The sequence below is a fragment of the Balaenoptera musculus genome, chromosome 11 (genome assembly GCF_009873245.2).
Source record: "Balaenoptera musculus isolate JJ_BM4_2016_0621 chromosome 11, mBalMus1.pri.v3, whole genome shotgun sequence".
Taxonomy (NCBI): domain Eukaryota; kingdom Metazoa; phylum Chordata; class Mammalia; order Artiodactyla; family Balaenopteridae; genus Balaenoptera; species Balaenoptera musculus.
Window position 1 is genome coordinate 103,951,310 of NC_045795.1, and position 117,231 is coordinate 104,068,540.

Sequence of the window (117,231 nt, forward strand, 5' to 3'; positions counted from 1 at the left end):
TAGCATCACGCCGCAGGCAGGTGGTGGATGGCAGAGGACCATCTTCAACAGGCAGAGAAAAGAGCCACGTGTCCACCTGTCCGCTGCAGGCTGCCATCCACCTGAGGCCCCGTGACCCCCGGAGTAGCCAGAACGATGCCTAGAGGTTCTGTGATTGACGGGGGAGGTGCTGGAACAGGGGGGCCTACGGGTCCCGCTCAGCCAGCCAGGCGTCGGCCACGCACCGGGCGGGGGCCTGTCCTGGGCTGGAAGACCTGGGCGGATCACTGCGCCATTGCAGCAGGTCACTGTGACCGGGCAGCCCTTCTCCTAGGCCTGAGCGCTCGCAGTGTGACCGCGGGCAGTCACGTCACTCCGCTCAGCGTCGGTGGGCAGGGGTGGGCCTGGTGTCCCCGGGGGCAGTGGCAGCAGTCACTCGGCAAACGTCCTGGCCCCCTGGTCCCCACCTCACCCTCTCCTTCCTCCTCCCCGTCTCCTTATCACGATGGACTTGTCTGGACCCGTCCTCCCAGGGAGAAGCTGAGTCACCTCCATGTGTGCCCGCAGAGACCTGCTGCTCTGTAGTTTACAGCGGTGGTTCTCGACGCTGGTCCAGAGAGCTCTGGGCCCCCCAAGACCCTTTCAGGGGGTCTTGGGGTGAAACCATGCTCGTGATAGTGCCGGGGGCTGTTTTCCTCTCTCACCTCTCCTGAGGGTGCAGCAGCGTCTTCAGGGTGACGTGCTGTCGTGCGGTCGCAGCTCCGACAGCCCATGGGACGTGTGCTGTGTATCCTTGCGCTTCAACATTGCTCCATTCTAATTAAAATTAATTTAAAAAGGGATCCCAGACCAAAATGTTTGAGAATCGCCAATTTAAACTGGGTTCAAACCCAGGTTCTGTCCCTGACTGTCTACAAGGCCTGGAGCAAATACTTAACATAAGAACCTGCAGCCCCTCTTCTTAAAGAGGGCAGAACGGCACCTCCCTCCTGGTGCCCACGCGGGCGGGCGTGAGGCTGGAAACAGAACACAGCGGGTGGTGCACCCAGCGGGTAAACCCACGGGGCTCTGCCTTGCAGACACCCCTCTATCCTCTGGGGAAAGGCGGCCAGCTCCCTCCAAGGCCCTGGGCACCCGCGGGGTTTGGAGGGACTCTTAGCAGCTCTTCAGAGCCTGGCAAACAAGAACCAGCCGAGCCCCTGCCCCAGCGCATTCATCCCGCCTGGCACTTTCCCCAGGCGGGCGCTCGGCCAGCTCCCTGAGCACACATTTTCCTGCATGTCCGAGGTGTGAGAAAAGTAACACGTTTGTTGTTGATCTTGCTGGAAAAGGCCTGGTTTTAGAAAGCGGTGTGTTTTGAACTTGTTGCAGAGTACATTCTGTAAGTCCTGACCAAAATACCAACTGACGTAAAAGAAGCTCCTTCACGGAAAAAATATTTTGCTTGGAGATGGACCCCCGGATGCTGATGGAGGGTAAAGTGCCTCCTTCCCCACGCCAAGCCGGAGCCATCCGGGGCGAGTGCCGGGATTCAGCCTTTGCTGCCTGGGCTGCCACCTCCTAGGGAAGCCACGGGGGGGGGGGGGGGGGGGGAAGCTGTTCCAGCTGAAAAGAGAATTCAGTTCGGTGGCCAGTTACAAAATAAATATACAAAACCTGTGGCTTGCCAAACGCCCTAAAATAACTGTAACAAAATATATTGGAAAAAAGATCCCATTCACAATTCAATGAGAAATTAGGAATCCCAGGAATAAACTAAACAAGGAAACACACACAGGACAGGAGGCTCCAGCTCTCACCTGAGAAATAAAAAGCATTGAGTCGATGGAGAGAAAGACGTGTCTCTGGATAGAAAGACATAATATTTTTAAAATGTCCCTTTTCTAGCAGAAATATTTGAAAAGGAAAGCAAGAGGGTGGGGGATGGGATTATCAGAGATGAAGGCTACAGTCCTTCAAACACTGAACTCCTGATGCAAGAATGGAATGGAAAACAATAGAAAGTCTACATGGCAGCCTGAAGTTATATAAACATTTGATACACGAAAAGATGACCTTTCAAATCAGTGGAGAAAGCATGGGCCTTTGTCAATTAACAGTTTGGGCAAATCGCCAACCCGTTGAAATTAAATAAAATTAGATTCCTGTTCGGTGTTCTAGATGGATTAAAGATTCAAATGTAAAATGAAACCATGAAAACACTAGAAGCATATTTCAGTGAATATTTATGTAATCTTGGGGGTGAGGGAGAACTTAATAAACATGAAACCGAAGATTAAAACAATAAGGAAAAGGTAATGGGTTTGACCAGAAAAAATTTCAAAACTTCACTGTGTCAATAAATACAAACGGATCGTCTCTTTAGAAATGGACTAGAGCAGCTTTGGCTGCAACCCTTCCAAGTTCTCATCAACACAGGAAAAAAACAAAACTTGCCACATTCATCCCGGCAGCAAATTTTCATCTATAGCTGTGAAAAAAGAGAAATAAAAACAGAAAAGCCCCTGCCGTAAGGGAGCTGACATCTACGATGAGAGACAAACAAGTGAGGTAAACAAATGAAAAGACTGCCCACTGAACACTCAGACGGAAACCCAAATCAGTGACTCTGGAGAAGCTGCCAGTGAAAAGGCGGGGCGACAGCTGCCATCTTCCTGTGGTCCTGCAGGTGGTCATTTCAGAGGCACCTCCCTTCCTAACCCTTTTAACCCTCTTCAGTATGTTTTTGTCTCCTCATGCTACTTACTTTGCTTCCCCTCTTCCTTGAAATGTTGAATGTTCACAGCGGGTCCCACAAACAATCGCAGATGAACGTGTGATTTCGAATGGTACTAGGAGGAAGTGTTCCTGATTGTAGGTGGTCCTTGGATGAGTGTTTTAAATTTTAATCGTTTTCTATTTATTTTAAGGTCTATGAGGAAAGCACTGGTATTCCATGTATGGGAGACCTACGGCATTTCCTTTTAAATAAGTATGTTTAAGTAGGGAGTTGGTTTGAAAACCAAGGTTAAGTGCATGATAACACACTTGGTTCAAGCACATGGCCAAAGTCACGACCTTGGCGAGGGAAGCGACTGCTCTCCGGGACATGCTGCTGTGGGCAAGGGGCCGCCACAGAGGGCTTGTTCCGCCGTTTCAGGACCTCCAGCAAGAAGCACTGAGGGGTGAGGGGACCCCGTGAGGAGGTGAGCAGGACGGTGGGGCTTGAGCTGGGGCGGGAGAGAAGGGTCCTTGTGGAGGGACCGAGAGCACCCGGGGTGGGTAAGAATGAGGGCATCTCGGCTGCGGGGAGACCCTTGGAGGAGGTCCCTTGGCCCCTGGGGCTTTGAACACAGGCTCTGATGCCGGGCTCCTGGGCTCAAGGTGCCGAATCGCTCTGTGCCTCTGTTGGCCCAGGGCACAGGCCCGGCCGCCCGTCCATGCGGGGTCACACCCGCACGGGGTTGGGGGGCGAACCCGCAGCCCGAGGCCCCAGATGGAGGTCCCCCCCCCCCCACCGGAGCTGGCGCTGCGCGGAGTCAGCTCCCGCCCTGAGGGCGCAGGCACGCGGCTCCCTGGTCCCGTGTCAGCTCTTCCCATCGGTCTCTTCCCGCTCAGGGTCCCCGGAGCTCACCTCCAGGGCTCCCAGGGTCCCTGCCCCAGTGTGTGAGGCTCTCCGGCCCTGGGAAGACGGGACCAATACCCGCTCCTCTTCCCACCTGCCCGGGGGGAGCGCGAGCCACCCCCAAAGGCCCGCCGAGATGTTGTCCGGCTGGACCCTGCTTCCCTGGGTGTGAAACCAGACGGGGTGCCTCGGTGCCACATTAACCCTGTGAGTGATGGGTGTGTGGCGAGTGGTGAGCAAGAAAGGGTCAGGGCGAGTCTAAGGAAAGGAACCCGCTCACAGATACGGTGTTTTCAGACAGAGCCACAACCCTGTCACCCAGTCTCTCGGTTCGCAGCAGCCTCTGCCTACTTTTCTGCTCCCTCCCTCCCTCCTTTTCTGCTTTTAAATAAATTCAGTTCAGCACTAGAGTTGACAGCAACACTTCAGTAACTCATGGCACAATCTCCCCTGTGCAGACATCACAGAGGCAATGCTTGTGAAACACAGAAAAGTTTCGACAGTGCTGGAATTAGAACTATTGCTCAAGGCCCATCAGAGGCTCCCGCGCCATGTGTGCTGGCCGCGTGTGCCACAGCTGCTTCGCGCCCACCTCCAGCCTGCGTTCTGGGCGATGGGTGTCCAGCTGGCAAGGGAAGCCCAGCAGGCTGCTCTGAGCTGTAGGAATACACTCCTTCACGGAAGGACAGTCAGACCACAGGATCAGGACACCCACCCCCGGGACAGCAGGGGCTCCTGGAAGCAAGGACGTGCCAAGAAATGGTTGCGAGATAGGGCAGCCCATTCACCGTTCACCCCTAAGCAACAGCCTGGGGGCTTCGTGTTTCAGTAAACGAGGTAAGTGGGGCCTCTGCAAAGATCAGGGAAGACAGAGGACCAAAGAAATTAAGAAAGCTGGCAAAGAACTATACTCACAGAGGAAGAGCATATCTGTTGAAATGACCGACTACAAAAACAAAATGTAAATTTCAGACAGCATTTGCAAAGCCATCTCAATAAGATTCTAGGAAACCTGGGAATCCGTGGAACAAGATATTAATGGTAATAAGACAACAAGCTGAGATTAAATGGGAGGTGCTGAGGGGCAGGCAGGAGTGACACAGGACATGGGTGGGCTTCTAACTCTTTATGTGGAAACAGTTCCAAACCTGCAGAAGAACGTGCGGGAGTGAGGACAGTCCAGAGACACTCACTCTCTTCACCCAGAGCGACCCGTTGTTACATTGGGCTACACTTGCGTCATCATCTCCTTTCTCTCTCTGAACTACAAGAGTAGTACAGTCTGTGAAATGCGACAGATTTAATTCTGTGCTTCTCCTGGTAGAATAAAGCATCCTGCCCAGAGCACGAGGACCAGGGAGCAGGGGATGAAAGCGGAGAGACCTGGGATCCCAGCGGCCAGATGGTTTTGAACTTGGACGATGCCTAGTTTTGGAAGCTGTGACGGTGCGTACACTCTGTGTCTGTAACGCTCTCCAGGGTTGGAGGATAGCCCCCCATAATCAAACACATCAACATGCCTTACGGCCCTCGAGAACATTCAGACCACAGGGTAAGTTCAGACCACAACGGCTCCAGCCATTCCCATCAGGTTTGGCCACCACATGAGTCCAGGTCGGTTCAGGGTTTTCTGGCAAATGGCTATGGGCAGAATGTCCATTTTCAGAGCCTTGTGGACATTGGAGGTGTGGGTGAGGCACTGTGGTGGGTCCCCGTCCCCCGGTGGAGCAGACGTTCCAGAAGACCAAGGTCAATCGATACAGGATGCAGTAAACAGGACTCTCACGTGGGGATGAACACCTCGAGAAAGTGGGCCGGGAGGGTGAGAGACAGAGTGGGCTCCTCTGGCCCCGGCAACAGGGAGGTCCCGCTTCAGCGGGACCCCAGGGCGTCACACAAACAGCAGGGGGCGGGTGGGTAGGACCATCAGGAGCCTGTGGGCCTTGGCGAGGTAGGGGATGCGAAGAGGGGCGTGGGCTAGTCAGAGAGATGGTTTAAAAGGTTCAATGTCTGCTGGGTGGCGAATGGACGCTGGGTGGCAGAGGCGTATGTGGGGAGACGAGGCGAAAGTGAGGGACGGAGGACAGATTTCGGAGGCAGAGCCGACAGGGAAGAGTGAAGGAAGCAGAAGACTCAAACGGCTTCTCGGTTTGGGGCCGTTTTCAGAGACGGGGAAGGGTAGAGCAGCAGCAGGCTTGGGGCGGCCAAGATTCAGAGACGTGTCCTGGCCAGTGCCACGGACAGATGGTGTCCCCCCAAAATGCAGATGCTGAACCCCCAGTGTGGTGGCATCGGCTGTGCGGGTCATCAGGGATGGAGGAGGTCCTAGGGTGGGGCCCACGATGGAAGCAGCACCCTCACAAAAGGAGACCAGAGCCCGCGCTCCCCTCCACGCCAGGACTCGGCGAGAAGGTGGCCACCACGAGCTGGGGTCGAATCTGCCAACAACTCGATCTTGGACTTGCAGCCTCAGGAGTGGGGAGGGATCAGGTCTGTTAAGTTAAGCCCAGCCCGTGGTGTTTTGCTGGCTACCCTGGAGGTGCGTCCTCAGCCCAGGCCGGTGCCTTGTGGAGCCCACGCCCCCGGCCGAGGCTTGGACTTTATGGGAGAGGCCCGCTCTTTGGTGCTGTCGGTCCTCGGTTCAGAGCCACGACCACCTCAGGGCTCACACAGGCCCTCCGTGCTACCCCGAAGACGAAGCAGCAAGTGCGCCCTCGGGACCGCGCGCTGCATTAACCCCCCTGCTCGTCCCTGCAATGCGAGGCCCCGGGAGAGACCAGAACAAGGGGCGCCAGGCACACGCGGGACTCACAGCACACCCAGTGCCTGCTTCCAGTTGAGAGCTCGCGCACAAGCCCTTCACTCTGAGATCAGGTGGGACGTACAGAAGAGCTCCTGCCTCCTTTCCCCAGCTCCCCACTCCCCGTGTGGGCGTGTCCCGAGATCACGCGGGGCTGCTGCTTTCAAAGTCCGTCGTGGGGCAGCCGTGCCGCCCTGTTCTGGGGCTGACCCGCTTTTCTCTCACTCCTCCTACACGTATTAGCTGGACTCTGTAAGGAAGACGTTAACTCACTTTCCAGCATCAAAAATTAAGCCACGCTCCCTGGACAGAGCTTGGCCCGGAGGGAGAGCGAGGCTCCCAGGACAAAGGTTCCCCGAGCTTCTCCCTGCTCGCGGCCCGGCCCGAGTGCCCTTCGTCCCGGCTGTGACTGGTCTCCTCGTGCTCTGGCCTGTGCTTCCCGGGTCTCTCCCCAGAGCGAGACCTGCCACCTTCTTTGTGAGGAAAGCTCTCTCTCAGAGCTGCACCTCTTACAGTCGGGGGCCTTGTGGGGGGGCCTCCCCTCCACACACACAGACACACACGTGCAGGCACACAGGCACGCAAGGCACACACACACACATAGGTACACATACATATTCGCACACAATGCACACGTGTGTGACACACAGACACACACTATAGATGTCAGGTCATTGTTTTAAAAAATCAAACAGTAAAAGAAAGTAACAGTAGCTCAGGCTGTCATGTAGCTCAATCAACCCTTAGAACAACTTTGGGCAGACCCCGCCATCACCCCCCTTACAGACCGTGGCTTCCACAGCCCCGGGTGACATATCTCAGGAGTGGCAGCTGGGAACCAAATCCAGGCCTTTGTACTCAGGCCTGTGCCCCCAGCCCGCTGCCTGTGTGCTGTTCTCAAAAAAAAAAAAAAAAAAGACTCATCCGGGAGTTGTTGGGTAAAAAGTTGTCCACATTTGTCTCTAGCGCCCATGGCCAGACCGACCGCGTCCCTCCCTGTCGCCGCTCCTTCCGCCCAGAAAGGTGGTCAGCTTCACAGCCTCGCCTGCACCACGGGGGGCTCACATCTCTCCTGTCTGTCCCCCGATGGGGCTTAAACGATCGAGGCCTGTCCTCTGGCGGCTGACCGCCAGGGAGCCCACAAGGCAGGCCTAGAGCTTCCACCGCAGGTTTGGACACGTCACCCAGAGCTGCCCCTCTGCTCAAAACTCAAAGTAGTAAAGAAAACGAACATCTCAATGTTTAAAAGAAGGACAAAGAGTTGAACAGATATTGCATCAAGGAAGATATAAGGATGGCAAATGAGTGCATGAAAGAATGCTTAGAACCAGGCAGCTTTAGGCCCGCGATTTCATTCTTCAGAGCTGTTTCGACTGTTCCAGTCCTGTTGCATTTCCATATGAGCGTTAGAACCAGCCAATGTCTATGAAAAAGGTTGCTGGGAATTTGAATGAGATTGCCTTGAATCTATGGATCAATCTGGGGACAACTGACATCATAACAATGATGCCTTCCAAGCAAGGAACAGAGACTCTCTGTTTATTTAGGTCTCCTTTGATTTCTTTAAAAATGTTTTGCAGTTTTTAGCCTCTTAGATTTATCCCTAAGTTTAATATTTTTTGTTCTACTATAAATGGTGTTGATTTTTTATTTCAATTTCTGGTTGTTGCTAGTATAGAGAAATTGACTTTTGTTTATTGATTTGTATCCTGCAACCTTGCTAAACTCACTTAATAGTTCTAGTAGCTATTCTGTATATTCCATTGGGTTTTCCACATAGGCAATCATGTCGTCTGCAGATAAAGATGGTTTTACTTCTTCTTTTCCAACCTCAACGCATCTTGTTTCTTATTCTTGCTTTACTGCACTGGATAGAACCTCCCTCACAAAGTGGGCTAAAGTGGTGGAAGTGGACCTGCTGTCTCTTTCTGGTCTGAGGAATTTAATGGTCTTCCACCATTAAATACAGCGTTAGCGGTGGCCTTTATCAGACAGAGGAAGTTCCCTTTTTTCCTAGTTTTCTAAGATTTTTTTAAAAATCTGATTGGATATTGATTTTTTCAAACAGTTTTTCTGTTTCTACTGCGATGGTCATGTGGTTTTCCTTACTTAATCTATTAATATGGTGACTGATTTTTTCAAATGTTAAATGAACTTGGATTCCTGAGACAGGCTTTGTCGACTTGGCTGCCCTAAACAGCACTCTGTAGGATTCCCTTCTGAGAATGTCTCCAGTTAGGGTGGCTGAAGACAGATTCCTTCTGTGGTTTAAGCGGCCCAGTGTGTGTACGGGACGGAGAGATGCTAGCACACATTCAGCCCTCAGTTCCTCAGTCCGCCGCAGACCCCGCTGGGATGTCAGGATTGCAGTTCCTTCATTTGACCCTCAGCCCCATAGGAAGGCAGGAAGGCCCAGCAGCCAGTATACCTGCTGGGCAGGTGAGCAGACTGGGACCCAGGGAGGGACTTATCCCCCCAGGTGACAGCCAGAAAGGGCGGGAGCTGGTGGCAAGGCCTCAGTCTGTGGTCCTCACCTCCCCCTGCCTTCAGAGCACTCCCAACACTGGACCCAGGGGAGCCGAGCCCCTCAATACCCATTGGGGGCAGGTCCAAGAGGAGTGATCTCCACGGGAGCCCTGAAACCTGAAGCTTGCATTGGCAAGGGTCCTTGTCAACCCCCATGGACCCGATGAGGCAGCTGAGGCTCCAGGAGCAGGGACACAGCGGAGAAGCCACGTCTTGGGGGGTGCGGAGCCCCTCAAAGTGCTCAGGCCTCGGCTCCCGGCCAGAGCTGCGCCCCGCACACACAGAGATCTGCAAGGCATACAGAAGGCTCATAACACATGCGTGAACATCCCAGAATGTTTAGCAGAGAAGCACCCGTCTAGCCCGCGGCCAGGCGGCGCCGCACGCACGGGGGCCGAGTGAGGACCTAAGTGGGTCCCCAGGAGAGAAGGGGGTGTGGCCCACGCCCCTCTCCGCGCGCACCTGCGCCGGGCGCTGCGCCGCTGCTCCGACTCCGACCGCCGGCTGCACCTCCCAGGGTTGGGGGGAAGGGGGGGCGGGGGGGGGACGCCGACGCCAGGAGCGTCCGCGCACCTTAACGGAGTGCCGTGCAAGAGCGGGTTGCACAGGTGCGTTCGCGGAGGTCACGCAGCCCCGCCCGCCGCCTCAGCGTCGGGGGCGGATGCTGTGTTTGCTTTCCATCCTTCTCTAGGGGCTCAGTCCCTACGCGCAGCTGAAACGAAACAACCCGCGTGCAGCTGCTGACTCGACCCCACCGGGTCCCCTGAGAGGAGAGAGGCACCTTCAGCCGCCTCCGCTCCCTCCCCTCTCCTTCCCGCCTCTGCACAGCTCGCGCTTGGGACTTACATGTTTATTTTCATTCTTCCATGGTTACGTGGATTGACTTCCTACTGCCGCCGCTGCAACACATTCCCACGACCGCTCACACTTCTTAAGTCAGAAGTCCTAGAATCAAGGCGTCAGCAGGGCTGGTCCCTCCTGGAGGCTCCAGGGCACAAGGTCTCCTGCCTTTTCCAGCTCCTGGAGGCGCCTGCGTCCCTTGGCTTGTGGCCCCTCCTCCACCTGCAAAGCCTGCGGAATAGCAGCGTCCAACCTCTCCCTCTGACCTCTGCCCCCATTGCCACGCCTCCTTCTGACCCGCTTGAAAGGACCCACGTGATTACCCCGGGCTCACCGGATAATCCCGGGTATCTCCCTGCGTCAAGAGCCTTAACTTGATCGCACCTGCAGAGGCTCCTGTGCCCCGTAAGGGAACGTACTCCCAGGTTCTGGAGATTAGCAAGTGGACATCCTTGGGGCCATTATTCTGCCGACCACACTAACTGTGTAACTTTAAACAGTATATTTAACCTCTGTATCTTATCCCATCAATTTTAGCAAAAGCTCTTGCTACCACCCACGTCATTTGCTCAACAAATATTTGTTCTGGGAGCTGGGCTCACAGCACTGAACAAAACAGGCAAAACCCCTATTCCGGAGGAGTTTATGTTCTAGTGGGGAAGACAGATAATAAAATGAATGAGTGAGTAAATTATGTTCCCAGCACAATTGATTTTCGGATGATGATTTGGCAAAAGTTAATTGCCTGCTCCTTGACCCAGCAAGCCCACCATGAAAAGTTGTGTATGAAGCTGTGTGCAAAGTCTGGTCTGTTTTATATCATTATTTATCGCAGCAAACACGTGGGAACAATCTAAAAGCTTATTAATGGTAAGTAATTTACCATTAAATATAATTGGTAAGTAAATCGTGGTGCCCAGAAACCAGAATTTATAGCTCAATGTGATGATATTTATTCTAGGATCTGGGTTTATAGCAAATCCTGTGCCCATGGAGCACAGTCTACGAACAAGTAAACCATGTGGTCTAAATTGCTTTTTTCAAGGCAGAGGCTTCTCTGGGGGACAGGAGACCTCAAGCATTGCACACCTTCCAGTGTTTGTCTAACTGGGTCGGAGCCAGACTGGTGTAACGTGACTACCTGTACACTGAGATGCTTGCTTCTCTTCCTGTAACAGTATCTGGCGTCTGCATTCAGATTTTAAAAGCCGCTTGCAGTTATTGACTCACAAGTACGTGCTGCCTTTTCTCTCTGGAGTCGGATGTTTCCAGTTAGGCGTCTTGGTCCGTCGGCCTCTGACGTGACCCTGTGACAAAGCTGGGCGACCCCGCTCCTCACTGTTCCCAGAGCCACCCCATTCTGAGGCTGCTCTGGGTTTTACAGGATTAGCTCAGCGCAGAGTCGAGGCCTGTTCACAAAACCGACACAGAACCAGCGGGAAGAGCAGCCCCGGGGCCAGGCTTGGGTCTCCGCCCGCAGCTCCTGGGGTCAGAGCCGATGAGCCAGCCGGGGAAGGACCCACGGCGGCCGGAAGGCTCCTGGGTCTCAGCATCCAGACCTCCTTCTACCAGGGGCTCCTCTTGCAAGGCCCCCAGGGCCCCCCGCCCCGAGCTGAGTACCAGCCCAGAGTGCTTATCTGGATGCTCCTCTGCTGGACGCCCTCCTTGGTGTCTGAGTCTCTCTCTTGTCTGTCGCGCATCGAGTCTGCTGTTTTAAATGTGCTGACTTACTGCATCTTCTCACAGCCCTTCACACAGGGAGATGCACCTGAGGTTCAGCGAGGCTGCGGGCTCACCCAGCCTGGACTCCACTGTCCCCTCCGTGACCCACCCGCCGTTCTCTCCTGCCCCCCGCTCCCCGGTGGGATATTGTCTTGGTTCTCCACTTGCCTTACGTGTGGACAGAGCTCTAATTATCATTATATTATTTAGTTATATATCAGTGTACTGTAATCATATTAGTATATATGTTACACGTTAGCGTGTTATGTTATATATTAGTATAGTACATATGTTATGTATCAGTATATTACATGTTATGTATTAGTGTATTTATTATACATGTTATGTATTAGTACATTACCAGTGTTATGTATCAGTACGTTATATGTTATGTATTTGTATATCATGTGTTATATATTTGTGTATTATACATTTTATGTATTAGTGTATTATACCTGTTATGTATTACTACATTATACATGTTATTAGTGTATTACATGTGTATTACTAATTAGTGTATTACTAATACTATTACATGTATTAGTGTTATACATGTATTAGTGTATTATGTGCTATGTATCAGTTAATTACATGTTACGTATTTGTATATCATGTTATATATTCGAGTATTATATATTATGTATTAGTGTTTCATACATGTTATGTATTAGTGTATTATAGGTGTTAGGTATCAGTATGTTATGTATGGGTATGCCATATGTTATGCATTCGTGTATTATATATGTTGTGTATTAGTGTATCCTACATGTTACATATTCGTATGATATACATGTTATGCGTCAGTATCTATGTCCTTTGACCCAGACTCTGATCCGGAACCGCCAGCTCTCGGCCCCCTGCTCTCTGCCTTCCACACCTGTCTCCCTCATGTCCCTCCTTCGTTCACCACCAGGTTCTGGAAGGTCTGTGTGAGTTCGTCTCCAGGGCAGCACCCCTACCGCAGGTTTTAGTTCTGCTGCTGCCCTTTTTCTTCCCTTGAGACGCTCCTTCATCTCTCCCATCTCTCTGTCTACCCCATCCTGTCGCTCTTCTGTTTCTGCCTGGGCTCTCTTCGTGCCCTCCCAGGAGCCACGGGACTTTTCACCTGTTGACGACTACAGGAAACCTCCGCAGATGCCTTTCTGGTCCCGCCGTGGGCCTCCGACGTGTGCGTCTCTGTCTTCTGAACGCTGCTCTCTAGGCCACCATCCGTGTCTTCCTAACAGCCCCCTGGTGCCCGGTATCCCTTTTGCCTGACCTCAAATACAGCAAGATCTTTTCAGACTTGGTGTTTGTCAGAGGCCGACCTTGCCCCACTCTCAGGCCCTCACATGCTGTTCAGAGCCCCCGTCCCATCGGCTGCCGAGCAGACAGCAGGCCCCTTCCTGGCAGCTCCTCTGCTGTGCCCACTGCCCAGGCCTGCAGGACCCTGAACGATGGAGCATAAGGAAAGCTACAACCCCTGCAAGTCCCGACCCCGGGCCTTTCTGCTTCTGTCCCCCAACCCCATGGCACTTGTCTGGACTCTGGGCCCCTCCAGGCATAGACGATGGTGACATCACAGGGTTTGTTTCTTGTTTACTTTCGTCCGTATGAGGCAGGGACCTGCCATTTGCAGTCGTGCTTGTCACACAAAGCGCCTGCAGGGTTTCCCCTCGTGACACCCTGCTGTCTCTGGAGGCCTGACTGTTGGTCCCATACCTGCCGTGACACCCATTCTGAGAATGTGGACAAGGCCACGGGGCCACCACGACTTACCCGCTGGGCGGGCGTGCCCGTGGCCGAAGCCGCACCCCTCCTCTGCCCTCCTTTCCCCGTCATGGAAGCCCCAAACTTAGCTGTGCTCATAACCTGCCAGATTAAGGCTACGTTGTCCAGCTTTCCTTGCAGCGAGTGAGGCTGTGTGATTAAGTCCTGGCCGAGGGGACGTCAGTGGACAGGCCTGTGCTGTGTGGGGGGAGCACAGCCCCGGGCTGCTCGCTGCGGGCAGGCACGGGGCCCCCGGGGCGCCAGGCTGGAGGGCAACGAAGAAGGTGCCCGGGAGCCTCAGGGCTGTTTCAACGGAGAAAAATAAGCTTCCGCGGTGCTGGGGTTTCTTTGTTACGGCAGCCTAGCCCACGCTGCCTGGTACAGTCTCCGGACATGTGCCTCCCCGGCCTCTGCCCGCCGTGCGGGATGGCCCCATGCAGGGCCGGGCGGTGCTGGCTTGGTGAGGCTGGCTCTCTGCTCCGCAACCTTCCAGATTCCTCCCTATTACGAACGGTTGTGGGCACACGGGGCCTGCAGGTCAGGACAAACACTCCTCTTCCGGCCACACAAGTCACAAAGGGTGACAAAGGTGGTGGCGGGGGTCTCCCAGAGGTGGCCAAGCCAGGCGCCTCCGCAGCGCTCTGGACTCTGTGGTGCTGCCAGGGGCCACGGCACAGGACAACTGAGGCCCGGCTCCCGGCCCCTCCGTCCGGCCAAGACTCAGGCTCACGCCCTGGAAAGGGTCTTCGCGGCTGTTCATCAGCACCAGGCTGCCACCTGGGGCTGTCACGCCCGTTCCGCGGGCTCAAGAGGCTCACGAAACTCCCCCAGAGGGTGGGCGAGGATCAAGAGGTGGTCCTCGTCACCGCCGTCCCTTCCCTCTGCGCCCCCGGCCAGTGCAGACGCCCAAGGGGGTCTGGAGCCCAGGCAGAGGGGGACGGCTTCACCACCCGGCACACACGGCCAGCCTGGCTTCGGCCCGGACAGAGGGCCAGCCGGGGGGCCGCGGGCTCTGAGCGGGCGGCTACTGGGGACAGACACCGAGAGCAGGTGAGCGGTGTCCCGGGTCAGCGCCCAGCCCCACACATCTGTGTGCTCACGGGCTCCTCCAGTGTGACCGTCCCGATGGCCTGTGTCTCTCTTATCTGGGCTCCACTGCTTCCTTATGGATGAAGAAAGCTCTACGTTAATGCACCTGGAAATCAATGCCTCACTTCCCCAGAGCATGTTTACCCATAGAGAGTACGTCCGGTCAGGGTCAAAGGGCAGAGGTCACAAGGCCGAGTCCTTTCCCCAGGACCAGGGCCAGGCGGGATGGGGTGCCCATTCTCAGATCCCCTGTGCTGTGCTGGGCACACCTGCCAGCTCCACCGACAGGAAAGACAGCTGTAGCGAGAGGTTCCCAGGTCAGCGGGGACGATGGCCTCCACCTCCGGAGATGCACAGAGTACACGTGCAGACACGCACACGTACACACGCACACGCCTCGCTCCACCTCTCCGCTGCAACCCACGGAGCTTCGCCACTGCTCCAGGTCGGAGGGTGTCACTGAGAGCCCCCTGCACGACGTGCCTCAGGCCCCGGGAAAGGACGGCCTCCACGTCGTGTGGACAGAGAACTGGGCAGCCCTCTCGCTGCGGTGCCCAATGCGGCTGCCCTGCCCCTCCTTGCTAGCTCTCGGCCCCTCCTCGCTCTCTGGTCCCCGCCGCCCCTGCTCCCAGCCCGCCAGGGCGTGCAGATGGGTCCAGGCCTCAACCTCGTGTCCCCAGAGCTCGGAGCAGCTGGGCTGTGTCGAGGCGGCAGCCTAACCCCATGCACTGGCCATCCCCCGCTCCACGCGCCCCCCACCTCCAGCGTCTGCCTCCGCCTGGTCAAGACTCCTAATCGGTTCAGAATCGCAAGTGGAGATAACGTGCCATCTCCTGGAGGGGGTTCGAGGGGGGAAACGGTCTGCTCCACACACACCCCCCCGCCACGGTGCACACAGTAAGTGCATGATAGATGCTCAATGCACTGCACACAAGGTGGGAAGTGCCAAGCAAGGGTCTCAGACAGGAACTCAGGGGAGCGGTGGCCCTGTGGGCTGGACTGGCCTGCGGTCTCTTCCCACAGTGATGCTGGGATGGGGCAGCCGTGGGTCTGTGGAAGAGAGGCAGCCCTCCAGGAAACCAGAATGAGCATAGACCCAGCCCCGGGTGTGGAAGTGGGGCTGTGGGGACCCTGCACTGCTGGACCAGGGGCTGGACACCCAAGGAGACTTTGTATCCCTCCGGGTACAAACCAAGGTCCCCTGAGTGCTGCAGACGCAGACACGGAGACTCAGCCCCCAAAATCACCCCCGTTCCTGGCAGAGCAGAGGAAAACAGCACACGAATGCCACGGTTATCAAGTTCTTTTTTCTTTTTATTGGCAAAGTAAATATATTTTTATGAAGGACCAAAGAAAATATATATAATTGTAACATATGTACACCAGCTTTATAGATTTTATTTCAAATTTACACAATGTTGACATGTTATTAAAAGATTTTATGTAGATGCACCTATGTACATTTTATTTACATACATTCATAGGATGTGAAATAAACCTCTCAAAACAAGCTAGTTCATTTGATATTAATTTCTAGACAAAATAAGGAATGCATTTCTAAATCAGGATTTTGGGAGGCTCTATCTAGCTCTTCTACACGCAATGCAGCGGCTCCCCTCTCCTCCTGAAGGTGACCCCGGAGGCTGCTGTCTGGATTTGTCTGGAAACAGGATGAGGGGCTGAGCCACACCGGTACCATCGCCCTGGGGCAGACCTGCACCTGTCCGTCTGCCCGGCACATTTAACTCAAGCACATGCACTGCCACCTCACCGAGAGGGGGCTTGTCACCCAATCCCACATCCACCCGGAGGCCAGGTCCTGCACCCCAGACCGCCCCACCGTACCCTCCAGGGGTCAGGCCAAGGGACGAAGCCACGCTCACACTCCAGTGCAGCCCCGGACTTCTGGCCTACTTCCTTCTTCCCGGCACGGCTCCCTCCGGGAACTGACATTTCAAAACTGCACATTTCTTCTTCCCCAGCAATCGAGCGCTAGCCCTGGCCCAGGCCGGGAGCCCAGCGGGGGAGGGGCCAGGCCGCAGGAAGGCACTAGGGCCCCCAGGCCGCCTCCGGGCCCCCCCCAGGCGGGGGCGGGTGGAGGCGCTGGGTCCGCATCCCGGGCTCCAGAAGGTGGCCTGGAACGTCGACAAGTCCCTCTGAAGGAGGCCAATAATTTATTGCTACAAAGTACCGGGCGGGGCGGGTGGGCGGGCGGCGCCGGCCCGGTCAGGGTCAGGGCCGAGGCGCGCGGCTGCTGCGGGGGAAGCGGTGCACCTTGACGTGCTTAGACAGGTGGTCGCTGCGCGCGAACTTCTTCTCGCACACGGGGCACTGGTAGGGCTTCACGCCCGAGTGCGAGCGCCGGTGCCGGGACAGCTCGTCCGAGCGCGAGAACCTGTAGGACAGGGCGGTGAGCGGCCGCACCTCGGCAGCCCCGGGCCGGAGCGCTCGGACTCCGCTGTCCCTCCCCCCGCCCCTCCCCCGCTGCCCCTCCGGCCCCTCCAGGGAGGCGAGAGCAGCCGACAGCAGGCCTGTGCCCGTGCTGGGGCCTGAGGGCCGCTGGAGACCCCACAGGCCCCCGACTGCAGCTGCGCCTCAAGCCCCCCTTACACCAGAACTTGGGGCTCCTGTGAGTGTCCGCACGGGCAGCCCCCGCCCGCGAGAGGAGACAGGCCCGGGGAGGAGCCCCTGCCCAGCCCTGCAGGGAGCTCGCAGCTCCTCTGTCGCTTCCGCCACAGGAGAGGAAGGGCCCTCAGACTTGGCCCCCACGACCCCTGGACCCTACTTTCCTAAAAGCTGGGCCCCCTGAGATGTCCCCAAGCAAAACTGCACCCCTGCGAGGTGCTCCTGAGGGTTTAAATGGTTCCCCTGTGGCCTCCCTATTGCGGTCCCCACCAGCCTGGGAGCCCAGAGGCCTCTGGGGAGGAGCAGCTGCTAGGGGACCCGAGCTGACCACAGGGCTTAGCTGTTGTCGCCAACTTCAGGCACTCCAGGCTCTCACTCCCGACCCTGGTCCTGGCAGTGAGACCCCACCCTCCCTACACACACTCTCCTCCTCTGTGCTCTGCCTACACGACCTGCCCTTGGCCTCTCTCACCCCAGGACATATGCACGTACTCTTGTACTGTTCCCTGTCTGGAATGCTCTTCCCTCTCACCCATCCCTTAGAGCTCAGCTCAAATGTCACTTCCTCAGGAAAGCCCTCCAGGACTGCCTCCCATCCTCAGCTCCCATGGCACCAGGCACTTCTCTTTTCTGCCCCGGCCACCGTTGCAACTTCAGTTTTCAACTTTTTGATGAATGTCAGTCTGTGCCACTAGACCGTCAGCTCCATGAGGAAAGACATACACGCCGTGGCCAACCCAGTGCCCAGCGCGTGGAAGGTGTCCAGTACATGCATTTATGCAAAAGAGCGGACACAGCCGCGCCCTCGGGAGGATGGAGAGCTGTCAGTCAGTCCTCCCAGAACACGCATGCACACAATGCATACTGTGCACACACATACGTGTCACACGTATGCACATCATGAACACAGGTGCATGCACTCACACGTGTACACACGTGCACACCACAAGGATGGATACGTGAACATGTGCACACGTAGGAACACGTGAACAGGAGCACCAGGCCCAACAGCCCTGTCCGTGGGCCTGGGGCCACGCGCGAGAGGTAGGTGAGGTGGCGCCCCGGAGCAGCTGTCCCCAGCCCAGCCCAGGCCGGGGCTGGCGGCCCACCTCGGGCCTGACCCTGTGTGTGGAAGCCTTGGTCCCACAGCCTGCTGAGGGCCAGGACGATCCAGCAGCACAAGCCCAGGGAAGGCTCAGGTGGAGGGCAGGAGGGCCTCAGCACCAGATGGGGAGCCTGGCCCGGCGTCCCTCAGCCCCTCCGGTGCCCAGGGTCCTGCCCCACGGCGCAACACGGCCAGGCTTCTGTGCTTGGAGGCTGGCGCCCCGCCTCCCATCCCAGGGAGCCAACCGGAGCAGGCACAGAGCAGTGCTCTCGGCTACCTTTGCCAATAAGGAACTGGCCCGTCTGCCAGATGAGGAAACTGAGGCTCAGAGCGATGAGGCCCTGATCCAGGGTCACCAGCGACAGAGCAGCCGAGGCCAGAGCAAAGGTCCTGCACAGCGCCCTGCCTGCCCTGCTGCCCGCAGAGGGCCCGGCCTCCTCCACAGAGCCGAGCCAGGCGGCGTGTGCCACTGCAGCCCCGTGCAGACAGGAAGTGGCATCAAGGCTCCTGGCCGCCAGAGCCCGGGCCACCTGCCCCCAGCGGAGTCAGGCCTGCCCGGGGCGAAGGCTCCAACAACGCCCCCGCAGGACCCGCACCCGCCAGGCACGAGGCGTGGGGTCAGCCGCACCCTCCCGGTCAGGGAGCCAGGACCAGTCCCCCTGGACCGACGCCAGCACAGCGAGGGCTCGAAGGGGACGAGGGGCTTGCTGGGGTCCCACAGCCGGCGGGGCGGCCAGATGGCTCAGGTCCCCCCACCATGGCGAGCCTGCGTGGCCCTGAGCAAACTCACCACCTGCCCTGGGCCTCAGAGTCCGTCCTCTCTCGTCCAGTGAGGTCCTTGGGACTCCTGCCCACCTCCCAGGACTTGTCTCAGAGGCCAAAGTGGTGACACAAGGGCCACGGCGGCCTCTCATCAGGGGGATCCCTGGGAGGGGCAGGCAGCCGGGGGACATCCAGGCCTGAGAAGAGCTGTTTCCAGCCACACGCCCCCACCCCCCTGTAGCACAGGGGCCCTGAGAAGACCCCCGCCGTACCCCCTCACCACCTTCTCCCGTGTGGCAGCCCTCACGGGAAGGGGCCAGGGGCCAGGTGGGCTCTGCTACCTACTGCCTGGACCACCCGGGCACGTCGCCAAGCTCTCTGAGGCTGCTCCCCCTGGATACGGGGGGGGGGGGGCAGACTGGCCACAAGGGCCGCGAGGGTGCAGACGCCAGGAGCGCGGAGGGCAATCGCTTGACGGCTATGAGCTGGGCCCCAGTGAGTCACGACCGTGATCGGTGCTGCTGGGGTGCAAGACAAGAAAGCACAGGGGTCCAGAGGACCCTCCGGAGCCGCCCCCTCCGTCAGCCAGAAAGCCACTGCTGTGAACAGTCAGGCTAAGGGTTGCGGTGGGAACGGTGCCCCAGGGTTGTGCAGTGCGCGACCTGTCCGACAGCACTCGGGCTCTGCGACTGCAGGGAAGGGTCGCGGCCGCGGGGCCGCAGCTTCGGATCCTGTCCCCGGCTCTGCAGCCTCAGCCTGCCAGCCTCCTTCTGGGGCCTCCCGCCACGTGGGGCAGCTGGACGTCGTTAGTATCCCTATTAGCTGCGGCAGGAGGGCACTCTCCGTGGATGGAACAGGACTTCTGCTGCACGGAACTGCGTCCGGCAGGGAAGCAAGGAAGTTTCTAGGAAGGTGGCAAACAGCTCTACCTAGACGGTCAGATCCAAATAGGGACAGTCTGGCCCCAGTCCTGTCCAGGGCGCCAGAACCACGCCACTACGGGGGAAGAACAGGGCATACTGGGTTCAGGACCAGACACCGAAGGAAGGGGTGGTTGGTGACCTGGGCCAGTGACGACCTTGGGGGACACCGTTCATGGCCCAAAGGCGTGCAGGGCAGAGCACAGGACACGATGCCACGGCCAGAACCAGCCCCAGAGGAGGAAGAGCCAACTGCTCGCCAAGACCACCAGGAAGAAGAGAGGGGTCTGGGGGTGGTGAGCTCCCCACACGGAGGGCAGGCCTGGCTCAGGGCGAGGTCCACCCCCCACTGGAGGTGTGGAGGGGGCTGCAGAGATATCCTGAGGCTACAGGCGGGCTGAGCTCCTGGCTCTGCCACTTACCAGCTGTGTGACAGTGGACAACTTCCTTAACTGCTCTGGCCGCAATTTCCCCCTCTCTAAAATGGGACGACAGGCTGACGCCTGCTCATGGGCTTGCTACGACTACGGAGCCTTCTCAGCACGCCAGGAGCTTCTGTTTCGCTGTTGTCACCCCTCCGCTCTTTTCTCTCTCTCATCAGGCATAAGCTGATGCCTGGCAGCTGACAGCCTTGGGGAAGAGATGGGACACCTGCCACCACGACTGACGGTAGGTGCCCGGGGAGGGGGTGAGGGCCTGGGGCTGCAGGTGGGAGAAGTGTGCTGGCCACAGTGTGGGTGGGGTGTGCTCTGTCCCCGTGCGCATGTGACTTGATCTTTCTGGGCTTCAGTGTCCCCCTCTGTAAAATGTGACGGTGCCGACACATCACGGGGCTGTTGGGAGGCCTCAAAGAGCCTGTGACATGGGAAGGACAAAGCCAGAACCATCGCAAGATTGACGACAGCCACCACTGGAGGAGACCCCTGGAGACATGGGGCACAGAGAGGGCCGAGCGCGCCTGCGCTGCGGAGGGGAGGCTGGCGAGCAGACCGTGTGTGCCCGTGGGCCGGAATGAGGAGTTTGGATAGGAATCTAAGTGTACCAAAGTAGGCCTAAAGGCCAGAGTAGGTAATGAGTCCCCCGTGGAAGGAAGTATGCAAGCAAGTGTGGGGATTTGTGGAGGGAATTCCAGCTCTGAGAATCTTAGAACAGTGCCTGGCATTCAGTGAGTGCCTGTGAGCTGGTGACTGTCATGTTATCCCCTGTCCTGTCCCGACGGAGCTGCCCCAAAGCCCATCTATCCTCCCACCCAACTGCTGAAAGGACTCCCTCCATCTCTGTCCCTCAGCTGGAGGCTACGACCATATTTAAGGGACACTCACGTCACGTGCACATTCCCAGGGGTTCAGGATCCCTGAAGACCAACCGGGGAGAAACAGCCCTTCCAAGGCGGGGGGGGCGCCCTCAGCTCCCGGCCAGGCAGTGCGTCTGCCACATGTGACCCCATGAAGGCCAGACCCAGACCTGGGAGAAGCTCCAGGAGTGGCTGATGGCAGGGACGGCTCCCAGGGGGGTCCGGGGAGACCTCACTGTGGCAGGCACCCACCATGCCTGCCCCTGCCAAGGGGGTCCTGGGCAAGACCCGTGCAAGGGCTCAGACAGTGGCAGAGCTGAATCCCCACCATCCCATTCTGGCTCATACAGCTCCTCCCATGGGGAACTCAGTCCCTCTGAGGCCACCGTGCCGGGGCTGAGTGTGCCCCCCTGTAAAGCACTGTGGGCTGAGGGTCTGCTCTCTGGGGCAGCTCAGAAGGGCGCAGGTCCTCTCCTCCCGGTGGAGCGGGCCGGCGGGTGGCCGTGACCAAGACCACACCTTCCCTCCCTGCGGCTCCGCCCAGCCTCACTCTGAGCGAGGGGCCCCTTCCCAACAGTCAGCAGTGGCCGGGGACAGTGCCCGGGAAGGTGAGGCTGCCCCACGTCTCCGCAGCCCAGCCCGGCCACGAGGAGAACGCAGGCCGAGGCCTGGGAGTCCTGGGTGCCTCCGACCCGGGGTGCCGCCCACGTGGAAGCCGGGCCCAACCCCTTCCGGGTCCTTCTCACACTCTGACCTCGTATGAGAGCGACCGCACAACCTCTGGGAAGGGGCGCTGCTGTGCCCCCCTGCGCACACAGCCTTGGCAGGCAGTGGCAGGGAGCAAGTCCTCACCTGCCAGATGGGAGACGGAGGCTCGCCCAGGGGACCGCTGGAGGGCAACGCGGGAGCGGGAGATCGGGGCTGGGGCTCCGACCGTCGCCACCGGCTGCCCCACCCCAGGCGCCAGGACGCCCTCTCCTGCAGCTGAGCCCCTGCACGGCCCCAAGTCTGACCACTGAACATGGCACCCCGCCAGCCCACAGGCCCCACAAGCTGCCCTGCAAGCACACCCGTCCCCCCGGCCTGAGGCTCTCCGGGAGGCGGGAGGCCCGTGGGGCTGGGGCTGGGGCTCTGGAAAAAGCCCTCAGGTCTGTGGGCGCCTTTGGAAAAGCCCCTTCTCCGGCCAGCTCAGCGCTCCATGGCGAGGGGCCACCAGCATCACATCCAACACTCAGGTCACAGCTCCCAGCCACGCCACAGCCTTGGCCAGCCGGGACTCTGCGGCCAGCACCTCTGCCCAGGGGGCCAACTCTCAGGTGCTCTCAGATGAGATCCCAGCAGGAAACAAAAGCTGCAAACTGCCCCCCGTGTGCCGCGTGCACCCACGCACACACACGCCCAGGGTACAAATGTGCCATGCGCACACGCACCATCACATTTGGTCACGCAGCAGAGACCCACGTAGAGACGGCAAGGTGCAGACACGAGCCCGCACACACAGCCACACGCCCCTCGTGAGGTCTGGTTCTGCACACGGAAGAGCGTGCCTGTTGCTCCACACACACACACACACACACACACACACACACACGGAAGCCGCACCAGCCAAGACCCAGACTGTGGCGGCAGCACACGCACCTCCCGGGCAAGCTAGCTTCCTGCAGGGAGGGTGTCCTAAACAGGGGAGAGCCGCCGGGGGCACCCCTGAGCGTGTCGGCTCCTGACCTGCTGCCTGAGCTTCAGGAAAAGGTGGACGTGCCCTCCGGGAAGGTGAGCCCCCCTGGGGGCCTGGGGGAGAGCCACAGGGGTGCCACCCAGCTTGGCCTCCCAAGGGCTGGGGAACCCTGGGCAAGCCCCCGCCCCTACCCCTTGGAGAGCTGGTTTCCCCCGCGGTGCCACAGAGTCGAGAGCCTGGAAGGAGCCTCCCGCCCTCAGTGCAGCACCCCTAGCCTGGCCCTCCCTCTCCCTTGGCCTTTCTGGCTTCCCAAACCCACCGCCAGGTCCCCTGTGGGGAGCGCGGCCCAGGTGCCCCAGGACTCTGTAAAGACAGCTGGTGCCTCTGGTCGGGGAAGCAGCCTTTTCAGGCTGTGACTTCTCTAATCGGACCCCTGGCTTCAAATCCCTTCTGCAAAGTGGCGTGCCCTTGGGCAGGTTACTTAGCTGCTCTGAGCCTCTGCTTGCTCAGGCGTAAAGGGGAGTAAGGGTGGTACTTACCCTTGGGGGCACCCCGAGGCACGAGGAGCGGTGCACAGGGCCGCAGCCGCCCTGCCCTATTCTGAGCTGCCCCGTCACCACCACGAGAGCCCTTCTGCGTGGCCCAGCCCCTCTCCTCCAGCACGGGTGCAGCCTCACCTGGTCACCGTGAGACTGCAGACCAGGGATCTGGAGGCACGAGGAAACCTCTGGGCGGTGTGCCAGCTCTGGCCCTGCCCCTGCCCACCCCTCTCTCCCCTTCCTAAGCAGCCTTATCTAAGGGTGGGGAATGTGGCCTCGGCAGCACACCCAGGGGCGTGGAGACGCTCGGCCTGCCACCGCCATAGCCATACTGACCTCCAGCCGCAGCCCGGCCAGGTGCAGGCGAAGGGCTTCTCGCCCGTGTGCCGGCGCAGGTGGGCCTTGAGGTGGCTGCTTTTGGTGTACATCTTGCTGCAGCCGGGGAAAGTACACTTGTGCATTTTGATGAGTTCTGCTGCCGGGTTCTTGGGGAACTTCTGGCCCATGAGGAGGCCGGCGGAGCCGGGCCCCAGGGGTCCCGACCCAATGGGCTTGGCGGCGATGGGCACAGGGGCGATGCGCACGAACTTGGAGGGCAGGTTCAAGCTGGAGGAGGGCACCACCTGGGGCACCAGCGTGAAGGTTTGCCCCTGGATGTTGACCAGGAGCTGGGCCACCTTGACGCTCTCAGCGGCCTGCCCGGGGGAGACGGGCTCGGCGCCAGACTCCTGCTTCACCTGCAGCGGCTGGATCTGCAGCAGGACGGGGATGGGGCCGTCGGGGGCGGGACCTCCACCCGGGCTCTGGCTGCCGCTCACACCAGCTCCCGGTGGGGGGGCACAGCGCTCTCTCCCACCGGCCCCAGGATGGAGGTGGCTCCTGTGGAGCCCGGCGGAGAGCTGGCCGCAGGCCTCCAAGTCCTTGCTGTTGCTTTCTGGGGCCTCCTTCACCCCTGGCTCCATGTTCTCCTCCAGAAACTCTTCGATCTCCTCCAGGGTGGGCTGGAAGGGCCTTGGGACGTCATCGGGGTCTCCCACAGGAAACTCGGGGAAGCAGAAATGCTCCCCCTTCACAGGTGCCGGTGCTTTCCGCCAGGTCCCCCAGGCCATGGGGCCGCCGTTGGCCCCAGCGCTGCCACCACCGCCGCCGCCCAGCGTGGCCTGGGACAGCAGGAAGTCCAAGATGCTGTCCTGGCCCTCGGCCCCGGGGCCGCCGCTGTAGCAGGAGCAAAGGGCTTGCGAGTCAGGGCTGGCACAGGAACAGAGGCTGGAGGCGTCACTGTCGTCCTCCGAGAGGGGCGAGGGCAGCATGTGGTATGCCCGCCCGCCAGCCAGCCTGTCACCCAGATAGCCAACGGGGCACTTCAGCGACGAGAAGGTCTCGTCCACTGGAAGCAAGTGGTCCACCATGCTGGCCTGGCCGTGCCGGGGCGGCTGCGGAGAGGAAGGAGGAGGCCCAGTCAGGAGGGCAGCACGCTCCCGCCACCTCGGGGGCGCCTGACCCCGCTCCGTGGCCAGCCACAGCCTCCCACTGCCGAACGCCTGGGTCCTGCGTCCATCCTGGCTCACGGGAGAACTCTGTCTGCAAGAGTGTTTTCTGAAATTGCACCACCTGTTTGCAAAAGTGCTCTCCAAGCCCATTGCACAACCCGGCTCTTGTGGTTGCACAGAGATTTTCCAGAACAATTCTGGGAAGGAACGTGCGTGTGTCTGCAAGTGACTGGGTGTGAGTGCACGGGAGGGAGAGGGTGAGCGTGTGAGGAGGCTCTCTGCACCCCGAACAGCCAAGCGGCACCCCTGTCCAGCTGAGCAGAGCCACTGCCATCCCAAGGACAACTGACCTCAGCCTCATTCCTGCAGAATCACTGGAGGGGGTAGGAGAATGGCCACTTGCCCTCTGACCCCCGTGTTGCTGCAGCTTGGGTAGGGTTGCCAGATTAAGCAAATAAAAATAAAGGCCACCCAGTTAAACTTGAAACTCAGATTCTAAAGAATGAGCAACTTTTAATATAAGTGTGTCCAAACGTTGGATGGGGCAGGCTTATATCACAGAATTATTTCATCTGAGATGCAAATATAACTCGGCAGTTTGTATTTTAATCAGGCAAGTCTAGTTGGAGGCGAAAAATCAGACGCCCTCACGGGCTGTTTCCCCATCTGAAGGGGGGCAGCCCCCCACCCTCCAGTTCTCGGACCCCTCCTGTCTCAGTTGCCTGCTCTATGAATCAGGGAAGGCAGGGACAGGCCTTCACAAAACGCTCTCAACTGGGTCGGCACCTTCCCGGGGCTTTACTAGTGGTGCAAGGGCCATGCCCCGTGGCGGTAACTCAAGGAAGCAGAACGCACCCAGGTCCCAGAGCCCAGCTATTAGCTCCTTTGACTTCACAACTGTCCGCTGCGTGGGAGACAAGACCCCTAGGCCTGCGCCCCGTGGAGCACTCACCACCTCGGGAAGGCCCAGCTCACGCCCGTCTCCCTACTGGACCAGCGGCTCCATGAGGGCAGGCTGGGCCGTCGGGTCGCGGCTGTGTCCCCAGCTCCTGGTGAGGCAGCTGGTGCCCAGGAGGGGCTCAGAGAACGTCAGCAGAGAGGAGAGGGGGAAGCTGAAGGCCATGCTGGGTCCGGTGTCCAAGGAGAGTCAACAGTGTCTGGCTGTGACAGGGCCACCTCTGCGGACCTTTGTCCCCACCCAGTGACCATAGCGGGGTGTTTGCTGAGGTTGAGGAAAGGGTGTTCTGCAGCGAAAGCCAGAGAGTCTCTGCTGCCTGGCATCACATCTGCACCCACCCCCTTGCTCTGTCTCGAGCACCAGTCCTGCACCTGGCACCCAGCACTGCCCAACAGTCAACAGGCCCAATCAGGGGCAGGTCATCATCAGCTGTGACCTTGGGCAAGGCCTCGCTCTCCCAAACCTCATTTTCCCATCTGTTCCATGCTCTGATGACCGTGTCCAGGAAGCTTCACAGAGCTCCAGGAAGCTAAGGCAAGGTGGCAGGTTTGCACCCAGGGCAGTTTTGCAGGAGAACGTTTGGCCTTTTGGTTTTAAATATTCAGCTAAGGATTTAAAACTGGGAGTTTAAAACCATACACTATTCACCAAATCGGGTGCTGAGAAGGAATGAAAATGCCAGATAATGTGAAGAACAGTGTCCACACTCAGCCTGAGACCCCCCCTCTCCCCTGTCGCCCACGCTGAGCTCCTGCCTCTGCAACTTACCAGCTGTGTGACCTTGGGCAGGTGGCACAACCTCTCTGTGCCATGTGTTGGATGGGGATCCTGCCAACTGTGCCTAGTTCCTGGGCTTTTGTAACACCAATGAGCTAGCACATGCTGAGCACTCACTACAGGGGCAGGCGTTCATGCAGATGCCCGTCAGCACCAGCCTTCAGGGTTAGCCTCAGTGGGTGAGTATGTGGTCTTTCTGCCCCTCTGCTGTGATGCTTAGGAATCCGGGGGCTCCAGCCTTCCTGGAACCAGGACTGAGGCGGTAAGGGGCAGACTGGGCCGTGTTCCTGCCCTTGAAACTCTCCCCCGAAATGTGATCACTAACTGAATATTCCATGATATTAAGGAATTACAGTTAATATTTTTAAATGTGATGATGTATTGTGGTTGGTACATACTTTTCAAAGGACGCCTTACATTTTAGAGATACAAGCTGAGATATTCACAGATTAAATGATACCAAAGAAATAGAGGGGGAAATAAATAAGTACAGTAGGGCGGGGTAGGAGGAAACTTATAGATTCCCAAGGAAATGGGACCCAATCTCGTCCCAGCAGCCCAGAACCTGGACCCTGCCCATCCGCCCCAGACCTCAGCTCCACCTGCCCCGCTCACACTGGCTGTGCCCCAAGCTCACCAGCTTCATGGCCTCAGGCCAGGGCCCTGGCTGTTTCTCCTCCGTGGACCCCTCTTCCCCAGCACTCTAGGAGGCAGTGCCTTATTTAGATCTCAGCTCATAAGTCGCTCCCCGTGGGACCTCTCTGACCACCCTCTGTTACACCACCCCACATCGCAGTCTTCCTAACAGTTGCCACTGCCCGAAACTATCTTAGTTATGTATTTGTGTACCTCATTTTCTGTCTACCTCCCCACCAGAATATAAGCCGTTCTGACTGTTACCCCAGAGTCTGAAACAGGACCTGGCAGAACTTTGCTGACTGACTGAAAGGGGTGGTGCGGGGGGCAGGGGGGTGGGGGGAAGCAGCAGCAGACCGCGTGGGTCCTAACGCAGGGCTCATCGGCCCGGGCGGACGCAGGCACTGAGAGCCCAGCAGGGGCTGCGGGGCGCCGGGCGCCGGCCCTGAAACACAGCAGCACGTGGCACGGCCAGAGACGCAGGCTGCGTGCAGGGGGAGGGACGCCCTGTTCCGGACTCCGCCCCTCCCCGGCCCGGCCAGGCCTGCTGTTTATCCTCCCGGGGACACAGCGGCTGCAGGAACAACATGTAATTGATAACAAGCCGAGCGCCGGCCAAGGGCCTTCCATTGGGTCAGCGTGCAAATCACGGGGGCGGCGGGCGGGGGCCGCCCTTCAAAATAAGAGTCTCCACTCCCGCGCCGCCCGCAGGCCCCAAAGTCGCGAGCCCAGCGTCCTCGCACCTGTGGGGCGGCGGGGCTCCCCACGAGCCACCCGACCCTTGGGGGGAAGTGATTTCAGGGGCTCAGGCACTTGAGGATTTTGTCACCCGGGCCAGAAAACAGCGGGGGTGGGGGGGGAGGGTCCACAGGGGGCCGACCGAGGGGAGGGAGAGCGAGCGGACCGCTGCGGCGAGCGGGGTGGCTTCCCCGCTCCGCTAACCGCGCGGGGGTGCGAGTTCCTGCCGTGTGACTGCGTGTGCGGGGCGTGGTGAGAGCCGGGAGGGGCGTCCGCGACACACTCGCGCGTGGAGCCGCGTGGTGTCCCCGCGTGTGTGGGAACGTGTGTGGGAAAGGGGGGCAGGCGGAGCCTGGGGCGCCGCCCGCGGGGCACCGAGCCCTCGGCCCGCGCCCCCTCCCGCGGGCCGGCGGCGGTGACCGACAGTAACCCCTCCGCCCCTCCCCGCCGCGCGCCCGCCCGCCCGCAGGCCCCGTCGCGCCCGCCATATGGGAGGCCGGCCCGCGAGGCGCGCACGGACACGCGGGGCCAGGCGCCTAGGCAGCTGACCGGCCCGCGCGGGGAAAGTGCCGGTGGGCACGTGGGGTCGCTGACCCACCAGCCTGTCCGCCCCCGGCCCCGCGCGGGGCTACCCCGCTCCTCCGACATTTCCTCCGACGCTCACGCGGAGCCTGGGACAGCCGTGCGGGCGCCCGGCCTGGCGTGCAGAGGCCCGCCCGCGCCCCCCGAGCTCGCCTGCGCCCCGCCAGCCCCCTGCGCGCCAGGCCCGGTCCACTCGCGTCCGTCCTCGCCGCGCCGCTCCCACCTGAACTCGGCGCACGGCCGGCCGGCGGCCAGGCCCGGCGGTCCCGGGGCCCTGCGGGCTGCGCTGGGGGCGGCGGCCGCGCGTCCTGCACTCGCTCTTGCTCGCCCCGGCCCGCGTCGCTGCGGCGGAGCCCCCGCCGCCGCCGCCCGCTCGGCGCTCACTCCCGGGCTCACGTGACGCGGCGGGCGCCGCGAAGGCTCGCAGGAGGCTCGGCCCCGGGCGCGCGCCCCATTGGCCCGCGCCGCGCGTCACGCGCCCCGGCCCCGCCCCCTCCGGCCCCCTCCCTTCGCAGCGGGCTCGCGGCGGCCGCGGTGTCCGTTCCCGAGGCTCTAGCCCAGGTGAGAACGTGGGGCTCCGAGAAGGGCCCACGCGGGGTGGGCGCCGCGGGGCAGCCCCGGCCCGACCCGCTCTCCCCGGCTCCCACCTGCAACCCCGGGCGGGCCAACAGGTAAAGCCAGGACTTGTCGGGGACGCTGCTGGAGAGATGCGGGCGGGTGTCCGGCCAGGTGAGCCTCCAGCCCCCTCGGGAGAGCGCGCTCGCTGGCGTCCGCAGCAGCCCCTCGGAGACAGGAAGCGCGAGGCGCAGAGTGAGCGGCCCAGGAGACACGTGAGCTGAGAGGGCCGCGCACCCCGCGCGCCCTTTAACCACACCTGTCGGATCCTCAGCCAACATTTCACAGATGAAGAGAAGGATTCTGAGGCCGTGGTCCTCCCGGACGCACAGCTGGTAAGGAGGGAGGAGGGGTGAGCAGGCCCGTCCGTCTGCCCCGAGAAGGCATCTTCCGGACAACCAGGATGGTGGGCAGAGAGCGCCTTCTACGGAGCTTGCATCCTTTCCCTTCCTGGCTTGGGAGGCGGAGAGCGTTTCCGTTCCTCCCCAGGACACTGCTAGAACCGGAACTGATAGCCAGGACCTGTCCAGGCTCTCTGGAATGCTGGGGGTCTGGGCTCCTAAGTACATGCCGGGCACTGGATCCTGCATCCCGGGGCCCTCCCCGTGCACAGAGCAGGGCCAGGGATGCAGCTCCTGCTACCACGAGGAGCCAAACTGGGGCTTGGCCGGTGGGTTTGGGGGACACTAGCGTTGAGGATGAGGATGGTAATGATGCTGTCTGCACTGTCTGAACGTTTGTGGAGGCCGTGGCCAGAATCCACGGAACAGACGGAGTTCACCCATTCTTATAGAAGAGACAGAGGTCTGGAGGGTTCAAGCTCACTGCCTTGCCTCTGTGCAGGTGAGAGCCGGGCACATCCCTGCCTGTCATTGGTCCTTTGCTCCTCACACACTCTCAGGCCAGTGTCCCCCATCTCTTTGGTGAAAATCACACCGAAAGGTCAGAAGAAGCTTGGAAACAAAGACACATCCTTAGCTTCAGCACACAAGGAAGCTTCGGCACAGGCTAGTAAGAAGCTGAGCAGGGAAAGACAAGCACTGTATAGTCTCACTTATATGTGGAATCTAAACCAGAAACAAAAACAAAATTATAGGAAAAGAGATCAGATTTACCAAAGGAAGGTGAGGGGGTGGAATTAGAGGAAGGTGGTCGAAAGGTGCAAACTTCCAGGTATAAGATAAATAAGTACTAGGCATGTAATGTACAACATGATAAATATAATTAACACTGCTGTGTGTTATATATGAAAGTCATTAAGAGAGTAGATCCTAAGAGTTCTTATCACAAGGAAAAAAACCTTTTTGTTTCTCCTTTTGCTTTTACTGTATTCATATGAGATGCTAACTAAACTTATTGTGGTAATCATTTCACAAAATATGTAAGTCAAACCATTATGTTGTACACCTTACACTTATACAGTGACATATGTCAATTATATCTCAATGAAACTGGAGAAAAAAAAAAAAAGAAACTGAAAAACAGCCAAGATGCTGTGTTACAACCTGAGTCAGATCACGTCCCTCCTTGACTCAGAACATTCCATGGCTCCCACCTCACCACTGCCTTCAGTGCCCTACAGGGTCGGCCCCCATCCTGACCCCAACCTTCCCTGTACTCCTCTCCCCCTTGCTCACATCCCTCCAACCACAATGGCCCCCTGTGTCCCCTCCGACATACCAGGCACAATCCCACCTCAGGGCCTTTGCACTTGCTATTTCTGCTGCCTTTATAAGCTCTTCCCCCGTGGCTCTATCACCCGTTCAAACGTTACCTTCTCGGGGAGCCTTGCCTTGACCACCCAATCTAAAATGTTCACACTCTCCCTAATATTTCCTCTTTCCCTATCCTGTTGAACTTTTCTTCTTGGTGCTTATTCCCTGCTAACATATTATATATTTTACATTTTGTTTCATTTGCTTTTTGTCTCCTCCAATAGAGTGTAAATTCCACCAAAGCAGTGATTTCTGTCCATTTGGTCCCTTCATATCTCCAGCACCAAGCACACAGTAAGTGCTCAATTGTTGAATTAATGAATTTCTTAAAGACTTAAAGCAAGCATGGTCAGCTTGAGAGAAATTAAACAGTGCTGAGGAATCTATGCCAAACAGGTTAAGGAGTTGGTCACTGGCGAAATTAGGAGACCAGTTGTCCCCAAAGAGACCCAGAACACCCCTGACTAGCTTCCAGGGAGCTGCTTTGTACAGGTGCCTTCTACCTGGCTCCTTCTCCCCCCCACTCCAGCACCTCCTTGGCCTGGTTAAACCCATTCATCCCTCAGATATCAGCTCCCCCTTAACTTCCTTAAGGATGTAGTCCTATCTCACCCTTGCGTCCCACCTGCAGGCTGGCTCGGAGCTCACGTGCCTGTCCTTCGTGGCACAGGGCCTGGAGTAGAGGAGGGGCTCCATCGACTTGGGTTGGCTGAATGAATGAATGAATGAGTGAGTGAGTCAGTGAATGGGAACGCTGGCAGCTCAAGTGCCTAAAGGTCCACCTGCCCGGCTACATGTAGCGCTTACCCCAGGTCCTGTCAGGGAAGGGAAACTCTCCTGATGTAGCGGGCAGAATCTGTTACCAGGAATTCCTTGCCAAGGAGAAGAGAAAGAGGCCAGGTGGTGCTCTTCAAAACAGAGATGGCAAACAAAGTGAGACATTTATATTCTTATTTGTTGATTGCCTGTCTCTCCCACTATCTGACAAGGTCCCTAAGAACATGGACTTGGATTTTTTTCTTCACTGCTGTATCCCCAGAACCTAGGACACTTCAGAAATGTCTGTCGAGTGAACCAAGACAGTCCCGTAAGTCTGTCGCACATCTAATCCCTTCTTGGCATCTGCTTCTCTGAAGATGAGAACCACACAGGTACAACTTCATGGGTTGTTCAAGCATTAAATGAATTAATTAGTACAGAACTTAGAAAAGTGCCTGGAACTGAGTAGATATCTCTGACCCCCAACCCCATGGAGCTCCTTCTTAGGGAATTCATCGCCTGTCTGCAGAAGACCTCTGTGACCTTCATCGACCAGGGCTTCTTAGGTATCCTGAGAAGGCTATGCTCCCTCTGACCACAGGCCCTTTGCACCCACTGCTGCCCTTGTTGTGGACACTGTGACCCTCCTTCCCCATTAGCTCCTACTCATTCTGTGCATCACATCTCAAATGCCACTTCCTCAGGGAAGCCTTCCTGGACTCCTTCCTATGCTCTCCCAACACCATGTACCTCTCCGTCAAAGCATTCCTCAAGGTTTGTCCACTTATGTGTGTGCTCATTTAGATCATGCTTGTCCCTCTGTAGCAAAGTCCTCACATACTCACTCTCCCCTTCCTAGAACTCCCAGTTCTCAGCAGAGCAGAGTTGCCCTGAAGAAAGCTTGCATTTCACAGCCTCCCTTGCGGCTGACCAGCAGGAAGTGTGGGCAGTGGCTCTGAGTTCCCTGCAAAGGGAAGGGCAGCCTCTTTCCAAGTCCTTCCTCTGTGCTGGCTGGAAGGCAGGACGCAGACAAGGGTGGGGAGTGACAGGTACAAGGTATCCAGACCCCGACAGTGTCCCGGAGCAGAGCTGCCTCTCCAACGTGGGCTTTCAGGAGAGAAAATAAAAGTCTCCGTTGTTTAAGCCTGAATTACTTTGAGTCTCTGTTTGGGAGCCAGTTGTCCATCTGCAGGACAGGAAGCTCTGTGAAGGCAGGGAACGTGTACATCTCGGTTTCACAATATCCTCCTGCACCTGGAAGGGCCTTGATTAGTGTCTGACGAACGGATGGCTGAGCTCTTTGGGGGCTGGGTCATTTCTTAGTCATCCTGGTAAGCCCGCAGCACCCAGCTTGTGTCGGCGTTGGGGGGTGAGTGTCCAGTAGAACTTTCTGTGATGGAGAATGTTCCCTCCATCCCTGCTGTCCAGTAAGGTACCACATGTGGCTGCTGCCATATTGGACGGTGCTCGTGGAGCTGGCGGGGAGGATAGAGAAGACGTGGTGCAAATCAGCCCCTCCTCTAAGAGACCACCCAAGCTGGGCGGACATCTGCCCCAGCCCTGACTCAAGGCAGAGGGGCTTCGAGGCCCTGCTCCTGGCCCTTCGGAAGGTCGCATTGAGGAATCACGTCATGGTGGCGGCAGAGCCAATCACAGCCACCAGACCTTCCTCATCACCCAGTTCCGGCTGACTCACCCACCCACCATCACGGGCCCGGGAGGGAACTTTATCTGCCTCCCAGCAGGGGGCCTCTAGCAGCCTGACCAGGTCCTGGTTAGACCCACCACGTGCCGAGCCTACGCTGGGCACTTCACAGCCACATGCTCTGAGACAGGGCCCACTGCACGCCGGGCCTGGTGCTGTGACACACAGGCCAGCCATGACTGCCTCAACTCTTTGCATTTTACGGAAAAGAAAGCTGAAGCCAGAGAGGTAGAGCAACTCACCCAAAGTCACACAGCACACGCAGCGCAAAGGCAGAGCTGGAACCCACGCCTACCTCACTGCAGACGCCGTTCCCTGTCCTTGTCTCCGGGCTGCCGAGCTCGGCTGCTGGACACTGTGCCTTCCCACTCCTCCCAGTACAGCTGGATGCAGCAAAGGCGGACCGCAGGCCCACACCACCCTGCAGGCCACCTGCACAAGCAGTTCCACTCACACCCCACAGTGGTCAGTGCAGTATCTACACAGCCTCGATGTCACAGAAAGGTGTTCTCAAAGGTGGCTGCCACCCCCCCCCACCCCCCACCCCCCGCGGCAAAGAGACAGAGGAGGAAGGAGTCCTCTTGGGAAACAGTGTAATGGACACGCTGGTTGGACGGGGCAGGAGCCCCGGGCTAAGGTTCAGTGGGCAAGGGCAGGAAGGGGGCCCAGCGCTGTGCTATGCTCTTGAAACACGTGATTTTATTCAACCCCCATAACTCCTCTCCTACTAGGTCCATTTTACAGATGGGAAAACAGAGGCATAGAGAGGTCACTTAGGATCACACAGCCAGCAGGAGGCGGTGCCCCGGTTCCACCAGAAAAATCACAAAGTAGTGGGAGTCTGGGAGGTCTGCTGCTTCCTGGAGAAAGCTTGAGACCCTGGGGTTGGGAGGGCAGGGGAAGGATCTAGAGAGGTTCCCTAACAAGGTGGGGAAGGGGTGGGGGCAGGAAAGGGCTGAAGCACAGCTCGGGCAGTGACGCCTGGCATCCACCCGTCCCATGTCCTCGGTCGCTGGGCCCTTCCTGTCCTCGCCCCGCAGCTCTGGAGGAGCCTGCTGGACCCAGGCTGGGCGAGTGAGGAGCGGAGGTCATGGCTCTGCAGGTCAAGCAATGACCGTCAACCCGGGCTGAACCAGTGCACTGGGGGGCGACAGGACAGAGGTGGCTCAGAGACTGGAAGCAGCAGCGTCGTGAATAACGGGGGTCTGTCCTGCTCCACATGCGGAGCCCAGACTTCCCACACTGGGCACTGCCCTCCCACCTGGTGACTCACACGAGCCCCGGCCGCCGCTGGGAAGGGGCAGGCGGAGCCGGGAGCCCAGAGACCCGGGTTGGGCCCCACCCCCCCGTGGGTCTGTTTTCTCCTCAGCACCGAGAGTTTGGCCAAAACCACCTCTGAGGGGTTGTGTTGGGAGGACTCTGAACCCACAGGTCTTCTAAGGCAGCTGAAGGACTTGTGAAATCGGGCTGCAAGCGGCTCCCAGACCTGTGGCTGAGGCCCGGAGGTGGGCGGGTGGGGGGCGACATGGCGCCACGGGGTGAATCTGTGACACAAGACCAAGCACTGTGAGACAGGAGCTGTCAGAGAACCAGAGAGGGCTCCTGAAAATGGAAAAACGTCAACACCTTCGCGAAAACCCAAGTGGGGCTGGTCCGCACAGTGGTCACCCCTGAGGACCAAATGGAAGGTCAGATGGAAAGTGTAAAAGTCCACAGCTGAGCTCAGTGTGCACTGGGCGGGAATCGGGTTCACGTTCAGAAACAGAGGCAGAGGGAAACCGCCCCCGCCCCGCCCCCGCCAGGCCCGGGCCCTCCTGGAGGGGGTGTTGACGGGTTGACGGGGGTTAATGAGTCACTCTCGCCCGGCTAAAGTCCTCCAGGGTCAGCATGTGCATCTCAGGCCAACTGAAGCCTCACCGCCCATCCCCCCTCCCCGGGTGCCCGTCCTGAGCGTCCAGGGTCACTGGCTGTCACCCGTTCAGGGCAAACAGCAAGGAACCAAGGGTGGGGCTGGGAAGGGACTGCCGAGGGGCACACGCCGGCCGGCTTCCCAGAGAGGGGGGTCCGCGCAAGAGTCCTGGGCTGCCCTGAAGGCCAGAGTCGGGAGGGATTCCTCCTCGCTTCAAACCAGTGAGGGAAACGCTGGCTCATGTGAAAAACAGACGTAAGCAGACGTGGAAACGGCCTGTCCACGCCAAGGGAAATTTCTAACCTCACCACTTGATCAAAGAAACACAAATTGAAACAACATACCCTTTCATCCAATCTACAAGGATGTTTTAAAGTTATAACACTGTTGCAAAGAGGTGAAATTGGAACATTCCCTGAAAGCAGCCTTATATTACATATGTCACTCCTGAGTCAGTAAGTCTCCTTTTAGAACCTGATCACAAAGAAGTGATCAGATTTGCAGTCAGATTTATGTACAGACTTCTTCCCAACAGCACTTACAGTTGAGAAAAATTGGAAACCAACTAAAGTCCAACAAAAGGAAAACTGATAATGAACTATGCCCTGTCCGTGCAGTGGAATATCATTTATCTATTTCAATCAGGTTTTTAAAAGACTATCTGATGAAAGTTAAAGTGAAAAAAAGCAGGATGCAAAACTCTATAAAGGAATTACTCTAGATACGATTATGTAAAGAAAAAACATATTTGCAGAAAAAATTAGAAATAGATATCAAAGTATTTACAGTGACGGTTTTTAAAAATATTTACTTTGGAGTGATGGAATTACAAGTTATCTCTTTTTTAGCATTATCTCTTTCACTTTTCCAGATTTTCTATAATGAATTTATATTACTTCTATAACCAGAAAAAAATATGGTTTTGTTGAATGTTTGTGCAACTTAGTATGTTATTTTTGAAATAGTTTTTTTGATTAGTATAAAAGTTAATGTTCTTACTGCCCAAAATATCAGGAAATACAGGCAAGTATAAAAAAAGAAAAAAGAACATTCATAATCACATCATTGTTAACATTTCTTGCTATATTACAAAAATGGAAACGTATACTGCTTTGGAGCCTTTTTAAAAAATGTGGCTAAAAATAACATAAAATTACCATTTTAGCCATTTAGGTGTACAGTTCAGTGGTGTTAAGCGTATTCACGTTGTTGTGCAACCATCACCACCATCTATTTTCAAAATTTTTCATCTTCCCAAACTGAAGCTCTGTCCCATTGACCACCAACACCCCCTCCCCCTCCCCCAGCCCCTGGTACCCCTTCCCCCAGCCCTTGGTACCCACCCTTCTATGAATTTGACTCCTCAAGGGACCTCATATGAGTGGAATCACACAGTGTCTGGAGAAGTTCGGTGCGTTTGGCGTGTTTGATTGTTTCTCAGTGGCGGCTGCTGCTTTGTGCACTGCCTGCTTCCACCCTCCACTCTCTGGAGCCACGTGGAGCTTTTTCTTCCTGGCAGGTATAGACTCCCGTGTGGGCAGGTATGTGGATCCCGTGGTCACATATGTGACTTCCATGCCCCTGGAGTTGCAGGATTCCCTTATCTGTGTAGCCAGATGCTGTCGTGGACTCTGCCTTTGGTGTCATGTCCTTGGGGACCATGTGCAGATTTTCACACCTCGCCTGTGCACGGTCCCAGGTCACCTCCCTGCACTGTCTTGGTTCCGTGTTTCCATCAGCCTCTTTATTCTGATGGGGACGTGTGAGGTGGAGCCCTGGGCGCCTGCTCTTCCCCCGTCAGCACCTCCCCCGCAGGGCTGGCCCCTCATAATCCGCCTGTGGGAAGAGAAAGACTCTCCTTCTCTGATGGACGAGGCTGTCCCAGAGGCCTTTGCTTTCAGAAGAGGATTCAGGAGCGGCTACCAGGTGAGAGGGCAGACGCTGGCATTTCAGGCACTGCCACTGTCCCAAGTGACGGACAGGCCATCATGGGACAAGGAGCCGCTTATCCACGGCCACACCACCAGTGCCACCCCGCCCGTGATCCGTGGTGACTTATCACCAGCGTCAAGCTGCACATCAGTCTCGCAGCAGGTCCGCTGCATTGCGTCCCTCCGCCCTCCAGCCAGGCGGTGCTGCCTCGACTTCCAAGGTCAAGAGGGCCGGCGGCGGAGGCGGATGAGGGTCTCCTGGTGCGTCTCGGCGAGCTGATGGCAGGGAGGGCGGGAAGGGCACGCGGGGCCCAGGGCAGGCAGGGGGGCTGCAGGTCTGATTCCAAGGGCCCTCGACCCCCCCCTCCTCTGAGTCCCAGCCCCCATCCTGGGTTGCCGAGCATGCCAGGCACCCGGGAAGTACAGTGCCACAGAGCCGCCCCGTCCCGGCAGCACTCACAGGCATGTACTGAGCACTTGATGTGTGCCCAGAACTATCTAGACACAGTGCAGTTAACAGTAGAGACCAGGGCCTACCTTCTGGGAGCTTTTATTCCTGGGAGATAAGCCAGGAGACAGGTAACTACAGATGAGGAAAAGTGCTAGGACAGTCACTAACACACAACAGGTCTTTGTGTCCTCATGGAGATTCTGATGAAACAATGTCTCATGATAGAAAAAAGAAGACAGGGGGAACCTGCTTCGGGTGGGCCAACCTCGGAGGACCTCTCTGAGGAGGTGATGTTCGAGTGAGAAGGAGCCCTGGGAAAAGCAGACGGAAGGGCAGTCAGGCCAAGGGAACAGCAGGTGCAAAGGCCCTGAGGCAGGAATGGGCCTGCATTTTTGAGGCACTGACAGGAAGCTGAGGCCTTGAGCCAGGCGGACGTGGGGGTGAGGTGGGGGCTGTGGAGAAGGGTGAGGGCAGGGCAGGGGTCCCCAGCATTGGGCATCTGCAGTAAGACATCACCTTCTGGCTCAACCAGCTTGCATGTTACCAAAACAATCCCCTAACTCGGGCCTCTGCTGTGAGTGCTGGTGATTTCTGTTGCCTTCCCTCTGCTAATCTCTCTGCTCCAGTGTCATTAAAAGAAGGGAGAAAAAGAAAGGAAAGAAATTCAATGCAGTCAGTTAACCTCCCGACCCCTAACTTAACCAACACCCTCGTAGATGGTAATAAAGAGTTTTGTCTGTGTTCTCGGAGCAGGAGCAGTCCACTGCTTAAGCAAGCGAGAGACTGGCCCAGATTCAGGTGTTCAGAAAGTCTGTCCCACTGTTGTGGGCAAAAGGGCTTCGGGCGCATGGCTCAGCGCTGCGCCTGGTGTCCCCGAAGAACAAGACGACACACCCGAACGGTGTGAAGTCAATGACCATGAGTTCATGACAGGGCTCCTGACAGGGGGGCAGCAGGCAGGAGGGGGCAGGAGCCGGGAGGGGGCTCCTCCTCCCAGCAGGAGGGAGGAAGACACGTGGCCTCGTCAGCCCCCGCCCAAGGAGTACGGGAAGGGGAAGGGGCACGCCAGGCCTGGAGGAGGGACTTTTCCTCCATGGACGCTAGCCAGATGTCTTTACCACCATCTCCATCTGCCAGCTGGAACCGAGAGTGGGTCATGGAGCCATTCAGGAAAGTGCTATCAGTACGGTTAAGCCAAAAATCAAAAAAGAGGATAAAATCAAAAAGGAAAGGAAAGGAAGTATGGCACTCATTGCAGACGGCAACAAGCCCTGTGCATGAAACTTTCCTCTCAGGCTTGCGCTGAGCAACGGGTTTCTTTGTTTGGTTCCCAGCCAAGAGAGCTGGGAAGGCACTGTGCTGGCACGCAAGGACCCCCACTTCCTTCTCCATCTGCACATTGTACCCCAGAAGGGCAGCTCCCAGCACAGTCCCTCCCTCATCCCTGGGACCTCTATCCCCTGGGACCTCCATCCCCTGGGACCCCATCCCCTGGCACCCCATCCCCTGGCACTCCATCCCCTGGCACCCTGCAAATGCAACCGCCTCTGACTTCTCATCTCCCTCAATGAAACATCATCCTCTCGACTTGTTTTTGTCTCCGTTTTACTGATAAGGACACTGAAGTCCAGGGACGGAGAATGGCCTATCCTGGCCACAGAGCCGGACCCCAAACCCCTCTGTGCTGCCCACTCGCAGGCACTGTCCCCAGGGACACCTGTGTGGGACAGAGTCTGGGGGGGGGGGAAGCATACTTGCGGGGGTGGGGCGCTCTGGGCCCTGAGACTTGGGGTGAAAGGGCCGGAAAGGAAAGGCATCAGGGACACTGTGTGTTGTAGCAGCAAGGGCAGGCTCTGTTCCAGGGGCTGCAGGAGGGCAGCGAGCGAGACCAGCGCGGTCCCTGCTCCTGGCAGTTCCGTGCATACCTGACCGTGAACATGGGCCCGAGGATGAGGCAGAAGGAAAGGGGAGCAGGAGGCGTAGTTAGGCTGCAACGTCGACAGGCTCCCCGGAGGGCACCCGAGGGGGGCCGAGGATGAGGCCCGGCCGAGCGCAGAGCCGGCACGCGCCAGGGCCCCGAGGTGAGACGGACTGCGAGGAGGCCGGCGCGTGCAGAGCGCGGCCAGCCGGGCGGGCGGCCGCAGGGAGCGCGGCGGAGGTCCGCAGGCCGGGAGGGCTTGCTTCCAGCACGGGCAGTGGGGGCCGTGCGGGGCTCTCGGCCGCCCCACCCTCAGCCACCCCGATCCGTGTCCTGGGTCCGCCACGGTGCAGCCCCGCCGGCTGCTCTCACACTCTGCTTCCCGACGGCTCACGAGTGGGTTCTACCGGGTGGGAAACCGAACGCCCCGCGTCCGCCCTGGGCGCAGCCGGGAGCAGGCGCGAAGGGAACGAGGCGTGAGCGGCCGCCAGGGTGCGCGCTGCCAGCCCGCTTTCAGCGCCGCAGAGTCAGCTGTGCAATCCGCGCACGGCAAGCGGGCCCAACCGTACGGAAGGCGTTCGGAGAAGAGCCTCTGTCCCCGACCAGCCACCCTCCCCAGCGCCCTTCCCGGAGGCCAGCTCCAGGGTATGCTGAGCAGAGAAGCACGTGCATTTTTAAAACACAAAACGGACTCTCACGCACACTCACGCACACTCACTGGCTTCACAGTCTCTCCAGGCTTGTTCCAGCTGGGCCCGTGGGGATGTTCCCTGACCCCCTCAGTCAGCTCCACCGTGCGGGCCCTCATCCCTGCCAGCCCCCGCTCCTGGGCGTGCCCTCTGATGCCACACCTGCAGCGGGTGCCCTGTGGGAGCAGAAAGTCTGGGCAGGTGGGGGTGGGGGATTAGGTCAAGGGTATTTGCGTTTTTAAAGTTGGATTAGTGGCGAGGAGTCCTTGATGCTTGACCGGAGACCCAAAGGCAGAGCCGGTTAACTGACGCCAAACCCCGTGCACTGGAAGGCCTGCTCCACTCCTCCTGCAGGGGGGAGAGGGTGGGGAGTGGGGAATCATTGCCTCCCCTCTGCCAGGGTGCTCCCCGCCGTGCTTGGTTAACTGCCTGTCCGGCGCCCGGTTCTTCGGACCTTCCAGCATGTTCTTCTCTGGCCCACCCCCAGCCTGCCTCAGGCCATTCTTCCTCAAGACCAAGACCTCTTCAACTGCCTGGAAATGGCCCTTTATCTGTCCCGGTCCTGGCTGGGACTTTTTCCCATGCCTCTGGCCACGTTTTGCAAAAGCAACTGTTTCTCATACAGCCTTGGGCAGGTTGCCACTGTTTTAAGGCCACGGAAATCCAGAGGCTTGGACAGCTAGGGCCCCAGAAGTCAGAGGCGGTCTGTGGTCTGGGCGCTGGGGCGTGGGGATCTGGGGTGCAGGCCGCCCCCTTCAGTGCAATGGCTGTCTAACGTGCCTGCATCAGTCCCAGCTGGGCGGCAGGAGGTTAGCAAACAGTCTCAAGCCTCACCCCCAGAAAGGCTGATTCGGGGCTTGGGAATCTGCATTTTCAGGAGACACCCAGCTGGTTCTGAAATCCACAGTTCCGTCAGCACAACTCAGAGTCACCGCTGTGTGCCAGGTGCCGCCTAGGCATTTGGGCCACAGCGGCAAACACACAGGCAAAGATTTCTGCCCTCAGGAGCTTGCCTTCTGCCAGGAGAAAATGAAACAGACAGTGGAAAGGCTCAGGCAGTAAAGGAGAGGGCAGGTCAGAAGGGAGAGAGGCTGTGGGGAAATGAGAGGTGGGGGGCAAGGGTCTGCTGGGGGCCCAGTTGCAGGCGTGCGCTGCAGTTTGGAACCCGCAGTGGGATCAGGCCCCGTTGAGAAGGTGACAGCAGCCTTGAAGGCAAGGAAGCAGGTAGTGCCAAGGTCCTGAGGCCGGCAGCCTGGAGAAGCTGAGAAGTCACGGAGGCCAGTGCGGCCACAGCAGCAGCGCAGGGGGAGCCATGGGAGGGCAGGGGTGGGGAGGGAGGAGCCAGACCAGGTGGAGACTCTTAGGTCTGAGGCAAAGCAGCACCGCAGGTGAATCTATAACAGACCCCTCAGCGGGCCGGGAGCACGGGCCGGGCCAGGCGCCTTCCCAGTGCTGAGCCAGTATTAACTCATCTAATGCTCACACAGCCTGGTCCCCTCGTGGTCCTTGTGTGGAGGAGACTGAGGCACAGAGAGGTGCAGTGACTCTCCCCAGGACACACAGCTCGAAGGCGGCTGAACCCTGATCTGATCCTTCAGGTCGTCTGAAGCCGGAGGCCAGGCCCTTGACAAACCACACTTTTCAGGCAGAAAAGTCACAATCCCCGCCCTGAGGGAAGATGTTCCTAAAGAAACTAGAACACTGGGCCCTCATCAGAGAGGTGGGCCAGCACCGGTTGGGGTGTCGGGCAGGGAGCAGTCCGGGGTGGGAGCACCTCACAGGCAGCTGGGCTGGAGATGGGGCCATGGGTGCAGGGAGCACAGCACTGGCCATGGAGGGATGTCCTGGAGGAGGTGGGCCTGCAGTCAGGGCCTCTGGGGGCTGGTGACCACTGGGAAGGCAGAGCGATGCCAGGACCACCAGGCCTGGCTCAGAGCCTCCCCAGCCGTGTGGCCTTCACATGCTTTGACCTGTCTGGGCCTCAGTCTCCTCATCTGTGAAACAGAGAAGAAAACGCCGGCTCCCTGAGAGGAGCCTCTGGGCCGACGGGCTGGATCTCCACCGAGAGCTGCAAATCTGAGCAGCTCCCTGCCTTTGGCAGAGAGGGACCTGCTCAGCTGGTTGCGAAGTCGTTTGTCTTATTCTTCCCCCAGAAGGTTTCTGTCACTCTGAGGCTGTGTTTTGAGGGTAAATTCGAAGCTCTTGTCTTTGAAAGTAATTTCTAATTCCCAGGAAGCTTTTAGGGTTTCAGTGTTTTATCTTGAAATACATAAAAAAGCCCCATGTGTGAGTTTTCACCTTCATTTTAACTGGCGCACTGGGGGTGTTTTCCAGTCCGTGGTCCCCTTCCTCCCTGACTTTCTTCTTCCAGGCTCGCTCTCACCAGACACACCCAGTGCCCTCCCTGTCCTGCTCCCCCGGGGGGTCCCCTCTGCCTGCCACCCTCACCTCCTCAGCTCTCTGTCTCAAAGACAACTTCCGATCGCTGACCAGTGTTCAAAGAACCACCGCCGTCCCCCGCCGCCCTCCTGGCGCCCGCCAGGCTTGGCTTTGGCCCACTGGGCTGCTAGGCGCTGTCTCTCTCTCCACGAGAAGGTTAGCTCTTTGAGGGGAGGGACTTTTGCTTCTTTTGTTCTTTGCTGCATGCCTGGCGGGGGGTGACTCTTCAGTAACTCTTTCTTTTTTTTTTTTTTAACATCTTTATTGGAGTATAATTGCTTTACAATGGTGTGTTAGTTTCTGCTTTATAACAAAGTGAATCAGTTATACATATACATATGTTCCCATATCTCTTCCCTCTTGCGTCTCCCTCCCTCCCACACTCCCTATCCCACCCCTCTAGGTGGTCACAAAGCACCAGCTGATCTCCCTGTGCTATGCGACTGCTTCCCACTAGCTATCTGTTTTACGTTTGGTAGTGTATATATGTCCATGCCACTCTCTCACTTTGTCACAGCTTACCCTTCCCCCTCCCCATATCCTCAAGTCCATTCTCTAGTAGGTCTGTCTTTATTCCCGTCCTACCACTAGGTTCTTCATGACCTTTTTTTTTTTCCCTTAGATTCCATATATATGTGTAACATACTGTATTTGTTTTTCTCTTTCTGACTTACTTCACTCTGCATGACAGACTCTAACTCCAACCACCTCACTACAAATAACTCAGTTTCTCTTTCTTTTTTTTTTTTTAAATTTTTATTTATTTATTTATTTATTTATTTATGGCTGTGCTGTGTCCCCGTTTCTGTGTGAGGGCTCTCTCGAGTTGTGGCAAGCGGGGACCACTCTTCATCGCGGTGCGCGGGCCTCTCACCATCGCGGCCTCTCCTGTTTCGGAACACAGGCTCCAGACGCGCAAGCTCAGTAATTGTGGCTCACGGGCCCAGCTGCTCCGCAGCATGTGGGATCTTCCCAGACCAGGGCTCGAACCCGTGTCCCCTGCATTGGCAGGCAGACTCTCAACCACTGCGCCACCAGGGAAGCCCCAGTTTCTCTTTCTTGAATGACTGAAGGAATAATCTCACCCTGCTCAGGCTGGGGCCCACCCCCGGGAGGCAGTCCAAAGCCCCTTCTTCAGCCCCAGCACCAGCACCCGCTCAGACCTATGGCCGGGGCAGAAAAGGGCCCGTCTGGGCCCGGGCTTCCTGCACCCCCTGCCCGGCTCTGGGCTCCTCCACACACTCCCCAGGTGACCCGCCTTCCTGCTTCATCTGGGTCCCCGGCGACTTGGAGCGACTCGTGGCCGCGGCAGAGCGAGGGCCAGCACAGGCCTCACAGGGCTTTGCTCTCCAACTTCCCATCACCCCAGGTCACCAGCCCAATCCGGCCGAATGCGCCCAGAGAAGCAGACCCACCGCTGGTCCTCCATCCTTCGGGAAGGCTGCCCGCTGCCGCGTCCAAGTATGCTGCTGTGAACGGGAATAAACGTCGGGCGCTGGGAACATGTGGGATGCTCACCTTCTGTTACAGTATTTTAAAATTTATTTAAATTGATTGACTAGATCATGTTCTCAGGTGCAGGGCTCACCATCATGTCCTCAAGTCTGCTTAGCCAGTAGCTGGCATGAAGAGGGGCATTCCGGTCACACAGGCTACATAACAAATACCCCACAACTGACTGGCTCAAAGCAATGACAGCGGGGGCTTCCCTGGTGGTGCAGTGGTTAAGAATCCACCTGCCAATGCAGGGGACACGGGTTCGAGCCCTGGTCCGGGAAGATCCCACATGCCGCGGAGCAACCGAGCCCGTGCGCCACAACTTCTGAGCCCGCGTGCCCCAACTCCTGAAGCCCGCGTAACCTAGAGCCCATGCTCCGCAACAAGAGAAGCCACCTCAATGAGAAGCCTGCGCACCACAACGGAGAGTAGCCCCCGTTCACTGCAACTACAGAAAGCCTGCACGCAGCAACGAAGACCCAACGCAGCCAAAAATAAATAAATAAATAAATTTATTTATTAAAAGAAAAACAATGACAATCGTTATTTTGCCCTTAAAGCTTCAATCTAAGTAGGCTCAGTGTGGACGGTACATTTCTGCTCCACTTGGCATCAGCTGGGTGATTTGAAGTCTGGAACCTGAAATTATCTGAAAGATTGGTCACTCGAGTCTGGGATTGATGCTAATTCTGGGCTGACGCCTTAGCTGGGGTTACCAGCCAGGACACCCACACGTGGCCTCTCCACGTGGCCAGGACTTCCTCACATCAAGGAAGCTGATTTACGGGGCTGAGAGTCCAGGAGCGAGAGTCCGGAGGAAGCCCTATCATCTTTCACGACCTAGCCTGGAAAGTCACACCACCTGACTTCTGTCGACTTCTGTTCGTCAGGGCTGTCTGAGGACCTGCTGAGGCTCTAGGGTGTCCTGCTAAAGAGTAGCAAGGTTATGGATGAGCGTTCGGGACTGGACATACTGCTCTATTTTTGGAAAATATCATCTGTCACAAGGGGCTGCAAAATGCGTTCAACATCCCAGGAGAAAAATTACTCCTACCTAGAATTCTGTACCCAGCCAAACTATCAAGCAGGTGACTGTCTGGAAATGTAAGCTCTCTAAAATTTTCCTCCCATGACTCTCTCAGAAAGCCACTAGAAGAATGCTCCACCAAAACAAGAAAGTAGACCCAGGGAGCAGGAGACACTTTCTTGCAAGGAAGAAGGAAGGGAAGTCCTAATGTGACAACCAACCAGGAGGCCAAGAAATCAGCCAGTCAAGGTAAGAGCAGCAGGGCGGGCGGTCCCAGGAGGGATCTATGCAAGAAATCACACACACCTAAGGCACTGATGGAATTGCCTGTGTGTCTGTCCATTAGGGAGTGATATTTAGAGCTGTTGTAATGATGAGTGATCATGACATATAGAATCAAAGAGATGATAAAGGGACCAACTGAATAAAATGGGGCCTGGACACAGGGTATGTACAGATACTTCATATATGGCCACGATCAAAGTGCAGATAGAGGAAAGGATAGACCTTAGTATATGGTACTGCAGTAATCCGCTAGCCAAACAGGGGAAAAGTGAAAGTGAGCCTCTGATTCACACTATACACAAAAGTAGTTTCCAGGTGGATTAAAGACAAAAATGTGGCGAGCACATCTATAAAGTCTTTAGAAAATGAAGATATTTGTGACACATATGTCGGACCAGAGATGAGTGTCTATAGTACCTAAGGACTCCTGCAAATTGACAGGAAAAGACAGCAACTCCACAGGAAAATGCGCAACGACTTCCAGAAACACTCCACAGAACAGGGAGGCTGAGCGCCAAGAAGCAGAGGGAAAGGGGTTCCACCCACCACCCTCGGCCACGGGGACGTGCAAACTAAGCGCACACTGAGACGGGACTCCCATCCGACGGCAAAAATGACAATTCAGAGTGTTGGCAAGGCAGCAGATCACAGGGAACGTAGAATCCCTGCTGCTGGAGTGTAAACTGGCACCACCACTGTGGGAAAGTCTAGTGTCAGCCAGTAAAGCAGAATGAACACCCTTCTTCGGACCAAGCAGCTCCACCCGTATCTGTGCATCAGGTGGCATGTACAAGATTGGTTTTTGGAGTATCGTTTGTACAAGAAAAAACTGCGCAGAATCCAAATGTGATCGGCAGGGACTTCCCTGGCAGTCCAGTGGTTAAGCTTCCGTGATTCCACTGCAGGGGGCACAGGTTCGATCCCTGGTCGGGGAACTAAGATCCCGCATGCCCCGAGGCGTGGCCAAAACAACAACAACAACAACAAAAAAAACACTAATGTCATCGGCGGTAAAATGGATCAGTAAATTGTGCTGTGTTCATACGATGAACTGCTGCTACGTGGCAGTGGACGTGGGTGAGCCACAGGCACGTGGACATACCTCTTCCCAGTGCTGAGTGAGAAAGCTCATCCCCCAAGAATAAGGACAAATGCTTCCGTTTCCACAAAGTTCACCCACCACGTGCCAGGGAAGACTCAACAAACTCTCTCAGAATACAAAGGTGGGTGACAAAACTACAAAGCCAGGGGGAGCACAGCCCAAAAGTCAGGATGGGGCCACCAGGGATTTCTAAGGAACCGGAAACAGTCTGGTTCTTAACCTGGGTATTTGTTCCTTTTAAAAATTGTTATTCTTTGAATTGTACATATATTTTACACAGTCTTCTGTATAATTTATATAAAGTGGACAAATAAAGAAGGGGAAAAATGGAGGATTTAATTTCAGGGAGAACAGACAAAAACGTAATGTCTCACAAGGGAACCACACTGATCTAGTCATCAACTGGAAAAGACTGACTCCCAAACCCTGAATCAAGTGTGGGGAGTCACTGACACGTATCTAAAACTGATAAACTGAGAAATCAAAGCTTAAACAGATTATTTAGGAATATGGAGAAATAAACCAGAGGAAGCAGCCAGAAGAATTTGAGAAGTGGGCAAGGAAGTGCTGATTTTTATTATATGGTATAAAGAAATATTTGTTGAACACTTAATAAACAGTTGTTGGAGAGATTGCAGATAGGTCCTTGAGAAATGCATATTAAAATGATATTTGGGATTTTTCTTCCCATCAGATTGGCAAAAATGAGAAAGACTGATAATACTCAGCGTCGGTAAATGTTGAAGAAGCTAACACTTTCCAGCGACATTGGTGGAAGTGAAATTGGCACAGGCAAAAAAAGAACAGAACAAAACAAAAGAATACAACCAAAGGGCAACTCGGCAGCACCGATCTGGATTTGAAGTGAGCCCAGCACTCCTTACACATTTCCGTACAGGGAGAGCACTTGCTGATAACAGAGGGGAAACGCGGAGGGGGTGCACGGATCTCCGGTGGGCCAGCCGTTCCACACAAACGCCAGTGGCCACCACGTGCCAGGCCAGGCACCTCGAATCCGGCAAGCTCTCCACAGGCTGCCTGGCGACAGCTTCGTCTGAAAAGCAAGTCCCGCGAAAGTGGGGGTGGGAGGATCCCATTCCCCAAAGGATGGACGCCCCCTGCAAAGCCGAGGGTTCTGGAGAGATGGGGGTGTGGTGGATCCCTGACCATCCACGCCTGACCCCCTTCATTGGTGTCACTGGGATTTTTACACCCATAACATATTTGTGCATTTCTTGTCTGTTTATTCAGTGGTTTAAAATGTCTGTGAGCCCAGGGTCGGGTTTGGAGTTGGTCACATCCGGGTTGGGTTAGGTTTCATTTGGGGGTTTGGGGGTTAGAAATGAGGTTTTCACTAAAAGGCCCAGCAGAGTTGGGGTAAAAACGCCTCGGGGTAGTGTTTGGGGAGGACGTGAGCCTGAAACAGGATTCCGAATAAATGAAGTTTCCGATGGCGCTCAGGCTGCGGCGGTGCTGGAGTTTGAGGCCGGCTGCAGATTTCCCAGCAAGGTTTAAACTGGAGGGGGAGGGTGGTCGCATATGGGCGCAGGGGCTGCCGAGACCTTGATGTCCCCCGCACCCCCTCCAGCATCTGCCTGCGGCTGTCTGCAGCAATCCAGGAGGGTGCCTGGGGTCCCCAGCGGGACGCGGTGCCCGGAGGCGGCCGCGTCCTCGTCCGCGGGCGCGCAGGACGCCGAGCGGGACCCCCGCCCCACGCCCACCGCCAGCCCGAGAGCAGAGCCGCGGGACGCGCCCTCGCCCGCCGACAAGGTCGCCGTTTGCGCCTGACGCGGGCTCTCGGGGCAGCTTGTTTACCAGCCTGCGTCACCCGGGAACCTTTCACCGCTGCCTGGCACAAAAGGTTCTTCTGTTAAGTCCCCTTGGGCAGAAAGGGCATTCACCAGGGCCCGGCACTCAAACTGGTGCAGGGCGACACCCCGCGGTGGATTCGGACCGCGCGGCCCCGCCGCTCCGCCCGTCTCCTGCTTTGCCCACCTGGGCTCTACCCACACCTACATGCATCGGCCTCCTTTCCTTGAAGCAAATCGGATCGTGCTTTGCCTTCTTTGTGTCCCTGGGGAGTGAGGAAAGACCCCAATCACGGCAGGAACAACAGTCCAGCCCTCCGTGACCTGGCGGGCGGCTGCCTACCTTCTCCTGGGGCCCCCGCCGGCCGGCGCGCCCCCGCCACTGCCTTTACCGCCACACTGTCTGCACCCCAGCCTCAGAGGGTTATTGCTGCTCCCTGAGCTCCACAGTCTTCCCCACTCCTCCAATGCCCCATGTGGACCCTATGCATCCTTTAACCAGCTCCCAGTGACGTCACCCCGGGACGCCTCCCCTGATGATTCAAGCCAACACATCTTACTCCGGGCTCCAAGACTTTCCTTCCAGCTCACTTAACACTCTTTCTCTTGTACTGTAGCCAAACGTGGATGCCAAAAGTCACCCCGCTTTCTCCCCAGACGCCAATCAAATTATCTGTCCATCTGAGCCGTCAGGAAAGCAGTCTGATGACAGGGACATAAAAAGCATGCCAGGCCAGGGCACTACACGGGCACGTGAGGGCACTGGGGTGGGGAGGGGGCCCTGAGGGGAGGTGGGATACTGCTTCAGACTCACTTCCGGGACCTGGCAGCTTCCCCTGGTCCAGCAGACGGGAGTAGTGTAGACCTCAGCTGGACTGGAGCTTAATGGCGGGTGAAGTGGAAGCAGCACACATGGGCCATATGGCTCACCAACACCCCGGCTCACCGTGGGGTACACTCTCTCCGCATCCTGCAGCCTCTGAGACTGAAGGAGGAAGAAAAGGAAATCCAGATGCAAGAGGCCCGGGCAGTCAGGCGTCTGACCGCCACGGTCACCGAGAATCCTCCTGTGTCTCTGCTGGCTGCACGGCTACTCCTTCCTGCTGCCACTGTAAGCCTACAGACACCCAAGGGGCATCAATGGATGTGTCCCGTGTGGTCCACATCTGTTTACTGCAGGAGCTGTGCCACACCTGGGAGAGGGGTTCTGAGGTCCGCTTGAGTCACGTGGGCCCAGATGTCGGGCACCCCGAGGCCGACAAGCACAGGTGGGGCTGAGGAGGGACACTTCCTGGCTGAGCACCCCACAGAGCCCATCTCCAGCCGCAGGCCCGCGACCTGGCCCTCCCCGGCTGCCTGAGCACCATCTCTCGCCAGGCAGGCGGGAAGAGGCTTGGGTGGCATTAGTGGGCTGGGCTGTGGAGTCACACGGCCCGGGTTTGAATCCCAGTTCTGCCTCTTATGGGCTGTGGTCTCGGGCAAACAGCTTCAAGTCTCTGACCCTCGGCTTCCTCATGGAGATCTCGGCCACTCTGCTGGGATGCCCTGTAGACCTCTGCAGTCAGACACACCCCCAGACCACACTATGATACAGGCAGACTAGCATTTTTGAGGCCCAACTGGGTGCTGGTTCTGTGCTGACACACAACATCCCTCCCAGGTCATTGTTATTGTTCCCACTTTTTAGGTGGAGAATCTGAGACCCAGAGCACTAAAGTAACCTGCCCAAGGTCACACAGCCAGTGAGGGTCAGAGCTGGGACATGGACCCAGCCTGGACTGATGCCACAGCCTGTCCCCTTGGCCAGCAAGGTCTCCTGCCCCTGTCAAATAGGTGTGACTCAGAAAACAGAAGCCCTCGGGGGTTTCATAGAGAGGGAATTTAATACAGGGAATTTGTCACACACGTGATGGAAGTAACTAGATACCAAAATGGGAATGAATGGTGAGGGAGGGGACAGATGCTTTGGCTCCACCATGTCTCCTGCCCCCCAATCTCTCCCCCGCTGGACCCACCCAGGATCCAGAGGAGGCAGGGCTAGGGCCTGTGGGCTGATGGCCCCGCAGGACGCAGGCCGTGACTGACTACACAGAGCAGCAAAATGCTCTGTTCCAGGGATGCCTGCTAGGAGGCCAGCCCCGAATTGAGTCTTGAGAAATGTAGTGTTAGTGAGCAGGACCCTGTAGGGCCTTCCTGAGACAACACACCCTCCCCATGTCCTCCACCTGCCTCTTGTCTGTAGAAAAACTTTACCCAAAGAATATATTGAATCAGAGAAACGAGAAAATGTGGAAAGAAAGGAAAACAGTCAAGCAAGACAAAACAATGACGGTTTAGCCATTAAACAAAATCAAGGACCTTTATTTCCTCCTCAAGGGCTACAGATACTATTCTGAGCCATGTCCCTTGGGCTGTTTTGCAGATACTGAAGCCCCCACCAGGTGGAAGAAGTTAACTGCTGCCCACAAGCAGGTAGGCCCAGACCAGCTGGAACCAGAAGGTTGATGATGCCGACTCCCGGTTACCTCACCACCAGCCAATCAGAAGGATGCCCACGAGCTGACCACGCCCCCACAGCCCTCTCCTCAGCACGTAGCCCCTTCCTCCTTTCCCTGTAGAATCTCCGAGCAAAACCTGGGGAGTGGGAAGCTGGTTCCTTGGGACGTGAGTCCACCATCTCCCCAGGATTGCCGGCTTCCTCAATAAAGCCGTCTTTCCTTTTACCCAAGACTTGTCTCTCAGTATTGGATTCTTGAGCGGCAAGCAGCTGAACCTGAGTTTGGTAACAGTTGGAGTTTGACAGGAGAATAAAGGTCATTCCAAGGAAAGGGGTGAATAGAAGCATAGGCACAGAGTCGGTTTTGCGGGAGTGACCTGAGACCTGGCGCCATGGAAACACACCAGCTCCTGTCCTCAGGCTGGACCACCTGTACCTCTGACACCCCTCCTGGGCTGGGGGCCCCCATCTTAGGAGTCCCCGCTTCCCACCTTAGAAAGCTCTCTCTCCCACCTCTCTTGCAGTCAGGGTGGAGGTGGGACCCTTAGGCTCCTGCCTATGAGACATGAAGTGTGGGCAGGTGACCCAGGTTCTGAAGATCAGAATCACACAACAGGACCTCCATCACAGCCAAGGGGCCTCCCCCAGGACACACCCGCAGCCGGCTTTGGGCTCGCTCCTGGTCACACCATCTCTCAGCCTGGCTCCCACCCCCTGCAGATTCGGGGAGCCCCCCTGCCCTTTTCCCCTTTAACTGGCTCCTGTTGATTTCTGTTTCTGGTCCCAAGAGCTCTGACTGCCACACCTTCTTCAAGGAGGAAAATAAGCTCACGTGTTGTTAACAAGGGATTGGCTTTTCTCCTTTCGGGTTGCCTATTTTCCAGATTCCTAAAGTCTCCTTAGAACAGGGGTTGCTTGAGATGAACCCTCGCAGAACCCTGTGCTCTGCTAGCTCAGTCGCTGGTTAACAGAGCCTGTTGTGGCTTCTGGACCCCAAACTCAGTGGCTAGCTCTTTCTTCCGTGGCTCTGACAGCTAGGAGGGAGGCCGGGCTGCAGAGTCAGGCAGCGGCTGGAGCAGTAGGGCTGTGAGAGTCCTGGGGGTGGGGGAGACGCTTGTCTGCTCAGGGTACCCGACACCAGCTGCTGTAACATATACTCCCCCATACATATGTGGGTGTGCACACACACACACACAAGTCCCATGTGTGGCTTAACACAATAGAACCTCCTTCCTGCCTGGTACGAAGAACACTGTGGTTACTGCCTGTTGGGTCCCACTCCTCCAGGGGTGATTCAGGGATTCTCGCTCCTTCCACCGGCGGGTTCCCCCCCTCCCACTCGTGGAACTGGTCTCCCCACCCACTCATCCTGCCTTGGGCAGACCCAGGAGCCGCTGGGACTCTCAATGGCACTACAGTACTGGCCTGCAGACTGTCCAGAGGACCCCAGAGGGCCCTACATGCCCTTGTCAATCTGTAAATCCCCGAGATGCGTGGGCAGAAATGGTGGCCACGGTCAGATCTCAAGGAGGGGCCTCCTGCTGTTTTGGGGGGAAAGGGGGCCTTCAGCCGGGAAGGCAGAGGGCAGACCCTGGTGCCCGTGGCCACAACAGCTGGTGAATCTGGTTGATTTAACCGGGATCCCTCCCTCTTTTTACTGACAGATTTGTCACTCTGCCTTTATTTTATGTCTCATGCACCCTCTGGAGCGGTGGTTCTCCAACCTGAGCCAGCACCACAATCACCTCCTGGAGGGCTTGTTACAGCCCAGATCGCCGGGCCCCGCCGCCCCCATAGCTTCTGCTTCGGTCCGGCAGAACATCTGCTTTTCTAACGAGTTCCCAGCATGTGTGATGCTGCCGCCCGGTACCACACTTTTAAGAGCCGCCCCTCTAGAAAGTGAGGTCCACTCCGCAGGAAGGACCAGGTATATTTTTGTACCACGAGCAACCTGGTGCACGGTGAAAAAATGAATCAGAAAATGAAGGAAAATGAGCAGAAGCGGGGCGGAATGGTGAAGACCGAGAAAGGAAAGAAACCTGGGCCCGGCGCTTCCTCTGAGCTGCGCAGCCCCCGTGCGGCTCTTGGGCAGCAGGGCCCCCGCAGCCTTTGTGACGTCACAGCCCCGCCTGCCGGGAGAATGGTTGCCATGGCGACGTAAACCGAAGGCCCGGGCTCCGGGAGCCGAGACCAGGTGCGCAGAGGCCTCGGAGCGAGGGCGGCCGTGCGGAGCCCGTGAGTGCGTGCTGGACCCGCGCTGGGGGCGCGCGGGGTCGGGGCGGAGTGTGTGCGGGGTGGGGGGATCCGGGGGCGCGCGGGGTCGGTGCGGAGTGTGTGCCAGGGGCCGGGGCGCGCGGGGTCGGAGCTGAGTGTGTGCGGGGGCGGTGGCGGGGGCGCACGGGGTCGAGGCGGAGTGTGTGCCGGGGGCCGGGGGCGCGCGGGGGCGGGGCGGAGTGTGTGCGGGGGCGGTGGCGGGGCGCACGGGGTCGGGGCGGAGTGTGTGCGGGGGCGGTGGCGGGGGCGTGCGGGGTCGGGGCGGAGTGTGTGCGGGGGGGGGGCTGGGGGCGCGCGGGGTCGGAGGCGGACACCTCGGGCGCCCGTCCAAGCCCCCGTTGCAACGCTCTCCCCCTTCCTTGCCCGTACTTTACTGGCCTTATCACATACCCAGCTATCTGGCCACCCTTCTTGCCTCCAGGCCCGGGCACCCTTGCCGTAGGCCCGACGGCCCAGACGGGGGTGTGGGGGGGCCCCGGGGGGGGCCCTGCCTTGCCCGAGTACACGGTTCCTTTCGTGGAGGCTGCAGCCGGAATGTGGCTAGAAGGGTGCAAGCTTTGGAGTCAAGGAATCTTGGGCTGGAGTCCCAGCCTGGGCCCTTCCTGGCTGCGTGACTTTGGACAGCTTGCTGCTTTGCCTCCGCCTCTGTAAAACGCACACTCGTTCAGTACATAGTTAAGAAGCGCCGTGGCGGGGCCAGACGCTTGATGAGCCACGAATCAGTGCCTCACTCCGTCCTCATGGATCTTACGTTCTAGGGGGAGATAGATAGGCAATCAACTGATTGTTAAAGGGGTAAATCAAATATTGGTAATTGGTCAAATGGGAGTGGATGGGGTGTTGAGAAGATGCTTCTCCGGAGCGGTGACGCTTGAGCTCAGGTCTGGGTGTGGGGGAGGCCTGATCTGGAAACAGAAAGACTAGGTAGGGCGGCTGGAACCGAGCCAAGGAGGGGAGCGAGGTCGGAACGCGAGGGGCTGCAGGTGTGGGCCTCGTGGCTCGCCCTCAGCGAGCGCTGCTGTTCTCAGCCAACCCTCGCGTGGGGCGGGGGCTGGGGGCGGGCCCAGCTGGCTCAGGCCGCGTCTCTCTCCCCAGGTTGGAATCTGCTTTAGCCAGTGGCAAGCTTCTCGGTGAGCGCTTCCTCCTTCGCCCGGATGTCCAAGGTCCTGCCTCCTGTGGTCTCCAAGGGCATAAGTTTCAACAGTAAGTTCTGGGCTGGGGTGGACTCTCTCAGCGTCAAAGGCAGCCTTGGGGGCCTGGGCGGTGAGGTCTAGATGTAATCAAGGGCCACAGTGATTCTAAATCAGGCCGTAAACCAGAAATCACGGGTTTGCCAGGTTCCCTAGAAACTGCATGTTTTATTTCCTAGGGCAGCTGTAACAAAGCCCCGCCCCAGGCCGGGGGCTTAAATAACAGAAGTGTGTCTTTTCACAGTTCTGGGGCCCAGAAGTCCATAATCAAGGTGTCGTGGGCAGGGCTGGTTCCTTTCTGCGGCCGTGAGGGGGCGACTCTGTCCTATGCTGTCTCCCAGCTTCTGGGGGTTTGCTGGCGATCTTTGGGGTTCTTGGGCTTGTAGAAGCATCAGCTCGGTGTGTACCTTCATCTTCACTTGGCGTTCTACGTGTGTGTGTTCCAAATTTCCCCTTTTTCTTGAGGACGGGAGTCATATGGTAGTAGGCACCCACACTAGCCCAGCATGACCTCGTCTTAGTTACAGCTGCAGCCACCCTGTTTCTGAACAGGCTCACATTGTGAGGTCATGAGAGTTAGGATTTCAGATATTCAAAAGCATTCATTTTGGGGGGCACAATGCACCCCAAAACAGGCTTTGAGGAAGGTGCCGCCGTGGAGGTGGGGCTCTCGGCTTTCCGCAGCGCCGGCCCCCGTGTGAAGCCCCTCCCCCTCTGGAGGCACACGTGCGCGGCCAGGTGCTCCCGCTGAGGGGCACGTGAGAGGCCGCTGGGGCTGAGGGGGCGGGAGGGGCAACACGTCCGCTGCGCGCTGTGCATGCCTTCAGCTTTTGGTTTAATTTTCCTGTGGTTCGGATTCAAAAGTGTGTCGATAGCCCCCCCTTGTGAAGAGCCCTACCTGCCCCCCGACGTGGCGGCTGCCATGTCTCTGTCTCCCTCCACGCGTGACACCCGCCACGCTCACGCCTTGTGCACGTGCAAGCAAATGCACGCAGAGACGGCCTGTCCTTTCTCACACAAACGGCCACACAGCAGCGACGCTCCCTGGGCCTTGCTTCCCGTTAACCCAGGCGTCGTGGAGACTGTGCCTTATCACAACGTCGAGCTCCCTTACACCTTCAGTGCTTGCAGCAAATAGCGACCCCACGTGTGCAGGTAGCATAATTCTTTAACCAGTTCGCTGTCGGTGGGCTGCTGTCAGCAGCGGTCGAGCTTTTACACCGTGTGTTCTGCCTCTCTCACTTACTCTGCTCCGTAGTAAATTGAAAAATGAAGGCTGAAGTGGGGTTACCAAAAAAAAAAAAGATAGCTTTGCAATGTTTACAGATAACAAATTAAATGCACACACCGAAAACAATGCAGCACAGTGGCGCTCTCATAAGACAATTGAAAGCTTTATAAACTATGCTGATTGACTCTATGGTACCAGGGGCTGGTTAGATGGCGGGCACCCTGTGACCCTCATCTGATTCTGTGATCGTACCCGTGGAGGTGACAAGCAAACAGGAGGCCTCCCTGAGCTGGGTGGCCTGGTCTGGGTTGAGGGTCTGTGCATTAGGGAGGGAACCAGGCCAGGCCGGCACGGCCAAGCCGACAGACCCAGGGCATCTGCAGGCCGGGCTGGGCAGGGGTGTTGAGCAAGGCGGGTGAGGGAAGTCGACCTGGGTGAGGGTGTGTCGACTGGGGCTCAAGCCAGGAAGACTGCTGAGCCTGGCATCCTGGGTTCAGCCACAGGAGCTGGCGACCCCGGTGGGGGCCGGGAAGACTCTGAGCCCTCTGTGGGGGAGGGGCTTGGGGACACTGAGTTCCGAGTCTGGGCCAGGTGCAGATGGGGCGTCTGGACCCCAGCCACAGCCAGAGGCCGTGGGCAGGGGCACTGGAGTCCGACACACCTGTTTGCTCGGGTCACCTCGGTCAGCCTCAGCTGCCTCATCTGTGCAGTAGGAGCAGCCTGTCTTCCCGAGGGCTGCCGTGGGGGGGAGGGCTGGGCACACGTGCAGCTCTGTAAACAGTAGGCGCATCTATGTTGCTTGTGCAGTATCTGCGCCGTTGCTGTTAGCACGCCCACTGCCCGTCCTCCAGGGCCTGGGCTGCCGTCTGCATGCGCGGGGCCAGAGTTGGTCGAGATACTGCAGGCTGCTGGACGAGGGGTGGCCGGGGGCGTGGGCAAGGACTTAGCTGGGATGGAACACGGGGGGAGTGGGCTCTGGGTTTGTTCCTCGTTCGCATGTGCTTAGTAAGTGCCGGCTGCGTGTGGGCATGGGTCCTAGGCCCTGGGGACTCAGAGGTGAGTAGCGCTGATGGAGTTGCCCGTCCTGGGACTGAGGTTGGGGCGAGGGACGCAGACGCTGGGAATCGGGGATCATTCTATATCTGCAGCAGCCGAGGGGGTGGGGAGGCCTCTGGGAGGAAGCGACATTCGACACCTGTGGGTCACTGTCCTGAAGGATGAACGCGCGGAAGGGTGTCCTAGGCAGTGGGCGAGGCCAGCAGAGGCCCTGACGGGGGAATGAGCATGAGGGCGGGTGGAAGAGACAGAAGGCCAGTGTGGACCAGCGTGTAGGGCCTTGTGGGCGTAGGGGAACCGCTGGGCTCCGTGGGGATGACAGGGAGGGTTTGAGCAGGACACGGCCCAGTGTCTGGGTTTTACGACTCTGTCGCTGGGGTGCCATTCTGTCCCCCTTGGGCAGGGGGCCACTGGCCACGGCTCCCTCGAGACCCTGGGCAAGGCCTGGCCCTGGCATAGAGGGCAGAGGACGCCTGGTGGGACCTTGGCCTGGCAGAGCGGCCGGCAACGCCAGAGTGGGCCCCAGGCTCCCCAGTCGGGGCTGGGGGGGGCAGGGCTGCAGGACCCCAGTGCGGAGCCCCTTCTGGGAGACGTGGCCTGCAGCTGGTCCTGCATTTCTGGGGCTCCTCGCGGGGGCGGGGCCTGGGGGCCGTCCCTTGAGCAGCGAGTGTATTTCCCCGTGTGGGTGGGGGGAGGGGGCAGCTGGGCGGGGTCATCCCTGCTGAGGCCTCGCTCTCGGGCCTGCGCGCTCCGCCAGCACGTGTGCACGTGCCTTCCCCCGCCGCTGCTGACCCTGGGCATGGGGGCCGGCTTCAGTCGTTGACTTTGGCGGTTTAGGAGCCTGGTTTTAAGTGAACCAGCCTTCATCTGGGGAGCTGCAAGATCGGGCCGGGCGTGAGCACAGCTGCTCTGTGCCGGGCTGGGGTGCAGAGGTCGAGGACACGGAGGCGTCGCCTGCTCTCGGAGAGTTTGGGGGCCAGTGATAGGCAGCTCTCCTCTCCGTGCTCGTCCCGTTCGCGCCACTGGCCGCCTGTGCTGCTGGGACAGACCGGGCACGGTGCCCTGCCCAGAAGGCCCTCCCCCTGGGGCTCCCTTCAGGAGTTTATTCAGCGTGAGCCCCCTCAGTGAGCCCCGCGTGCAGTTCAGTCATGGAGCGGCTGCACCTTCCCCACGCTCCTCCTCGCTTTGCCCTGCTTCATTCCCTCCTTAGCACGTACCCCTTGTTTATCTCTCTCCCCGGTAGAGTGTCGGCTCCCTGAGGGCAGGGGCTGCTCTGTACCTCTTATGCTGCGGCGTCTCCACAACCAGGCGCCTAAAATGCCTTCAGTAAAATTCTGTTAGGCTGCATGCTTTCCCCAAAGACCAGGAGCTTTCATCACTGCCTTTCAACACCGTGCTGAGGTTCACCAGGGCATTTAGACAAGGAAGAGAAGTAAAAGGCCTTCAGATGGGGAAGGAAGAAGGGAAACTCTCTGTTCACAGATGAAATGATCCTATATGTAGAGAATCCCCAAGAATCCCCAAGAAAGCTATTTGTGCTAATAGATGAATTTAGCAACATTGCAGGGTACAAGGGCAACACTCAAAAATTAGTAGTGTTTCTGTACACCAGCAGTGCACCGGCCAACATGGAAATTAAGGGGCGGTTCCATCCACACTGGCATCTAAAAGAACAAAATATCTGTGAATGGGGTGATGTCATGGGAGGTGACCCAGCAGGAGGACCTGGGAGTCACTCTCTCCACACAAACGAGTATTGAGCAGGCAGGAACTTGTCAGAACCCCAGCCAGGAGCTCCGCGGCTTCCAGGAGAGAACTAAATGAAGAGGCTGGGAGATTCTGGTGAACTTTGGCATTTGGTGGAGGGGCTACCGGTCCCGTTTGCAGTCCCAGAGCAGCGGGGAGGGTGGCCTGAGTTCCCGCCGTGGCTTGTGGGTGCCAGGGTGGGCAACAAGGACCTTGTCGTCCCAAATCGGGGCTGTGTGTTTGATTGCTGAGGGGCCACACAGAGGCTGGTCATTATTTCAACCCCACAAGCTGGCGTCACTTCCCTGCCATGTCTGTCGGGGGATTTAGAAACGGGGCCCCTTCCCCGGCTTTGGGAGCCAGACACTTAAGGAAAGCTTTGATGAGAGGTTAATATCCAAAATACACAAAGAATTTAACAGACATTTAAGTCTGTTAAGTCTTGGGCAAAGAACTTAACAGACATTTCTCCACAGAAGAGGTACAGATGGCCAACGAGCACACAACAAGCAGCGACACGTCATTAGCAGGGGCTCCCCGCTTCCCTCCTCTTGGGCTGTGGGCGTGGCTGCTTTGGCTGCCCCCATGCCCCACTGAGCCCAGGCTGGCAGGGGAGCTGGTGGCCGGAGTGGAGTTGCCTGCAGGGGAAGGGTGGGCATCTCGTGACTTTCCTGTACCCGCGGGCTGTGAGGGAACACTCACGCCTCCACGTTCTCCTTCGTTTGTGCCAGTTCCTCAGCGGCTTCCACTGGGTACCAGGACGGCTGTGGACCGAGCCAGCCTCGTGAGGTTGGGATTCAGGGGTGGAAGGCAGAGGGAGCAACAGGTGACTCGGGTGCTTTCAGAGAGGAAGACGGGAGCTGAGAGAGAAGCAAATTCACACTGTCGGGTGTGGGGGGAGTTGGGGAGCCCCTCTGTGCAGAGGCCCTGGGGCAGGAACCGTTCGTCCTGTGTGAGGCGCCCAGGGAGGCTGGGTGGCTGAAGTGCGGGGGGGCAGGGGACGAGGCAGAGCGGCTCAGCGGGCACCCCCCAGGGCTTGATCTGGGCAGCCGCCCTCCACGTGCACGCACGTCCATTTAACCGCCCACATCCACGCCCTGTGCCCACGGAATGACACCAGCATTCACCACACCTCTCTCTGCTGAGGGCTCATTCCGTTCCCGGTGTTCGCTTTTCCCTCCGGCGCGGCAGTCGACGGAGACGCGTGGGATAAACTAGAAGGGGGATGGCGGGTCAGAGGGCCAGGCACAGGACCCAGGCTGGCCGCTTGGAACAGCACCCAGAAAGCAGAGCTCAGGGCGGTGCTGGGGGTGGCGGGAGGACGCCTGCAATGCACCCCTCGTTCTCTGGTTCTGCCAGAGGGGAGAGTGGAGCCGGGAGCCGCCGGGCAGCACCTGCCTATCTCGAGGGTCTCGCCCGGCTCCCTGTGGAGCCCCAGCCCAAGGATGGGGAGGGCCTGACCCCATTCACAGCCCCGTCGGGAAGCGCAGATCCACGCCTTTCTCTCGTGGCACCTGGGCCACGGGCGTTTCCAGAGGGCAGCACTGCCCAGGGGTTCGGGGCCGGCGGGCGTCGGGCCTGTGACGTCCCCGCTCGGCCTCGGGTGTCACCCAACTCTCGCGTCTCGTCTCCTCGGTTCCTGAGGAGCAGCACGGGTCTCCCGAGCTTTGTGGGGACTGGATGTGGCGACCGGTGTGGAGCTGAGCCCGGGGAGGCGCCGGGCGGTGTGAGCTGCCGTCCTCCCACGGGAGAGAGGGCGGCCGGGCCCGGCAGGCGCGGCGGAGACCCCGGGGAGAAGCCGGACAGAGGCAGGACGTGGGAAGGGCGGGCGTGTGGGCGCGGGCCCCGGGGGCGGGAAGGGCACGTCGAGGGCAAGCACGGAGCGCCCACAGCGGGCTGGGCCTGGGGGGCAGGGGAGGCCGGTGAGGGGCAGGTGCTGAGGGGAGCAGGAGGGGGCGCGGGGGCAGGTCTGGGGGAAGCTTGAGGCACCGATTTTGCTGAGCTGCAGGCGCCTGCAGGACCTTCCAGGGATGCCAGGCGAGCAGAGGAGCTTTGGGGGATTCAGTGCTGATGTGGGAGCGTCATCCCGACAGACCAGCAGGTCCCCCTCCCCCTCCTCATCCCCTTGGCCTCAGGCAGTCCCTTTGCTGCCCGCCTGCCGCTGGGGCTGTGGTGTCAGCGGACAAGAGAGCAGCGGGCAGGGGCTCTCCGCGTCTTCCGCTGCAGCCCTCGGAAGCCCTGGGAGGCTCGCAGCCAAAGGGCTGGCTGGGTGGGCATCAAAGGCTTAGGGCCCGTGGCCTCCATGAAAAACGGTCCCGCTCTGCCCTTAGGAGCAAAGGGAGGGGTGCCAAAGGGGACGCACAAGACACCTTCTGTGCGCCAGGCACGTGTGCTAGGAATTGTGGCCATTCTCTTGCACAATTCTCACAGCCTCCTGGCAAAGTCAGCATAATCCTCTCCAATGTGGAAACTGAGGGTCAGCTGGTAGGGGAGACCCTGGGGCTGGAGCCCTAGTATCTGGGGTCTCCCCAGCCTCACGCTGTGTTCACAGTTGTACCAAGCCAATGAGTCATTTGCTGTGGCCCTCACTTTTGTGTCTCCTCAGAGAAGAGCCCGGAATCCATGGACAATAGTTCTTCTTCAGTCATTGAAGAAAAAAAGAAACATGTGAAAAAAACCAAAGGTAATTCTGCAGCTGGGAGCTGAAGTCCCAGTTGGTGGGAGGCAGACTCTCCCTCAGCCCCCAGATGCCTTCAGACCTAGTTTTTAGTGTGAAGGACAGAGAGAAATGCTTCTGTTTCCATTCAGAATTGGGTTACTGAAACATGAAATAATAGGAACATAAACCACAAAGTAGGGTTTATTTTTCATCCTGTAATGAGAAACGTGGGAGGCAGACCAGGGCTCCATGGAGCTCCACCAACAGCAGTTCTACAAAATCTTCCAGGTGACCAGGTCCCAAGTCTTTCTGATCCACCATCTTTATTTTCAGGCCTTTCAACCGTAAGGTTGTCACATGGTCACAAATGGCTGTGGCAGCTCCAGCCATCACATCTGATTCCAGACAGGGAGAAGGAGCAAAGGGAAGGGCAAAATTGCCCACCTGCTAACTCAGATCTTGGGAAGACCTCTTCCCCAGAAGCCCCACCCAGCAGTTTCTGCCTACACTTCATTGGTTATGGGGCCATCAGTATCTGCAAGGGAGTCTGAGAAGTGTAGCTTTTCAATGAGGCACATGATTGCCACCTGTTAGGAGAAGGAAGAGGAGGCAGCTGGCTGCATGTGCCTCTGAGCCCCTGCTGTGTCCTCCACGCCTTGGCTTCCTGGACTCCCTCCTGGTTCCTTTGCTGTCCCCACCCCCAACCCGGCCTTACAGACCAGTCTGATCCTTCTGCAGAGATGTGCAGCTGTGAGCATTTTCTCTGAGCCTGCCCTTGCCAGGCCGAGCTCCCACCCTGGGGCCAAGCTTCCCAGTACACCCTGCCCCAACCCCATTTCCTCTTTGTTTTAGTTATCAAAATCCAAACCTGCCCAGAAGTAGAGACTGAAGTCCAATGAACTTGTGTGCTCATTGCCAGATTGGAAGCAGACAAGATTTTGCCATATTTGCTTTATCTATCCTTTTTCTCTTTTTCTTTTTTGTCTTTGCCAGATATATTTAACTTTTTTTTAATTTATTTTTTTATTGAAGTATAGTTGATTTACAATGTTGTGTTAATTTCTGCTGTACAGCAAAGGACCCAGTTATACACATATATATATATTTTTTAATATTCTTTTCCACTGTGGCTTATCCCAGGATATGGAATATAGTTCTCTGTGCTATACAGTAGGACCTTGTTGTTTATCCATTCTATATATAATAGTTTGCATCTACTAACCCCAAACTCCCAGTCCATCCCTCCCCCATACTCCCTCCCCCTTGGCAACCACAAGTCTGATCTCTATGTCTGTGGTCCGTTTCTGTTTCGTAGAGAGGTTCATTTGTGGCATATATTAGATTCCACATATAAGTGATATCATATGGTATTTGCCTTTCTCTTTCTGACTTCACTTACCGTGATAATCTCTAGATGCATCCACGTTGCTGCAGATTTTGCCAGAATATTTTAAAGTAAATTCCAGACACGTCATTTCATCCCTGCAGTGTGCATTTTTCAAATGTAGGGATCTTTTCTTACAAGCCCATAAGCAGTTAACCAGGCCATCGTCAGATTTACCCAATTGTCTCAGAAACGTCTTCCCATAGAACACTTACTCTAATCGGGAGTCAGATGACATCTGAGCATCTTCGGTCTCTTTGAATCAAGCTGAGCCCCTTTCCACGTCCTTTCATTTTCTGTGCTTGTAGAGAAATGGCGTTAATTATCCTATAGAACGTCCCCGAGACAAAACGTGTCTGTTCGCTTCCTGGTGGTGTCACTGAAGCTGTTTCTCTGGGCCGCCCATTTCCTTTGGCTGGACATTAACCCAGGATACTTGATAGGATCCATGTTCCCGTGTCCGCAGACTCCTTGCTGGGTGGGCTCTGTGCTTTCAGCTGTCTCGTGGTGGGCTACCCGGTGACCTGCGGGTTCAGGTGTGACAGCCTGACCCTGCATCGCACATCCCACCAGCCATTCACCCGACAGTTTCTTCTACCCGTGATGCTTGCACTGAACTGAACGTTACATTAAGGGTCAGGGGTGCACATTGTGGTTTGTCTTTGTTTCTTCACTGAGGTATCATTCATATACAGTGAAATGCACAAATCTCAAGGCTGCAGTTTGATAAGTTTTGATAAATGTGTACAATTTTGTGTCCAACCTCCACCCCATTCACCGTCTAGAACTTTTCCATCCATTCCCCCAAGGACAGCCCATGTTCTGCTATCATCATGGAATCCTCTTATCTGCTCTTGACCCTTGTGCAAGTGAAATCACACCCTGTGCTCTTTTGCTTCCGGCTTCTTTCTCAGCGTCATATCTGACATGCACGTAGCAGGAGTCCTTTGCCGTTGTGGTGCGTATTCCGCTGTGTACATACGCCAACAATGTGTGTATTCTTCTACAGGTGAACATTTAGGTTGTTTCCAGTTTTTAGCTACTCCAAATAATACTGCTGTGAACATTCTTATTTTTTTTAATTTTTACTGGAGTATAGTTGATTTACAATGTTGTGTTGGTACAGAAAAGTGAACCAGTTTTACATATACATATATCCACTCTTTTAGATTCTTTTCCCATACAGGCCATTACAGAGTATTGAGTATAGTTCCCTGCGCTATACAGTAGGTCCTTATTAGTTATCTATTTTATATGTAGTAGAGTGTATATGTCAATCCCAATCTCCCAATTTATCCCTCCCCCCACCTTACCCACTGGTAACCATATGTTTTGTTTTCTACATCTGTAGCTCTATTTCTGTTTTGTAGATAAGTTCATTTGTACCCTTTTTTAAAGTTCCACATATAAGCGATATATGATATTTGCCTTTTTCTATCTGACTTACTTCACTCAGTATGACAATCTCTAGTTGCATCCATGTTGCTGCAAATAGCATTATTTCATTCCTTTTTATGGTTGAGTAATGTTCCATTGTATATATGTACCACATCTTCTTTACCCATTCCTCTGTTAATGGACATTTAGGTTGTTTCCATGTCCTGGCTATTGTAAGTAGTGCTGCAATGAACACTGTAGTGCATGTATCTTTTAGAATTATGGTTTTCTCCAGATATATGCCCAGGCATGGGATTGCTGGGTCAGATGGTAACTCTATTTTTAGTTTTTTAAGGAACCTCCATACTGTTCTCCATAGTGGCTGCACCAATTTATTGATACATTCCCACCAACAGTGTAGGAGGGTTCTGTTTTCTCCACACCCTCTCCAGCATTTATTGTTTGTAGATTTTTTGATGATGGCCATTCTGACTGGTGTGAGGCAATACCTCATTGTAGTTTTGATTTGCATTTCTCTAATGATTAGTGATGTTGAGCATCTTTTCATGTGCTTGTTGGCCATCTGTATGTCTTCTTTGGAGAACTGTCTATTTAGATCTTCCGTCCATTTTTTGATTGGGTTTTTTTTTTTTTTGATATTGCGCTGCATGAGCTGTTTGTATATTTTAGAGATTAATCCCTTGTCGGTTGCTTCGTTTGCAAATATTTTCTCCCATTCTGAGGGTTGTTTTTTCGTTTTGTATATGGTTTCCTTTGCTGTGCAAAAGCTTTTAATTAGGTCCCATTAATTTATTTTTGTTTTCATTTTTATTACTCTAAGAGGTGGATCGAAAAAGATATTGCTGTGATTTATGTCAAAGAGGGTTCTGCCTGTGTTTTCCTCTAAGAGTTTTATAGTATCCGCCTTACCTTTAGGTCTTTAATCTAGTTTGAGTTTATTTTTGTGTATGGTGTTAGGGAGTGTTCTAATTTCATTCTTTTACCTGCAGCTGTCCAGTTTTCCCAGCACCACTTATTGAAGAGGCTGTCTTTTCTCTATTGTATATTCTTGCCTCCTCTGTCATAGTTTAGGTGACCGCATGTGTGTGGGTTTATCTCTGGGCTTTCTATCCTGTTCCACTGATCTATATTTCTGTTTTTGTGCCAGTACCATACTGTTTTGATGACTGTAGCTTTGTAGTATATTCTAAATTTAGGGAGCCTGATTCCTCTAGCTCCGTTTTTCTTTCTCAAGATTGCTTTGGCTATTTGTGGTCTTTTGTGTTTCCATACAAATTATAAAATTTTTGGTCTAATTCTGTGAAAAACGCTATTAATAATTTGATAGGGATTGCATTGAATCTGTAGATTGCTTTGGGTAGTATAGTCATTTTCGCAATATTGATTCTTCCAATCCCAGAACATGGTATAGCTTTCCATCTGTTTGTGTCATCTTTTATTTCTTTCGTCAGTATCTTATAGTTTTCTGAGTACAGGTCTTTTGCCTCCTTAGGTAGGTTTATTCCTAGGTATTTTATTCTTTTTGATGCGATGGTAAATGGGATTGTTTTCTTGATTTCTCTTGCTGATCTTTCGTTGTTAGTGAAAATGACTATACTACCCAAAGCAGTGATATTGGTCTGTAATTTTCTTTTTTTGTGATCTCTTTGTCTGGTTTTGGTATCAGGGTGATGGTGGCCTCGTGGAATGATCTTGGGAGTGTTCCTTCCTCTGCAATTTTTTGAAAGAGTTTCAGAAGGATAGGTGTTAACTTTTCTGTAGATGTTTGATAGAATTCTCCTGTGGAGACATCTGGTCCTGGACTTCGTTTTTTGGAAGATTCTTAATCACAATTTCAATTTCATTACTTGTGATTGGTCTGTTCATATTTTTTATTTCTTCCTGGTGCAGCCTTGGAAGGTTGTACCTTTCTAAGAATTTGTCCGTTTCTTCCAGCTTGTCCATTTTATTGGCATAGAGTTGCTTGTAGTAGTCTCTTATGATCCTTTGTACTTCTGTGGTGTCCGTTGTAACTTCTCCTTTTTCATTGCTAATTTCATTGATTTGAGTCTTCTCTCTTTTTTTCTTGATGAGTCTGGCTAAAGTTTTTTCAATTTTGTAAATCTTCTCAGAGAACCAGATTTTAGTTTCATTGATCTTTGCTATTGTTTTCTTTGTCTCTATTTCATTTATTTTTGCTCTGATCTTTATGATTCCTTTCCTTCTACTAACTTTGGGTTTTGTTTGTTCTTCTTTCTCTAGTTGCTTTAGGTGTAAGGTTAGGTTGTTTGTTTGAGATTTTTCTTGTTTTCTTAAGGTAAGATTGTATTGCTATAATACTTCCCTTTAGAACCTGCTTTTGCTGCGTCCCATAGGTTTCGGATCATTGTGTTTTCTTTGTCATTTGTCTCTAGGTATTTTTAAATCTCCTCTTTGATTTATTTAGTGATCCATTGGTTATTTAGTTAAACATATTGTTTAGCCTCCAGGTGTTTGTGTTTTTTACAATTTTTTTTCTGTAATTGATTTCTAATCTCACAGTGTTGTGGTCAGAAAAGATGCTTGATATGATTTCAGTTTTCTTAAATTTACCGAGGTTTGATTTGTGACCCAAGATATGATCTATCCTGGAGAATGTTCCGTGTGCACTTGAGAAGAAAGTGTAATCTGCTGCTTTTGGATGGAATGTCCTGGAAATATCAATTAAGTCTGTCTGGCCTAATGTGTCATTTAAGGCTTGTGTTTCCTTATTAATTTTCTGTCCAGATGATCTGTCCATTGGTGTAAGTGGGGTGTTAAAGTCACATTATTATGGTGTTACTGTCGATTTCACCTTTTATGGCTGTTAGCATTTGCCTTACATGTTGAGGTGCTCCTATGTTGGCTGCATATATGTTTACAGTTTTTATGTCTTCTTCTTGGGTTGATCCCTTGATCATTATGTAGTGTCCTTCCTTGTCTCTTATAACAATCTTTATTTTAAAGTCTATTTTATCTGATATGATTATTGCTACTCCAGTTTTTTTTTGATTCCCATTTGCATGGAATATCTTTTTCCATTCCCTCACTTTCAGTCTCTGTGTGTCTCTCCAGATCTGAAGTGAGTCTCTTGTAGACAGCATTTATATGGGTCTTGTTTTTGTATCCATTCAGTGAGCCTGCGTCTTTCAGTTGGAGCATTTAATCCATTTACATAAAAGGTAATTATCGATACGTATGTTCCTATTGCCATTTTCTTAATTGTTTTGGGTTTGTTTTTGTAGGTCTTTTTTCTTCCCTTCCTCTTTTGTTCTTTTGTAGTTTGATGACCATCTTTAGTGTTGTGTTTGGGTTGCTTTTTGTTTTTTCTTTCTTTTTTTTAAAAAAATAAATTTATTTATTTATTTATTTATTTATTTATTTTTGGCTGCATTGGGTCTTCATTGCTGCATGCGGGGTTTCTCTAGTTGCGGCGAGCAGGGGCTACTCTTCATTGTGGTGTGCGGGCTTCTCATTGCGGTGGCTTCTCTTGTGGAGCATGGACTCTAGGCGTGCAGGCTTCAGTAGTTGCGGCACGTGCTCAGTAATTGTGGCACGCAGGCTGTAGAGTGCTGGCTCAGTAGTTGTGGCGCACGGGCTTAGTTGCTCCACGGCATGTGGGATCTTCCCGGACCAGGGATCAAACCCACGTCCCCTGCATTGGCAGGCAGATTCTTAACCACTGTGCCACCGGGGAAGTCCCTGCTTTTCTTTTTTTTGTGTGTATCTATTGTAGTTTTTTGGTTTGCATTTCCCATGAACAGTGTATTATATACAAGTTTGTTTTAAGTTGCTGGTCTCTTAATTTCAAATGCAATTCCCATTTCCTGCATTTGTACTCTCCTTTTCTCATGGTTGCTGGTTTTGATATCATACTTGTGTATGGATGATTTCCTGCTTTTACTGTATGTTTGCCTTTACCAGTGAGCTTTCCCATTTGTGCTTTTCTTGTTTCTACTTGTGGCTTCTTTTTTTTTCCCTCCTGCCTAGAAAAGTTCCTTTAGCATTTATTGTAAAGCTGGTTTGGTGTGTTGAATTCTCTTAGCTTTTGCTTATCTGTGAAGCTTTTGATTTCTCTGTTGAATCTGAATGAGTGCCTTGCTGGGTAGAGTAATCTTGGTTGTATGTTTTTTCTCTTTCATCACTTTAAATATATCCTGCCACTCCCTTCTGGCTGCAGAGTTTACGCTGAAAAATCAGCTGATAACCTTATGGGGATTCCCTTGTATGTTATTTGTTGCTTTTCCCTTGTTGCTTTTAATACTTTTCTTGGTATTTAATTTTTGTTAGTTTGATTAATGTGTATCTTGGCATGTTTCTCCTTGGGTTTATCCTGTATGGGACTCTCTATGCTTCCTGGACTTGGGTGACTATTTCCTTTCCCATGTTAGGGAAGTTTTTGACTATAATCTCTTCAAGTATTTTCTCGGGCCCTTTCTCTTTTCTAGTTCTTCTGGGAGCCCTATAATTCGAATGTTGGTGCATTTAATGTTGTCCCAGAGGTCTCTGAGACTGTCCTCATTTCTTTTCTTTTTCTTTCTTTTTTAAAAATTTATTTATTTATTTATTTATTTATTTATTTATTTATTTATTTATGGCTGAGTTGGGTCTTTGTTGCTGGGCGTGGGGTTTCTCTAGTTGTGGCGAGTGGGGGCTACTCTTTGTTGCGGTGCACGGGCTTCTCATTGCTGTGGCTTCTCTTGTTGCAGAGCACAGGCTCTAGGCATGCAGGCTTCAGTAGTTGTGATGCATGGGCTTCAGTAGTTGTGGCTCGTGGGCTCTAGAGCACAGGCTCAGTAGTTGTGGCGCATGGGCTTAGTTGCTCCACGGCATGTGGGATCTTCCCGGACCAAGGCTCGAACCCGTGAGCCCTGCATTGGCAGCCAGATTCTTAACCACTGCGCCACCAGGGAAGCCCTGTCCTCATTTCTTTTCATTGTTTTTCTTTTTATTCTGCTCCTCGGCAGTTATTTCCACCATTCTATCTTCCAGCTCACTTATCCGTTCTTCTGCCTCAGTTATTCTGCTATTGATTCCTTCTATTGTATTTTCCATTTCAGTTATTGTGTTGTTCATCCATGATTGTTTGTTCTTTAGTTCTTCTAGGTTTTTATTAAACATTTCTTTTATTTTCTTGATCCGTGCCTCCATTCTATTTCCGAGATTTTGGATCATCTTTACTATCATTACTCTGAATTCTTTTTCAGGTAGATTGCCTATTTCCTCTTCATTTATTTGGTGCTGTGGGTTTTTACCTTGCTCCTTTGTCTGCAATATATTTCTCTGTTGTCTCATTTTATCTAACTTGCTGTGTTTGAGGTCTCCTTTCCACAGGCTGCAGGATTGTAGTTCCTCTTGCTTCTGGTGTCTGCCACCTAGTGGGTGAGGTTGGTCCAGAGGCTTGTGCCATTCTCCCCTTGATAGAGGGTTTGATTGGTGTTGTGGTGACCAGAGCCTGCCCTAGATATTGAGCGGCGCCTCCCCTGGGTTCTGTGGTTGTCACTGCCCTGTCAGGGGTGGGGTCTGCTCCCTAGTTATTGGAGTAGAGGCCCCCAGATCTGTTTCTGAGCTGTGTTTCTGATCTCCGGTGTGAGGTAGGCAGGATTGGAGCGCTCCCACTGGGAGAGAAGCCGGAGTTTTCCTTCACTGGAGCTGTTCACCTGTGTATGTGCTCTGTTGTGTCCCCTTTTGCCCGTTGTATGGACTCACAGAGTACACTGTTGTTGGCACTGCTCTCGGTTCTGCCTTAACTGTGGGCGTGCCGGCAGTTGGCCCTGGTGACTCTCAGGCGTTGTTTTCACCAGGCCACCTGCACAGATCCAGTGAGGTCAGGTCCCAGGACTGCAGTAGTCGTGCATCTGGACCTGTTGTGGGAGCTATGGGGGCAGCTCAGACTCTGGCCTGGCCCACCCCCCATGTGTACGTGCCTACAAAGCCCAGAGCTGCTAAAGCCAGACCCGTCCCACCTGCAGGAGCACTTGTTCTTTCACATGTTTCACAGGCGCTGAATTTAGGAAGCTGTCAGTGGAGGTGTAACGCAGCTGCGAGGAGAGCTTTCAGCTCTTCTTCCTTAGTCACATGGCCCCTGGGGCTCAGCTGTGGTTTCAGCCCCAGCCCTGCATGTGTTCCTCCCACCAGAGTCTGCTCTAGAGGTTGCCCCAGAGCCCACGAGCCGTGAGGCAGGAAGGAGCCGAGGCGGCGATGGGGGCGAGCGGACGCCCAGGCGGGAGGGTGCTGGGGTAGCGACTGAACACGTGAGCTTGTCCAGGGGCGATGGGGGTGAGCGGGCGCTAGGTTGGGGTGGGGACGGAGGAGGTGATGGCGGGCGTGGGAGCCCTCCCTGGTACCCCGTGGAGGCAGGGGCCAGCGCGAGGCTGCTCTGGCGGCCCCGCCCCTTGCACATGACTCAACAATGGTGCCTCTGGCGCTTCCTCTGTGAGCACCCCGGTGGCAGAGCTGCTCATCCCGTCCCCTCAGGCTGCCTCCTCACAGCCAACATCAGTCCCCTCCCCGGTCGGCTCTCCAAACCCTGCGTTCCAGCACCCAGCCCCTGTCGGCACCAGTGGACACCCTCTCAGGCTGGGACTCGCAGGGCTGTGGCATGCACCATCTGTGTAGGTCTCACTCTGTCCTGCCTGCAACAGACCAGTTGCTGGGCTCTCCTCCGAGCCCCGAAGCTCCCCTTCTGTCCCAGCTGATCTCCCTGCGGGTGAGGGGGCTTCCCTGCATGTGGGAGCCTCTCCTCTCCTTCAGCTCCCTGCCAGGGGTGCGGGTCCCATCCCGCTTCCTCTCCTCTTCCTTTTCCCTTCTTCTTTCTTTCATCCTACCTGGTTATGGGGGGATCTTTCTTGTCCTTTTTGGTGTCCAAGGTCCTCTGCTAGTGTTCAGCAGGTGCTCTGTGAGAATTGTTCCATTTGTAGATGTATTCTTTTTTTTCCTTTTTTTAATAAATTTATTTGTTTTATTTATTTTTGGCTGGGTTTGGTCTTCGTTGCTGCGCACAGGCTTTCCCTAGTTGTGGAGAGCAGGGGCTACTCTTCGTTGCGGTGCGCGGGCTTCTCATTGCTGTGGCTTCTCTTGTTGTGGAGCACGGGCCCTAGGCGCACAGGCTTCAGTAGTTGCAGCACGCGGGCTCAGTAGTTGTGGCTCATGGGCTCTAGAGCACAGGCTCAGTAGTTGTGGCTCACGGGCTTAGTTGCTCCGTGGCATGTGGGATCTTCCTGGACCAGAGCTCGAACCCGGGTCCCCTGCATTGGCAGGCGGATTCTCAACCACTGTGCCACCAGGGAAGCACCGTAGATGTATTTTTTTTAAAATAATTTTAATTAATTCATTAATTAATTTTTATTTTTATTTTTGGCTGTGTTGGGTCTTCGTTTCTGTGCGAGGGCTTTCTCTAGTTGCGGCAAGCGGGGGCCACCCTTCATCGCGGTGCGCGGGCCTCTCACTATCGCGGCCTCTCTTGCTGCGGAGCACAAGCTCCAGACGCGCAGGCTCAGTAGTTGTGGCTCACGGGCTTAGTTGCTCCGCGGCATGTGGGATCTTCCCAGACCAGGGCACGAACCCGTGTCCCCTGCATTGGCAGGCAGATTCTCAACCACTGCGGCACCAGGGAAGCCCCGCAGATGTATCTTCATGCGTTTCTGGGGAGAGACGAACTCCACATCGTCCTACTCCTCCGCCATCTTGAGGGCCCCCCGCTGTGAACATTCTTGTGTGTGCCATTCTGGGGCTGTTTCCCCTGGGTGTATAGGGAGGAGTGGAATTACTGGCTGGATGTTAAACTTTCGTAGCTGCCGCTGAACAATCTTCCAGAGCGACTGTAGCAGTTCACAGCCCACCAACAGGTGTGAGGGTTCCAGTTGCTCCACACCTGTCCAACACCAGGCACACATACTTCCTTTTTGTATTACCTGGTCCTTTGGGTGTGCATTAGTATCTCATGTTCCCTGTGACCAGCGAGGGCCATTACTTATGTTTATGGGGCATTGATGACTCTGTGCTGTGAAGCACCTGTTCCTCCTGCTTTCGGCCCACTTTTCTATTGGGTTGTCTGTCTCCTTATTTTAGTGATTCCTAGGAGCTCTTTACATATTCTGATTACAAATCATTCGCCAGTTCTAAGTATTGCAAGTACCTTCCCCCACTGTGTGGGTTGCCTTCTCTCTCTTCGTGGTGCCTTTTAATAAACAAAAGTTTCTACTTTCGTAGTTCAATTTACCGATCACTTCCTTGTGGTTAGTACTTTTCAAGTCCTGTTTTAAAACTCTTTGCTGACCCCCAAGGGCATGAAGATATAGGTTTATTGTCTCTTCTGTGCACTTTTTTTTCATTTCACAAGATCTACAAACCATCCCTAATTGATCTAATTGTATCCATTTTGTTTGTAGGTTTTTTGGATTTTCTACTCCATCACCTTGAGTGACATTATTTTCCCTTCCTTTCCAATCCTTACGCCTTTTATTCTTTTTCTTGCCTTATGGCATCATGAGGACCCTCATTACAGCACTGCTAAGATAGGCATCCATGCCTTGTTTCCAGTGTTGGGGGGAAATATTTTACCTAGCGGTTTCTTGTGGCTACACGGATCAGTTTCCCATTGCTGCTGTAACAAGTTACCACAGGCTCCGTGGTTTAAAACGCACAAATTTATTAGGGTTCTAGAAATCTGAAGTCCACAATGAATCTTACCGGGCTGGAGTCAAGGTGCCCCCAGAGCTGGCTCCTGCTGGGGCTCCAGGGGAGAATCTGTTTCCCGCCTTTTGCAGCTTCTAGAGGCGCCTGCGCTCCTCCACCCCCGAGAGCAGCATCTTCCCGTCTCCGTGGCATCTCCCCAGCTCTGCTTCTGCTGCCCCCCCCCCCTCCTGCTGCTCCCGACCTCCGTCTTATAGGGCCCCTTGTGATTATTTTTGGGCCCCTGTGGATAATCCAGGACCATCTTCCCGTCTCAGGGTCCGTGATCACATCTGCGAAATCCCCTCTCTCTATAAGGGAGCACAGTCACAGGCTGGGGACTAGGGCACGGACGTCTTTGGGGGCCATGACTCAGCTCACCATACTCGTTTGGTCAGGTCAGGGATGTCTGCTTCTACTCCTAGGTTGCTAAGACTTTTATTCAAAGTAAGTTTTGAATCTTAAAAAGCACTTTTACTGCATCTATTGAAATGATCGTATAATTTTCTTCCTCATTCTGTTAATGGGGTGTAGTACGTTGCTTGATGTGTATATGTTAAACCGACTGAGTTTCTGGAACAGTCTGCCTGGAATGATCACCATTCTGGGTTTGGGGCTCGTCTTCACATCACCCACTGATTCCCTTCACGTTAGCGCTAAACATTCCCTTCTTCCCTGAATGCAGAGGCAGTTTCTGCTTCGGAAGCTGGTCTCGGCGTAGCTACTTACGGCTGCGTGACCTTGAGGGGCTTCTAACCTCTCGGTGCCTCTGTTTCCTCACAGGGGTCGCAGTGTTTCCCACCTCATAGGGTCGTTAGGAACATTAGTCCTTGCTGACTACCGCAGTTAACCTCTTCCACAGAGGCCGGCTGCACTGCCAGAAGGCAGGGTGGAACTGACACGGCCCCTGCTGACTTCCCCCCATGGGCTGGGGCAAGGAGCAGATAATTTTTCTCTATTCTTCTCAGTCTGAGCACGACTCAGTTTTTAAAACTCTTTTCTGATAGGAGCTAATTCTTACAGAAAAGCGGCAAAAAGAGTAAAAGGTTTTGTAGCGTGCCCGTATTTGGGCTTCTCTGACCCCTCCTCAAGAGGGATGCAGATGAAGCGTCCTGGGCGCGTCCGGGGTCGGGATGCAGACCCCTCTCACCGGGCTGATGTGGGGGCTGCCAGGCTTCTCCACTGCAAGCTCGTTTCCCTGTGGGAACTGACACATGTCTTGTGTGGAGGTGCTTTGAGACTGTCAGGGCATAACATGTCCCTTTAACGGCATCCTCTTTCTGGGGGTGAGGGCGTAAAATGGGACCGACCTCCAGGAAGGCAGGTCAACCTAAGTCTCTGAAGCCTGGAAACTGCTCACAGCCCTCTAGTCTCCCTTCGGAAAATCACTCCGAGGGCCAGTCAGTGATGGTGCAGTGGAGGACTCAGGATGTCCAGGGCTGTGCCGTGGGGACCGCGTTTGCCATGCGAGTGTGCCACATGAAGCAGTGAGTTACGGTAGCCCTTAATATTTCCTTATGCTGTTCACAAAGAATTAGTAACTTTCAAGTGTTTTTTTTTTTAAGGAAGGTATGGAATTATCAAAAATGTGTATTGAAAAGTATTAGGAAAAAAATACCCCTAGAAATGTTATCAGCAGTTGTTTAAAATGGAGGAGTTCTTTTTTATATATGATATTTTCTTTTACTTTTGAGATTGTTTTTTTTTAACAATAAACCCTGTTTCTTCTAAATCAAGGGTAGTGGGGGAAGAAGCAACCATAGTTTTAAGCCCTTAGTTTGGTGCCCTGGGTTCCATATTCTCTGACACCTGTGAGCTGTGCTGTGGGAACCTCCCCCTTACTACTGGGAGGGAGGCAGCAGGATTGGGGTCCTTGGCAGCCCTCACCTCCCAGATTCCTGCCCTGCCTTCCCAGACGTCAGGCACTCTGCCCTCACCAGCTCCCAAGCCCAGCCTTCCCCTGGGAGGCTCAGGGAGACCCCTGCAAGGACAAAGCGCAGGGCTCCCCCTGCCCCCCGCAGGCAGGTGCCTCAGCCCCCGGGGCAGCTGCTTCCATCACTTACAAAGGGCAGGTGGAGCTTCTCTCCCCTATGGACTGGGGGTTCCTGAGACTTTAAGTGAGAGAGGACAGAGGGCCAGGAACGTAGCACAGGTCTGAGACACAGGAAGGTGTGTGTTCACAAGGTCTCTTTCAGAAGGCAGGGACAGAGTCCAAACAGGTTAAACCAGACAGGTAAGTTTACAGAGCTGGAAGGTCCAGGGGTGGACTTCAGGCACAGTTGGATCCAAGAGAACATTCACTGCTCGCTTGTGCTTTCATGGAAGCTCCCTTGCTGGGCTGGGAGGGTGCTGGGACCCCAGAGGAGGCCCAGATCACCGGCTGGAAGAGCTGGCTTGTTTCTCCAGCGAGGCATCTCCCTCCCCAGGGTCTGCGATTGTTCCCGACCAGTCGGCTAATCCTTTCCATGTGTCCGGGGACGTGGATTTCTTCTTGCTCAGAGACCAGGAGCGGATTAAGTCTCTATCAGTGAGTACCTATCGAGGAGCAGCCTGCCCGCAGCTCCTCCCTCCCTCACACGGCCGCAGCCAGACTGCACTTTGCTCAGGTCACTCTCTCACTCTGGAATAGTCAGTGGCTCACCACCTGCGATGAAAGCAACTCGCAGCTGCCTGGCCCCAGGTCTCTTGTCCCACTGTCTTACCAGCTTCATCACCACTGTTCCTGGGCTGTTGTCAGGGTGGGGGCGTTTCTGTGGCTACAGCCTCAGCCACCATGCCTTAACTTCTGCCGTCCCCTGCATGAGATGCTGTCCCCTCCTGAGACTCTCCCTGACCTTCAAGGCCCTAGGAAACCCCCCGCGTGCTCTGACCTTGCACAGTCCCCTCTCACTGGAATTCTGGGAGGCCAGACACACACACACACACACACACACGCCCCAGGCCGGGTTTCTGGGACACACTCTCACACGCTACAGGCAAGGCCTGCGTCCCGGGCTCAGGGCTCAGCATCTGAGATTCCTTAGAGCAGTGGCTCCCTCTGTGACCCCGATCAGGACCAAGGACACACAGGGACTTGCAGGTCCTCCAGCCCCACCCCTGTGCCTAGGATCCAGGCGGTGCCATCGGTGTTCCCCACCTCCTGCCTGGAAGGAGGAGCGACAGAGACACAGAGCTACTCTGAGTGGCGCTCGTGGCAACACGCACACACAGGGCTTCCCCTTTCTCCACCAGTGCCAGCGCAGCCTGGACTTTCTTCTCCCAGCCTGGCCCAGCCTCAGGGAGCCTCTGCCTTCCTTCCAAAAACCCCTGTCCCCACCTCACACTCCTCCGCCCAGCACAGCCCCCGACCTCCTCACGCTGACCCCAAGCAGCTGCCCAGTGTCTTTAAATTGCAGACCTTCTGCCCCTGGAATTCTAGCGGGTGACATTTTCCCAACTTCATTGTACATGGATGTGCAAATTAGGGTCCTGCCACAGATTAGAGGTGGAAGAGGTGTTGCACGCGGCAGGACCAGCAGGAAGTAGAATTTGACCAGGAGAAGCCAAATGAAGACCCACGTGAGGGCTTATCTGATCAGGCAGTCGGGGTCCTGAGCCAGCAGGATCCCCAGGGCTTGGACAGCAGGGCACTAGGCCTCGGGAAGAAGAGTCCCTCACCCCACCCTACACTGAGACCCTCCCAAGTGCAGGGCTGGGGCGGGATGCAGTCCTGGGGGTGGCCGGCCAGAGGCCAGGCAGGGTGGGGAATAGGTAGGGAGGTGCAGACCCCCGCACGTGACCACGGGCTGCCCACAGTGAGTAGGGAGCTTGCAGATCAAACTCGGGATTTCGTTTCTTTTGGAAACTCCGAGGATCTAGTTTCCCTCAACGTGGGTTTGTCAGATTTAGCAAATCACAATACAAGACACTCAGTTTAAGTGTGAACTTCAGACAAACGAGGATCATCTCTAGTGAGTGTGTCCCTGCACCACTGATCTGGAATGCGCATCTGACCCGCATCCTGGGATTCATCTGGCGCCCCGCCTCCCTGTCAAGCCCTGGGCAGCTGTGCTCAGGAAGCCAGCGCAGTTCCCGCAGGCTCACAGCCCCAGGGTCTTGTCCGCAAACCCCTCCGCACGTGTGCGCCGCCACACGGCCAAGTGCGCGCCTCCGCAGCATGCGCGCTTCCGAAGCCCCCGCCGCCCCGACAGGGCGACGCGGAGAGGACTGGGGGGCGGGAGAGGGTGGGTGGCTGGCCCCGTGCAGCCCCGCCCGACCCCGTTCCCCTACCCCGCCCCCCCAGCATCGGGAGCGACAGAAGCAGCTGCGGGTGCACGAGAAGATGACCTACTCGTCCCAAGTGGCGGCCAGGAACGCCAGCCTGCGGCGCGAGCTGCAGCTGGAGGGCGAGGTGGCGGACCGGGAGGCACGCACAGAGCAGCTACGCATCTTCCGCGAGCAAACGGCCTGGAAGCTCGCCATGACCCGAGGTGCACCCCTCCCCCCGCCCCCCAGCCCCGAAGTCCCAGAATCCCGTCTTCGCCCTTGCGGTCTGAGCAGTGCGTTTAAAGGGCTTGGGAGATGTGGGGTTGTGGTGCAGTGTGTGTGTGTGGCGGGGGTCTTCTCTGTGCCTGACCTTTGCCTCCCGGGGTACAAAGATCAATTCCACATGGATTGCTGCTCTAAGAGCCTTTGAACCCCAACATTGCGTGCATTCTGAATGCTGACCTGCACGGTGAATGCAGGCTGGACAATGTATAAAATGTAGGCATTTCCCTTGGTGGCGAGCATCTGAGCTTCAGCCCGGAGTGGCTTCTCTGTCCGGGGCAAGTCAGCTTTGTACCGCAGCTTCCTCTCCTGGCTGGGAACAGTACCAGCCTCATGGGTGGTGCGATTCAACGTCTTCAGACACTGCATGTAGTGAGAGGGAGCCGTGTGTGTGTGTGTGACCTGTTATTATTTTTATGACCCTGTAGGAAATCTGAAGTACTAAAAATGCACTAATACTCTACCAGTGAAGTATAAACCACTAAACTAGAAAGAAGCGATTGAGATCAGAGAGTCCTGGACCCCATGGGCTACAGGGGCCCTGAATGTGACTTTGAGCGTGGAGAGAGCCCCAGCCTCTACCCCCGACGCCCGAGGCTTGTTGCTTTGGGTAGGAAGCCCTGAGCTTGCTTGGACGTTCTCTGTGTGGAGCTCTGCACCAGGGAAGCAGCACTGAATGTGTTTTGTCTCTGCCTCGCTGTCCATTTCTAAGACCTGGGAGCAGCATGTGGCGTCTGGGTGGGGAAGGCTGGACCCAGCAGGCCTGACTTCCAGTGACGAGCCCAGGGAGGCCAGGCCAGACATCTAGACTGAAAACGGAACTCCTGTACCACACCGGGTTCTTCGGCAAAGGAGAGGATTTGAGGGAAAAGGCCGAGAGCCCCACGGTTCCGTCCACAGCTGGGGAGCCTCCAGGCCTTCCTGGAGAGGAAGGCAGGGAAGGAGGCCCGCATGGGCCTTGAGCCCAACTGCGATGCCTCCCTGATGGTACTCCGGAAGGTGGTCCCGATGCCCACCTTAACTTCCGCCTGGCTTAAACCCTGCCAGGGTAGACTTAGCTGCTGCCCACATTGTGCCCTGGAGGCTTAGGGCACCCCAAGGAGAGATCATGCTGCCCCATTTTTCTCTCACCGCCCCCATTCTCTCACTGTCCTGGCCGATAGACCTTTCATCATTAAGTCCAGCCAGGTAAGACTTCCAGGGTGGGCGTGTCCAGAGCTTCATTCCAGGTGAGAAGGGTGCTACAGCAAGAGAGGCTCAAGTCGGACATACGGAAGCACTTCCCACCTGGCCAGTCTCTAGCCATGGAGACTGTACTATATCAGCAGAGCCTGCTTTCCTTTTGCTGGAGCCAGAGCTGGCTCTCTCGCGGTCCCTGTAGTAATCTGGGCCTCACAGCCAGGCATAGCACCAGCCCGGCAGGCTGGCCCCACGCTGCCTGTCTGTGCCCATCCCAGGCTGCAGGCTTGGGTCTCTCTGCCACCGCCTGCCCGCCCCAGATGCCTCATGTCTCTTGTTGCAGAGAGGAAGATGGAACCTGATAACATAAACAGCTACATCGACCAGAAGCGGCAAATGTTCCTCATCCAGGTAGGCTGGCTGCCCCGCGGGCCCAGCGGGCTGTCCCTGCGAGGGGTGTGACTCCTGCTCCGGTGCCCTCAGTACGCCCTGGATATGAAGCGGAACGAGATCCAGCGGCTGGAGAGGCTGGCGGCCAAGGAGGAGGCCGAGCTGGAGCAGGCGGAGAAGTTTCTGGAGAAGGACGCTGCTCTATTTGACGAGTTCCTCAGGGAAAACAACCGCAGCTCCGTGCAGGCCCTGAGAGTGTGAGCTGCCCGGACCCCGGCCTGGGCACACTCACCACCCAGCCAGCCCCGACCCCGGCCTGCTCACACCCACCACCCACCCAGCCCCGACCCCGGCCTGCTCACACCCACCACCCACCTAGGCCCCTCCTTGGCAGCTCCCCCACCTCCGGCCTTGACTGAAGGCAGAGTGGACACCCCTCCTGAACACCCTGTGATTGGCTCCCTCCCCTCCCCACCCCCAGGGCTGAGAAGGAGTCCAAAGCGAAGATGGAGAAGATCCTCGAGATCCGTGATCTGACCACCCAGGTCATGAACCTCAAGAGGTGAGGCCAGGCGGCAAGCTGGCCCCTGCGCCATCCCCGCCAGCACGTCTCCGGGAGCCACAGGAACCCCATACAACACACACCTCTGAACCTCGGCTCTCTCAGGGACCCCAAGCCCTGCGGGGCTTTTTCAGACGAGGCGACCGAGGCCAGGAGGGAGTCGGTGGCCTTCCTGAGGCCACGCCACCGGGACAGGGCTCGCTCCACCCAGAGAGCGGCTGCAGCTCGGGGGGCGTGAGCCGTGCTGGTCCCGGCAGGGCGGCCTCCTTCCCCGCACGCGGTGTTCCGGGGCCCGTCCTCCAGGAGGACTGGGAGCTCTGGGCCCGGCCTCCCCTCCAAGGCGCCCAGGGACGGAGCCTGACTTCGCCCGTCCCCTCCCGGGTCTAGTGAAATCTGCAAATCTGAAGACACTCTGCAGCATTACAAGGTCTACAGGGATTTCCTGTACAAGCTGTCGCCCCCGGAGTGGCTGGCGGAACGGGAGGGAAAGCGCTCGCCTCTCGCGAGGACCAAGGAGGCGGTCGAGGCCTTTGAGGAGAACGCGCTGCTCTCTGCACTTGGGGACGGAGGTAGCAGGAGAGAGAGGGCGTGCCGGGTGCCCCTGGAGCCTGTGTCCAGCCGGCTCCAGGCCCCGGGCCAGGCCCCTTCCCCCGCTTGCAGAGCCCCCCGGGCTCAGCCCACACACTCCTGGGAGAATTGCCGGCTCTCAAAGCAAACCTTGCCCCTGCCGCTGAGGGGGCCCTCGGGGAGGGTCCTGGGGAACCCTGTGCCCCTGAGCCACCTGAGGCTCCTCCCTTGCTTCCTGTAGGGCCAGAGGTCAAGGGCCAGACGGGCCTCAGAGGTATGTGGCTGCCCCAGGCTGGGGGGGCCCTGCTCCGGGCTGGGGCACATGGACAGCCCTCCTCTGCTTCCTCCAGAGGAGCAGGGCCCAAAGAAGCCCGCCAGGCTCCTGCAGGTGGCGCAGCTAAGGCAGGTCCCGTCCGGCACTCTCCACCACCAGCAGGGCACCCAGCCCAGTGTGCCTGGCAGGCTGGACCCCAGAAGGTGAGTGGGCTTGGTGGGGGGGGGGCGACGGAGGTGACTGCTGCGGAGCGGTCCCCAGTGGCTCTGGCCAGGGGCACCCCGGCTTGGGGGAGAGGGTGAGGAGGGCCTGTTTCTAGCCTGGACGGTCTGGAGTCAGACTTAAGCCTGAAAAGCAAGATGTTTCCCAAGCAAAGCTTTCTTTTTGTCTGATTTGGTGAACTTGAGCCTGGGGTGGCCCAGTTGGGCACTGGTGGGACAGACACAGATGAAGCAGCCAGGTCGGCGCCTGGGACAGGACGCACCTGCCCATGCCCTCTGTGGCAGGAGTGCTGGCTGGCGGCTGGCAGAGCCCCCGAGCCTTTCAGGAGAATCAGGAAGTCTGAATTTTCATATAAAAGTCCCCAATTTTAATTGTGACAGTTACTTTTAAGTCTTTTAAAAAACACGGTAAGGGACAAACAGAAATCAAACAGACCCAGACCCGGTGACTTGCCGCGTGGTCCCTCCGACACCCACCTCTGGGACCACCAAGCCCCCCTGGGCTCTCCTGGGTCTCTTCCTGCAGTGCCCTGACACCCCCCCTCCACCCCCACTGTTCTCCAGCAGTGACAGGTGACAACGGGACAGACCTCCTGCCCCACTCCCTCCTCCCTGTCCCCTCGCTCCTCCAGCCCAGCCACCCCAAACCCCGGCCCCTCCTGCGGGGCTGCCCATGCGGCGGGGAGGGGGCTGGGGCACTGAGCAGCCAGGCAAAGCGGGAGCCCTGGCTCTGCTTCCAGCACCTGCCCTCGGGGCCAGGGCTGCAGAGGCCAGGAAGTTGCAGCAAAGCACTGCCATGGTCGCACTTAGACCTTCTGTTACTTTCTTCTCTGATACTGTAGTGTTATTGACATATCACCAACTGCACAAGCCAGGCACACGCAACAGGTTAGCTGTGCTCCCTGGAACCCGTGTCGGTGGTGCTGTTTCCAGCTGAAGAGGTTACATGTGTGTGCTTCCTTGCCCTGGGTTGCCCTCAGCCCTGGAGCTCCCAGCGGCAGGCTCCCGTCGGGACAGACCCTGAGAACAGAGGTCTGGCCCCGCCCTCTACTAGCCATGTGACCAGGGCCACTGAGCACATGTGGGCAGGTCGTGGGCTGTACAAGGCACTCGGCCGAGAGGGCAAGTGGGGGCTAAAGTCCAGCCTAGCCCCGGGCTCTGTCCTCCTGGAAGGAGGATTCTTAGAAGGGCACCTTCTGGGCCGAGAGTGTCCTAGCGGTGACCCTGGCAGGTGACTGGCTCTCTGGGCAGCGTGTTTCTCACTTGCCGAATGGGCGTCAATGTGCACACGGGCTGGGGCACAGGCCTGGGAGTGTGTTAGCTGTCGGCGTGGGCCCTGCGCTGTCACCTCCGTACTTCACGAAGGTCGGGGCCTGGAGTCTCTCAGGCCTCGGCCCAGCTTGCCGCGGCTGCAAGCCTCCCTCGCCAGCTCCGGGGCCAGCAGAACCTGCGTGTCTGCTAAGGTGCAGGCTGGAGCAGGCCGGGAGGGGCGACGAAAGCACGTTTGAGGTCGGTCCAGGGCCCCCTGCAGTGTCGCAGCCCAAGCAGCCTTTCCTGTGGCCTCTGGGCCCACCCAGCACGGTCCCTGCCCCGTGGCACGCGTGTCACAACAGCTGTGCGTGGGACCAGCAAGGACACGTGCCACGGCCGAACCTGACAGAGGAGGTGGGGAGAAGAGGCCCACGGTGAATGGGGAGCCGCAGGTGCACAGCTGCCGAGCACCTGGAGTGCGGGAAGGGGCCGGTGGGGCGGGAGCAGAGCCGCTTCGGGACGGGGGCTCACAGGCTCCGGGAGGACGCGAGCTGCAGCCTGACCGGAACGAGAGGAGCTAGTTGGGTGCTGACACTCTGCCCCTGGCTGCTGTGTGACAGCTGGGGGCCGAGAGGAGCCTGGTGCCACCGTCTCGGCCACTTGAGGGACAGAGGAGGGGATGAGGGGCGGGCAACACCAGGCGTCACGCCCTCAGGCCTCCCCGACCCTGTGTCTCCGCAGGGCCTGTTCTACCCTCCCCGTGCAGGAGGACCCAGACGGCGACGGGGAGGTCAGTGCCTGCTCTGGGCGGGGGCCGCAGGAGCCGGGCCCGCACCATCCAGCAACCCCACGTGGCTCTGGTTGCAGGAGCGGGAGCTGGAGCTGTACTTCACGGAGCCCCAGCAGCTCCTGGATGTCTTCGTGAAGCTGGAAGAGCAGAACCTCTCGCTGGTCCAGAACACCCAGGAGATGGAGGAGGCCTTGGAGGAGCTGAGCTTCACCCTGAAAAACACCCAGATCCGCATGTAGGTCTCAGGCCGCCGGGCGCCCGGGCAGCGAGGGGGCTCTGTCACTGGCTTTCATCCTGGGGCCTCCCACGGCAACTGGGAGCTGGCTGTGCACTCCCCACCCTGTGCATGGCTTCAGTTGCCCTGCCCTGGCCTCAGTTTTCTGGAAAGCTCCATCTGAAGACTTAAGGCCTGGCTCTGGGGAGAGGGTGTGTCTTTTTGGGCAGGGGGCTGGGGTTGGGAGCAGGTCAGGCCCCTCCCCACCCTGGAACAGCCTGTACCCAGAGGGGGAAATCTCCAAGGACCTCTCGCGCAGGGGCTTATTGCTGACACTAGGCCCCCCAGAGCTGGTCTGGGCAGGGTCAGGCTGGGGCACCACGTGAGGCCTGCTGGGAGCCAGGAATCATCCATTTATTCCCGAACAGTGACTAAGCACCTATTCTGGATCAGGCCGGGGTCTAGGCTCTCCAGGGATAAGGTAAGGCCCTGCCTCATGAGCTGACAGCCCATGGGAGCAGACTTAGAGGCTCACAGATTTTACTTGTAGGTAGTAACACATGCTAGGAGGAAAAGAAAGAGTGATATAAGAAGGAGGCCGAAGTGGAGGGTTGCAGCAGATGGGAGAGGGTAGGGGAGGCTTCCAGGGGAAGGTGTTCACGGGACACATGGTCATCTGTGTAGAAGAAATGAAAGAATCAACAAAAAATCTCCTGGAACTAGTAAACTATTATAGCAAGGTTACAGAATACAAGGTTAATATACAAAAGTCAATCACTTTCCCATATATTTGCAATGAACAAGTGGAATTTGAAATTGAAGATATATTAGCATCCCCCAAAATGAAATGCTTATATAGCTAACAAAATATGTACAAGATCTATGTGAGGAAAGCTACAAAATTCTGATAAAAGAAAGCAAGCCATGTTTATGGGTAGGAAGGCTTAATATTTTCAAAATATCGGTGCTTCCCAACTTGATTTATAGATTCAATGCAATCTCCATCAAAATCTCAGCAAGTTTTTTTATGGATATTGAAAAACTGATTCTAAAATTTATGTGGAGGCAAAAGACCTAGAATAGCCGACTCAGTATTGAAGGAGAAGATGAAAGTTAGAGGACTGACACTACCCAACTTCAAGACTTAATTGGCAAAAGAATAGACATAGAGATCAATGGAACAGAATAGAGAACCCAGAAATACACCCACATAAATGCGATCAACTGATTTTTCACAAAGGGACAAAAGTCGTACAATGGAGCAAGGATAGTCTTTTCAACAAATTGTGCTGGAACAACTGGACACCCACATGCAAAAAAAAAAAAGAATCTAGGCACAGACTTTGCACCCTTCACAAAAACTAACTCAAAAATGGATCACAGACCTACATCTAAAATGCAAAACTATAAAACTAGAAGAAAATATAGGAGAAAACCTAGATGACCTTGGGTATGGTGATGACTTTTTAGATACAACGCCAAAGAAGACAGTCTGTGAAAGAAAGAATTGATAAGGTGGACTTCATTAAAAATTTAAAATTCAGCTTTATGAAAAGCAATGTCAAGAGAATGAGAAGAGAAGCCAGAGACTGGGAGAAGATATTTACAAAATATATGATAAAGGGCTGTTGTCCAAAATACACATTGTTAAAAATTTAATATTGTTAAAAAATTGTTAAAATTTTAATATTGTTAAAATTTCACAATAAGAAATAAACAACCTGATTTAAAAAATGGGCCAAAGATCTGAACTGTCACCTCCTAAAAAAATAGATGGCAAATAAACACATGAAAAGATGCTCGGCATCATATGTCCTCAGGGAAATGCAAATTAAGACAACAATGAGAGGGAATTCCATGGCGGTCCAGCAGTTAAGACTCCGAGCTTTCACTGCTGAGGGCTCCGGTTCTATCCCTGGTCGGGGAACTAAGATCCCACAAGCTGTGAGGCGTGGCCAAAAACAAAAAACAAAAATCAAAACCGAAATACCATTACACAGCCATCAGAATGACCGAACTCAGAGCACTGACAGCACCAGGTGCTGGTGAGGCTGTGGGGCAACGGAAACTCTCATCAGTGATGGTGGGGATGCCACATGGTGCAGCCACTTTGGAGGACAGCTGGGCAGTTTCTAACGAAACCAAACGTACTCTTACCTTAGGATTCAGCAATCATACTTCTTGCTGTTTACCCAGGGCGGTAAAATCTTATGTCTACATAAAAACCTGCACGTAGATGTTTCTAGCAGCTTTAGTCATAATTTATTCAAAACCTGAAAGCAACCGAGATGGCCTTCAGGAGATACAACCAGACGGTGGAATGCTATTTGGTGCTAAAAAGAAGTGAACTGTCGAGCCGTGAAAAGACACGGAAGAAACTTAACTGCATATGACGAAGTGAGAGGAGCCAATCTGAAGAGGCTACAAAACCGTATGATTCCAACTATACGACATTCTGGAAAAGGCAAAACTATGGAGACAGTGAAAAGATCAGTGGTTGCCAGGAGTTGGGGGGAGGAGGGATGAATGGGGGAGCACAGGAATTTTAGGGCAGTGACAATACTGTATGTGGCACCACAATGATGGGTAAAGCCCACATCCATAGAATGTACACCACCAAGGGTGAACCCCAGTGTAAACTGTGGATTCTGGGTGATAATGATGGGCCCATGTGGGTTCATCAGTTGTGGTAAACGGACCACCCTGGCGCGGAATGTCAATAGTGGGGGAGGTGGGGGGCAGGGGAAATTCGGGAAATCTCTGTACCTTGCACTCAGTTTTGCTGTGAACCTAAAACTGCTCTAAAATATGAAGTCTGTATTAAGAAACATATACAACAGCAGATGAGCAGTGTATTCCCACAGGGGAAGCAAGAGTGGCCGCGTTAGAGACGGTGTCCTGAAACTCTCAGGAGCGCCGCAGTGGAGTCAGGCAGAGCAGCCCAGGGCTGGGCTCACGCCACGGCACCAGCAGGCGAGCGGAGGGACGGTGCGGCCTGCCCACAGCACTCTCATTAGGTGTCCACCGCTGCTGTGACAAAGTAGTGCAAGCCGAGGGCCTTAAAGCAACCCAGAATTATTCTCTTACAGTTCTGGAGGCCAGAATCGCGAAATGGGTCTCGCTGGGTTAAAATCAGGGTGTCGGCAGGGCTTCGTTCTTCCCAGAGGCCCTGAGGGAGAGCCCTTTTCTGGCCTTTTCCAGCTTCCAGAGGCCACCTTGCCCTTGCATTTTCAAGCCAGCAATGCCAGTGGAGGCCTCCTCACCTCACACTGCTTGACTCTCTTTCCTGCCTCTGTCTTCCGTTTACAAGGACCCTTGTGATTACAGTGGGTCCAACCAGATAATCCAGGACCATCTCTCCATCTCAAGGTTAGCTGGCTAACAGCCTTAATTCCATCTGCAACCCTGGTTCCCCCTTGCCAGGTGACGTAATATATTCACAGGTTCGTGGGATTAGGGCACGGACATATAAAGGGGGCCGTTACACACCGTAGAAATCTACTGAGCAGTAAAAAGGAACAGACTATGAAGCCAGGCAATGATGCGGGTGAACCTCACACACATCATCCTGAGGGAGAGAAGCCAGGCACCGGAGAACACCTACTATCTTATTAATCGGGAGGGCCAGAACCAACTATGTTTGTGATCCAGTGCTGCATCGCAGACTACCCCAAAACTTGGTGGCTCAGTCTAACACACGTTTATTATCTCAGGCTTTCTGTGGCTCAGGGACCTGTGCACGGCTGGGCTGGCTTCTCTGCTCCGGGGCCTCACGGGGACTTCTGTCCGGGTGGAGGCTGGGCTGCAATCATCCCAAGGCTCTGAGCTCTGAGCTCCGAGCTCGTTGCACACGGCTGCTGTCAGGATTTGGTTCCTGGCTGGTCCTAGGCCAGAGGCCACCCTCAGTCCCTGCCACGTGGGCTCCTGGATATGGCAGCTTGCGTGCAAGCCAGAAAGCCAGCGGAGAGAGTCTCCTAGCAAGACGGAAGTCAGGATCCTCTGTAACCTGGTCACAGAAGTGACGTGCTGCCCGCACTCCACTGGTGAGAGCAAGTCGCTGAGTTCAGCCTGCGTTCAGGGTGTGAGCATCTCGGAGAAGCCAAAATGAATGCAGACTTCAGCCCGTCAGGTGCCTTTGGCTGGGGCAGGGGAGGGAGGAGACCGAGGGGCACGAGGAAGTTTGGGGGTGTGAAAAGGCCCTGTACCTTGATTATGCTGGTCCTTACACGGCGTGTACATTTGTCTAGCCCCGCCATACACACAAAATGGTACATTTCTGATACGTAAAATTAAACCGCAACCACAAAATATTATTTGGTGAATTCAGGACCTTTTAAGGCTGACTTGGCCAGTCGCCTCTGTACATTGACTGGGCGCGTCAGGTCGCAGGACGAGTGGACAGGGCATCATATATTCTCTGTCAGGGAGGACTGTCAAGGGTACCGCGCGTGAGGAGTCGCGTGCGACCCTGAGGGCGAACACCTCCTTGAATTGCACGCTGGCTCCCTGACTTCCTCCCTCAGGTCCCAGCCCTCTCCCTGCTGTGAGCTGGTTGAGACGCTCACTCCCTGGGCCCTCCATTGAGGGCCAAGGAGAGCCCAGACCAGGAAGACGGGCCCGAGACACACAAGAGACACAGGACAGGCCGAGGTAAGGACAGAGCCTGAGCGCCAGGGTCAGTTCTGTGTCTCCAGACAGGGCAGAGGTGATGGGACCAGAGAGAAGCCAACCGGAGGTGCTCCAGCCAGAGGGAACCCGAGCCCCTCCCAGTTCTGCCATAGTGACCGCAGGAGCAGAAAAGAGAAATTAAGCCTCAGTCCCTTCCTGGAAACCACACAAACCTTCCTCCAAGAAGGGCCAGCCCAACCACGAAGTCAGAAAATGCGCAGGAAGGAGTCCAGCAGGACCCCAGACAGCGTCACTGGAGATGAGGGTCAGCGTTGCGGTAGCTGGGGCCACCAGGACGAGGCCAGCCACACCCAGCAGAAAGCACTTGCCCATGCCGGCCTCGGCTGAGCCACACGCCGTGTATGCTGAGTCTTGGCACCCACGCGAGGCACCTGCAGCCCATGACTGCCGCTCAGACGTGGAAACGAGCCTCCACGGCCCGGCGGAGACCAGCCGGCATGTCAGCCTCCAGCCCAGGCTCCATCCCGACACTCAATCAAAGCGACACAACTCACCTTAGGTCCCGGGACTGGATGTGCACTGACTTCCAGCTCTGAAGAGAAGCAAACAAAAACTGTCATCGGGGGCTTCCCTGGTGGCGCAGTGGTTGAGAATCCGCCTGCCAATGCAGGGGACGCGGGTTCGAGCCCTGGTCTGGGAAGATCCCACATGCCGCGGAGCAACTGGGCCCGTGCACCACAACTCCTGAGCCTGCACGTCTGGAGCCTGTGCTCCGCAACAAGAGAGGCCGCGATAATGAGAGGCCCGCGCACCGCGATGAAGAGTGGCCCCCGCTTGCCACAACTAGAGAAAGTCCTCGCACAGAAACGAAGACCCAACACAGCCAAAAATAAATAAGTAAATAAATTAATAGATAATTAAAAAAAAAACAAAAAACTGTCATCGGAAACATGAGAAAAAACATTCATGAAGGGGATGAGTTTGAGAAATCCTAGTAAACGTAGACACTGTGAGAATTAGGGGAACGTCTTAATTCCTCTCTTGAGAGGCTTCACCCCCGCCGGGGAAAGAGCCGTCGGGCACAGGGAAGCCCACCGGGGTTAAGAGCATGACGAGGACTGAACACGGCGGCAATCAGGCGGACAAAGCGGGCAGTAGGCTGGGGCAGCTACCAGAGCTCCAAGGAGAAGAACAGGTGGCACTGCGGGAGAAAGGGCAGGGTCCAGGGAGACGCCTGCAGGTGCCGAGTGGGAGGAATTCCAGGCGCCAACAGACAGAAGGCAGGAGAGGCAAAAGCCAGTGCACCGGCAGGTGAAAACCGCCCTGGGCTGAACCCAAGGCCCAGGTGCAGGGAGAGGAGCTCCCACTGGACACCTCCACGGGGGTAAGAACGAGAAGAAAAAGCTAGGATGCTGGAGCAGACAAGGAAAACAAACAAAACCCAGGTCCTATGAAGGAACCAGAGCCAAGTGTGTGTCATTTGTTGCCTCCAGAATACTAATGCCAGGGTCTAGGTGAGCACGGCTCTCAAGTTTGAGGGGTGAGAAGGATCTCTCCATTTTTTTTTTCTTTTTTATTGTGGCAAAATCCACGTAAAATTTACCATCGTAACCATTTTTAAGTGTGTGGTTCTGTGGTATTAAGATTCACAGTGTTGTGCAGTCATCACCTCCATCCATCCCCGTGACTCTTCATTTTGTAAAACTGCAGCTCTGTCCCCACTAAACACTGACTCCCCTCCCCCTCCCCAGCCCCTGGCTCCCACCATCTACTTTCTGTCTCTGTGGACATGACTGCTATAGGGCCCTCATGTAAGTGGAATCATACAGTATCTGTCCTTCTGTGTCTGGCGTAGTTCACTGGGCATAATGTCCTCAAGGTCCATCCGTGTTGTTGCAGGTGTCAGAATGTCCTTTTTTTGTCAAGGCTGAATAATATTCCATTGTGTGTGTAGATCACATTTTGTCTCTCCATTCATCTGTTGTTGGACACTGGGATGCTTCCATGTTTTAACAGTTGTGCATAATGCTGCTGTGAACATGGGTGTACAAATATTTAAGACCCTGCTTTCAGTCCTTTGCGGGTATATGCCCAGAAGTGGAATTGCTGAATCATATGGTAACTGTAGTTTTAACTTTTTGAGGAACTGTTTTTCAATGTGAAAAGGCCCTATACCTTGATTATGCTGGTCCTTACACAGCATGTACATTTGTGAAGCCCATCAAATGGTATACATAAAATGGGTACATTTCTGATATGTAACTTAAACCTCGATAACAAAATATTATTTGGTGAACTTAGGAGTATTTTGAAGATCTGTCATTAGGTGGGTTAATGTTTATAATGTTTATAATTGTTATATCTTCTAGCTGTATTGAACCTTTTATTAATATATAATTTATTAATATATAATGTTCTTCCTTGTCTCTTGTAGCCTTTTCTGATTTAAAGTCTGTCTGATATTAATATGGCCACTCCTGCTATCTTTTGGTTATATTTGCATGGAATACCTTTTTCATCCTTTGACTTTTGACCTGCTTGTATCTTTGGATTGTGAGTCTCTGATAGGCAGCATCTAGTTGGGTCATGTGTTTTGACCCATTCTACCAATCTCTGTCTTCTGATTAGAGAGTTTAATCCATTTACATTTAAAGAAATTACTAATATGGAGGGACTGACTTCTGTCATCATGCTATATCAAGCTTTATAGCTCTTTTTTTTAAATCTCTCATTTCCTGCATTACTGTCATTTTTTGTGTTTAGCTGATCTTTTTTTTGTAGTGAAATAGTTACATTCCTTTCTCATTTCCTTTTGTGTATGTTTTATAGCTCTTTTCTTTGTGGTTGCCATGGGGATTACATTTACTAACCTAAAGTTATAAATAACACTCAAATTTGAATCTATATCAGCTTAACTTGAATAACATACAAAAACTGCTCCTTTACAGCTCCGTCCCTACCCCTTTTGGTTGCTGATGTCTTCATACATTGTGTGCCCCCAAACATAAACTAATAATTCTTTAAATGCATTAGTCTCTTAAATTATGTAGAAAACAAGATTTGGAGTTACAAACCAACAAGTTTCAGTAATATTAGTTTTTACACTACTGATTTTTCTTCTTTAAGACTAATGTATTAGTCTTATAAATCATATAAATAACAGAAAGTACAGTTACAAGCCACTGTTACCATAATACTGGCTTTTGTACTTGCTCATATATTTACCTTTCCTGAGATTTTTATTTCTCCGTGTGGCTTCAAGTTACTATCAGTAACCTTTCATTTCACCTGGCAGGACTCCTCTGGGCATTTCTTGCAGGACAGCTCTAGTGGTCACCAACTCCCTCAGCTTTTGTTCATCTGGGAATGTCTTGATTTCTCCACTTTTAAAGGACCCTTTTGCCAGATATAGGATTCATGGTTGACATTTTTTTTTCCTTTGAACACTTTGAATATATTGGCCTTCTGTCTTCTGGCCTCCACAGTTTCTAATGAGAAATGTGCTGAAAATCTTAGTGAAGATCCTTTGTATGTGGTGATTTGCTTCTCTCTTGCTGCTTTCAAGATTCTTTGGCTTTTGATTATCCTGTGATAGTTTGTTATAATGTGTCTCAGTGTAGGTCTCTTTGACTTCCTCATACTTGCATTTCCTTGCGTTTCTTGGATGTTTATATTCATCCAGTTTGGAAACTTGTCAGCCATTACTTCTTCAGATATATTCTCCGCCTCTTTCTCTCTCTTCTCTTTCTGCGACCCGCACAATGCATATATTGGTCCTCTTGTTGTCCTACAGGTTCCTTAGGCTTTGTTTGCTTTTCTTCAGTCTTTTCCTTTCTGTTCCTCAGCCTCCATAGTTTCCATCGTCCTCTTTTCAAGATCACTGATTGTTTTTTCTCCCTGCTCAAATTTGCCTTTGAATCCCTGTAGTGAATTATTTATTTCAATTATTGTGTTTTTTAGCTCCAGGTTTTCTTTTCTGATTTCTTGTTAAGCTTTCTACTTCTTTGTGGATATTTCCATTTTGTTCACACATCATTTTCTTGACTTCCTCCACGTCTTCTTTTAGTTCTTTGAGCACCTTTTAACACAGTTTTTTAAAAGTCTTTGTGGTATACCTGCCATCATGTTTTTTTTAAGGAACAGTTTGTTTGTTTCTCCTGTAAATGGGCCATACTTTCTCATTTCTATGTGTGCCTTGTGAACTTTTGGTAAACCCTGAATATTTGAGTCTAATAATGTGTTAACTCTGGAAATCACATTCTGTCTCTTCCCCAGAGTTTTCTGTTTATTGTTGCCATTGTTTATTGGTTTTGTTTTTTTTTTTGATTGTTGTACGCTATCTTTGTGCTGAGAATCAGCCTGAGGTGTAAACTTAAGGTCTCAGGTCTTTTCTGAGACTTTCCCTTGTCTTGTGTGACCCCTTTCTAATTTTCCTCCCATATATGTTGCTTTTTAACGCCTTTGTCCTTTAATGTCTGGCTCTCGAAAGGGGAAAGGAGCAAACAATGAAGTGGGTGCGGGGATATTTCCAGTCCTTTAACTGCCCTGGAAGTCAAGTCAACCAGAGGGAATCAGAAGCAGCAATCAGTGATCAAAGCACAGATCCTGAGATTTGGAGGGCAGGGTCTTTTTCGCACACCCTGGTTCCTGTGAGCGGTGTGCAAGGTGCTCCAGGAACAACACCTGCACAGATGCTGCTACAGGGATGGAGGTGGGGGATAGGTAGCTGTTACTGTGCTCAGTGCTGAAATGGACAGAAATGAACATGGTTTTACATCAGAGTCTTCCCCTAGAAGCTGCAAGCCTCAGCAGACTCCAGAGTTACAGAAGAACTCCGTCACATTTCTACCAGTGCAACAGTGGTCTGGACGGGGAGGTAGACGCCTGGGGCTTCCTACTCTCCCATCTTCCCCTACTTCAAAATATGTTATCTTTGTTCTTTTTGCTGCTGTTTCTGCAGGAATATGGTAACTCCTTCTCTTTTGCATAGTCTTTGAATGACCTATTCACATTTGGTTGTGCTTGCTTTTCTCTCTCCCTCTCTCTCTCTCTTTAATACCAGTTCAGTAAACTTTCTGAGTATATGCCCCCAGGTATCTATGAAGGGATTCTCTTTCTTGTTACCTCCTAAAAAACCTATTATAACGTCTCCAGTTCAGCCCAGGGGCTCTAAGAAAATTTCAAACACGTAAACATATACAAAAGTAGAGAGGCGGGACTTCCCTGGAGGTCCAGTGGTTGAGACTTTGCCTCCCAGTGCAGGGGGTGCGGGTTCGATCCCTGGTCAGGGAATTAAGATCCCACATGCCTCGGGGCCAAAAATCCAAAACGTAAAAACAGAAGCAATATTTTAACAAATTCAATAAAGACTTTAAAAATGGTCCACATCAAAAAAAAAATCTTCAAAAGTAGAGAGGTTGGTACAATGAGTCTCCAGGATCCCATCAGCAGCTTCACCAGTGACCAACTTGTAGCCAATCTCCCTTCACCTAGACCCCACCCACTTCCCTATGTCCCATATTATTTTTATAAATTTATTTATTTATATATTTATTTTTGGCTGTATTAGGTCTTCATTGCTGCGCGCAGGCTTTCTCTAGTTGCGGTGAGCAGGGGTTACTCTTTGTTGTGGTGCACGGGCTTCTCATTGCGGTGGCTTCTCTTGTTGCGGAGCATAGGCTCTAGGCGCATGGGCTTCAGTAGCTGTGGCATGTGGGCTCTAGAGCGCAGGCGCAGTAGTTGTGGTGCATGGGCTTTGTTGCTCCACAGCATGTGGCATCTTCCCAGACCAGGGATCAAACCCATGTCCCCTGCATTGGCAGACAGTTTCTTAACCACTGTGCCACCAGGGAAGTCCCTCCCATATTATTTTGAAGCAAATTCCAGGCGTTGTATCATTTAATCTTTAACTATTTCAATAGATACTTCTAAAAAGATGAGGGCTCTTTAAATTAAACACAATACCATCATAGCATTAAAAAAGTAATCCTTAATATTGAATATTCAAAATCCATAAACGGAGTTTTTCAATCATTAATTTGAATGAGAATCTAAATAAGATCATTACTCTGCAATCAGTTGTATCTTTAAGTCCCTTTCAACCCATAGGTTCCCTCCCTGTGTGATCACTTTTCTGGTGGCAAAATGCTCCTCAGATGCTGTGCATTGGATTCCCCCAGGGATCTTGCTTTTTTTTTAAATTTTAGTATTTTTTAAAATTGAAGTATAGTTGATTTACAATGTTGTGTTAATTTCTGCTTCACAGCAAAGTGATTCTGCCACACAAATATATATATATATTTTTTAAAAAAATATTTCTTTCCATTATGGTTTATCACAGGATACTGAACATAGTTCCCTGTGCTCTACAGCAGGACCTTGTTGTATATCCATTCTGTATATAGTAGCTTAGATCTGCTAACCCCACACTCCCACTCCACCCCTCCCTCAACCTCCTCCCCCTTGACAAGCACAAGTCTTTTATCTCTGTAGCCTGTTTCTGTTTCGTAGATAGGATCATTTGGGGCATATTTTAGATTGCACATATAAATGATGTCATATATTTGTCTTTCTCTTTCTGACTTACTTCACTTTGTAGGATAATCTCTAGTTGCATCCATGTTGCTGCAAATGGCATTATTTCATTCTTTTTTTTTTTTTTTTTTTTTTTTTACTTTTTGGCCGCACCCTGTGGCATGTGGGATCTTAGTTCCCCGACCAGGGATTGAACCCGTGCCCCCTGCATTGGAAGCACGGAGTCTTAACCACTGAACTGCCAGGGAAGTCCTGTTACATTCTTTTTTATGGCCGAGTAGTATTCTATTGTATATATGTACCACATCTTCTTTATCCATTCGTCTGTCAGTGGACACTTAGGTTGTTTCCATGTCTTGGCTATTGTGACTAGTGCTGCTGTGAACGTGGGGGTGCATGTATCTCTTTGGATTAGACTTTTGTCTGGATATATGCCCAGGAGTGGGATTGTTGGGTCACATGGTAGCTCTGTTTTTAGCTTTCTGAGGATCCTCCATACTGTTCTCCACAGTGGCCGCATCAGCTTGCATTCCTGCCCACACTGTAGGAGGGTTCCCGGGGATCTTGTTAAGTGAAGTCTCTAGTTGGGCAGGTCCTGGGTGGGGCCTGGACCCTGCGTTTCTGACAGATGTGCTGGTGATGTGCACGCTGGTCTGAGAGGGCCGACGCTGAGCAGCGTGGCCCTCATGCCCTGCATTTCCTGAGTCTTTTCTCCTTTCCCAGTGGGATCTGGTGGAAGAGAAAAGCCTGTGACCCAACAATTTGACATTTAAAGAGAACTAGTGGGGAAAAGGTACCTTTTTATCCCAATTACCTGGAGAAGAAACAGAACAACAAAATTACCCCCTGGCCCCCAACCTGGTCCATGTAACAGAGGTGCCGGCTGCAGGGTCACTCATGGGTCCAGGCACTGGATGTAGAGGAAGCTTTACAAAACAGGCTAGAACCGAGTGCAATCTTGTACCCTTAGGAGATGCATCCCTGACCCCAAACGCACCCGCCCTTGTGGTGGGCACTCAGGGTTGGAGGGGGGTCCGGCCTCTGTTATTGTCCTGGGCAACCTGCGTGCACCCCACAAGGGCCCGGGGGGAGGGTATGTGTGAGCTGCGTGTGGCCTCTCAGGCCATCCGCCTCTGAGAGCCCAGGAGGGCTGGCCCGACCGGGTCAGGATCCCTCATGCTCAGGCTTCTGGCCTCAGCCCCACAGCCATGGGGCTGCAGCCTGGGGGGGCACCGGGAGACTGAGGCCCGTAGCCCTGTGGCGGTGCGTGTGACAGACCGGTGGCCCCCAGTGGGCAAAGGAACAGCAGCCCATGGCACTTGGCCTATAAACGAGAAAATGTCAGTAGGTTCCATCAACCAATGGGCAGAGCCACAAAATCACCGTAGGGGAAAGGGGCACCTCTAGGCCTCCCGGCACTGCTGGCTGAGTGGCCAATGCGCTGCTCGCTCTGGCCGGGACTTGCACGCAGCTGCCCATGCAGGATGGCCCCGCGACGGCCCTAAGAGCCAGGATTCCTGCTCCAGAAACCCCAACGTACAATGGTCAGCGTCTGCCATGATTGTGACAGATTAAAAAAAAATTTTAATATATTATTTCATGTAAAAGTTGCTTGTTGCTATCCTATTCCTAAGAGAATTGAAAACATGTCCTCACAAAGCCCTGTCCTGTCAATGTCCATAGCAGCATTATTCCCAAGAGCCAAAAGGTGGAAACTACCCAGATGTCCAGTGATGAATGAATCCATCAGCAAAGTGTGGTCTCTCCACACAATGCACTATTGCAGTCATAAGTGGACCACAGTGGTCACAGAAAGGAATGAAGCTCTGATAGACGCTACAACATGGACAGACCTGAAAACATTATGCTGAATGAAAGAGCCAGACACAAAGGGACAAATGTCGTGTGGCTCCATGTTAATGAGATATCCAGGAGACAAAGTACGGGAGACGGAAGAGTGGGAGTGACCACCGGGGTTTCTCTCCAGGTGGTGAAAATGTTCTAAAATTAGATTATGGTGATGGTTGTGCACCTTTGCAACTCTACTAAAAACAACTGAATTGTACACTTGAAAAGAATTTTATGGTGAATTATACACCTCAATAAGGCTGGTTTTTGTTTTCGTTTTTTTTAGTGTGGATTGTTAAAGATCTTACCTTTTCCTCCTGCATCTCACCAGCGCCTCTGACCCTGGGCCTCACCCAGCCCTCAGCATGCGGCAGAGGCTAGCAGGCTCAGAGAGGTGCTGGTCCCCCATGCAGGGACCGGGAGGTCAGCCAGCTGAAGCAGTGGATCGCCGCGCTGATGATGTCCATCGCCAAGGAGGAGGAGAAAGCCGCGGAGCTGGAGCTCAAAGCCCGCATCTTCCATTTTGGCGAGTACAAGGGTGATCAGGAGGTAGGGCCCCTGGATGGACAGAGGGCTGCCCGTGGGCGGTGGTGGGCAGAGGGCACGTGGCCACAGGCCAGGGTGGGAGGGTGGCGGCATTCATGGGCACCTGCTGGGAGGGGGCCCAGTGCCCAGAGCTCGGACGGTGGGAGAGCGAGGCCCCGGGGACGTGGTGCTCCGGGGCTGCCGTGGCCCCTTGCCACCGTCCAGCCTCTGGGCCTGACCCAGGGGTGCCACTGCACAAGGCCACTGGCCCTGAACCGGAGCCAGCCATGTATTCACACCCCGTGACAGGCAGCTCCGTGACACGCCTCCTCTATCCCTTGCGTCCTTCAATGACTACATCAGCTTCTTAAACACACACAGTGTGTCTGGAAGTGACCCTGCCAGGAGGAAGGCAGGCACATCCCCAGCCAGGCTGGGAGGGTGAGGGAGTTCTGAGGGCACAGAGGCCAGGGATGTGTCCTGGGACCGGGAATGGGCACACCCCTCCTGACAGCATGCCCGGGGCCCAGGGTGTGGACCTGGCTTCCTCGTTCATTCAAATTCCTGTTGAATGCCTACTGTGCGCCAGGCACCGGGCCAGGCGCATGGGATGCCCCGAGAGCAGGCCAGGCGTCCGCGCCTCCTGCAGACTAGTGGGCGCTGGCTGTGCCCTGGGCCTGCTGTTCCTCTTGTAACCACCCCGTGGGACAGGGGTGTTGAGTTTTCTGAATGCCAGGACAGGCTGAGAGAGGGGAGTCCGCCTGCCCAGGGCTACACAGAAAGCAGGTCACAGAACGTGGTCCTGGGGAAGCTGAGGTCAGCGCAGGGGCAGAACAAGGAGGGCTCCTGGAATAGGGGACTGGGCCTCAGTGGGCACCCCGAGGCCCAGGCGTGAGCCCCAGTAGGTGCCGGGACTCAGGATCTGGCTGACCACAAGAGGGCCAAGGGGTCAGGCACTCTGGCCAAGAGAAGTCCAGGCGTCCATTTCTGCTCCCCCCCTCGCTTCCCGAGCCCCACTGCCTGGCGGGCAGGGCCCTGGGAGATCAACCAAGCCGCAGTGAGAGCTCTGGCCGGCTGTGGCTCGGGGCCGGCCCAGGCCTGCGTGGCCACACTGGAGGGGGCCTCCCGCCTCGCAGGACAAGCTGCTGGAGAGTCTGACCCGCAAGGTGCTGGACGTGTACCGGCACTGTGTCGGCAGCCAGCAGGAGTCCAGCCTGGGCACCGTGAAGATGCTGGCCGCCATCGAGCGCCAGCTGGACGAGCTGCTCGAGAACCTGGAGCGGGTGCCCCAGGCGAGGCTCGAGCAGGCCGAGAAAGCCAAGGAGAAGGAGCGCCGTCTGAGGTGAGGTCCCGCAGGTGCCGCAGCTGTCTCTCGGCGGGAGGGCCCGGGGTGCGAGGGACCCTCACACCGCTGCCCCGGCTCTGGGCGGGCCCTGAGGACAGAGGCCGGACGCGGCCCTGCCCGCGGAGCTCCCGAACCAGGGGCAGGACCTGGTGCTGCATGCTGAGGGAGGGGAGCCGGGGTCTGGGGGGTCTGGGGGCGTCTGGGGGTCCAGACGGGGCAGCACGCTCAGCCCGATGGAGAAAGTCCCTCTTGGGGGCATGTGGTGGCGTCAGGGGGCCTGGGAGCCAAAGTGAGGGTGCGGCCAGCCGGCCTCGCCTCCGAGGACAAGGGACGGTGACAGGCGCTTTGCTGGCTGGGCCAGAGGGGGAGGGGCTGCACTGCCAGAGCCCGGGGTGGGGGGCGGTGGAGGGGGAAGGGGCCGGCTCGGGAGCAGCTGAGGGGAGCCGAGGTCAGCAGGGGATGCCCGGCTCCGAAGGGAGGCCCGTGGAGCTCCCCACAGGCCGAGTGGGGTGCAGGCCAGTCCGTGGCCACCTGGCTCACTCGGTCCTAGCAGAGCCCTGAGACACGGTCACCTGCAAACAGCCCTATCTCTGCCACATGCACAAGGGCTCTTCCCGTGTGTCCCTGGACCCTGCTTGAGCAGGCACTGGACAAAGGTTTGCCGGCCACAAGTACAGAGGAGGACACGGGGCTCTAGAGCCTGCTGGGGCCTGGGCCTTCAAGGGTGGCGATGGGCGAGGGGATCTGTGACCAGGGATGAGGAGCTAGGAAGTCGGGTCTCCCGGGGGGATGAGCCCAGAGCCGCGACCCGTGAGGAACAAGGGTCAGAAGCCAGGCCCTGACCCCTGGCAGGGAGGTGGGGGGAGTGGGCAGTTTTCTCTGAAGATGGAGGGCTGTGGCCTGAGGGCCGCGTGGGAGGGAGCTGGTGACTCGGTGGCCTTCCCTGGGCCTCTAGTGATGAATTCCTCTCTTGCTGCCACCCAGACTCCGGGAGGAGCAGCTAAAGCTGCAGAAGCAACTGCAGGAGGAGCGTCTGCAGCGGGCACAGGCCCGGGCCCAGGCCGAGGTCAAGAGGAAGGTGGGCAAGGTGGCCCTGAGGAGGCGTGGGGGCCTGGGAGGGGTGACGGCTGCAGCCCCCCTGGCTCGCCCCCTTTTGCAGATGCTCTTGCTGAGGCCCTGGGTGGTGGGGGGAGATGGGCCCGCAGAGCGGGGTCAGGGCGGAGCAAGTTCTCCCGTTCCGGGCCCGCCGCCCCAGCTGCCCCTCCGGACCTGCTTCCTCCGGGTGCCCTCCCAGCCCCGCCCGGCTGCGGGCCCTCCGCCCAGAGCGCTGGCGCCCACAGCTCAGCCCCCGCCCGGGGTCCCACCTAGTTCCAGCCAGGCCGCAGGGCAAGGTCATCACCCCTCAGCAAGGCCCCCCAACCGCTGCGTCCTCCGCCACAGCAGATGGGCTGGAGCAGCCTCTGGCCTCGGGCCCTGGCGTCAGGATGCGTGGTCCCTAAAGCAGGCCTGAGCCTGAACACGGCCCGCAGGACACATGAGGACACTGCGGGGTCTCCCGCGATCCTTGCGGCAGGAGACGCGGGCCCTCCAGCCTGGCGTTTCCCCTGACTTTCCAGGGTCCCCCCTTGTCATCCCGGGGGGCAGGCCCGGTCCAGGCTGGGTAGACTTCCTCCCCGAGCGCTCACAGCGGCCCCGGCCCGCCCGCTGAGCGCGAGTGGCCGCGCGTGACCAGGGGGGCTGGCGCGGGCCCCGGGCTCGGAGGTCGCGGCGCAGGCTCACGGCGTCGCCCTCCGCACAGAGGGGCAGGAGGCTGGTGTGCCGCTCGCGGCCGCCCGCCCTGAAGAGCAAGGAGGAGTCCGCGCCCGAGCTGGCGGTCAAGGGCACGCGGGAGCAGCTGTTCTTCTTCACGTAGCGCCCGGCCGCCTGCCGGCTAAGGAGCAGCAGAGGCGGTGGCGCTGGCGCGACAGGATGCGGCGGGGCTGGCGCCGTGCCCCCCGCTCCCGCGCTGCCCCTCAGCCTCGCGCGAAATAAAAGCTGTGTCGCTCTGGTACCTCGAGGCCTGTTTCAGGAGGCAGACGCTGTAGCAAAATGTCAGTCTCCCCTCAGTCGTCATTTAAATCAGCAGATAATGAGAGAGCAGCCCATTTTGCGTGTCAGTTCAATTAGCTGCTGAGACAGAGAGCTCCTTCCTGAGGTGAGGCTTGGGATAAAGCCCAGCTCCACCCTGAGGTGAGGTGGGGACAAAACCCAGCTCCACAGTGGGGTGAGGGTGGGATCAACCCCAGAACCAGCTGAGATGAGATGTGAGATCAACCCCGGTTCCACCTTGAGGTGAGATTTGGGATCAACCCTACCTCTACCCTGTTGTGAAATGTGGGATAAACCTTAGCTCCAACCTGAGGTGAGCTGTGGGATCAATTCCGTTTCCACCTGAGGTGAGGTGTGGGATCAATTCCATTTCTACCGGAGGTGAGGTGTGGGATCAATTTCATTTCTACCTGAGGTGAGGTGTGGGATCAATTCCGTTTCCACCTGAGGTGAGGTGTGGGATCAATTCCGTTTCCACCTGAGGTGAGGTGTGGGATCAATTCCGTTTCCACCTGAGGTGAGGTGTGGGATCAATTCCGTTTCCACCTGAGGTGAGCTGTGGGATCAATTCCGTTTCCACCTGAGGTGAGGTGTGGGATCAATTCCATTTCCACCTGAGGTGAGGTGTGGGATTAACTGGAGCTCCACCCTGAGATGAGATGTGGGATCAACCTGAGTCCCCATGGAGTTGAGGTGTGAGAATAACCCTAGTTCTACGTGAGATGAGTGTGGTGAGATTAAACCCTGTTCTACCTGAGGTGATGTGGAGGATCATCTCTAGCTCCAGCCTGAGGTGAGGTGTAGGATCCAACCCAGTTCCACGGTGAGGTGAGGTGGGGATAAACCCTAGCTCCACAGTGGGGTGAAGGGTGGGATCAACCCCAGCTCCACACTGAGGTGAGGGGTGGGATCGGCCACAGCACCACTGTGTGGTGACGTGTGGCATTAACTCCAGCTCCATTCAGAGGAAAAGTGGGGCATCAACCCCAGTTCCACCTGAGGTAAGGCATGGAATCAACTCAAGTTCCACCCTAGGGTGAGGTGGGGGACCACGTGCAGCTCCATCCCGAGGTGAGGTGTTGGGTCGAAGGCTGTTCCACCCTAACTTGAGGTGTGGGATCAGCCACAGCCTTTCACCGTGGTGAGGTGTGGAAGCAGCCCAGCTTGAACCTGAGTTCAGGTGTGGGATCCACACAAGCTCCACCCTGGATGGAGGTGTGGGATGAACCCCTGTTCTACTTGAGGTGAGGTGTGGGATTAACCCCACTTCAACCCTGAGGTGTGGTGTGGGATCAACTACAACTCGATCTGGAGGTGACGTGTGGCGTCAAATCCAGTTCCAACCTGAGGTGAGATGTGGGATCAACCCTAGTCCCCACGGAGTTGAGGTGTGAGAACAACCCCAGTTATATCTAGGTGAGATGTGGGATTGACCCCAGTTCTTCCTGATGTGAGTTGTGAGATTAAGCACTGTTCTACCTGAGCTGATGCAGAGGATCATCTTCAGCTCCAACCTCAGGTGAGGTGTGGGATCAACTCCCTTTCCACCTTGAGGTGAGGTGTGGGTTCAGTCCCCTCTCTCTGTGAGGTGAGGTACGGAATCCACCCCATTTCTCCCCTGATATGAGATGTAGGATCCACCCCAGCTGCACCCAATTTGACATGTGGAATCAACCCCAGTTCCACACTGATACGAGATGTGCAATCAGCCCTAGCTCCCCACTGAGTGAGGTGTGGGAACAACCCAATTCTCCCTGAGGTGAGGTGTCAAATCAACCCAGATTCCACCCTGAGGGGAGATGTGGGATCAGCCACAGCTCTGCCATGTGGTGAGGTGTGGGATTAACTCCAGCTCCCTTGGAGGTGAGGCTTTGCATCAACCCCAGCACCGTCCTGAGTTGAGGTGTGGCATCAACTCCAGTTCCACCTTGACTTGAGGTGTGGGATGAACCCCAGTTCTACCCTGGGGAGAGGTGTTGCACCAGCTCCAGCTCCACCTTCAGGTGATAGGTGGGATAAACCCAGTCCCACCTTGATGTGAGGTCTGTGGTCAATCCAGCTTCACTCTGGGTGAGGTGTGGGATCAACCCCATTTTCATTCTGGAGTGATTTATGAGATCACCCCAGGTCCATCTGTATGTGAGACCTGGTTCATTAGCCCAGAGTGATTGGGCAAGAATTGTCTGTTGGATGGAGAAGAATGAATATATATAGAGTATTTATTGCAGACAGTGAGTGTGCCTGGATTGAATGTTGAATTAAAAAGTTTTCTTTCTAAAGAGTAAAAACTGGATTTTGCAAAATGAGTGTATCTGAGAAGTTGGTTATTTGCACACATCATCTGTAAATAGTGGTTTTTAAATGCACACAGTGAGGGTGCAAGTAGGTATATCTGAATGGTATTGAGTGAGTCATAAGGCGTGAAGGCTGGATTGCACAGAGTGTGGGTGGAAATAGTGGCTGTTGAATAAGTCCTGAGACTCCCTCTGGCAGGGTGTCCTCGTTGGGTGGGGATGGGTGGGGACCATGAAGACACGGGGTGGGGTCAGATCTTAGAGGAGCTGCCAAACAGCTCTGTCCCTGTTCCTTCCCTGTCCAGGAAAGGGAACCCCCAGCGCATTGAGTGGAGAATCAGTAGGAGGGAAGAGGTCTCTGGGTCACAAATAGGACTGCTTATATATTGTTATTTTAGGGTCCATTTTGTTAATGTGTGTTTTCACTAAGAAATCACCAATTTCCTCTAGATGTTTAGTTTGCTGCAATATGCTTCTCTTATTCTACAGAATTGTCACATTTAGTGAACAAATACTGATACTTTATTATTAACGGAAATCCATATTTTATTCACTTTACCTTTATTCTACCTTTTCTGTTCCAGTATCCCATCCAGGGCACCACATGACATGTAGTCGTCATGTCTGTTTAGTCTCTTCTGGGCTTTGACAGTTTCTCAGGCTCACCTTGTTTCTCTGACCTTGACAGTGTGGAGGAGGACTGGTCAGGTTGGTGTTTTTCTTGTGATTAGACTGGGGTTACGTGTTTTCAGGAGGCAGATCACAGAGGTCAAGTGCTTTCTCATCACTTTATATTAAGGGAATAGGCATCAAGGCAACTTATCCCTGTTAATCTTACTTGGACTCCTGGCTAAGTTATTATGTGTCAGCTTTTCCCACAGTGAAGTTACTTTTTTCCCCGTGTCCGTACTGTGTGTCTTCTCTTGGATGAACTTAGTTTGGGCAACCCACACTTCTGTAGAAGGGAGTTATCTTCACCTCCTTGATGGGTGGCTGAGTGTCTGCATCAAATACTTGGATTCTTCTGCATAGGAGAGTTTTATTCAATCTGATTTTAAAAAAGAAACCTATGCAATCACTTATTTTTACCAGTGTGGACACCTGAGTAGGTATTTTAAGCTCTTGGTTATAATCCAGCACTACAGTTTTTGGTTGCTCAGTTTATTCCTGCTTTGACTACTGATTCTTTTCCTTTGGGTCCTGTTTATTTGACATCCTTCCATCTTCTTGCGGGATTGATCATTTTTTTTTTTGCCTGCTTTGACTACTTCTTGGGTCCCATTTCTATGAGACCTCGGTGTGCAGGAATTAAATTTGTTTCTTTTTCTCCTGTTGATCTGTCTTGTGTCAATTTTATTATTAGTCTAACCACAGGAACTCAGGAGGGATAGAGGGAAAAAGGTCCCCCTCCCCAACAGTATACACACCTAATTATGAAGATTTCTGTGTGGAACTGTCTGTATCCATAGTAAACGAAAGGTGAGTTTATAATAATATCTCCAACATGATCCATTCTTACATGGATACTGTACATCTTCCCTTGTGATCCCGAAACCCGTTCTCTGTGCACCAATGCTGAATTGAATTTTGGAGACTGAGTTTTGGGTGAACAAGAAGCACAGAGAACTATACTCAGTACTCTGTAGCCAAGTTACGACGTCTTGCATTTACGGGGCCTTAACGATCTAATGTCCTAGAAAGAGGGGGCTGCACCAGGGTCCCTCTGTGTGTGAGCTGCTCTGCACGCAGGGGCCCCAGGCAGGCCAGTTTCAGGGGCAGCTGCAAAGTGACCCCTTCCAAACCGTGCACTCCTGCGCCCTGGACACGGGGGCACATGTCCCTGTTTGGGGACCTCTGGTGTCAGCTGGGTTCTCCCCGGCACACGTGGAATTGTGCATTTGTGGTCGATACAAAGGTTGGGGTTCTCAGGCACATTTTAGGGGTGCCCTGAGCCGCCAGGCCTCCTGCAGGAAGGAGGAGTCTCCTTTGGGGGGCTGAGAATGCTTTGGAACCAGATAGAGATGCTTGCACAACATTTGAACGTGATAAATGCCACTGAGTTGTCTACTTTAATGGTAAATGGTGAGTTTTATGTTACATATATCTTACCACAATTTAAAACAAAGCATCGTTCATCACATCAACAACTTGACACCACAGGGAACTCGCATTTCTGCTGAAAGACCCCGCCTGCTTGCCCACGTGGTTCCCGGGTGACCATGTGGGGACCGTGGAGTGTAAAGGAGGGCGTGAACGACCCCACACCGGGACGGTCCAGAGGCGGACCCAGGGCTCAGCCCACGTGTACACGCATCCCCAGCAGCGCAGGATGGGATCCACTGGGAGGGCTGGCCGGCTTTATCATCGAGTGTGAATAGCCTCGGGGGGCCAGTGGCCGTGCACTGGTGACTGACCGCAGCCCTGGACGCCGGGGCCTGTGGCCTGACTCCTCTCAGCCCGAGGCTGGGGCCTACCAGGTGACGTGGACGGCGCTACCCTCAGCCCATGCTCGTTGCTGGAACACGGGCACGGCTGCAGAGTAAGACCGGAGCACCTCCAGTTACTTGAGCACCTCACGGTAGAAACGTGATTTTTACATAACGCACAGGAGCCGCGAAAGGTTATTTTCTTAGGCGAGCTGATAACACCGCCCCGTCCACGTGGGACACCCGCTGCCCTGCTCACTTTCCCCACGGTGGCTGGAGTTGAGCCCTTCCGTCCTCCCCCAACAGAATTGGCCTCCAAGACCTCCTGGGGTTCCTCCCTGAACCCTGAGGATGTGTCCTGCCTGAGACTCCTGACACAATATGCTCCCGCTGAGGTCGGTCCGCGGAGGTCACACAGAGGTCTGAGCAGTCAGGTCCCAAAGCGGCTGCCTGCCTCGGTTTTCGGGCTCACGATGCCCTGTCAGTTCGGTGGGCACTTCTCGTTCCCTCCATACTCTTAACAACTCACCCACTGCTGTGGGTTCAATAGTGTCCCCCCCCCCCAACAAATTTATATCCATTCTGACCCCAGGATCAAGCCTTGTTTCTGAAACAGGGTCTCTGCAGATGTGGTTAAGATGAGGTCATGCTGGATTAGGGCGAGCCCTGAATCCAGCAGCTGGTGTCCTCATAAGAAGAGGGAAATCGGGACACAGACACAGAGGGGAAGCCACGTGACGATGGAGGCAGAGGTGGGAGGGATGCAGCCACAAGCCCAGGGATCCTGGAGCCCCAAGAAGCTGGAAGAAGCAGGAAGGACCCTCCCCTGGAGCCTCTGCACTTTCCAACTAGACAGTTACCATGAGCGGGCCTGAACTGAAGGCAGCACCGTGGTCCCTGACCAGTCTGTCTTGCCCGCTTGGCACGGTGGGGAGCAGCTCTCACGGGAGACTGACCAGCGAGTTGGTTTCACATGAGACCGTAGGACGCTGGTCCTGTAAACAGGCAGGCCCATCTCACCCTTCCTCCTGGGCTCTGGTCACACAGGGCAACTGTGTACCGTGTGGGGCTGGACTTTCAGCCTCTTCACAGGACCGCTTGGTGTTGGTTAAAATTTCAGCTTTCACCCCAAGAATGACAGAAGGTGAAAGTCTCATCAGCCCTGTGTGGTGTAGGCAGGGAGACACAATTAATTATAGAGGTAAAAGCAGAGAGGGTAGGGGTGACTCAGCCATGGAAAAGGAGTGAAACACTGACACAGGCTATGATGTAGATGAACCTGGAAAACATGATGCTCAGTGAGAGAAGCCAGACACAAAAGGACAATTAGTGGATCCCACTTACATGAGGCAACCAGAACAGGCAAGCCCACAGAGACAGGAAGTGGACTTGGGGTGCCGGGGCTGTGGGAAATGAGGGGTGACCTCTGAAGAGTGGGGTTTTGGGGAGTTGATGGAAATGTTGTCAGATGCATTGTGCTGGTAGCTGCACAACCCTGTGAATATGCAAAACACCGCTGAGCTTAATACTTAAAATGGGTTAACTAACTGTGTGGTACAGAAGTTCAATGTCAATAAAGATGTTATCAAAAGCGAAAACCTGGAGGCTTCCAGGCCCACCTCCAGAATGTGAGAGCAGAGGTGCGGGGTCGGACAGGACCTGCGTGTCTGAAAGCCCCATGTGTCCAACCAGGTGGTCTGAGGGCACCTTGCGAAATTCTCCCTGTGGCATCAGAAGCGTGGGGCGCTAGTGTGGCCAGGCCTCAGGCAGAGAGGCTGGATTCTGTGGCCTTGCTGTCCTCTCTTAGGGACTGTGGCATCGTCTCCGTAGAAGGAGGTGGGTCAGCTTGAAGGCCGGTTCCCTCTTCTGCACGTTTCTTCTTTCTCTCCCAGCGGTGGTGCCGGCCGAGCTGTGCCAGAGCAACCAAGGCAAAAGCGTCATGCACGGAATGATGGAGAACTTTGACCAGGTGCCGTGGTCTCCTCAGAGGCAGTGACCCAGGACTGAGGTTCCAGAGCCTCCTTCTGAGTGTCGCGGCCCCGCTGCCCCTCTCACGGGAGTTGTTGTCAGGCTTGATGATTGAAGCAGCCACGGTATCGAGATTTCACGGGTAGAAACTATTCCTTTTCTTCCCTGGGAGAAGCAGGTCTCCTTCTACTTTGTTGGGGAGACCCCCTTTTTAATAAACAATAATAATAAGCTGTAAGTACATATTAAGGATTAGGTTATATACATGTAAAGAATAATCATAAAGATCAAGAAACAGAACATGATGAGTGGACACCCAGGAGTGCCCTTCCCTGGTCCCAGCCTCCTCCCCACCGTGAGGTAGCTGTTCTCCCGATTTTGTGTCCGTGACGTGTCCTCATAGTTTACGCCCGGGCACGCATCCCTAAATAAGGCAGCCCAGCTGTGCCTAGTTCCAAAGTCGGTAAGTGCGTGTACCGTGCTTGCTGCTTTATTGCTCTTGATGACTCAGCATTGTGTCCGTGAGATTCTTTCATCTTGAGAATATACTTTTTTAAAAAAATAACTTTTATAGTTTTACTACCTTTAAAGAAAATGTACTCCATTGATGTGGAATATTCCTTCATAGGAGCGTGCATGGTTCATTTCTGCATCCGCCTGTGTTGGCCTTCAGGTTCTTTCAGGTTTGGCTCCTGTGGCTGCAGAGTCCGTGTCCGTGTGTCCTGGTGCAGGGCTCGGGGGGTTTGTGTTCAACTGGGAGGAGCGCTGTGGGTCTGTGTGCACGGACTTCGCTATCTGAGGCCCGATTGTTTCAGAAGTGGTTGCACCCCCCGCTGCGTACCAGGCTTTCCATTGCTCCACGTCCTGCTGATATTTGATACTATGTCTTTCATGTCTGCCATTCTGGTAGGTGTATGCACAGTATTTTTCTTATGGCTTTAATCCCTCGTTGTTAGTGAAGTTGTGCATCTTGTGGTATTCATGGACTATTTCCTGTTGTTTCTAAAAAAGTTTTAAAAATTGTGGTCAGATACACATAACATAAAATTTACTATCTTAACCATTTTTAAGTGCACATTTCAGGGTCAAGAAGTAATTCGCACTGTTGTGCAAACCTGACTGCCATCGTCCTCCAGAACTTTCTCAACTTACAAGACTGAAACAGTCCCCATTAAACACTCACTCCCCATTGTCCCTCCCTCAGCCCCTGGCACTCAACATCCTACTTTATGTCTCTATGTTTCCGACTGCTCTAGGGGTCTTGTATGAGTGGATCAAGCACTGTTTGGTTTTTTGTGTCTAGCTTACATCACTGAGCGTAATGCCCTCAAGGTTCATCCCTGCTGCAGCCTGTGTCAGAATTGCCTTCCTTTTTAGGCTGAATAACATTCCCTTGTATTGATGGACTGTGTTTTTCTTCTCTATTCATCCATTAGTGGACACATGTAATATCTACATTTATTTCTCCTGTCATAATATTTGTGGAATAACGTCAGAAAGTCCTATAAATCAAAAGTCATTTGCCATTAACTTTTTTCTTAAACTTTTTATTGTGAAAAACATCAAAGCTAAGAAAAAGGGAAACATACATGTCAGCTTCACTTGTGTTCAGGAATTAATGCTTTACGGATTCACTTTATTCCCTGTGTGTGTGCTATGCGTGTGCATGTGCCTGTTTGCATACATATGCTGTGCATGTGCATAGGTATGTGCACTTGCACACGTTAGTGTGTGCATGGGCACATGCGTGCATGTGTGTTCACATGCTAGTGTGTGAATATATTTGTGCTGTGCACATGCATATGTTTGTGTGTGTGCTGTGCCTGCCTGTGCGCACACCTGCGTGTTTGCTGGAACCACTTGCAAGTTGGTTGCAGACTGAATTGTGCCCCAGATATATCCGCACGCAGCTGCTCCAACAATCCTGCGTAGCCACGTAAAGGTCACAGATCTCAGGGATTTAAATGGATGGAGCAGGATATCCTGACACAGAGTCTGTCTTCCAATGACTGTCACTGTCTCAGTAACACCCTTCACACCTTCTTTAAGCCCCATTCAGGGTCCAGTTTAGACCCCCATTACATTCAGTCACCTGCCCCAGGTCCCCTAAAGCAACAATGTCACAGTTGGAGAGCCCGGCCAAGGCTGGGTTGCCCCTCCTGTTGGCCTGGCCTCCAGGCCCTGCACTTGGCTCCTGTGTTCCCATCTCTCAGCCAGGCCCCGACTTGGATGGGGCCGCCACCTCTTTCCTCACAGGGGCCCATCGCCCAGTCAAGGGGGTGCATTCTCCCAAACTCAGCATCAGGAGCGGGGGGGTGACCGCCCCCACTGGGTCTCCTTCATGTGAGACCCTGTGCTGTTGAAAGAGCAGGCACCCTGCCCTCGGGGGTGGGGGGCTGGGAGGTGGCATGGGGCCCACGCTGGGCAGGCAGGTCCCCGGGTGGGGCGAGCCAGCGTGCAAGGAGTTCCGCGGTGGGTTCTCCTCTCCAACGGCTTCTGTGCCCCTACCTCTCCCCGTGCCTCCCCTTGGAGACAGCGCGGTGCCCGGGACGGGAGCCATGGGAGCCGTCAGCCACCGCCCCCTCTACACACACACACACACACACACACACACACACACACGCACACGCACACGCACACGCACACGCTGCAGGGAAGCAGGACCTGAGTGCAGGGCTCTCAGCGGCCCTGAGCGCCCCGCCCGGAATCGGCCAGCCGAATGGACAGACCGGATCTCCCGGCCCGGACCATGCAGGACTCTCCTGCCTGGGCTTCCAGTGTGGCCGCCTCCTTCTGGAAGCCTGGGAGGCTGGAATCAGGCCACTTCTTGTCTGTCCCGGCAGCAGACTGGGCTGCACTCTAAGAAGTTCGTGGCTCGCCCGTGGATCCTGACCATCAGGCGGCCAGAGAAATTGGGAACATTTCTGTTTTGCCTGTTGAAATGTTTAATGACAAAGATTTTGTTCAGTTTCCTGATGTGGGTGTCCAAAGATGAGAGACCCATGTGTGTGATCTGTACCTCCTATGAGATCAGCCCTAAGCTAGTTTAAACATGATCAGGTTCTGTCTACACGGTAGATTTAGGCCTCTGCATGTCCTGTCTACTGATTATGTTTAGAGCTGACCATGTGCTGTCTATAATAAGAAGATTTAGACCTGACCATGCTCTGTGCACGCTAGGACTATGGGGACCTGGGTAGAGATCCGGCCTGGCCTCAGTACTGGGAAGCTCCGTGCCTGCATCTGAATGTCAGTGCTTAGATGTCTGGGGTCTGGAGCTGAGGTGGGCTTGTCTACGTAACAGCCTCTCTTCTGAGTGTGGTGACCTGGTCCTCCCAAGTGTCAGTGCTATGGTCGGGGCCTTAGTCTTAATCCCTGCAAGGTTCACCTTCCCTGGGGCTCGTGGAGAATCCTCAGGAGGGCTACCTGGCAATAATTCCAATTTACCAGCATGTGCATGGTGCGTAGGGAGGCAGGTTTAGCTGGTGAACTGATTGCAGGGCACGCAGATCGGGCAAAAGGCCGATGGGTAACAGCTGAGGCTGCTGCTGAGCTCTCCCTCCAGTCTACCGTCCCTACTCAGGAGAGTCCAGAGCTGCCCCTCGGCTTTCAGCCCTGCTGTCCTGTGAGTTTTCTCAACATGTAAGTGAGACGAGAAAGGACTGAGCCTGCCAGCACCAGGGTCGTGTGTTCAACTCTAGCATGAAAGTTTAAAAACAGTTAAAATCACACAGAACCAAAGTGAGAAGAGGAGGACTCCTCTGGGACAAGTGTGGGGAGAGGAGACCCACCTGACACTTTTTCCCATCCCAGGAGGTCCCAGGGACCCAGCTTGTTTCCACATTGGGGGAGCCCCCTGCAGAGCCATGGTGTCCTGACCAAGGGGACGTGTGACCCCAGGTGCAGGGTCTGGGGAGGTGGAGTCACCTGGTGAGTGTGGACCTGTGACCCCAGGTTGGGGGGGTCTGGGGAGGTGGGGTCACCTGTTGAGTGAGAACGTGTGACTTTAGGTGAAGGGTCTGGGGAGGTGGGTCACACCGGTGAGTGTGGATGTGTGACCCCAGGTATAGGGTGCGGGGACTGTGTGGGTCTCACCACACCTGCATGGGTCAAGATCACATGTACGGGGAGACCGCATATGCGCTCTTTGCCTGCAGTGTGTCCTGTCCCCTTTGAGATTTCCAACCTCTGCATTAAGGGTGTTGCCCTGATTAACCTGTGGTTCCTTTTCTTCTCTTAATCTTGTCACAATCATATGAGGTCAGGCATGTTTGAGTGGGTTGCTGCTCTGTGTTCCGGTGAGTGACAACACTTGGTGGTATCATATTAATACCATAGCATAACATATGTCTAATCTATGGGGGTCACCACTGCCTGGGTACCCCTGGACAGAGGTCAGGTGAGCACAGACTAGCCCCCCCTAAGAATGGTCTCCCACGTGCTCTGTGAGGGTACCGTGATGGCCCCTAAGGTAGGGGACTGTGTCTGGGCCTCCGACATTTGTGATGAAGGGGAGTCGAAATGGAATCTCAATTAACAAGACATTATTTTAAGAATTTATTTTAAGTGAGATAAAACACACGTCACATACCCTTTACCAACATCACCATTTTAAGTGCACATTTCTGAGGCATCAGATATATTCACTTTCTCGTGGAGCCATCACCACCATCCCTAGAACTTTTCATCTTGCAAAACCAAAATTCCACAAGCATGAAAGTCTCAGTCCCCATTTCCTCCCACTTCCCCTGGCACCGATATCCACTTCAGTCCCTGTGTTGTCGACTCCAGGGCACCCACTGGAGTGGAATCCTGCAGTGTTTGCTGACGGGTCATTTTGGAAGAGCTGACTTTCAGTCTGAAGCTCTGCCTGTTTGCATCTGAAGAATCTGCATTTAAGGAGAGGGTGTATGAGGAAGGGGGTGTATGAGGGACAAAGGTGTCCGGGGTGCAGGTGAGCCAGGACCTGACCAGCTGCCTTTTGGGTCCTCTGGTCCCGTCTCTTGGTCTGTGCCTTATCTGCATCATCACTGTCCCCGCTGGCACCGCTGGGGTGTTGTTGTCTGAGTGAGATTCCCCTGGTGCCTGCTCTCCTCCCCTCCTCCTGCTGGTGGGGGAGGGAACTGCTTGCTGTGTGGTCTCTACTCCTGAGGCACGAAAGACCCTGTAGCATGGACCTGCAGAGTGTGGGGTGTGGTCCCAAGAGCATGGGGCCCACATAGGACACGACATCGGGGCGTGACAAGTGCTAGGGCTGCCTCATCACTGACAGGGAATGTTGCCCAGATCCTGCTCGGGAGGGCGTGGTGGGTGGCCTGGGACCCTAGAGGCCCCATTCCTATCCTGGAGCTTGGAGAGTGCATCCCCATGGGCTCCAGATTCACCCCATATCTCAGCCGTATCCCTCTGTCCTGTCTTTGAACTCAGGAAAATGAGCTCTCTTGTCCACAACATAGGCCTGGTCCTGCTGGTATTAGGATTCTTTAAGTTAGGCATCCTGGGATAGCAGCTCTTTTTAGGCCTGAGAAGGAACAACTCAGGAGTGCACAACAATTTCAGATGAAACTAATATTCAATGACTATCTCTAACTACTCGGTTGTTGACTTCTATTAGCCATTATTCTCCTGGTTTTAGCTCTGATGTGGGGATTACAGAGGAGTCAACATTTAAATCTTCATCATCTGTGTATTTGTAGCTTCAGTATCATTACTGACCCATAGTTTTTTATGGTTTGGGAAGAGTTATTGATTTCATGTATCATGTAAAGGATTCACAATGCTGATAGGGCAATTAAGATTACAATAGTGGCTAGTAAATTGTTCACATTTTCTCTACCTGTGCATCTATTGTATGCATGTGAGTTAGTTTAGATGTCAATATTAGGGAAATGATATAGAGGACTAGAGAACTTATTTTAAACATCACTATTAATGTGTGATGATGAAAATGTAAAAGTTCTTCCATAATCGGTGATGTTGTATCTTGAGAGCCTAGATGAAATTGATATGCCTTAGTGATATACGGGATTTTAGCCTATGGTTTAACTTTGACAAAGCTACATCACTTTTTACTTTTATCTCATTTATTGAGAAAGACATAATTGTTATGGTGTTGGCTTGAAACTGGTTGAAAAGGACTTGAGTCCTTCCTTATTTTACATTTACATAAGTAGGATCTTGAAACATTGGATATGGTGGAGGGCATCTGTGTAACCATTCTAGGTTAGGAGTAGCAGTTTCCACTGCTAAGACTTCTTGTTTAGACGCAAATGCTTCTCAAAGTATGAAGATTATTAGCATTACTGCTGCTACTGAGATAAATGAGCCTAAAGACAAAATATTTCATGTTGTGTGTGCCTCAGGGTGCTCAGACTAACGCAGTGACATCCCTGAGAGACCAAGAAAGTGCTGCAGGAAGTCATATTTACTACTACAAATATACTTGTGAAGTGAATTTTTGCTCATGCTGAGTTACCTGTATAACCTGAGAATAGTGGGAATCAGTGTAGGAAGCCTCCTATAATAGTGAAGACTGCTCCCATGGACATTAGGTCATGGAAGTGTGCTACTACATAGTATGTATCCTGGAGGACAATGTCTGGGGATGAGTTGGCTAAGATGATTCCTGTCAAACCACCTACTGTAAAAAGAAAAACTAAAGCCTAAAACTCATAATATAGTGGGAGGTCATATAATATTACCTCCGTGAACAGTTGCTAACCAGGGACTTCCCTGGTGACGCAGTGGTTAAGAATTCACCTGCCAATGCAGGGGACACGGGTTCGAGCCCTAGTCTGGGAAGATTCCACATGCCGCGGAGCAAAAAACGCGTGTGCCACAACTACTGAGCCTGCCCTCTAGAGCCCGCAAGCCACAACTACTGAAGCCCACGCGCCTAGAGGCCGTGCTCTGCAACAAGAGAAGCCACTGCAATGAAAGGGCCGCACACCGCCACGAAGAGTAGCTGCCGCTCACCGCAACCAGAGAAAGCCCACGCGCAGCAACCAAGACCCAACTCAGCAAAAAAAAAAAAAAAAGAAAAGAAAAAGAAAAATTAAATAAAGAGTTGCTAATCAGCTAGATACTTTTACTCCTGTAGGGATAGAAGTAATTACGGTAGCTGATGCAAAGTATGCTCCTGAGTCCACAGCTATCCCTATGGTAAACCTATGATGGGCCCACAAGAGAACTCCTAAAAAGCCAGTGGACATGACTCATACTATTCCCAGATAGCTGAAAGGCACTTTTTGTCCTAAATAGTATGTAATGATATGTGAGTTTATAACAAACCCTGTTAGGCCATGAATACAGACTTCAGGGTGAGCAAAGTATCAAAATAGGTGTTGGTATAGGATTCGGTCTCCTCCTGCAGGGTCAAAGAAAGTAGTGTTTAGATTTCTATCTCTTAACAGCATGGCAATTCTGGCTGCTCGGACTGAGATTGGTAATTATAGTAATATGGCTATAGTTGGGGAAGATTAAACAAATAATGGTGTTTGGTATTGGGATATGACTGCTGGTTTTGTATTAAAGACTATAGTAATAAAAGTAATAATACCAAGAATTGAGGAGACACCTGCTAAATGTAAGGAGAAAACAGTTAGGTCGACAGAGGCTCCTGCATGGGCCAGATTGCAGGCTAGAGCTGAATACACGGTTCCACTGGTACCAGAACCAGCTTCTACTATTGGTGATATGAGTAGGAGTAAGAATGATGGGGGAAGTAGTCAAAAGTTTATATGATTTATTGGGGGAAATGCTACTTCAGGTGTCCGAGTTATTAGTGGCCCAAGTCAGTTTTCAAAGCCTGCAATCATAACGGGTACAGCTATAAAGAAAATTATTACAAGTGCAGGGACTGTTATGACTACCTTACAGATTTGGGCATCTCCAAGTAGCGGTCCAGGTCAGCATAGCTCAGCCTGGATTAATATAATTAAGGTGCTGCCTGCTACTCCAGCTCAAGCACCAAATAGTAAATATAAAATGCCGATATCTTTGTGATTTGTTGAAAATAATCAGCAGTGTATGAACAGAGGTAAAATGACTGAGTTAGCATTAGACTGTAAATCTAAAGACAGAGATTGAGCCCTCTTTCTGGCAAACCCTGTGGTGAATCAACAAATTGAATTGTAACTTCAGAGAAGCAGCTTCAATTCTGCCAGTGATTTTCCTGCCTTTTTTTTTTCTTTTTTTCTTTCTCAAATGAAGGAGAAGTAGACTGAAGCCAGTTGACTAGAGGATTTGCCTGTTAACTAAAGTTTCCTGGGGTTAAAACTCATCAATCTCGTAAAGATTTGGCTTAAATACAGTGTTTGCTTTACATTCAATTGATGTAGAATAAAGTCTTGCAATCCTTATTTTTAGGAATTAAGTAAATTTCACTTGTTTAGGGTTTTGAAAGCTCTTGGTCTGAACTAACCTAAATTCCTAGTCCAGCACCGATAGAATGGGTGTTGTGTGTAGTAATCGTGTGGGTATTATGATTGGTAATGATAGGAAGGTTATTTCTTTGTATGTTCAAATTGTTTTGTGTTTGTGTTGTTTAATGAAGGGAATATAGTTAGTGATGTGGAGTATGTTAGCTGCAAGTAGAAATATATGCTGAGGACTGCTATGATGGCTATTAGTGTTGGTAGAATGATGTTGTCATTTTTGTTATCTCTTGGATAATTATTCATTTGGGTAGAAACCCTGATAGTGATGGGCGATGTCCTAATGATACTATAATGGTGAGGAAAATGATTGTGATGGGAGGTGTTTTATCTCATGTGTGTGATAATGATACTCTTGTAGTACATGATCTGGGCATAAATAAGAAGAAGATAGTGTTGTTATGATATAAATTAGTATGTTTAGGATTGTTATAATCTGAATATACATTATAATAGCTGTTATTCATCCTATATGGGCAATTGATGAGGAGGGTGTAATATTTTCCAGGTGAGTATGGCGAAGTCTGCCTCAGCCTCCAGCTATGATTTATAATATCACTATGATTAATAGTATATTTAGGTTGATGGATGGTGACATGTGGTATAAAACTGATAGGGGTGCAATTTTGTCATGTTGATAGCATCAGGTCTGCTGTTCATGGGATGCCTTGTGTGACTTCAGGCACTCAGAAGTGAAATGGGGAAAGTCCTACTTTTGTGACAAGGGCGATTGTCATGAGGGTGGATGCTGCTGGATTAAAGATTTTTGTTATTCATTGTGCTCTTTGACCAGAGTATATTAGATTAATGATAATAGCCATTATAAGTAGTATTGATGTGGTGGACTGTTTTAGGAAATATTTGTTGGATGCTTCTGTAGCTTATGGGTTCATGTTTTTTATTAGAATGGGGATACCATTAACCAGTGTGAGCTTGTTATACAATTATATTTCCTGAGAAAATGGTCAGTAGAATGATGGTAAAAACAATGAGAGTTTATTAGCACAGGAAGGATATACAAAAATATTTTGGGGGTATGGGCCTGAAGCTTACTTAGAGAACTTTACTATATAGCATGTGGTGTAATGTGGTAGGTAGCATGGAGAATGTAAAATTATTAGGAAGAATTCAATTCCAGGAATAAGAGCATTGAAACCTCTATGATTTACTCTATCAAAGTAACTCTTTTGTCAGACATATTTCTTAAATTTGTGGTGGGTTGCCTGGTATGATGACAAGTAGTGAAAACTCTCATATACATAGGGTTAATGTTAGTCGTAAAAAAACTTTTTATAAGAGATGTATGCGTTGATCATATCAAAATTGTAGGTAGGAGGCTCAAATTCATAGAAAGGAGATTGTTAGATGTGTTTTAATGATGACTTGGGCTGTATATAATTCTGGCACCTAGGGATTGTCGAATGCTCCTAAAAATAGATTGCTGTGGAAATGTTTATTATAGGGAAATTGACATATTCTCTAGGAGGGACGGGGTGAATGGGCCTGCTACATTTTCTACATTGAAGACATATACAGGTTTTGATGCTACTTCTGTTAAATCAAGTGGGGCTTCATTGGATTTCTGCTACTGCGGAGATAATCAAATTCTGGGTAGGGGTCAGGAGAAAATTAGTCATAGGTGTTCTTGTGTAATAATTACTGTTGAAAGTGTAAATGATCCATTTATCAGTAAGACTGAGAATAGAATAACTGCTACATTACTTCATATGAGATGATTGTCTGTGCTATTGTTCCTAGAGCTCCAGTGAGTGAGTATTTTGAATGTGAAGTTCATCCAGATCTGAGGATGGAATAAATGGCTAGGTGTGATATGGCTAATATAAATAATATGCCTACATTTATATTAATTAGTGGATAAGATATGGGAAGAGGAATTCATGTTGTGAGAGCCAGGGTTAAGGCTAGCATTGGGGCAATAATATATAAATTGATGATGTTGATGGACATAGTGGTTCTTTAATAAGTAATTTGAATGCCTCAGCAATGGGTTGTAATCATCCATGGGGGCTGATGATTTTTGGCCCTTTCTGGATTTGTATATAGCCTAGGATTTTCCATTTAGTTAATATGAGGAATGCTATGGTGAATTAAATTGGGTAATTTGTGAAAGAATGTTGATTATAAACATATTCTTAGGAAGAGGACTTGAACCAGTGCAGAAAAAGTTTCAGTTTTACATAATTACCGGGCTCTGCCACCGTAACGAACCCTGTTCTACAGTAGGGTATGTATAAATTAATTGAATGTAGATTATATCATCATTTAGTTTGAAGACATTTTGTAAAGTAAGCCGTATTGCTCTTGTCCTTTCATACTGGAAGAAATCTGCAATAGACAGAAACCAACCAGGATGACTCCAGTCTGAACTCAGATCACGTGAGACTTTAATCGTTGAACAAACAGACAATTAATAGCAGTTATACCATTGAAATGTCGTGATCCAGCATCAAGGTCATAAACCATATTGCCCATATGAACTCCAGAATACAATTACACTGTTATCCCTAGTAAAACTTGTTCCATTGATCAGTGTTTTAGAAGAACAGGTGATAAAGCATTTTGACTAGCTGGTCTAAATTTTAATCACTCAAAGGTGGTTTTCTCCAAAAAATAAATGGCGCACGGGCTCAAGGCACACTGGCTTCAGTAGTTGTGGCATGCACGCTCAGTAGTTGTGGCCCACTGGCTTAGTTGCTCCGTGGCGAATTCTTAGTCACTGCATCACCAGGGAAGTCCCAGAATTGCAGTCTCCCTTTTAATATACCTTAAGCCCAAAGA

The 117,231-nt window shown here is 54.1% G+C and overlaps 2 protein-coding genes and 2 long non-coding RNA genes across 13 annotated transcripts; 2 read left to right on the forward strand and 2 right to left on the reverse strand.

The window, feature by feature from the left end:
• Nucleotides 1-7,601: 7,601 nt before the first annotated feature.
• LOC118904506 lies at nt 7,602-10,007 on the reverse strand. Its single transcript, XR_005022005.1, has 3 exons — nt 9,756-10,007; nt 9,483-9,621; nt 7,602-9,197 (listed from the first exon to the last, which is right to left on the reverse strand). It is a non-coding gene; the product is annotated as an uncharacterized LOC118904506 (long non-coding RNA).
• A 5,601-nt stretch (nt 10,008-15,608) lies between these two features.
• Nucleotides 15,609-28,794, reverse strand: KLF15 (Kruppel like factor 15). Of its 3 annotated transcripts, none has more exons than XM_036869105.1 (3): nt 28,634-28,794; nt 23,566-24,662; nt 15,609-16,704 (listed from the first exon to the last, which is right to left on the reverse strand). In XM_036869105.1, exons 2-3 carry the CDS (start codon nt 24,636-24,638, stop codon nt 16,542-16,544), a joined length of 1,236 nt encoding a protein of 411 aa, XP_036725000.1. In that variant the 5' UTR covers nt 24,639-24,662; nt 28,634-28,794; the 3' UTR covers nt 15,609-16,541. The 3 variants fall into 3 exon arrangements, with proteins under 3 accessions (XP_036725000.1, XP_036724998.1, XP_036724999.1); XM_036869103.1 differs by lacking the exon at nt 28,634-28,794 and adding an exon at nt 25,672-27,423 and having other exon boundaries at nt 15,656-16,704; XM_036869104.1 differs by lacking the exon at nt 28,634-28,794 and adding an exon at nt 25,672-27,423 and having other exon boundaries at nt 15,656-16,704; nt 23,566-24,810.
• A 161-nt stretch (nt 28,795-28,955) lies between these two features.
• Nucleotides 28,956-32,642, forward strand: LOC118903731. 2 transcript variants are annotated; one of them, XR_005021858.1, is made up of 4 exons: nt 28,956-29,360; nt 30,965-31,034; nt 31,730-32,273; nt 32,359-32,642. It is a non-coding gene; the product is annotated as an uncharacterized LOC118903731 (long non-coding RNA). The 2 variants fall into 2 exon arrangements; XR_005021857.1 differs by having other exon boundaries at nt 31,730-32,642.
• Nucleotides 32,643-52,915: 20,273 nt separating this feature from the next.
• Nucleotides 52,916-99,271, forward strand: CFAP100 (cilia and flagella associated protein 100). Of its 7 annotated transcripts, none has more exons than XM_036870603.1 (16): nt 52,916-52,951; nt 60,860-60,937; nt 74,792-74,892; nt 76,648-76,834; nt 78,415-78,482; nt 78,555-78,718; nt 78,943-79,023; nt 79,411-79,592; nt 79,832-79,864; nt 79,941-80,067; nt 82,078-82,126; nt 82,204-82,361; nt 95,765-95,900; nt 97,013-97,218; nt 98,206-98,299; nt 98,381-99,013. In XM_036870603.1, exons 2-16 carry the CDS (start codon nt 60,877-60,879, stop codon nt 98,729-98,731), a joined length of 1,998 nt encoding a protein of 665 aa, XP_036726498.1. In that variant the 5' UTR covers nt 52,916-52,951; nt 60,860-60,876; the 3' UTR covers nt 98,732-99,013. The 7 variants fall into 7 exon arrangements, with proteins under 7 accessions (XP_036726498.1, XP_036726496.1, XP_036726497.1 ...); XM_036870601.1 differs by having other exon boundaries at nt 52,948-52,996; XM_036870602.1 differs by lacking the exon at nt 52,916-52,951 and adding an exon at nt 52,957-52,992.
• The last annotated feature ends 17,960 nt before the right edge of the window (nt 99,272-117,231 follow it).

Coding starts and splice junctions, on each gene's coding strand:
- KLF15 (XM_036869105.1), bottom strand. CDS start 24,638: ATGGTGGACCACTTGCTTCCAGTGGACGAGACCTTCTCGTCGCTGAAG. Junction 16,705..23,565: donor TGGCCGGGCTGCGGCTGGAG/GTCAGTATGGCT, acceptor CCTGTCCTACAG/GTTCTCGCGCTCGGACGAGC.
- CFAP100 (XM_036870600.1), top strand. CDS start 54,186: ATGTCCAAGGTCCTGCCTCCTGTGGTCTCCAAGGGCATAAGTTTCAAC. Junction 80,068..82,077: donor GGCAGGCTGGACCCCAGAAG/GTGAGTGGGCTT, acceptor GTGTCTCCGCAG/GGCCTGTTCTACCCTCCCCG. Junction 97,219..98,205: donor GAGAAGGAGCGCCGTCTGAG/GTGAGGTCCCGC, acceptor GCTGCCACCCAG/ACTCCGGGAGGAGCAGCTAA.